Source organism: Melospiza melodia, chromosome 6 (genome assembly GCF_035770615.1).
Source record: "Melospiza melodia melodia isolate bMelMel2 chromosome 6, bMelMel2.pri, whole genome shotgun sequence".
Classification (NCBI taxonomy): Eukaryota; Metazoa; Chordata; class Aves; order Passeriformes; family Passerellidae; genus Melospiza; species Melospiza melodia.
Genome location: NC_086199.1, coordinates 50144250 through 50275606, shown reverse-complemented (window position 1 = coordinate 50275606; position 131357 = coordinate 50144250). Strand labels below are relative to the sequence as shown.

Here is a 131357-nt window from a genome sequence, read left to right as displayed (position 1 = left end):
CAAAACATTTTGTTACCTGACATTTTTTGCGGTGCGCAAATAGAAAGTTTATCTGTATTTGTCCTAATTAGGATTATTTCTGGAGACCTGTTCTTTTTGCATTCAAATCAGAGCAATATGACCTACTAGCCTGATTTAAAGAAAAGAAAACGACAGTGGAGTTGCCATTGCAGTAAAAACCTACCAAGAAACACGGGTTTCTTTTGTTTATGTGCAATGATATGCAAAGATGCATTGAAGCTAATTGGCTTCCTTTGAGGAGCAGGCTCAGGCGATTAAAGGAAGGTGTAAATTACCAGAAACACAAAGACTTTTGGTAGATCTGACAATCAGGAATGGCTCATTTCATCTGGAGTGTTAAAAGCACATAACAGCTCTTAGCCTGAGTGATTAATCCCTCGAGGTTTCTGTTTGGAAGCACAGATCCTTCCCAAAAACCTTGCTAATAATAACAATAAAAACGTGCCATCCTATCCACACCTCAGCACAGGGATGGGGGCTAAAAAGTTGTTAGAATTATTTCCTCTCGCTCCTTAATGAATGCAAGGTGCACAGATAGAAGGGATGGAAGGCTTCAGAAATTCAGAATTCAGCTTCAGCCTGTATAATCAAGCAGAGAGTGGTGTCAAATCAGAAGCAGAGTGTTTATCTGATGAAACACACTCCTCTCCACAAATCGTTGATTACTCTTTTCTAATGAGAGCTGACTTGGGAGAACAGCCAAGAAAAAAGCACTGTTTCCTTCAGTGGAAGTCTAAAGAAAAGCAAATGTCTTTATTCAAGCCCATTTACGGTGCAAGAAAAATTAATTTTTATAGTTGTAAAATCAGAAAGGTTTAAGAGAAAAAAGAGGTTTCTGCACTAACTGATGGTGTTTTTTAATCTAGTGAAAAAAAGTCAAAGCCAAAGATTTCCCTTCTATAAATTCAATTTAAAATACCCAAATGAGAGCTATTCCTCCATAATCTTTACTTTTGGACACGCAGTAATATGTATTGGCTGAAAAAAAATGCAGACAGCATAAAGAATTATTTCACCAGATCACTACACTGCTGAAACTCCAAAAGGTTCAAACTGAAGTGTTTGAAAACCATCCTGTAGGCTAATTGTGTTTCCTCCAGCCCCAAGGGAACACATGATGTCTCCATGGCAACTGCTCCTTACTTTTTTATTTAGAAAAGTGTTTGTGCATCATACTTCACATATTGTCAGGTATAGGGAATAACTCTGGAGGATTTTAGCGGTCAGCAGCTTTTCTTTTTCCAGTATTGCCCTTAGTGTGGATATTAATGTTGTGTTTTCTGATTACTGTTTTGTTTTCTGACCCTCAGTGCCTTTTGTTAATGAGCTGTTCATTACGTTTTATTTTCGCCTTGCAAAACGCTTACCTGATAACAGCAAAAAAAAAAAAAGTCTCATTTTCTCATTTCCTTACATTTCTTTCCTTACAAAAGATGTCTCATTTCCTTATTGCAGTGACCGTTCAGCAGGTTTGAAGTGCCCTTCCTGTGTGGCAAGTCTCATGTTAATTCAGCAGAGATTGGCATCGACACCAGATCCCTGCACCTCGAACCAGATTCCTTTTGATTTTTTAATCCATACCTTGTGATTGGTGCCTGGCTACTTCACCAACTGCAAACTGGTGCAGAATTAGGTCTAATGTGATAATAATTTCCCCTGAAAAGGGAACCCAAGTTCCTGGGAGTGAACAGGAACCTGCTCTCTCTGATGCTCAGGCTGGCATATTCAGGAGATGAACGCCCAGAGTCTGTATTTGCCTTTCAAATGAACTCTCAGAATGAATGCAAACAACTCATTTTACCTCTGTAACTCAGCTCCTGCACCCACAGGTGGCATTAATGATTTGTTTTTCCAAAACACTGCAACATCTGCACTTTTGCAAGGAGGTGAATTGCAGCTCAAGGCTTTTGCCTCTTGCTGAACACGAACCCGCTGGCTTTCTGGAAACATTTTGCCATCCTCAGACATCCTTGCCTGTTAATGTTTATTTACACTGGTGATCCCAGGGCTCTGTGGCCATTCCAGCCACCTGCACAGCTCTTGGAGTTGCAGTCATTCTAGAGACTTGCTCAGCAGTTTCAGTTTTACCTGCTCATTCGTGTCAAGCCCCTCCTTTTGCTCCAGCTGCAGAGATGTAGCAGAATTTTGTTTCTTTGGATCTGACTCGGACCAGGTTAAAGAGTTCCTGGCCAGTTGTCACTACCCGGGCTTTAAGTCACAGTTAAAATTGTGCCAGGACAGGCAAGAGATCTATTTAATCTGCTGAGGTCCCCTCCAAACCTATTTCTACAGCTTTCTGGTACTTTTCAATAAGGATTTTTTTTTTAAATTTTTATTTTTAAATTCTTACTTTACTGACTATTTCTTTTCCCTTCTAACATTTGACTTTGAAGTTTGTGTGCATATACTTAACATAATGACAGGCTTTAAAGCAAGAATTGATTTTTTTTATGGAATTGAAGTCTGTCCTCTCAGTGTCCCATTCTGATTCTTCCCCCTCTCCTTGAGGAATATGATCCCAGAATGATGTGATCATTCTGTGTGATGACCACACTGCTGTAGTGGTGGTGTTTGGATGCATCAGTGAGGAATATTTTTAAGAACATTTCCTATTCTTTCAGTTAAGGTTCAATAAATCAAGGAACAGCAAAACTGCTGTGTGACCTTGACCAAAAATAACACACTTCAAGGACCTAACACAGAGTAAGCAGTTCCCAGACAGTTTGGAGAGCATAAATTGCTGGTCTAGATTAATCACTCAGTAATGATCACATCTATAAAGAATTTATAATTGGTTTTTATGGAAAATATGCAAAAGCACCCTTGCCCCAACCATGCAAGACAAATAATTAATTTATCAGTGTCATCTGTACAATAACAGGCTGCCAGTCTAAAATCCAGCTTGTCCTGAGAAGAACTTTCAGTTCAGAGGAAATCTTGGGAGGCAGATTTAGATATGCACTTTGTGCCAGCTGATCCAGGCATTTATGCTGCCTCCATTCAAACACGTAAACGACTTGCTTGTGTTTTTTATTTGCACAAAAAGCAGAGTTATAGGTCTGTACCTTGCCATGAAACTGAACACCAAGTTACCAGCTGGCAGCAGAGAAAAGTATTGGCTTCCAACATGTCTGGTGTAGTATTTTGGATTTATTTTTCCCCAACAGCAGTAATAAGCAAGAAGGTGCTGTAGAGTGACTGCACCCATTCATAATGGCATTGCTTCTCCCAAAACCTAACAGCAACAGCATTGCTGGCGTTTATTGAATGTTTACCTTTAATATCACCAAAGAGATGAGCTAAAATTTCCCAGGAATATTACAAACACATAGTAACAGTCCCTGCTTGAGACTCTCAGACCTTTTAAATCCAATTTTGATTTGTTCATAGGCCTGACTTATTGCAGAAGACATTTCTTAATATTTGACATCTCCATTTATGAAGTCTTCCTTTAGATCAGGAGCATGCAGCCTCAGCATTTGTTTTTTATTAAAAAAAAAAAAAAGAATGACCTGCTGCAGGAGCTTTTGAGGCTCCTAAAGAAGCCCAAAGAGAACAAGAGAACGTTATTTGTCAGATGGGTCAATGTAAAAACCATAATACTGAGTGCACACCTCCTAAAGGCTCATGTCTGCAGGCAGAAAACCTGGTAGGGAAAATCTGGCTGCCTTCTGGTGCATCCTCAGTGCAGAATAACAATAGTGCAAGACAATAATAGAGAATCTGCTCTCAGAGTTAATAGTCATATATCCACTTCAGGTATTTTTAGTGATCCTGATGGGTTCCACGTCTACAGAAATGCTGGGGCTTGTCCCTTACATTATAGAGGATGTTTCCAAAATGAAAGAAAAAAATTAAATTGTGTAGAAAAGAAGGGAAAATGTGAAGCATTCCAGAATGAATAATCCCCTCCCAGTAGCAATTTTAACTCTTTTAGTGAAAATCCAGTCCCAGAAGCACAAACTTGACTTCAGCAAGCGCTTCAAGCATTGCTCTTACACTGTACTGAGCCCTCTGGGCTTAACCTGAAACAAAAAGAAGTTGAGTAGTTAATGGAAATCTCTCTTTTTTGAGTAATATTTGTGTCAGGCAGGATTTTTCAAATTAAGAATTTAGATACCAATTATAACATTGGTATGCAAGGTACAAGGAGGAACAATCATTAATGTAAGTACAAATTGAAGGGATGTGAGACACTGAAAAAAATCCAAATTATAATAAATAGGAATATAATCATTTTTTCTAAGCAAAAACTTCTGTGGATTGCAAACAAACAGCATTAAACTTTGGGGCAGTCAGTGTGGGAGAGTTGTGAAAGATGGTGACAGGAAAATGCAGAAAATGGACAAGAAAGGGTTACAGTTTCTTTTATCCATTTATTCATTTTCCATTCCTTTTGTCAAGGTACAAAATATAAATTGATTTCTATGATTTCCATTGATTGACAAATAGCCTTAAAGAGGCTTGTTAATGTTAGGTTTAAGAGGAGATTTCTGGAAGAAATGTAATTGTGTGGTAACATCTGGATCTTAGCTTGGAAACAGAACCCCCGAAGGACCTTCACTATTCCTGCCATTATCCCACACAATTCATGGGTGCAGAAACACCAGGGCAACCAATGACTAACTCATAAGAAAAAAAGAAAATCTGCTTTCCATAAATAGACATTCATTTTTTTAAAAATGGCAGAAAAGGAAACACAGAACTCAGAGAAACAGATTGCTTTTTATGGCTGTATTTTTAGCGCTTTTCATGAATGACAATTACTGTGGGAAAACGGCTTCTCTAGTACACTTTTCCTCAATATTATGTGTCTGTGAGTACAAATTTACATACAGGGCTAATAGGGAAAGATTTTTAGGGTGGCATCAGTCATTTAGTGCATACATTAATTCCCATTGAAACTTTATTTGATCATGTCTTTTAAAGCTATGTCTCTCTAGAAAGTTAAGGAAAGATTGTTTTTTTTTTTTTTTTCACTAGTCACAAATATCATCTGCTAATTTAAACCTACCTGGGGTTGTTTATTCTGTACCATAGAGGCACATAAAAGCTGATATTCTTTTGGAAAGAAAGAAGATATTTCTCCTGGTGTGTCTGGAGATGAAATGGAGAATCAGAAGATCCCACTGACCCCACATTCCTTTGAAGGTGTCACAGCATCCTGATGCATGTCAGGGTTTGGGGAGCACAGCAGAGCCCTCAGGGCAGGATTTGCACTTTTCCCTTCTGAAATGTTCTCCTTTGCTATTGTAGATGTATTGATCAAATGAGAACATTAAGAAGACTTGTTCCCCCTGTGTACCAGCCCAGGAAGAAGCCACTCACATGCTCACTCACTAATTGTATGTGGTCTAGTTAAAGCAAGTAAATAATGAATTTGACTGAATCAAGGAGGATGGATACCATAACATTACGGCGCCTTAGCATCAGAGACCATGGAAGCTAAGGGAATTTTCCAGGAGAAACAGACTGGAGATTTTGATGCAGGTTAATCTTTAGAACCAGTACAGGCTGCATACGTCATAAACTAAAGGAGAATTTCATAAACAGCTATTTTAGTTTATTAGGTAGAGTAGTTTAATTTTGGCATCCTGAAATAACAGATGAGACACTTTGCTCCGTTTCATTTTCATATGAATTGATACGGCTCAGCTTTTTTTGTTTCATTTATTTTGGAGGATTTGCAGATCTTCTTTGACAGCCCATTAAAGCTGTCAGGAATTTTTCTACATCATTGCCTTTAATTCCAGTCCTGTCTCATTTTTTCCCATCACATTTTCCTTCTTTCCTCTCCTCTCCATCTCTCTGGCTGTTGTCTACTTGTTTTCTTTACGCCTCTCTTGCTGCTTTGCTTTCTGATTCATTATTTGAAGTAAAATTTTCTCCATGTGATGAAGGATCACAGGCATGAATAACGTGATATATTCTTTCCTCCAATGCAGGCATTTATCCCAAATGGCAGCCAGGAGCTTCTGAGTGATGTGGTTTCAGAGTATCTGTTGAATCCCTGTAGCTTCAGCAGAACACTGATTACTTCTCTGATAATGTTGTTCAAACTCAAAAAGACTGTCAGTAACGTAGGAAAGATAAAATAAGTGGAAGACCACTCTGAATTTCATGTGAGGATAAAGTGCACTGGAACAAAATAAAATCCCTTAAAAGCAAAGCCTCATAAAAATAAACAAGGCTAAAACTGGGCTTGTGTTTATTATGGAGTGTGTTGCAGAGGCTCAAAACTTTGACATTTTTACTCGTGCTCTCTTGAATAGCAGGGAAATGCATCAAATAAATGCTGTTTATATCTGATAGAGACAGATGAATAGATTTCAAATGTCTGGAGCACTGGGAGCTGTTTGCAATCACGCCCCTGAATTTGCTGCACTTGGATGGGACAAGATTTTCAGAAGTAATGAGTAGCCTTGAGTGTCTACATGCTGATGTCACAAGGGGACCTTCTCTGAGATCTGGCTGTAAATTACATTTGTCTCTATCCCTACACGTATTCCCAGCTAGGCACAAAAAATAGAAGCCAGCTGGATCAGTAAAACCTGTTAATTTGGCTTTAAAAGGAATTCTTAGGGAGAAAATTCTCAATCTCCTCAGCTGGGGATTTCTGATGGGGAAGGGTCAGGATAAGGGGTTTGATCACGAAACAATGGGGCTGGTGAGAAGAACTAGCAGCAGAATTAATGACCATTCCTTCAGTGGTGTCCCTGTGCTGCTTTGGCAGCAGAGGGGCAAAATGTTTCCATTTAATAACATTATCAGGGGATAAAGGGACAGAAAGTTTTGCAGCGCAGTTTCCACAGGTATCATTGTTGTTTTTAATGAAGGAATGGGACCATTGTTGGCTTAAGCATGATTTATTGCTTAGATAAACATTAGTTTTAGAGGATGTGAGATTTTAAAGGAGTAAGTTGTTGGTTATAGTTTAGAGTAGTTATAAGTTTTTTGTTATAAGATAATATATAACTTTCTAGTTTAATGGATAGATGTTATAAAGTTTATTTTGTTTTTTTTTAATTTATCTTGATTTTGCTGTATTGCAGATACTTTTATTTAATAGGTTGTTGTTGAACATAAACATCTATATTTCTATTATAACTTTTAAACTCTTGGCTTACTTCATATAATTACACTTCTACATTATAAACTTTTCATTATCTTAATAAATTTTTTTACTTACTTAAGGTATATTTTTAATTACAACTGTAGAAACATAAGTTTAAATTTTTTTTAAATACTGAACAAAAAGAAGCACTGCAGTCCTTTGTCAATTTATTATGTGGACCTTGTATTTTAAGTATGAAAATAAATGAACAGGTTAAGCAAAACCATGTTAATCAACTTGTTGAGTTATTATTTTATAAGCTGAAGCATCTATTAAACCAGGTTTTATTTGTCCTCACTGTAGTCAATGGCAGTATTCCCAGCAGTGTTATTAAACACAAGAACAGGCAAGAAAGCTGATTATACCTGAATCAAAAGAGGCAGAATAGATTCGTTCATGAACTTGGAGCTTATTTAAAACATTTTTCCTTTATTTGGGATTTTGTTGTTGGTTTCTGATTTTGTTTTGTTTTTACTGAGATAGCATTGAGCAGTCACTCTTTGCATGAAAAGTGCACTAAAACTTGATTAAAATATTTTAATGAGCCACTGAGGGACTGCAGTGATGCCTTCCTGTGTTAGAGGGACTGTGCCATGCAAACTCAGAGCTCAAATCACAATGTAAAGCTGAAACAGGAATTATATATATGTATATATATACACCAACAGAAAGGGCAAAGTTTATTAGAAGCACAAATTGAATAATTGTAGATCACGTGAAGGGCACACGAAAAACCTCCTGAAGTCTAAGCACAACTAATACAGGTGAGATAATTTACTCTCTCTCATCCTGAACATTCTGATTTTCCCAGATACTTTGTCAGAAACAAAGTAAAAGCTGAGATGTTCACCCAGTGTCTTGGTTCTACCTTGACTGTGAGGAAAAATTCTGAACGCATAACACTGATGAAAAAAAAAAGTGAAATTTTGTGTGATTAAAATCCAGCATGCATTTAAAAGCCTAACAAAAGCATTTGGTTGGAATTTAGGCACCCACATCCAAAGCTGCAGGTTTGAATCTCTCAGTGCTAATGATACATTTTGGTGAGATTTGGGAAAGGATTAGATCTGTGAGATTGCAAGGACTTAAATAATTTATCAGAGCTGGATGTGGAGAATCAGTGTCTGAAGAAGACCTGGATATCCACTTATATTTTACATGAAAAAGATAATGAATAAAATACAGAAAAAGCCTTGGGATGCAGCTGACCAGATGTCTGCTGGAAATACAAGAGAGAGGAAACAGTCCTGGATGTTCCTGATTGTCCACTGGCAAGTCTTGCTCAAATAATAACAAGCTATGCAGGAAATATCATAAAATGACACAAATTCTCTAAAAAACCATTGCTTTTAGTTTTATAAGTTTCCAAGTATTTTTAGGATTTCTTTTACTTATTCATTTATACATTATTTTGCTTACTTAATTTACTTATATTTTATACTTTATTTACTTTTATTTATTTATTTATTCATTTATTTATTATTTATTTATATTTATTAATAATAAATTCTTTTATTATTTTAGGATTCTTTTATTATTCAGTAATAAAATTATTATCCAAATTGTCAGTAATTCAGATAATCATACTTGTACAAAATTTTGAAGATTGTAAGTTCTTAAGAGATGTTTACAGTCTTATGTAAATGTTCCCTTTTCTAATTTTTTTTTTCAATTTTATAGTGTCTTATTTACAATTGGGAAAATTTAATGATGGATTATTGGAAATATCTCCATTTTCTCTGAATTTGTTTCAGGAGTAATTTAGAAATACAAGAGAGAGGAAACAGTCCTGGATATTCCTGATTGTACACTGGCAGGTCTTGCTCAAATAATAACAAGTTATGCAGGAAATATCATAAAATGACACAAATTATCTAAAAAACCATTGCATTTAGTTTTATAAGTTTCCAAGTAATTTTAGGATTTATTTTACTTATTTATTTATAAATTATTTTATTTACTTACTTTACTTATATTTTATTTAATACTTTATTTACTTTTATTTATATTTATTTATTTATTTATTATTTATATTTATTAATAATAAATTCTTTTATTATTGTATGATTCTTTTCTTATTCGGTAATAAAATGATTATCTAAATTGTCAGTAATTGAGATAATCATACTTGTACAAAATTTTGAAGATTTTAACTTCTTAAATGACGTTTATTGTGTTATGTAAATGTTCCCTTTTCTAATGTCTTTTTCAATTTTATAGCAGCTTATTTACAATTGGGGAAACATAATGATGGGTTATTGGAAACATCTCCATTCTCTCTGAATTTGTTTCAGGAGTAATTTAGATTAATGAGGCAAAAATAGCACTTTCAAGGTCAGTCCTAAATTAAACTCCCACCCAAATACTCTACACTTTCTTCCCCATTGCTGGCACTTTAGCATCTTGACAGAAACAAAACCATCTGATGGGGTTCCAGCTGGAGGTGTGGGCATCACCTCCCACCTGTGGGTCAGCACAGGCTCTGACCTCAGGATAAACACCTGGGAACTTTCAAGGACAGGCTTGGGGCTGGAACTGAGTTTAACTTAACCTGGAGCTAAACTTGAGCTGCATTAAAGTCCATTTTCAGGGCCAGGCAGCGCTGAAACAGACTCAGGGCTGTGCCACTTGGAAATGATCTCTCCTGGATCTTCATTGCCCTGGTTTTGTTTAAGGCTTTGAGCTTCAAAGCCAGTGGTGTGAATTTGTGTGAAAATCCACATTTGCATGTGTGAGGCATGCAGAATTCATCCTGTGCAGGTGTCATTCTGGGGGACGTTTCCTGGTGCATTAGGCAGGAGCAAGGACAACGATGCTCCTTGCTCAGAAAATGAAATAAATGGTTGATCCTTTGAAATACATTTTTTTTTTCTAGAGAAGATATGATTAGTGGGACGCCTTTTGAATAAATTCTATGTGTCTGAAGGAGAAATACACTTCTAATGAAAAATAGAAATACCCAGGGAAAAACTTCTATGTATGTGCAGCCAAAGAGTTACAGGAAGGCAGAGGAAGGAGGAAATTACTTGCAAAAGGATGGATGTAGTAAGATTATTTTGGAGATGAGAAATAGATCTACACTGTACTTTTCTTAGCACTTCTCAGGATATGTCCTGTGTTTTTCATTTTATTGGCTTAAGGGAAATGCTTTTATTTCCAGAACACAAACCAAGGCACACAATAGGAATGCCCAGAGTAGGCAGTGCAGAAGGAAATGTCAGGGACTGAAGGCAAAATACTCATATCAGATTGCATTCTTTTGTCCACAGTGATACTGGAATTCATTCATCCAGCTCAGTAAACCCCAAACCTTCATCTTTCTAAAGCCACCACAGGGCTTTTTCCAGAGACACAGTGAATGATGCGAGGATTCATGATAGAAGAAGGTCATCTTCCTTGGCTGGGCTTGTTCAGCTCCCTCTGCATAATCAGGAGTGACGCCCACCCCTCCTGACACCAGGATGTTGGAAAAGGTGTTTATGACTTTACTGAATGAAAAAATACAACACGAAGGAGAATTTGTTTAGAGGATTACCTGGGTTTGATTTATAGTTAAAGATAGATCAAAGGAAATACTGCAAAGCCCACTTCATTTTTATAGATAACATTTTTTCGTCAGGTAGCCTCAAATTAAATATTGCAAAGTCTCATCATTTTCATGTGTAGAAGACACCACGCTAGATGGATTTCTATTTTGTCTGGATTTCCCATCCTTCCATCTCTGATGTGTTTACATGAGGGTATTTTTAGGACTTTCTATTTTCCTAGTTTAGTAGCATCAGAGTGCTGTGAATAGCTTAACAATTCCCTGGAACTTTACAGGACCTTAACCTGAGAGAGCAGCCTCCTAATTATAAACTGATTACTGGGAGGAGATCAAGAGGATACCAAGGATTTGTTTTAAGCTCTTGCAATACACACCAGTCCTTGGATTTTGCCTGACGCACAGCCCTGGGCAGCACAAAAATGTGTTTTTATGCACCCCCCTCTCCTGTCCTGTTCCTTTGGTGAGCCCATAAGAATGAAGAAAGCTCAGGAGTTTTATGAGTGTCTGATGTGTGTATCTGGTTGCAGGAAAAAAATTATTGAAAGTCAAAATTGGGATGTCTGGGCAAAATTCTGGAGCAAAAAGGCTCTGCTGTCAGACTGAAGTTGTAATGGCAGATGCAGTTTGGTACCCAGAAAATAGGTGTGGGATCAATTAGCTTTTAACCCATGTACCTGCAGTGGCTAAACCAGAATTGATTTTACCCCTCGTTTAACAACTTGGTGATTGTATAGCCCTCCATGAAGAAAAGAGATGAAAGGCCCTGCTTGGAGCTCCAATCTCTGTAGAGGAATTATTCTTTCTTTTAGTTATTCAATAAACATGGCAATTTTTCACTTGGAAACAAATTTTTTGTAGGTTCAGGAATTTGGGAATCTGTGCAATTCCATTTATGAGCAGGATTAGATGGTAATGATTTAATTGATGGTTGAGCATGCAGACAAACCATGCATAAAAGATCTTTTCAATAATTATATCTTTTCATGGAGCAACAGGCTTTTGTAATTTAGGTTCCAGGCAGTAATTACCAACCAGATGCTATTTTAGGCACAGTCTGCAGCACACCCTTGGTACTTACTAGGAAATTCCAAACAAACACAAAACCACTGCTGGAACACTTGAGGCAGAAAGGTGAATTAAACAGATGTAATGTGGAGTCACACATGAATTGCTGTGAGAATATTGTATGTATTATTATGGTAACCTCTATCTGGGGTCGCTGTCATGGAGCTGGTTTGGGTGGAATAAATTTTTTTTCAATGTTTTGCATTAAATCTTCTGTGTCAGGAAGTTCAGGTTTTGTTTGCAGGCATTGGATGTGGAAACAAAGGGATGAATTTTGTCCTGATTTGGAGGTTTGGCCCTGGTAGGAGCTCAGGCACCCACAGGAGCTGCTCCCTGCATCTGCCACCACCTTGCCATGCAAACAGAGCACACAGATTAAAACTGAGGCTTGTTTGCAAACTGGGAAAGCCATCCATGTAACAGGGTGTGAGGGGAGTCTGGGTGAGAGAAATAATGCAGTTTTGGAACAAGATAATGCCATACTCTGATAAACATGAGGTGTTTTACTTCTGTGAGGAGCCAGGATCTGTCAGCACTGAATCCAGGGTGTTTTGCACACTGTAGTGCTGCTCACTCCTCTTAAACCCTGAAATGTGGAGTTTACTCAGGCACCCAAAGCCAATAATGATTTACAGCTTTCTTTTTGGCTGTTTTTTGGTGGATTTTTTTTTCTGCTTTGTCATAAGTAATTACCCTTCTTGAAACTGTTCACAGCAGGTGCCAAAGGGGAAAGGAAATTAATACAGAGCTGTAAGTGCAAATCTCCTTTCTTTAGACATCCTTTCTCTTCAGGACAGCAGCATTAGAGTTTGCCGTGCCTTTGGTTTAAATAAAAATTCCAGAGGATATTTCTCATTTAATTGTTGTCATTTGGACAGCTGGATTGTTGTATCTGTTCCCCTGAATCCTCTGGTAGCTCCTTTTATAAACAGAGCTCTCTCACTTGTCTGTTTGCTCTCTGTGTGGCTGAACATTACATTAGACAGGTGTCAGAATGTTCTGACATCTCAGGCTGTGTTATGGGCCCAAACATTTTATTAAGATACTTATTCAAACACCTGAAGACACCAAACGTTTGATGTCTTTAGGAACAGACATGAGTAGCCATTGATTTTGTGATTTGCTGTCACCTTGGATTCTGCAGCATTCATCAAAAGTGTTTCAGGCCTGGCCATTACTATTAACTCATTAAATTGAAAACTGGCAACTTAATTCCATCATGGCCTCGCATCCTGCAGCAGCCCTGATGTCCCTGCAATTTTGCACTGTTACCTGAAGAGCAAATCCCCACCTTTGTGATGAAGATGTCATTGCTGTGAGGTGAGTGGCGGATGAAATGTGAGCAAAGGCTGAAGCAGCTCATTACCAGCCTTGTCTGCTGGGCCTGGGCTCACTGGCAGAGCTCACATGTGAGGGATGAAAACAGCTGAACCCACCTGTCCAGCAAAAATCACTGAGGGAAAGAGGGGGAGGGAAAGATTTTGAGGATGGGAGGAGGTAAAACAGCAGGTATCAGAAGTAATCAACAACAACACCACCACCACCACCACCAATAATAATAAGAATAATGGGGATAATGTAATAATAAAGTAATAATAATGTAAATAGATAAATAATAATAGTAATAACAAATAATATTAGTAGTAATAATAACAATAATAAAATAATATATAATAGTAAATAATAATGATGATGACAATAACAATAACAATAACAATAACAATAACGTAATAATAAAAATAATACTGTAACTAGATAAATAATAGTAATAACAAATAATATTAGTAGTAATAATAACAACAATAAAAATAATATATAATAGTAAATAAAAATAATAATGATAATAATGACAAAATTAATTATAATAATAACAATAACAAAACAACAATAATAAAGTAATAATAATAGAAATAGATAAATAAGAAATAAGAAATAATAGTAATAACAAATAAAAATAGTAGTAATAATAACAATAATAAAATAATATATAATAGTAAATAATAATAACAACAATAGTAATTATGACAATAATAATGATAATAACAATAACAATAAAGTAATAATAAAAAATAATACTGTAAATAGAAAAATAATAGTAAAAACAAATAATAACAGTAGTAATAATAATAAAAAAATAATATATAATAGTAAATAACAATAATAATTATAATAATGACATTAATAATGATAATAATAACAATAAAGTAATAATAAAATTAATAATATAAATAGAGAAATAATAGTAATAACAAATAATAATAGTAGTAATGCTAATAATGCTAATAATGCTACTACTACTACTACTACTACTCCTACTACTACTAATAATAATAATAATAGTGGTGCCACCAGTTGACAGTTAAAATGAAGATCTGTCAGGCATATATGTAGGTACCACTTGGAAGTTATTTCTTCTGGCAGTGGAATTTCCAAGGCAAGTGGTCTCAGATCTTGTGAAAAGCTGCAGAAGTTTGGAGATTCAGCTGAATTTTGCTGCTCTGCCTTGGCAGGGCAGGGGCAGAACAGGGAGTGAGTGGGGCAGAGTGGGACTCCAGCTCTCAGGCAGATTGGAGGAAATGGAAAAGCAATTCAGCAGAGCCCCACACCCAGTCATAAAGATGCTCCTGATGAAAGGAAGGATAATTTTTCTTTGAGCAATCTCAGCCTGTTATTTGGAACAATAAATTTTCATTTAAGATGGATTTATAGTAAGAGTAGGAGGAAGTAACTTCCTGTCCTTCCTCATCAAGGGACAACACAGCTCCAATGTCACACTGGAAATTGCTCCTCCCGTTTCAATCCAGTTTAACTTTTCAAGTAGTTTAAGTAGTATAGAAAGGGAAGAAGTCTTGGGGCATTTACAAACAATTGGGTAAAGATGCAAGAAATGAATTAATTTGGGGCAATCTGACAGAAAGCCTTAACTCCTGATAAGAATAGCAAAACTTATTTTATTTTATTGTCCAAAATTGTATTTCTAATTGATTCAGGGCCAGACTTAGAAAAGATGTTCTGAGAACTTACTGTTTTTTTCCTGAAACGTGGTCTATATTATACCCATTTGAACTGAAAGGAAAATGCCAACATGTTTGGAGAGCTGAGGTTTTGAAGTGAGGAAATACCAATATAAAAGGTTATCTTCTGGCAGATGGAAGAGATATTTCCACTGGAACAGCAAATATTTGGACTTGAGTTTCACTAAAATAAAAAACTGATTGATTATTTCAGATTTTTTCCTCAGCTATGTGATTATTCTTCAGATGTTTTCAAGGGTTTTTTTAAATAATATTTTATGTTGGGAATTATATATTTTTTTTAGGAAGACAGAAGTTATGGAAAAGGGTCCAAACTGTTACATTTTGAAAAGATGGTTATTAAAACTATATTCAATTTTCAGGATGTAATGGCTACCTAATGTAGCAGAACTCTATTTAATATATTGCTTTAAAACTGCTTTTGTGTCAGTTACCAGGATATAAATTATAGGATTACAGTGACATTCTTGAAACAGAAATTGCCTGCTAAACTGAAAATTACAAAATAAGGGTTCCATATACAATTTGTTGTTGTTATTATTGAGAATGGTTACTCCAACTCAATAAAAATATTTTTATTGAGAGTTTTACCTTTGGGTGAGGATCTAACACTAGGTAGCTTATTGACACTTCTAAATGATTCTTTAATATTAGACAGCTTTAGTCAAGCTCTTTGAACCAGACTGTTCAGGCACTTCTGACATCTTGGAATATTTACAGATTTCCTACATGTGCTGGTATTGGAACACGAATTCACTGAATGTTTTTTGGCAAGTTATGAAGTGGTTTAAAGCCATGACCTTTGGGATGGCGTGGTGGGCTAACTTGAAGTGTGTGGTTAATTAATATGGGAATGATAAATGCATGAGTGCACCCAGAGAATTACGTGATTCTGTTTAAATAGCAATGTAAGAATACCAATCAGGGAGAAAAAACCACGTGCTGCTTACATGAGAAACCTCATGGAAGCAAGCATTGTTTAACCAAAGGTACCTGTGCTTATAGTGATTGGATGGAACTACTGTCAATGTGCTTTTGCTTTGTGTGATTGGGCAAAAAACTTATAAAGCGAGTTGTAGCATTGAGTTCTGTGTCTGCTGGCTGGGATGTGAGCTGATGGCATCTTTCCATTGCCATAACCATGAAATGAGAGTGATGCTGGAAAATCAAACAGTTCAAGGCACGTTCCACAGCAGTCCCATCCTGTTTGTGATTTGTACACAGCCCCTGGCCAGCAATAGTTTCTCAGGTTTATGGCTATGTGGGATGCCTTGCTATTGATCAGGCTTCTCCAGGGAGGATTCCCAAACTTTGGCTTGCAGGCATTAGCAGGCTGGTGCAACCACTGCCCCTTTTCTTTTCAGGCCTCTGGGCTACATATAAAGACTTAAAGGATGATTCTGCTGGAAAAGTGTCTCAGAAGGAGAAACGTGTGGGCCTGTTTTGACAGAGGAAGAGGCTTTTGCTTGCTTATTAACACAGCAGCAGAAACCAGTATTACTGAAAGGCATTAAAACTATTTTGAAGTTCATACACCTCCTGTGCTGAGGTGTATTTTATAGTGACATGTGGGCCAGAGAGGGATAATTAACACTGCATTCACTGCCAAAATGCCTATAGATGTGTCCCTTGCCAATCATCTGTCTCCAATACACCCAGGGCCTAAAGGTGTTCCCACTATTAAAGACAGTACCAAGTTCAAAACTACAGGCCTGTTCTCATCTCTTTTCCATGCCTCTGTGATATCAGATATTCCCTAGAAGACAGCAGAATGAAATTAACTTTGTAGTGGCATGGAATATTGTTTTGTGTCTTAGCAGCCCTTTATTAATGTGGTGTGTGCAAGCAGGCCTGATCTGCCAAATGAGGAGAGACTGAACTGATCCCTAAAGGCACAAAGAGGTTCTCAATTAGAAGTCATGGACATGTAGGGCTCTTGCTGATGGATGTATAAGTTCAGTTGGTGTAAAAGAGAAGGAAAAGGACAGGAGTGCCACCTTTTTGGGTGCAGTTTGTGTGGTCATACAAGATATATTTTTGCTCTTTTCCATTTGTTTCTGGCCTCTGCCAGGGAACCTCTCAGAATTTCCTGGAGCTATATGTCAGGTGTTGACAGGAGGACTGCTAATTTTGCCAGCATGCCATGCTAATTACTAATTTTGGTAATTTAACACAATGTCACTTGATAGAAACACTTCTGTAGCCTCTTGATTTTCTTCTTAATATGAAACACAGATGAGATTCACCACTGACATGTCAAGTAATCTTTCTGCCATGATGACTGTGGACATGAGATGAAACATGAGGTTTCAGTATCCAAACTCCTAAATTATGTGTGAGTGCTGTAAAATTAAAAGCTTTTTCTCTCTGGCCTCGTGTACTTTATCAAAACATGTTATCTGCGGAGAAAAACTGAGCAATAACATTTCCAAAGTGTTTTCTGGCTTTCTGAATAATGAATTGAACTTTAATATTTATTAAATACAAAATAGTAATAAATTACAATTGCACAATTTCTTACAGTTTTTATTAAGATCAAAACTTATTTGTTCAGACTAGATTTATATAAATAAATCACAGTACATTTTTACTTGTGTTCAGAAGATTGTAATACATATTACAAAATTAAGAATTTCTTTGTCCCTCGAACCATCACCGCGAAAAGAATCATGCATTATTTCTACTAAACAAACAAAATGCCCAACTAATTGAGAGAGCCTCGATACAGGTATGGCCCTGCTCTCCAAAATTAGACATGAAACATAGAGATACCAGGACTACTTACTGAACAAGAAATAATAAAGTATAGTACAATGCTGATGTGCTACCGAAACCAAAAGGATACCAGAAAACAACACACCTCTCTTCACACACCTTCGCGACGGGCATCGAGGACGGCAGCTGGCCAGCATGCAACCGAGTAAAACACCTCAGCTTTACAATGTCTACGTTTGAGCAGAAAGGAGGAGGAGGAGGAACTAAAGAGCCCAGACAAAACAAAGGAGCCAATGAAGAGCCCAGATGTTTGCAAGTCCTCCTGTCACCTTCCCCCTCGCTCCGCGGGCGACGCTTTCCGCGGTGGGCAGCGCCACTGCCGCGCTCCAAGGAGACGGATGCGCTGCCAGGGAACTGCAGGGCCCTGGAGATGGATGTGCTGCCAGGGAACTGCAGGGCCCTGCAGAACTCCCAGCTGGGGTTCCTTGCCCAACCCACTGTGTTGGAAAGGAGCTGTGAACGCAGCTCTTGGAGCTAGCCATTCTTGGAATGCAGCTGGCACCTGGCGCACGCGCTGCCACGCTGTCACCTTCAATCGTGTTGGCACTAATTGCAGCAAGGTTCAAGGTCACCAAGTCTGTCCTGCTGCCCTTTTCTGCAGCACAGGGGGCTCCTGTTAAATTCTACAGTGTTGTGGATTACTTTCACTATATGATTTTTTTCCCCCCCTACTAGATAAGAGATCCATTGTTTTCTCTCTCGATACTGAGATGCAATCGTTTGGCAATGCACTGTTCTAAGGGGAAAAAAGCATTTCATCAATGACACTTCAGATGGAGTCACCTGATCGGCTTTTATCACTTCCTTCTGTTCAAACAAAATGTATTAACAACAAAGTCATTTCTGATGGATTTCTAGCTGGGTCAAACAGATTTTTCAACTGAATTTCCTGGTCCCCGTTTATTGTTTGTTACTTTTAAACCAAACGAGTTTTCAGCTATTTTTTATTTCAGTTGCAGACACATCCCCTCAGTGCTGGAATGTTGCTAGGTGATAAGCATGTAAATCAATATATCTCTTGTGTCCCTGCCTTTGGGTGCTCATGTTAATATAGCTACATACCATGCTTGGTGTTTAAAACACGTGAACGAAACCAAACTAAACCAAATCAAACCAAACCAAAGAATAAAAACAACCCAAAAGCCCCCTCAGCAACCATCCCCTCAAGCCAAGAAGGGTGGACATTTTTTTCATTCTTTTGCATTGTCCTTTGCTGTTGTTTCATTTTGTATTGATCCAGGAGTTCCCCTATGAGCAATTGAATTGTACCTCAATGTAACAACTGTCTCACATGTGCTGCTTTTGTGTTTTATGGATCTGCTGGCATGGAAAACTGAGCCATGCAATGGCTGGTGAGAACAATTTTAACACTGGGCTTTTTATGCTACATATTGTTTTTCTGTTCTGGTAGTCCCTGCTTCCCCAGACTGAGATGAATGTTTGCTTATCCACCGCCAGGGCTTTTTGCAGGGAAAAGCAAAACGAAGAAAACAGCAATGCTTTTAATGTCTTGTGATTTCAGTGGAAGCAGATAAAGAGATATGTGTGCACTCAGCTGCAGAGGAGTTGTGCTGTGAGTGTTTTGTCATGGGAATATCAGGGCACTGTCCATGGCACTCGGCCTCACTGTTAGTAACTCTGAAGGTTTTCCCATTGCCACTCACTGCTTTGTCACAGAACAGCACCTGACACGGAGGCTTCTTATGGAAAACTAGAGGTAACAATTTAATAGCAGGTTGTTAAAAAGCAAAATGGGATTAAAATCTTGCTGAGATGCATTTCTAAGCGATTCTCTTTTCTATTTTAGAGTTACGACACTTGTCACACAGTGTAATAATGCATTCACAGCAAATAAGAAAATAAATGAGGGTTTCAGCTTTGAAACCATTCTTGTGAGCCTACTGGTGATTACCACTGAGAATCACAGCTCAGAGAAGAAAGACTGAGCAGCATTGGGACCATAGCTTTCCCTGGGTTTGCAGTTGAGTTTGTAGCAGAATTATCCAGTCCTTCCAGGCTGTGGTATTATTGTAATACAGCCCAAAGATAGCAGCAGTCTACTGGCCAACCAGAACGAGAACAGAAAAATATTTAGGGTCTAGGGAATATCACTGGTTGAGTTTAAAGGTGAAGTATCCAAATATATAAAATCTCTATCACTCCATAGATGCACTACTATGATAAGGCAGGTATTTGTAAAAAGCACATAGTAATGCCACAGCCTGAGTAACAGTTTGCAAGTCATGAGCAAAAATTAGGAGAATTCAATAAATTTAGGGGGTTTTCCTCATCTCTAAGCCTTTGAAGTCTGCTGGATTCCACTTGAAATGCTCACGGTCACAGAGATATCTTTCCGTGTTTTAGAAGAACTCTGTTCAAAATAATTCTTTTGATACATTAAATAAACTGAGCATTGTAATAAAACAGAAGAACTGCAAACCACTGGCAATTATAATAATACCACTTTTCAGCTGATGTCCCTTTGAGCCGTTGGCTGATTTATACCTGCAGCATACATTTACAGCAGATCCAAGATCTCCTGCAAGTTCCAAGATATTCTTTACCCACAAGTAATTCTGATTTTGTGAAAGATCCTCATAGATAGGTTATAAAACTAATTTTTTAGACTTGAGGCCAAAATGTTAGATATTTCTTCAAATCTGTGCATGCATATTTGTGTCAGCAGAGATGCAGGTCCAAAATGCTTGGTGAACACTGATCACATACAAGATGTGAAGCAATGTGTGTGCACATAAAATTATCTGAACTCTATCTAATGACCAGGGCTCCCTCTCTGTAAGTACACAGCAGACAGCTGTATTGTATAAAACATCCATATTTTGCATTTGCATCTTTTAAACAAAAAAATTCCCATGTAAAGATGTGAGTCAAGTTCTCTGCAGAAGACACTGGAGGATGAGAGAACTCCATGCATGGCTGAATGAGTGGTGAAAAATTTATTCCAGGGTCTCCTGCTTCGGGGTACAAATTTCATTACGTGACAAAATGCAGTGCTTTGATTCATTTTCTTTTAATGGTCAGAATTTGTCAGAATTTACAATATGCCATCATGTAAAACAGCCCTGCTAACTCTACCACAAATAATAAAGGAAGTCTTCACAGGCACTATATATTTGGAACAGCATTTTCAGACGACATGGGGGTGTGTGTGTGTGTTTGTATGATCCAGCATTGCCACCTGGGACACACTTCCAACAGTCTGCAGTGCCGTGGACACGACTCAGAAACGTTGACTGGAAAATCATCCACAAAGGTTGAGGACTAACAACCTCCATGTTATACAGATGGTTATCTCCTCCCTCAAAGAACATGCTGTCATTACAAATACCATATGCATCTTGTTCTCACCCAGCAGAACTTTTTTTACAGTTTTTCAGATTTGAAGGATTTCTGCAAGGAACCATATTAATTTGTTTTCACGTCAGGTGAAAGGAGGCACCAGCTGAGACTGAGGACGCAACTTGTCATCAAAAAATAAGTATCTGATGGCAATCATTCTTGAAAAAAAAAATACTAAGAAAGCTAATCATTCACAATACTGCACCTTTTTTGCAAGTACAAGGACAATATCTGTTGCTGCTTCCCATATTTGTTGGTTTACATTGCTATCATTTTGCTTGTAAACCTGAGTTATTCTACTGAACAGAAATGATGACTCCAATTTGGGTAATGCTTACGACCATACAAATAATCTATCAGTAGCAGTAGTGTCAGCTGGAAAATTAATGCTACAAGTGGATAACATCACGCTATTTGAAACCAATAGCTCTTCACACAGTAGAAGACTGAGGGTCCTATTCAGCAAATATTCAGGGTCCTACGGCTGTGGCCACAGAGGTTCCAGAAGCTCTCGCTGAGTCTAATCCTGATTCAGGAACCAAAATGATATGCTGTGTATATATTTCTCTGCACAGCCTGGATGCGCTGGACACCCTCCCCCACTTGATTCCTGGGAAGGAAAAAAAAATGTCTCTGTTCAGCTTTCAGTGACATGAAAAGCAATCCACAGCAATGAAATCTAAAGAAGTTAGCCAGGCATGTATGAAAAGAACAGGATGCCTGTGAAAAGGGAAGAGCTGTCAAAACCTAATTGTGGGCTCTGGCTGCAATGAAATTTATCAAAGAGGGAAGACAGGTTGGATATAAGGATGTAGACAACTTCTGCTAAGAGACACTTGTTGTGCTCTGGGCGACAGTAACCCTTACACCACACCTCGTGTGCCCTGTCAGGACGTTCCTGCCAACACTTGCCTGCAGCAGAGAGCTCCCAAATGCCCAGGTCAGCATTTCAAGCGTGGCACTTCAGCCAGCATCTACCCTGTCACTGGGGGCACAAACACCTGGGCAGAGCTGCCCCACTGCTGGCAGCAGCTGTGCTCAGAAGGCATGGAGCCTTCCTCCTGCCATGGGCACTCCCTGCTCAGCCTGTGCTGCTGTGGCACCAGGAAACACAATTCCCTATGGACACAGGACAAAACTGTGGGATTATTCCCAGCTTGCAGCATCTTCATAATGCCTGGCAGTCTTTTCTGGAACTGCCTATGGCCAGTGCTCAGAACCAAGCAGGGAAATCTCCAGTGGCACTGTGGTAGCACAGCTGCACTCTGGTGCAGGAAGGAAGCTCAGAGGGGCTGTGAACTGCCTGCCTCCAAGTATTAGTGCCCACAGCATCACTCCTGGCTTCATAAGGGCTCTGTGCTCTTTCCTGTCTTTCAACATTGAGTATAGCTCTGGGGCTGTTCATAAACAAGACACTTCCCTTTGACTGGGAGCACTGCCTGACTCAGCCAGTGAGAGCAACAATGGGAGCAAGTCATGGTAACTTTAGGAAGCAATTTAGTTCGATCTTTGATGAATTTCTGTGTCTCATGACTCAGGATTAGTGTTCCCTGTATTGGGGAGAGGATTAGACAGAGGGATTAAAAGGACATCTTTACCCCACTGGACTCTGTGGAATAGCCCCTGAGGATATGGCTAAGAAAGAGTTCAACAGGAATGCCAAATTTCTGCTGAATAGGTTAAAAGGGTGAGGAAGCCTCTTCGGCAGCCATCCAAGCGCAGAAGACCTGCATAACATTCCTGCTGAATAGGGCCCTAAAGACAAAAAACAAAACAAAACAAAACAAAAAAAAAGCCATAGGAACCTTGAAAAGCTTTTCTGATTCTTATGAGCGCCTCAGATCTCCAAAGACACTTAAACATATTTTTCTCACTGCAGTTAGGCATCCTTTGAGATGTGCTAGTGCCATGGATGATATATTGTTACAAGAAAAGAAGTCAAATTAGGTTGTTGTATATAAAAAAAATAAGTCTTGATTGCTCTGTAAACAAGATCCATTTCTTTACATCAATTAACGGTGAAAGTTACCCAAGATCTTAATTCAAAAGCAAAACCAAACCCTCAATCGAGTGTATAATGTTTGGTGTTTTCATATCTGCATATTACAGACAACAATTACCTTCTGTCTCCCTAAAATTGAAAGGAGCAGACTTAACCTGCGTGTCACATTTCAACTTTAAAACATTTCCAAACCCTTTTCTAGCATTCACCTCGTGCACGCAGATCTTGGGTTTGCTCATAAAATTTTATCCAACTTCTAAAGCCGTGTGGGAGAACATTTCTGATCACTGCAAGGGGGAAGCAATAAATGAGAGCCTTACCTCCACAAGAGGATGCCAGTGAGCGATGGGCTTCCGAGGGTACGAGAGCATTTCGTTCCAGTGGTCGCGACCTAGACTCTCTGCGTCGTTGCCTACTTGACAAACTCCAATGACCTCATTGTGACCTACACTGTGAAAATGGTCCATAATATTTTTTTCTTAAAATTTTACCTTTGGAACCACACAAGTTGCATATTTCATTCAGAAACGTTAACCGTGGGGGTTTTAGGATTAATTCTTGCCCGGAGAACACAAAGCACTAGGAAATATGTAGGCTTGCTCTTTGCACTTCCCACTGCTCAGAACAATTTGAAATATTGAAATATTTCCCCCCTTGTAGCACACAAAAGGTTCTTTGCCTGTGTTCTGTAATTAGCTGCAAAGGCAAACAGGCTCTAAGACACGACTTTATAAATGGAGTGTGTGTATGTAAAGGCTTAGCATATATGTACAAACTGAATATCAGTGCTTAAATGCCCAGTTACTTCAGTTCTGCCAAACACATCTGCAGCTTACTGATGTCAGTTATGGATGCAAATCTATGTTTTAAAATTTAGTAAGGGAGTTCTGCCTGGCAAAACAAAAAAATTTGGAGACTTCTACCAAGCTCAACCTGACATTAATTCCCCACTTTTAGGGAAAAAACCCCACTTTCTTTCTGGGTGCAAATCCAGCGTGCAAGATTCTATCAGCCAATATTTGACAGCTACAGGCATCTCACCGGTCATAATCCATAACAGCTATCGACAAGTTAATTTGGTCAATGTTTTCTGGAGGGACGTCAAAGACTATGGCTTCATTGTAAACGGGATTTAGGGTGTTCCTCTTGGTGGAAGTTTTCCTTTTCTTTAGCCGCCTTCCTTCACACATTAAAGAAACCTTCACGTAGGGATCTGTGTGGGTCATAAGAACAATGTTGATTTTTTTGACAAATACAAATGGAAAGTGAAGGGAGACTTGTTGTGTGTCCATACCTGCTTGAAGGATTAATCTCCTGGACCTGACTGGGATTGGAGCTTCTCTGTCAGCATGGAATGCACGGGAGGCAGTGCAGCTTTGAAAGCTTTACCTGGTTGACTGCTCATAATGAACTTTCTAGGATCAAGAAGCTCCTTGTTGTGTACCAACTTCTCAAAGGGTATTAAGATATCCACTGAAGCATCTTATACATGACTATTTTATACAACAGCCTGTGTATCAGCCTATTTATAGCAGCCTAATTACTTGTTAGATTTGTAGGACAGACAGATGATGACAATGTTTTTCACAATGGGATTTACTGATGTATGGTTAAATACAATTCAGAGTGCAACAATTAGTGACTTATATTTCTCAAGAGAATTATAATTATTTTTAAACTCCTGAATGTATCAGAAAAGAAAGATATTTCTTTGTAGCTCCTTTCTGAACTCTACAATTCCCTGCTAGTATTTAAAAGTAATTTATGAAATCTTATTTATGTTTATACTTTTTTTTGTGGGCTTTTGAAAGGGTTGCTGAAAGGATTTTGGGATGATCACCTCTTTCTCCATATGGTAGCAACAGCAGAACTGGCTCAGTGGCTCTTGGGGACTGTCAGAGAGGGCCAGTCTGTGTCATAGCTGTAACTGTCTGCTGCACAAACAAATGCCCAGTGTTGGGAATGCATTTCGGCCAGCTTGTTTTACTCTGAATTACAGTGGCATTGGAAATTACAATCTTGCACTCTTTATGAGTGATAAACTTGTTTTAAACTGTTGCTTGGATCTAAGAGAACTAAAATGTGTTATTTATTTCTCATCAACTTCTGTACTCAAGTAGAGCTCACAGTAAAATCACCCCCCTCTCAAAGACCATTCTGGGATCTGACAGTGTTGAATTCTGTGTCTTCGGAGGGAAACGGGACAGAAATCCACACTGAGCATTTAATTCATTCCTACCTGATGCTCCTGTGATATCCATTGCCTTTAGATTTCTTGCCTTTATTATTGTAATAGTTAGTCTACCAGCTGTTGGAAGGTAGCAGAGCGAAAACATAAGGTCACCAAGATCCACGTTATCCTGTTCCAAGAAAAGAAAGATAATGTGAAGCAATAATAATTTTTCTGCTCCTAGCAGGATTTAAAGATAAAAATATACCTTTGGAGATCTGCATTAAAAGCTGAATTCTCATTCTGAAACGTATCTGAAAAAAACAGCCATCCATGTGCATACAAAATTCAAGTCACTCTGTTGCTGCACTACCAAAGTTCTCCAGGGTAAATGAGGTTATAGTTTCTAGCACTCAGTCCTTGGAGATGACACACATTTAAATGATGAGGTACCCTGGGAGGGACTGGAAAACCTTTGTTCTATTTTATGTATTTTAGTGATTTGCCTGTTTCACTGACAAGCAGCCACAAATGTCTGTGCCTTTCTCTCTGGTCTGCAGGATGAAACCCACAGAGAGAGTCACAGAAAAAAATGTTGGAGAATTTTGCTCAGAAATGGCTTAAAAGGCAGCTGTGAGGAGCAAATTCTCACAGCCTGTTTTTGTAAACAGCTAAGTTCTCAAGGACTCCATGTTATTGAAGCAGGCTTGAGAACTTAGCTGTTTACAGAAACAGGCTGTGAGAATTTGCTCCTCACAGCTGCCTTTTAAGCCATTTCTGAGCAAAATTCTCCAACAAAAAACCCCCATAGTTTGGGCAGGACAAAGCTTCTTCCAACTCTTAAGTTTGCATGAACTCTGGTGTGACAGGACTGAAGTGTCTATGGCAATGGGACAGTCTCCACCAGAAGAAGAGTAAGGGTTATTATTAATTTTTGATCATAATAATTACAATACTAACAAAGACAAAATCCTGTGCCTCACACAGACAAGCTTCCTTAAGATTTATACTTCTGTTTCATTGATAGAATAATTTGCAACCCTTTCCTCTGTTGATGGCATCAGGGCTCCAGAAAAATGCTAGAAAATTTACAAACCCTGTTTGCAGTTACAAAGCATCACTATTTTTTAAGAGGGAAATCCAGCTCTTTCATTAAGAAAATATCAAAGGAAGGATTGTATTAAATGATTTCTTTTATTTGATTTGCATTTTTTTGACTGAGCAGCCATTTCACACTTTCACAGACCTGCTTCCTGTAGCTTAATATTTCATTCTTGACTGAAAAAAAAAATAAATTACCTGATCCTTGAAATTAGCAATATCAAAGCCACATTCCAGGTTTTCTAGGGAAGGGAAATGCAGCTGTTGTGGGGTATGTTTATCTTGCTTACTTAGCTTTGTGCAATAGCTTCTCATCTTTCCCAAGCTGGTTCTTTCTTTCAGTCACCAAAAGCTGAAGGGTGGTGGGTGACACAGAAGGAAATAAAAATACCTGGAAGGAGGCCCTAGCACGGGTTTGTGTCTGAGGCAGTTGCTGCCCAGAGCCTGTGTAGTCCCTTTGTGTCACTCCAGGAGTTAGCAGGGGACACAAGCAGAACAGAAAGCACTGCTGGCACACAGCTGTAGAAAAATGTTGTGTCAGAAGGGAATTCTGCTCAGTGTCCAACCCCTTGCTCAAGAGAGGCACCTTTGCTTTAGCTCACAGCTCATTCAAATTAAAAACCCAACAGGGACAGTCACTCAAAAGTGAGTCCTTTCCTTGTGCTGTTATTTAAGAGATGCAGCCAAAGAAGGAAAAGGCTGATATTATGGGCCATTTGTCAGGAATAACCAGCTTTTAACCTTATCACCTTTTCCATTCTGAAGATCAGTGTTTCAGGGTGGCTGAAAAGTTAATAAAGGCTGGGACAATATCGAGGTGGCTGCTATGACTCAGGCTGTTTAGTGCCTCTTGATAGCTCCCACTTGGAAGCAAACCTGCTGCAACAAATTGTGCCACAGACTCACTTGGTGGGAGGATCAAAGCTGCTTGGGATGCTGTGAGAAGTCCTACAGGTTAAAGAGGTGTCAGCACATCCAGCAGAAATTTCTCTTGGCTAACACCTGCCCTTATCATTGCAGGAAAATAACTGACCTCTGAGGTTTTCCCAGTGATCAGCTGGAGCTTGGTACCTATAACCAGGAAAACAGGAAGCAAAGTTTTCACTTGTCCTTCCCAGTGTGAGAGCAACTTCCAACGTGGAAATGTACTTCCCCAGCTCTGAGGGGCTGAGATTTGTAGCTGTGAAATTCTCTCTTGTGCTGCAACTTTAGGGGACCAGAATTTCAAAAGCCATTTAAAGATATTACTGACTGAAGCTGTCTTTTGGGAATTTGTCACTCTTGCAAATATTGATAGGTTGTTTTTCCTGAATTGGTCACTGCCCTTTAGAAGATAGAATCAGTCAGGTTTTCTCTGACCACAAAGGAGCCCATCAAACATCTGTTGTTTTAACTGTGTATTTTGGCATACTTCAATACTGTCAGCTGTGGCATATTTATATGCATAAATATGGACAGCTACTGATTGAGGATTTTACATAACTTTTTTGTAATTTATTTTGTAGCACTTTGCAGTTCATCTGTATCGGATAGGGGTAGGTTTGACTTCAAATGTTTCAGAATGCACTGACACAGTATTTTGGATTTTAGGTAATCATGCAAGTACTTCAATAAACAACAACTGACCTATGCACCACTGAAATAGATATATATGTATTTTATATCTGTAGTGCAGAATATCCTTCTTATATATTTTGTACTACATTATGTTAGACACTCAGTATATTATTACTTGATGCAGATATGTTTTGTGTGTCTGAATACAAAATCCAGAGACATATTCCATATTGAATACTCCATATTCAACTCCAGTGCTCCACGTGGTGACTAGGAATTCATTCTGTGAGTACTGTGAATTTACTGCCTCTACCAAATACAGAAGTTTCCACTCCAACTTGATCATCCTTAATGAACATTTTAAAAAATTTATCCATTTTTTATCAAGGAGTTTATAGGTAAATGAATTATTATACATTGGTTTTAGGAATTGAATTCAGATGCCAAGGAAAATCAGAGTATCATAGAATGTCCTGATCTGGAAGGGACCCACGAGGATCACAGAGTCCCATTCCCATCCCTGCACAGAACAACCTGAAGAGTCATACCCTGTAAACATAACTGCACAAATGAACTGCTTAGGAAAAGAATGGATCACATGTGTTGAATGTAGTATTAGGAATTAGGCCATAATATACTTACCCAAAAGCTTTGCCTTACAACTGAAAAATAATTGTCACCTGCACGGTGATGGGTTTTTAGCAAATGCTGTGATATATATAATATACGATATACGATATGTAATATGTAATATGTAATATACAATATGTAATATAGTATATACTGTATAATATATAATATATAATATATAATATATAATATATAATATATAATATATAATATATAAATGTGTGATATATATATAATATATATAATAGTTCTTTATTAATGCTTCTTGAAAAACTGCACTGGACATTACATGGGAAAAGAACAGAGTTATACTGGAAACAGAGCCTGTGATTTCTTTAGCCTTTTCCAGTTGTACAAGTTGTAGGTGTTGCAGCAATTGGTCACAGATGATTGTGAGAGGGTCTGTTCACAAGTCAATGCCCGAGAATGTGACTGAAGGGCAGCCTGCAGGCAGCAGCAGGGAAGAGACACCTTTTGCCATGTAAATCCTTCTGTCAGTCTGAAAAAGAGGCCTTATCTTCTCATACTTTCATTTCAAAGTGTAGGGAATTAATGACTACTCCATCATACTGGCTATTTGTAAAGGTTTTCTAAAGTTTGGAAAGGATTTTTATGACAGAGAGAGCCTTGCCCTTTGCCCTGGCTACTCCTCCCTGTTTTCTCTAACCAAAGGGCAACATTGAAAATTGTTACAAACAATGGGTCCTCAAGGTTCATTTAGAAAGGTTTAACGAGGGAATGTTCTTCAGAGAGCCCCACAAACTTTGTCTGCCCCCTGTGGTGGTGAAACAGCAGCCAAAGGCCTAAAAACAGAATCCTGACTCGAGCCGACATGAGAAAGCTGACTGCTCTTCCTTAGCATTATCTCTGGCTGATTGATGTATTGTTTGTTCTTTGGCTTCTTTATTTACTATTTGTCTTTCTAATGCATCTTGCAATCGTTCTGCAAACCGCAAATATGGCTCTGTAGCACCCTGGCTCATGGCTGTGTAGCTTTGAGCTGCTGTGGACACGTCAGCCACTTTTAATATTGCCTGCAATCCCAGGTCTTCAGGCTGCTGCTTCATTGCCAGAGCCCCCCAGAATCTGCAGGTGTGTGTTCATCTCTCTGGGGGGATGCAGGCACCATGCCTTGTCACAGGCATCACCCTCACACCCAGCACACACAGGTCTTCCCTGCAAATTCAGCTAACAGAACCAAAGCCAACGTGTCAGAGCACCGAGAGGATTAGTGCACATCTTCACAAGTTTAGAATCACTGAGCTACACAGCTTAAGCCACGGATTGTCACTAAAGGTGTGCTGTATTAGCAAGGAATCACTTTGAGGAACAGAATTAACAAGGATAGAGGGCAGGATCTTCTGCAAGGATTAGTTCCTGTTTGAATTGAGTGCTTAGGCATTACTGTGTACGCTCCACAAAACGTGGCACTACAGGCATTACACTGCCAGAGGCATTTTGGAATTCCTGCTTATGAGGAGATTTCATAAATAGTATAGGTTATCAAGTCATGCACGTTGTACTTTCCAAATTTGTGCCTAACCTCATTCAGTGTGGTCGAAATACCATAATGGGCATGTTACAGTGCAACTGTGACAGCCCCAATATAACCAGACCTAAAGGCTAGTCAACTCAAAAGAAAATAATCATAAGATAATGAAATTGAAATGCTATTTTACTTATATGTACATGCTCTATATTATTTTTCCTTTGGTCCCATTCAGCAGGAAGCATAGCTAAATAAATATCTCTAACAAACATACCACTCTCCCATTGTCCTCAAAACCTGCGCAGGCTCAGAGGTGAAAACACAGCCTTTATTTTAAATCTGTATTCTGCCTGTTCCTGTATTCTAAAAAAAGTGAAACAAGGTTGGGATCAGCTTTGCTTTTGCAGTGCTCCAGGCTTGGGTCCCAGGAGTGCCTTGATGTTGTGAGCTGTGCCTTACAGGGAGCCTCTGATAATCCCATCTGGATTTGTCTCTGAGCCCTTGCCGTGTTCTTGCAGCTCTTTATTCCATGGAGCAAGAGCATGAAGATTCTTCCTTGAAAATGTCCCAGTCTTACCTGGGAGAGTTCAAACCAGAGGTGTAAATCACAAGGTTTGCCTGAAAACTGCAAACAGGATGAATCCTATAATCCATTAAACCACCAGGTAAGTAAGATTGCTGTTAGGAGCATGGAGACATGCCCCCCTCTCATATCAGACTTCCTTCTTGCTCTGTTCCTGGTGGAAATACTTGATACATTACAGAAGTCATATTTTTTAACAATTTTCAGTGGTTTCTACTGAAAATTGTTCCTGCTTTTTCCAGAAAACATTTCAGGTTTTCCCCTCTGTAAAACTACCCCTTTGAAAATGCTGAATTCTAATAGTAACATTATTAGGCTTTTAATCTATAATCACACATGATTTATAGTTTTTAAAACTATTCAATTTTGCTGGAGATTAGCCTGCAGGATAAATCCTTCCCCAGTACTGTCAGCAGCTCCATGCTGTTGCTCAGTGAGTATAACTCAGCATATTAAACAGGGCAATGTGCAACCTCAAAGAGGATGGTGACTGAAATGGCCTCACCTTTGATGCCTCTGAGGCTGCATTAAGCAGCTCAGGCTGGATCAAACCTCCCCAGTGAAACCTCCAAGCCACCTGGTTGTTAGGGATATTCTGACAAATGGGAATGACATTTGGGATCAGAGCTCTCCTCTGCCTCCTCATAAATGCGTTAGAGTGCAGAAAATGGGTATGTAAAGCAGGCAGCAGGGGATGGAAGAAAACAAGACAATTTATATAATTTTGCCTCTGCCTCAGATCTGGAAGGAGATTTGCTGTCCTCGAGTTAGGCATTCATGAGGTTTGTGCTCATATCTTTGGCAACTTGAGTTTTGTATTTCTGGAGCAGAGAAGCTGTGATGGGCCTGCACCACGCAGTGCCTGTGCCACTCTAATTAAAGCATATGTCTCAATTATACCAGGTTCCTCCCTTCTCCAGCTATAAAAAGACAGACACTACTTTGTCACTTTTCTGCTATGTTGCAAAACTAATTATGGGCTGTGAGGTGCCCACATGTATTTTTATGCATCTCACCAAGCTAACATTAACTGGAGCACTTAGCAGGCACTGATGCCCTTGCTTATTTCCTGTTAAGTTGGTAACTCTGTGGAGAGGCTTTTGAGGCAGAAGTGGTTTTAGGGAATTTGCTAAACTCCTGCTGCTGTGTCAGAGCTGCACAGCTCCATGGTAGCTCTGCATGCTGCCTCCTGCAGCAGCTGGACATGTCTCTGCAAAGGACACAGGAAAGCAGGAACAGAGCAGAGGTGGCATGGAATGAGAAGGTACCATTTGAATTGCACAGAAAGGACAGTTTGCCACTATTTTATTGAAGTCTCTCTTTCTTCTGGCTCCCAACCTGAGGAGCATTGGTTGCATTTTAAACAACAATAAAAAAAATATTCCTAGTTACTTCCAAATCTTTCCTGGAATTAAGGGAATTATACTGTTCCAGTGCAAGATAAGTTTCACTGTACATCATTCTAGTATTTGTTAATGAGGGGATTTCACTTTTGCAAGGATTTATTTCAGAGGAGTTTCACTCAGCTAAGGCAAGGATGAGTTAAGTACACTGGGTATATGTGTTAAGCTCAAATGACTTACATATGCTTTAAGTAGTGTTATCTGCTTTTTGGGATATACATTTATTAAATTACTTATCTGTGTTGAGAAGCCTGGAATAAGATTTGAGTGATAAGATACTAATTCTGCTGAGGAACATGGCCAGGACACAAATATTATACAAATGCCATAGACTATAATCTGTTTGGGATTGACAGTAAAACTAAAGTATCTAACATGAAGAATTTGTGAAGTTAGCTCTACTTTTTTTATAATTTCATCAGAGTCATTCTGAGTTATATCTATGAGAAATATATACTGATAAAAACTCTTTTGAAATGTTGGATTTTAATTGAATTTGCTTGTGACTAGAAGAGTGCCAGTTGCTTCTCATTACACATTTTGAGATGAATAGAAAAGATATGACTGGAAAATTCTATTTTCATGACATCTTAAATCAAAGAAATGAACCCTAGTAGAGGAGATATTTATTAATGCCTGAATCAATCCATATCTACAGAGATGTGATTAAGTAAAGTAAGTGGAAAATGGGAATGGCCTATCTTTTAGAATTATTCTTTCAATACATCAATGTCAGGCTATATTTCATGTTTTAAGTTAATTTTCAAGGGGTACCATTTTCTCACTGTAATTTCATTTTTTAAAAATTTTATTTCATTGTCTCTATTTCTTTTCTTTATGCTTTTCGTAAAAAATGAAAGCAAATAAGCAAAGAAGCCTTTTGAGCTTGGTAAGTCTGATTTCACTTATTGGGAAAGAACATGAACAAACAATTCAGGAGCTTGTTTTAACTGCAGTGAAGGAATTACAGAAAGGTGAAGAATTTGATGTAATTAATTCTGGATTTTGCACTCATAGTTTCCTGAGCATTTTGGCAACTTCTCTATAAAGACAGTATCAAAAAGAAAGTCAGCACCATATCCTCTGTCTTCAGAGTGTGAACATCTTTAATATGGATTTTTAGAGTTTGTGTTTTGGGGTTTTTTTGGGTTGTTTCCTCTCCTGATTCCATTATCCTTGTGTCATGACTACTTTTCTTTAATCCAGGCCACATAAGACAACTCTGCTGTCATAATTTATGTCCTAAAAATAAGGTGGCAGTGATCACCTGAAACCTTCCAATTGGTGAGCTGCATATCATCCTTGGGATGCATTTACAGGACATATTTGTTCTTAGAGTAATTTCAGACTTCATTGGTAAATTATTCTGTATTAAGATCCTTCTATAAAAGCCTCCATTCCATGGGATAAACTTTATCCCATAGCTGTTCTTAAACATATAAATATATATATGTTCTTAAACATATATATAAACCTAGATATAAATATATATACATATATAATGTTCTTAAATCCTATATGTATTACTGCCTTTGAATCCTTTATGCAGATTTTCAGCTCACAACAACTACAGTGGTTTGCTGAATCTGGGCCTAAGAGTGAATCTAATGAATTATCCTGTAGCTATTGAGATAGAAATAATGTCTTAATTTGTTCCAAACTAAATTGATGAATGGCAGAGATAGTCTGAATTGAGCTAATGAGAATTAGCAGAGACATGACTGCAAAGGCTGCAGTACTTGTCCAGTTTGTGTGTGTCAGAAATTGATTTCATGGGAAAAGCAGAAATGAGGCCTTCTGAAAGTGAAACTTCTGTAGAAAGTTAATAGAAGTAATTTTTAACTCCCTCATCAGTTATTAAGGAAAAAGTATAGAATTGGTTCTGAAGGTTTGCTAGATGGCATTGTTGGCCAGAGAGAAAAGTTAATTGAAGTGCAAGTTTCTCCTTGCAAATTAAACTATTCCTCTGAAAGTTATGTTAGTTTCTTGAACTGTTACTGCCTTTTTAAAAATTATTCTATGACTTATCACTTTCTGGAAAATGAAAATTTCAGTATAGATTTAATCATACAAAAATTTCTGCCCTGCCCCTTTTTCTCCAGGCTGCCTTGGATAATTTTGGTTGGTGCTGGGAGGCAGGGTGTGCTTATGGATGGGTGTAGGACAGGGAAGGCTTGAAAAGTAGAGGAAATAACTGTGTCTTCACGATGGAATGCATGAGAAATGTCATAACCTGTGAGACATGGGTTCACAAGCAAGGTGCTGTGGAGAAATTGGCTTCTCCTCTTCTCCCACCTCGAGGCATCCCCACCTCGTCGGTGCTCACACCTTTGGAACGACACCTCCAGAGCCTCCTGGGGGTGGGTTTGGTTTCCCACTCCTGGAGCTCTGGCACAGAGCTGAGTCAGACCTTTCGTTCCGCAGGGAAGGCAGTGGCTGCTCCAGAAATGTTGACAAGCTTGGGAATAGCAATGAAGTGCAAATTGCCCTAGACAGGGAAATGTGTTTGGAGGGCATGTGCTTTCTCTAAAGGAAATGAGGAGGGAGCTTCCACGGGGAAAAATAAGAGTGTTGGCGTCAGGTGAAGGTGGTGGATATGGAAGGACAGGTAGGTCAGGCAGACAGGGAATGTTCCACACAGGACAGTGTCACAAACCAGTGGAACGCTGCAATCTGGAAAACTGGGACACTGACTGGATTTGTCCTGAAGCATCCATTGCCTAAATTAAGGACAAAAGTTTTTATGAATGTCTATCAGCATCTGTCATGTGAAACCCAGTAATTTTTCCACAGGCTGTTAGTGATTTAGATTAGAACTCTATTTTTTGTGAAAGAGTGAGACTGAAATGACTAAAGTGAAGCAGAGGTTAATGGCATTGTAGTATGCGCTACCTTAAACCAGTTTAACCTGGGGGGGACAACCTTGCAGATTAAAAAAGAAAACTTCTAGTGAACATCACAGAGATGGAAAGAGATGAGAAAATAACCCCCCCATAGTTTCAAGGCTGAAGGCTGGTTTGCTGTGTGAAGGAGAGGCTAAATTATGTGTTAAGTGTTCAGTATCTCTAGGCAAACATGAGCTTGAAGAAAATGAAGCAGCAAATCCATTCTAATGCATAAAATTATTTCTACCACGAATTATTTGCCAGTTACCCTTTGCTTCCATTCTGACATAAGTTGAAAGATATGTTCAATTATCTCCATATACCACTAATAATGAAAATTTCAAATACATCCAGGAAAAATTGCAAGGGAGGAAGCTGATTTTAAAAGGAAGTTAACTAATCAAAATGTTTTAATCCAAAATGTCTTGCCTGTTAATTTTTTTCCCTCTAGTGTTTTAAAATGAAAATGTCAATTTAAACTAGATCTGTATGCAAATGAATGGATTGGCCTTTCACTCCACCTTGAGTTACAATGGCTGCACGTGAACTTACAGCTCCACTAAAATGTGAATTTCATTCTGAGTGCAGGCATTTTGTGTTGTGCAAAGCAGCTGTCTGTTACATCATGTATTCTGAGCACATCACTCTGAGGAGAGAAACAAAGTACCTGGGTAATGCTGCAAAAAGATGGAGAATGTCACAGTATCAGGGGAAAAAAAGTTCTTTTCAGTCTGCAGAAGAACCTGTAATGTGTTGTGGATGTACACATGGTCATTACACTCACATTAGGTGTTCTGTACTGACTTGGCTCCTCAGGCTTAGCAAACTGAGTTCACAAAATGGGTAATAAGGAAAGGCCATTTTCACAAATCCAAATCTACTATTAGTCTAAGTTTTCTCTACAATTTTCCAGAAATCGATACATAAAAAGAGAGTAGTCCAAATAGCATCGTGCTTGAAAAACAGAAAGTCAATGTCAAACTCTATGCTGCAGTAGCCTGCCATTCTAGACATTTTCTCTGAGATATGTTTAATTTTTTTATTTAATCAGATGTCTCTTGATAGATTTTTTCCATCTGCAGTGGAATTCCACTCCAGGTGTGATTTCAGGGAGGAAGATGTGGTGGCCAGTGCAAAGAATGCAGAAGCTGGAGAGGCACATGTGCCTTGCTCCCTGCAAACAGGCAGCAAAGCAGCACTTGCATCCTGATCCCCTTGGATACACTGTGCTCCCTTCACAGATCACAAAAATAACTTTAGTGCCATTAATCCAAACCCTGTTTGATCATTTAAAAATTCTGCCGAGTGGAACAGGCTGCCCAGGAAAGTGGTGGGAAGGATTTAGAAGACACAGAGATGTGGCACTCAGAGACAGGGATTAGTGGTGGCCTTGGCACTGCTGGGTTAATGGTTGGACTACCTGATCTGCAGGGTCTTTTCCAACCTAAACAATTCTGTGCTATCAGGATATCAAATCCACATTCAATGAAACCCCTGGTGCACCTTTTCTCCGTCTCTCTGATCCCTTTTGACTTCTCATCCCACTAAAAAGGTAATACAAATGTTATTATCTAAGTTGGACTTTACAAAAGCAATATTTTCTGTGAATAGCTCCTTTTAAGTTCAGTGCCAATTTAGCAGGTGGGGAAAGCAGCATCAGCTTATGAATCTATTTCTCCTACTTTTTATTCCCTATGATTTACAAAGGGATTTTCTTCACTGCTATTAAAAGTTTAGGCATCCTGTGATTCTAAAGCCAATAATCAAGTGTCTTTCTGCTGAAATTTCTCCATGTGTTTTGTTTCTCTGGAGACAATTTTGTCACGTTGTGCCATGCATGCCCTCGGGTCAGGCAACAGTGAGGATACTTCACATGAAGAAGTTGTTTTTGCTGCCCATAAGCAACTTCATTTCTGATGCTGAAATTCTGTTACCTTCAACTTCCTTGCTATTAAGTGGTGCCATTAAGTACTAAGAAAAATAAAAAATAAAATACATTTTCTGATCTGTCACCTGTGTAACAGTAACCTAAATAACAGTGTTATTTAGTGCCAGACTCCAATGTACCATCCACAGAAAGCTTCCTCCACCTGAGAAAAGGTGAAAAGGGATCATTGTGACTCAAAACCAACTCTGAGAGCATTCCATTGGAACAAATGCACAACTAAATTTCACAACATGCATTGTACTAGTGACACTCCTACATAAAATTGCCCACTTTTAAAGACAGAGAAAACAATTTCCATAGAAGTTTCATTTACTTCTTTATATGGGTAATATAGAAAAGAAAATATCTGCAAATTTCAAGGTGAAGCAGCCAAGGTAAAGAGAATACTTCACTGCTGGCAATATTCTACTAATGGATGGGGGCAAAGGCGTGCAGCTGTAGTGCTTTGAGTGTCCTTGCACAGAAATTCCATCTTAACTGCAACTGAAATGGAAGGATAGAATCATGGACTTTAATCCTATAAAACCCAGTTTTTAAATATGTCAATATGGATGAAACTCCTACAGCTTCAATACTGCGAAATTATCTCATTTCATAACGTAGAATCTCTCTGGTTTCCAAATACAAAAGGAATTAAAGCAGTAGTGGGAGGAAGAAAAAGGATGACAAGAAAATTAATGATGACCAGACGGCATCATTCCAGAAGTGTGGACAAGACGACAGTTTTCACCCTTTGCTTCTCAAACCATGTTAAAAAGTCAATTACACATTTGTATCAGGAGAGATGCTGGGGTTTTGGTGATGGTTTTTTGAGGCATGGGGAGGGATCATGGGAGAGAATGCTCTTCTGTTTCCTCCTAGAGGTGCTACAGACGATTTCATACCAGTCTGCAAAACCTGCAGAGTGCACGTCCTGCTGAGATTATGTGGGTATCCAACCCTGCCTCACCTCCCAAACCAATGCCATGGAACCCATGGTGATCCACTTCCCTCAGGCAGTACCAGGAACATCTCACTGCCTCTTGGTCCCCTCACAGCTGGTTCTGCCCAGAAGCTCATGCAAATCCTGCTTTTCTACAGAGGACAGCTCTGGGCCATTGTCATTAGGACACAAATTGACACACATTAAGATATATGGATCTGGTCATAGAGAATTTATGCTGTTGATGTGTATCATCCCCCTGCCTTACAAATAAACAGAATATTTAAATAATGAAGCTGCTAAGGAGTTTACCAACCCAGCAGTGTGCTGAAAAAAAAAAAAAAAGAGCTTTAAAGTGAAATAAAAGGCTGAGGAACCTGAAGGAAGGTGAAGAGAGAAGACAGGAATCCATTTTAGAAAATGCAGACTCTGAAATCGAGTGTACTATCCATCCAGGTGTCTGCAGCGTGAGCAGGGGAAGATGTGATTGTGCAGACTGTGATAACAGCTCTTTTTCTGTAGCACTTCTTCTCTATCACATGTGTTCCTGCCTCCCCATTATATTTAGATGTGCACTGGAGGCAATTTTAGGGCCACCTCAGTGAGCACGTTTTTTCTCCCAAAGAATGCACAGTGTAAGATGTGAGATAAAGAGAGCACTAAATATAGAAGTGCTTTAGTGCTTTAGGTCCACAAAGATGAGTCGACAGAACCCTCTCCTTCTGGCACATTTTTCTTCCAACTTGTTTTACCTTACACATGCTACATGTGAAACACACCTAGAGAGGAAAATTAATGTTTTCTGCAGCTTGTTCTGCTATTCTCCACAGAATTATGAGATGAGTGTGGTGAGCCGCCCAGACTTAGAGCTGGTTATGACTATATTCAGAATAAATGGTATTATTCAGTACATTCTCACTTATGGGTAGGGAAAAAAAGTAGCACTGTTATGCAGCTTGTGACTTAAAATCTCAAGGTCACTTAAATGCCTTTCAGTTTATTTGAATCAGTTTGATTTGTTTTGTAATTTAAATAATTTGATGGTTTTAGATGAGAGTTGTAAACTGGCTTGTCCTAAATTATAAGTATACTTTAGAACTTTGTTAATCTGATTTTGGGTACTCGATCTGATACCTTAAAAGGGCCTAACTTCAAATTTTTTTGGAAGTATGATTTTGAAAGAATTTAGTGTACTTATCTCTGACCTTCCTGACTCAAAACTGTCAGAAAAGAAGGATGTGTGTGCTGATTTAGCACTGAAAGGTTTCCCAAAATAAGTAACTTTTGAGAAGAACATGATGATGGGGATGAAGACAGTAAGCATCTAATGCTATAGATACATTTGTTTTTAAAAATACCTGTATTGTAATGAAAAAGGTATTACTGTTATAGATGGGATGAGAAGCTTTTTATATCTCCTTTTAGGATAAAAGCTTGGTGTCAAATGGAATGTTTTTCATGGCTTCCCCAAGAATGTGGGTGTTCTATATATTAAGTAAAGTGAAGGAGTTGGGAAAGGAGTTGGAAAATGAGAAAAAATGCTGAGCTACCAAGAGAGATGGGTCAGGGTGCTCATAGCAGAAACCTTGGGGGAAAATAATCTGTCTTCATTCCAACAGGATGGCTGCAGCCAGTGAGAAATGAATAAGCAGATGCTGAACTCAGGTAATTCCTGGTGGAGAGAAGCCTATCTGCTTTCTTCTAAACCAAAGCTGATAGCTCACGCACACTTTAATCATCAGATTTTGGGAGGAGGTCTACCTTCAGATCTTTGTTGAGGAGGTCATTGTCAGATGTTTCTTTTGTAGAGAGGAACAGAAGGGTGGTAATTTGCTCATTCTTCAGTTCTATTGCATTTCCTGATGCACAGCTCAGGCTACCTGTTGACATGATTTCATTTGTCTTTTTGTACTGTTTACAAGATACTATTGCCAGACTACAGCAAGAAGATGTGCATGAAATCTGAGCTTCGGTGGGAATTCTTTCCCTGACTTTACAGTAGAGTCAGGATCTAATCCTGAGCACCACTCATTTCCACCTGCATAAAATGTGGCAGTCCCAAAAGAGTGAAGTTTACAGTTAAATTAGCATTTACTGTAAGATTCTGTGCTCAGTGAAGTGCAGATATTGAAAGGTTTTCATTATTTTAAAGTGATTCCTTTCTTCCTGATGATCATAAATATCTCTCTAGGGTGCTTGAAACCAAAGTCTGCTGTTTTTTCTATCATTTTTGTACACACTTTTGTTTCACTTTACTGCATACATATTTATTTTATTGTTGGGGTTATTCAGAAGAGTTTTCATAATGCAGATCAGATGGTTGATTAAATCACAGCTGGCTTTTAAAAATACTCATAAAACCCCAGCATGCTTTTAAAGAGAAAACACATATAGAGTTCAATGAATTCTGAAAACAGATGTACAAAATACAGTATGGAGAATTGTTCTTTTGTTCTTCAGAGTTAACCTTCAAAGTGTTTCTTCTATTCACTGCTCCTTTCCAAATAATTTTACTGCAGGAAACAGGAGGAGATGTTATGTAGGGAGGGCAATGACTTTAGACACACATTATTCTGAGAATGTCAGTAATTGGCTGCCTGGCAAGAAAGGGGATGTTTCCTGATGTTGTGATAAACTGCTTTTTTTTTTTAGTTGTCAGGTTTGCCCCAAATACCTGAGTGGGGGATTTTCCCCCAAAAGTTCATATAATCCACTGTGAAAACCACCAGCTGTCAGTTGCTTTCTGCTTCCCTGCCCATCACAAGCAAGATCCCACCACGAGGCAGGAATCCTTTTCCAGATGGTGTATGCAGCTTTAATTTGAAGTTTGTCTGGTGAAGGGAGTAGTGAATGATTGAGCACTCACTAAGGCAAGAGGTAGCTTGTGACTCCTGTTTTCTTGAGTAAATAGAGCAAGGTGTTTAATCAAGCAATGAAGGGCCAGGAGAATGTAGCTACACAAATCTCAAATGTCATGATAGCACAGACATTGCTAATGCATTCCCATCATTTGAGCCTGTCACTTCTCCACAGTACATGGTGTGAAATGCCCACTCTAAATCTCTGCTAGGAAGCCACAGGAAGGCTCAGACACTGCAAAAGCTTCTCTGCCTCATTTACCCCTGTGAATACTTCCAGTAACTTCAGCAAGACTAGCTACAGGGGTCATAATATCCATGATTTTAGAATTGGAGTGTGCACTGAGCCTGCACTGCCTTTGTGAGAACCAGGGCAAAATTCAGAGATTTGTATGTCTGTCATTTAATCTTCCCCAGGCAAGCACAAAGCGATGTTGCCATGGCCTGTTGGATTTTTTGCAGGCAACATCACACTTTTCACGTTGTTCCTCATACACATGTATTCAGAATGTTTAGAGAAATGAGCACACATGACAGGAAATGAAATGAAGCAGTGAATAAAAATGAAGCTCTCTGCTGCAAAGGCGTCATAAGGCTGGGGCTGATAAATCTCCATGAAAAAGCTTTCAGTCAGGTCCTCAGTTCTGCCACTGTTTCTTTAGCTCAGCTCCCAGAAAAATAGCTCACTTAGCATGAAAGAGTGATGCCTCCTGCCCCTCTTCCCCTGGGTGGTTTGGCTGCCTGTTTTTCACAGAGTGAACGAATGGAGGAGCAGAGCTGTGGATCTTTCTGCAATGACCCGAGCAAGGTTCTCTACAGAGAGAGCCCTCGTGCTCCGAGGGGCTGTGACTGAACACAGCAAAGCTGCCACACACCTCCACCTCCATGGCCACCCAGGGCCTCCACAATACCTGCAATTCTACTTCTCACAGCATGACAGGGAGTTGGAAGGAACCCCCATGCATCACCCAGCCCAACCCTTCAGTGAACAGCCCTTAGAGGGGTTGAATCCACAACCTCAGCATTATCAGCACCCTGCTCTGACCAGCGCAGCCAATCTTGCACTAAATATTGTCCTTTGAAGTTCCTACTGTCATTCACGGCAGTTCAAAGTTTCCTGGATGAGGAGAAAAGCTAGAGAATCTATAGATACACATATAGATACACAATGTGGGAACAGTACATCCTTCTCCTCAGCTGCAGTTTCTAATGTTTCCCCCCTACAAGGGCAGTGGAGAGGCCTGAAGACAGTCCTTGTGGGGTTATTTAGTGCAGGGGCATACGGTATGGGTACATGAAGGTGGTATAGAATGCAATCTTATCCCCTAAAGAGTTGCAGCTGAGCCAATTATTGAGGATTAGGAGCAGGCCTAATGTTAACAGACCACACCTGTAGCCAATAAAAGGAGTGAGATAAAAGACTGGATTGGTGGGAATTGGACTCAGCTGGCTGCTGTGAGGACAAGGAAGAGTTAGTGCCTAGAGGAGATGCCTACAAGAAACATCAAGGAGGTACAAAACTCTGGTAATATGGAACCCTTGCAATATAATGACAACAAACAGCGACCCTAATGTGATTCAGGAAAAAGGATTTAAGTACTAAACTATGTGACCTCATGGATTTGGGATGACCCCATGGATTTGGGACTAAAGCTATAAGACCCTGTGGATTTGGGAAACAGGACTTGAATACTAAACTATTGGTAAAATATATCAATTGCAGCTATTTGTGTTTGTTAAATATGAGTATAAAAGATTTTGAAGATAGGTACTTTGTAAACTGAGAAGAGCTGCAAAACTGGACCAACACTCAGAAATATATATATTTGTACTGAAATATGTTGTCTGAACATCTGTATAACTATTGGTTCTCAATGAAATATATGAATATATCATGATGTTAATTTATTTGAATATGTACTTCTAGAAATGCTGCAACTCCGCAATTAAAAGAAAAAGGGGGAATTGTAGGGGGATACAGTATGGGTAAATGAAAGTGGTATAGAAAGTAATCTTATCCCCTAAAGAGTTGCAATTATTAAGGATGAGGAGCAGGCCTGATTTTAGCAGGCTTCACCTGTAGCCAATAAGATGAGTGTTATAAAAGAGTGGGTTGGTTGGTTGAGGGGAACTGGAGTCAGTTGGCTCCTGTGAGGACAAGGAAGAGTCAGTGCCTGGAGCAGATGCCTCCAAGAAACATCAATGAGGTACAAAACTCTGGTAATATGGAACCTTTGCAATGTAATGATAATAGAGCTCTTGCACTATATAATGACAGCAATTTAGCAAATGGTGCAGTCTTATCGTAATTTTGGCAAGATCTGTAATTTAATCTCATGCCTCCTAGCACTAGTTAGGATCCAGCAATTCCTCCTCTCTGTGCAGCTGATATTTTTGTCCTCTGTTACAGATCCTGGAATCCTGAGAGGTGCCATCCTCTAACAAGACTTTGAAGGGGGCCAGACAAAACTTTTGGGGAGAGATGAGCCTGTGTGTAGTGGCACTTTCTCTCCCACCTGTTTACCTGGGCCACAGGTGTGCTGGAGGAGATGAAGGATGTGCCCTGGCACACCCACATTTCAGGCTGTGTTAGCATGCCAGCTTGTTGGATCTGGAGGTGCTTCCCAAACAGATCTGCTGTCCCCTGAACAGGGCACCCTTACAGTGAACCCCTAAGGAAACTGGAACAGAAAAAGTCCACTTTCTCTTAAATAAAAAGCCCTGCCAAAATAACATGAGGACTGAGTAAACAGACTGCGCAGAGAAGGAACTGTAAAACTCTGAAATACCCTGTTTGGTGGAGAAAGATGCCTGATGGCTGTGATATCTAGTGGGGATTAAAGGCTAAAAATGGCTTGAGGCTTTTCACATAAGCACAGTATGTTCAGAGGGAAGAATACTTTCAAGTTTGGCTCCAAATATTGAAAGTTAATTTAAAGAGTAGGATTTTGCAGAAATTTTGATAAATCCATAAGCTATTGAAATGCTTTTTGTGACCTCTGCTAGAAAAAAAAGATGGAGGAAGCATTCCCAAAACTGTTCAATAATTAAATGTGTGTTTGAAATTATTTTTTCCCTCTGCCTCGCTAAATACATGTTTAAATTGAAAGTTATATAACCCTGTAGAAAAAAAAGGCTATGGCACAGTCTAATCCTGAATTATGTGCAGAATGGTTACAACCAAGATCCCTTTAATACAGCTATTTTAGTCCCAGCACTGTGCAAATGCTCTTTGCTTGTCTTCAAGAATTGCTGCCTATGAATTGTAAAATACTGGGGGCAAGGTTTTTTTGGTATTTGCAGCACCCACTGACAATTTTGGGTGGCATAATTGAAGGACAGGCTTGGCTGACCGGGATCACAGCCTGACTTCGGTTTATGTGCAGTCAGTGTTGCTGTGAGCTTTTTCTCTCCCAGAGCCTTGCCTGAGAGAGATTTCTGGGGGGAAAAAAAGGATTGGCAGAGGAGGGTGAGAAGAAAGGAGAAGGGGGACGTGTGGAACAGGGACACTCAGAGACACTTTCACTTGCAAGGAAGCAGGAATTTAGGATGGTGTCTGACCTTTTTCAGCATGCAGCTAATGTGTGGAGGAAATTATTCTTCATACACCACTGCTGTTCTTGGGGCTGTTGTACCAGGGAAACATGGAGGGTACAGGGACCATGGAGAACTCAAGAAGATGCAGCACTGATAGGCAGGGAAAGTATCAGTTTAGAAAGTAGTATTCTCATCTGATAAGGGATTTTGAGTTATTTCTGTTTTGAAGCAGAATACCTATCACTTCACTCAAAACAATTTGCTTTCAAAATATTTTAAAACATAGTCATAGAAGGGCATTCCAAATGAGAAGTCAAAAGATCTTATTTTGAAATTTCAGTTTTCTCAAAACACTAACTCTGAAATATCTTTTTTCTATTAATTTTTTTTTAAACTGGAATGATGCCATTTCTACTACATAGCTTTTGGTTTTATTCTTTTGACTGCTTTAGTTTGCTTGGGTTTTTTTTGTATGTAGGGTTTGTTTTGGTAGAGAAATATCCATCCTGAGAAAGCTCCCTTGGAAATTCTGATGGCCACACTCCTGGGCTCTGTAAACTTCACATGGTGCATACACAACTCTCTGAATTATTATTCCTTTAAGCTGCTCCCAAACCCCTGGTAAATGGTAGCTGAAGCCTCAGTGATATTACAGGATCCATCCTGTTTCTGGCCATGCCTGTGGAATTACAAGGCTGTTTGGAAATGCCTTGCATGAAACTTCACTCCTTTTAGAGTCAAGCTGTCAAGCTTGCAGTGCTTGTACCACTGACTTGGGACCAACAGAAAAAAATTCCTTATCAAACCACTGCTCTCCAAGGCACTTGGCTTTTTTTTTTTTTTTTTTTTTTTTCCCCCCCTGACCTTTCCCAAGTTTTGTTGTTTATTACTCTCACCATCATGCATTTGCCCCAGCAGAATTAGGCACATGCTGCCTTTAACTTTCTGAAAAGCTGGGAATAGTTTATCTCTACCTGTGTGATTGTACATAACTGTGTCCTTTGTTTAGCCATGCTGAGCGCTGGCCCCCAATCATTTAAATGCATGGCATTCCTGACAAATCTTCTCCTACAAAGTAATTATTACAATCATTAAATGTACAAAGCAAAAGCCCCCAAAACACAAAAGGAAAAGCCCAGGTTTGAAAATTAATGCATGTAAATAGTAGTTAAAAAGGTATTTAAAAAGAAAAACACTGTCTGCAGCTGTTCTCTACTGTACACTGAGTACTATACCTGTTGTGCTGATGCTGAAGCCCAATTAATTTCTATTTCCTCCTTACTGTGGTGACCCTTAGGAATTGGAAGGATTAAAGATCTTTGACTTTCCAGCATCTTTTGGCTATGAAATGATTCATTACACAGGCACTTTCATTTTTTTTCTGCACAGTTGATTAAGAATGGACAGAAAAAATCATGCAACAAAGGGTGACCTTGTGACTCAGGAGAAGATGAATATCCACTAATCTGCCTCTCAAAGGCAATTATGCTTTCTGGTTTTGTTTTTCTTTTTGAGTACTTCTGGTTTTGATTGTGGCTTTTTGTTGTTTTGTTTTTTTTTTAATTAAAAAAAATCATTAAACAAGGTGAATCTTATCCCATGTGTTTACTGCCTTAAAATAGCCATAAAATAGTTGTTGTTGCTGCTAAGATTTGCCATGTTTTTAAGATTCATGGGTTTGCAAATCTGTCTCTCCTAAAGAGACTCGTATTTGCAAATCAATTAAATAGGTACATCTCCACAACCACAACTGGTTGCTTCCCTGATGCCAAAGCCTAAAGAAATAGAACACCAGGTTAATACAGGATAGGTTTTCTGTATTAAAAAAAAATAAATTTAAAAATCAACTTTTGTTTCTCTTTTACTGACACAGAAAAAGCAGATATGGCACTTGACATTGATGGGTTGGATTCGAATTCATAAACAGAGACTTGGTTTGTTTTTGTTCCTCCTCAAATTCAAAAGTTCTGTTAACCACTGTAAATATTTTAAAGGCTTTTCTGAGCTCTTGCTTGCTGCCATCACTTCTCCAAACCCTGCAAGTTGCCAGAACAGGGATTTCAGAAACACTAGCTAAAACATCTTGACAAGCTAAACAGTTTTTAGAACTGGAGTAGGTGGACTTAGCTGACTTCCTGCCAGCTCCAGAGTCTGCACACTGTCGAGGGAGATAAGCAGTGCAAGCAGAGCGGATTAAGGCTGGTGCCAGGAATCTGCAGATCCTGGGCCTGCTCTCATCCCTGCCATTAGCAGCGCCGTGTCCTGAGCAAGCCCTTCCTCTGTGGGTGAGCTAGGGGCAGGATTTACCTATTTCTTTCAAAGAATGTTTATTTTCCTCCATTTTTGAGGGTTTAAGCCCTCAGCCTTATGACCTGCACCTATTCATGTGCATTTGGCAGATGCTGAACTGCTCACAGCTCTTAGCAGGAATGGACTTGAGCAATGCAGCCTTTTCCAGTTCAGATTTCAGTATTTTATACTTTTATTATGCTTTCCATGAACAACTGACTGAAAAATTTAGCCTCTTTTCATCTCTCTTCCACACATACTGTGGTTGGTATGAACATCTCCAAAACAGGGAACTTGAAACTTCCTTCTGGTGATGTTATGATTCCAGTTGCATCTCAGTTATACAACATAAATGCCTAAAAATACAAATTCTCAAATCTTTCTTGCTTGGGCAAACTCAAGAACAGCAGCAGTGATCAATTAGCATTTTTTAGAATGCAGAATTTAAAATACTTATAGACACCCTAATTTTTAACTCTCTCCTTGCCAAAACATTAACATGCATTTCAACATGCATCCTAAATTAAATTTTTTCAATATGCGTTTATTTCCTGAATGTGTGCAGAAGGAATTCAGCATTGTCTGATATACTGTTTTGTTTTTGACCCAGACCCTAAAATAGCTTGAAGATTCTTACAAACAGATCAAATCAATTTCTTGGCTTTGAAATTTCTGGCATACGCCGGTTCTCTCTGGATGTCAAAGTGAACAATTTGATATACAGCTCATGTCTCTTCACAGCTTTGAACTATCCATAACTTTCTTTTGGGTTTTAGTAAATACATTTCTTAAAGTCTGTGGCATGTTACTTCTCAAATTCTATCTGTATTACTCAGAATCTTGTTTCTGTACTCATTTCTCTCTTAGATGCAGAAATATTTCCCTGTATTTCCATTTCTATTTGCACCTTGATCTATTGGGGATTTTTGAGATGAGAGAAAGCTGCCAATGGGGTGTTAGGAATAGGATATTTTTTAAAGTGTATATATGAACTTAAACATTCAGAAAAAAAGAGCAGTTTTTCTTCCATGCCTAGATATTAAACATAACTATATTTGACAACTGAAAAAATAGCATCAGTGGCAGAAGCTATTACACTCTAAGAGTAAAGCCACAAATTTACCTGCTAAAACGACTTCCTTACTCCAGTTATCCCCCTCATCTAAGTTGAGAAAACTCCTCAAGGAAGTTCACCTGCTTATCTGAGCACTTTGAGAGTCCCAAGAGCCAGGAGAAACCAGAGCTGTATTTCCAGCTGGCTCTCTGTGCCTTGCAAGTGATGTTTAACAAGCCAAGGATTTTCCTTTCTAGGGGCACAGCAAGTTATGAAAGAGGACACTTGGCACCTTCTGAAAGAGAAGGTTTTCCTTTATCTGAAATGGACCCTCTGACACTTTCCTGCTTCTTATCTGACACCTTCTTCTTTCATGGTTTTCCATTTTATCTTGTGACAAAGCCATGTGGTTTTGCTTGATCCCACTTGAGTTTGAAGATGGCAGCCAAGGAAATATCAACCCCTTGTTTTTTCTCTTCAAACATGCCATCAGTTCGTGAACAAATACAACCAAAAACCCTACCCCTAACCTTGACTATGTTTTAGAGGCTACTAAACAAAACATGCCAACAAGAGAAACTCAGGCTAAAAATCTAAAAATAGAAAGTATTTTTTTTCCTTGATAAGCCAGAAATCAGTGTAATCTGACTGGCAGATACTTTAAAAAAAAATAAAAGCTTATCTTGTTCATTTCATGCTCATGCTACAGTTGATCCACTTAATTATTTCTACCATCATACAGCCCACTGCTGCTTTTTTTCTGCTTGGAAAAAGTGTCAGTGTTACAGGAGAGAGATTTTATATTCAGAGAGCCTTGGATTAGAAGAACAATCATTTTGATATTGGAGATTCATCTTTGGCACCAGACTGCTTTTAAGCACGTAAAAAATTTTTATGCTGATTTGTGTTTGTGTTACAAAATAATTTCAAACACTGGGATGGAAACAGATGCTATAGGCCAAAGAATGAAAACTGCTGGTTTAGGAAAAAAACATCTTCCAGTGTTATTAGAAAACAGAAGAAAGCACGTGGCATAATAGGTCAGTTTAATGGCATTGTTTGCAGTAAAGCTGACATTTCAAGCATAATCTGCAGTGCTCACTTGAAGTAGGACATTTTGCTGGGCAAAGAAGGTTTTGATACGTTCTTTTATATTGCTGTGTCAAATTGGATTAGAACACAATAAAATGGAGAATGTAAAATAAAGGCCTTTGGGCTCGCTGCTTAGGAGTGTAATAAGATGCACAAGGAATTAAAATGAGTTGTACTCTTCAGAAGTATGTCAAACCTGTCATGTGCAGTTTGTGTGGAGCTTCCCTTTTTCTCATTCATTTCCTAGGAATATCCTTCCTGTGTGCACTTTCTGCTGACCTACATAAAGTGAATTCCCTTCAGTGACTTTGCCCAGCATTTTTCTGTTCTCCTAATTATTATCTGAAACAAGACGATGTTCGAATATGAATTATTGAAAACCTGTTACAGTTGATACAGTTTTGGTTTCCAACCATAAACTTCCCAATGGGGCTGAAAACTTTGCCAGAATTTCTTCCTGAGTTTCACTGGAGCTGCCTGCTGGCCTGGAGAGCAGCCACAGGAGGATTCACTGCAGCACTGAGTAGCCCTGGATCAGGATCCAGCTCCTTCTGTCAGGCTGAGAGAAATCTCGGCTACACAGACAAGAAAATGGGCTGAAACTTGGTTTCTTAAATGATGCGTGGAGTATTTCTCATAACCTCATGGAATGAATTCTAACCTTTGAAATTTGGGAAATGTTAATCAGTAAGCTGGGTACTCCACATTTTCATTTATCTGCTACTCTTATCTCAGAACTCACATTACCCAAAATTGGATTTGTCTCCTATGTGCCATGAGTCACTTGCTTTGAAAAGGCCTCTGTTAGCTGGAAAGCCAGTGACAAGTCTAGATGGCAGGGCTTGTGTTCTGTTTGGATAAACAGGGTTACACTTCATGGGAGAACTGGTATCAGGAGGAATTAATAAATGACTCATGTTGCAGTCCTGAATTTCATTTCAGATATTACAGAAAATCTGAATGTAAACGATATGCTGCATCACTTTTGAAATTTGGAAGAAGTGATTCAAAAGAAAATACCAGAGCCAATCTTCTGCCTAAGTTAAAGCAGGGAAAAATGACCTGTTCACATCAAAGCAGCTCCAGTGTGCGTGCACATTCAGCTTTCAGTTGACTGTGAAAAATGAAGTTGATCTTTGGACACTTAATGCTGTATGAAGGCAGCCTTTCACTTGCAATGACTGTCATCTGCTCTGTCACATCCTTACTTTTCCCTTGCAGCTGAGAAGCAGTAACTTCTCCTACAAAAGCCAGGTTTATCCTTGCTGACACCAAATGTCCGTGCCCCTGCCCTTAACCCCCCCAAGCTTGCGCTGCTGCTGCACTTCCATCCTCCTGTGGGACAGGACTGTGCAGAGACTTCTCCTTAAGGCTAGGAAAATATCCACTTTCATAAAGAATTTTCCAAGAAAAAATAATAAATGAATCAATTTGGTCTTTCATACGGCATGTTACCAGACCACAGAGGTATAAGGTGAGAGTCTGAATTCAGGCAAGTTATCTGTCTCAGAAAATCCTTTCCTTTTCAATGACTTCTTGTTCTCAGCTAAGCAGATATTTCAGTGCTTTTCTGAACCGAGGTCTAACAAACTTACCCTTTGATCTTACTGCTAATGATGTCTGGTTTATTTGACTCTAAAATGTGCACTGCACTGGAGTGTGGTTTGACACAGCAAATGAAATGTTTCCTGACACTTGGCACTGGTAGCCTCACCCCTGTGGATTTCTGCAGTGTATCATTCTCACTGAAGGTCTGTCCTCCCGAGGATGTGTGGGATTCATCTCCAATGGCACTGCAAGGGGGTTGGCTCCTGCTCTGAGTAGAAAGCTCCTTCTTTTTTTTGGGAGTATTTTCCATGATTTTATACCTAATTCCTGTTTGGATTCCTGCATAGAACTTGATAACAGAGACTTTGAAATACAGACTTCTAAAATACATTCCTCATTTCCCTGGGATGCCAAACAAAGTGATGCCAAACAAAGAGTTAACCAATTCAGTGTGTTAAACCATTCACTGCTTTCATGGAACAGCACTGTCTGAACTCTGTTTGGCTGGATTGTAGCTCTGGGGTTTTCTGACTTTATGAGAATCAAGTCTTCAGTCTTTTGAAGAACCGAAGATTGCTACATAAGAAATGTTGAATCTGCAGTTCTGGCTGATTAGTGTGCTGTAAGTTACATAAAAAATCATGCAAAACAGGAAGACAGGCAAAATAAGAAAAGTAATATTTCCTTAAGTAAGTTTCAGATTAAGTAAGATTAAAACATTCTCCAGCATTTCTGCCCTATCAGCAGGGCAGTGACTAAACCCACTGTCTCCTACATAAAACATTCTTTAATATATCCAAAGAACAAGAAATGAGGACTGAAAATGTACTGTCAATTTCCCTGGATTAAGGTCAAAGCTTGAGAAAGAGAGAGAATAGAGTATTTTCCTTCACAAATTCAACAGACAATTTCAGTTTTAATCAGATTAAGGAAATAAAGTCAGAAACGAAAAAAATTCAAAAAGAAGAATTATAATACTTACATTGGTGACATATTCAATATCCTTCCAAATATTACATTCCCTGGGAAAATCTGCCAAATCTAAAAAATTATCCACTACCACTTGGCCAATCAAGTCGTGCCTGGAGAATCTGTCAAAGTCATACACAGAGAAATGGAGTTTCCTTGTGCTGAGATCATTGTAGGGCACAGTAAATAAAAAAACTTCATCAAACACTGGATTTAGGGTCTTTCTGTGCACTTTAGTCTGGTGCTTTGTTTTCCTGTCGGGGAGCAGATAGATCTTCACGTAGGGATCTGAAGTTCCAGAGAAGTCCTTGGCGGGCAGGTTGACGGCCTTGTGGATCTTCACTATCAGCTGCTCCAGATCACAGTCATACTTGAGGATGAAGTTGAGTTTTCCACAGGCCTTGCTGTTGCTCCTGCGGCCGTCATCCGTGTCCAGGGATCTCTGCTTGTACAGCTCGGGCTTGATGCGGCCGATGCCCGTCAGCTGCTCCTGCTTCTGCACCTGCTGGATGTTGAAGTCAGGGTTGGACAGGTTGAGCTGCCTCCGGAGAGAGTTGTGCCTTAAAGCCAAAGGGAAAGAATTGAAACAGGCTGTGCACACACACGCTGAAGATCCCGCTCACCTTTGGCGTTTCCATAACGTGGGGCTGGGTTTTTGACAAAGGGATGAACCAGCGCAGCGTTTGCGGGAGCTGACCCTCAGCACCACACTGCTAATGCCACATCAGTGTCTGTTCCCATGTCTCAAGCTGGGCTGAAATGGTTTGCTGATCACCCCAACAATTGTTTTCCTTTTTCCCTCACACCTGATGTAATAAACTCTGTGGTACTTTAGGCTGAAAAGCTCCTTTACTTTCATTAGCTGAGGATAAGAAAGTTGCTTTTAGCTTTAATAATTCTCACTTAGTGTGACTGAAATTTCTCCTTCATGGATGGTAACAAAAATCAAATTTGCAATCCCCGTTGAGGTGGGGAGATGTGAAAGTGAAAGTAGAATTAGGTAAAAGCTTAATCTTCTATGAGTTCCATTTTATTGTCCTATTCATATGCAGCAATCACTCAGTGTATTGGAGCACCAGGAGCTCAGGTTGAACACAGAAAGAGCATGTGGAAAGTGCCAGCACAGGATTAATCCAAAGCTATCTATATTGAATGTAATCAGCAAGAGTTCCTCTGCTATAATTGTTCATTCATTCCTGGTAAATATCTGTTTACCCATGCTTACAGCAGGAACAGCCTCATATGTGCTATCCTAATTTTTTTTCTCTTGTTGCATAATAAATACATAATCTTATGACTCTACATTAGTCATTTCCAGGATAAAATATTATCATGTCACCGAGGAAAAAAAAAAATTTAACCCTTAAGCTCCTCATGGCAGTGAGAGGCACAGAATATCCTGTGGAGGAATAAAAAGAAGAGGCTAGCAAAGAGCCACTGGGCTAGCGCTGCACCTTCTCCAGCCGAAGTGCATCTGCTTTGACTCAGATATTTACTGGCTCTTCACATGCTGATCCTTATTCTTGATGTATGAAACATAATCCTTTTTCCACCTGCCCCTGCACACACTCTGAGCCTCCCCCTTTCCTCTTCCCTTATGTACTGGTTTTCCAGTTCCCCTGGAGACTTCACTGGCTTGTGTTAAGTCACTCTTCTCCCCAAAGTCATGATTGTGGCTAAAACCTATGAGTTTTTTAATCCTATTTCTAACTCTTGCAAGAGTTTCATTAGCTTGCCCTACTTTTCTTTGGAAAAATCTTTGAGGAGATATTACGAATGTTCAGCACCAGTGCTAAGTGCAAATGAATATGCTTTACAAGCTAAATGTACACTGTACTGGTGCTTTTAAAGGATGCAGGGCTCTGTGTTATCCAGCTCCTGAGGGAAAAGCCCCAATGAGACAGTAGTTGTGATGTCTTAGCATTTTAGCTTTTATATTTTTCATATATTTGTAATCCTGCAATTCTTTAGTGTGTAACTCTAAACTCTATATCAAGTGTTAGCTACTGTTCTTCCAGTTGGGTCAGGCAGAATAATTCCTCTCCAGGCCTGGGAATCAAGGACACCTCACTGTCTCAGGCCCCAAGAGATGTAAAAAAAAGTGAGTTAGGGGCAGCAAACTGGGGGTAAATGGCTTCATTACCTGAAGCTGTAATTGGAAGATTAACCCCCAAAATGCAAATGGACCAAAATTATAGAAGTATGAAAACCTGTGACCTGTCATCCATTTTGGGTATAGGCCCTGAGGAGGGCTTTATCTGCCCAAAATGTACCTGAAGGCCTGCCAATAAATATAACTGCATTTTAGTTCCTTAATTTTGTCTGGCCTCTGTTTTTAGGTAGTCCCAAAAAGGCACCAGTTGTGAGAAGAGTGGAACAGGATTGTGATACAGTCGCTTTGACCTGCAAGGTTTGTTGGGAAGGATGAAAGTTTGACAAGAAAGTCTCACAGATATGTGTGCTTGGCAGAAAGATTCTTAACTGTAGAGTCTGATGAAGGAATAGAGATGGAAGCAAGTTTTGATGTAGAAGAAAAGAATTGCTGAGCCAGTCTTATTGGATAACCAAGGAGGCAAAGGGTGTGTTAGTTAGAAGGGGTTTTTATGGCTTATAGCAAAGGATAAACCCACCCCAAACAAGAAAATGTTTGTACCAAGCAGAAAGCACAGGCAAACAAGCCTGCTGATGTGGCAAGTAGAAAAAAGGTCTCAGAATTTTCCACTGCAAGAAAACTGAAAAACAACTTCTAGCTTAAACTGTAATGTACTGACTTTTAGTGATTGGAGAACAGTAACATGAATTTGGTAATTACAGTAGTTATGATGGGCTGTAGATAATAGTTAAGGTATAGATTGGTTCTGCTGTATTAAGATGCTCAGCAAAGAAAAGTATATAATGCATTGTAACCAAAAGAAAATTATATAATGCAATATAACCTAAACCAAAGGGTCTCAGGCCTGCCTGCAGCTGGAGCTGACAGCTGTAGGCACAGCTCTGTCACCTACGACCCTGGACTGCTGTAACCTCTTGGATGGAATAAATTGCATTTTGGAGAGCTGCCTGGAGTCCCACATCCCTCATTTTGGCTCTTACAGAGGTTTGTGCCCCTCAGTGAACAACTTCTGTATATATATATTTTTATATATATACACATATGTCGCAGACATCTTTTATGAAAAATCCTTTCTTTATGATTTTTCCTCTTGAGAAGCTGAGAGGCCTCAGGAACAAAATGTAAACATTGATTATCTGCTGCTGTGGAATGCAACAAGTAAATCTTTGATTGGCTCATATTAGATGTTTCTAATTAACAGACAATCACAGCCCAACTAGCTCAGACAGAGTCTGAGACAGAGCCTTTGTTATTGTTCTTTCTTATTCTATTCTTAGCTAGCTTTCTGAAGAAATCTTTTCTTCTATTCTTTTAGTATCGTTTTAATCTAATATATATCATAAAATAATAAATCGAGCCTTCTGAAACATGGAGTCAGATCCTCGTCTCTTCCCTCATCCTAAGATCCCTGTGAACAGCATCACATACATATAGAAAAAAAAATTAATATATATTTTTAAAGGAACATGGCAAGAAAATTAAACCCTTTTTCCGATCAGTGTGTGGCTGTGCTTTTTGGGCCGTATTCACGAAAAACAGAGACAAAAGGGAGCTACTGACCGTGCAGACGAGGTGGGCTCGGTGGTCTGGCGCTGCATGCGCACATTGGGCACGCAGTTCTCCTTGTCCTGGGTGTCCAGCGGCAGGTCCGGGGAGGTGTGGCTGATCTTCATGGAGGCCTCGGGGAAGGCGGCGGGCTGCCCCAGGTACTCCTCGCTGTAGTCGCGCTCATTGGCCTCCGCACCCGCGTAGTGCAGCGGCTCCTGCTTGCTGTCCTTGTTCCCGAAGGGCAATCCCCGCTCCCGCCACGGGATCCAGCACAGCTTCCAGGACACGAACAGGGACACGCCGAACAGGGCCAGGCCGCAGGCGGTGACAACCAGGGACAGCAGGCTTATGGAGATGTCTGCAAACGAGAGAAGCGCATCCCTGTCACTCCGCGTCTCCAGAGCGCCAACACGGAGCCCAACGCCTCTGGGCTGCAAATTTGCTTTCTAATTTCTAATTCTTTCCCCCGAAACAGCTTGGAATTCAGTATAAGACTGTCACTATAGGACACGAAAAAACACGACGCGGCCACGCAGCTTTCTCAAGGTGAAGAGAATTTTTAATTTTTGACTCTCTCGGAGTTTAGTTGTTAATTGCAGCCCCGAGATGTGTGAAAGGTCTGTGTTTCGGCCTGCACGTCCAAAGAACAAGTCAGAGCGCTTCAGTTTTCATTCTTAAGTTGTTTATTAATTCTTATCTATTAAATTTTCTTTCTGCCCAGTCAAGATCTGCTCAGGCACTCTGACCGTCCCCAGGGCAGTGCTGTCTTTTTATACTACAAACTACGTATAACGTATTTACACTTAATTCCCAACACCTATCACCCATGTTAGACAGTGCACTTCTACTCTAAACCAATCCCCAAGGGCCAAACATCACTGCAGAAGATGGAGAACAAGAACAAGAAGAAAAAAGGCTAGATATGCCCAGATTCCTCTATCTTGTCTCTAAAACCCCCATTCCAAAAATCCTAACATCTACATTTTCACCCTGTGATAATTTTATTATTATACTATTTAAACTTCTGTGACCTTCAGGTCCTCATACAAAGCTGGTAATTTGCTCCACGGGTCATAATCAAATCTCCAGGTGTTCTGGGTTGCATGCCAGGGTCTCTGAGCCCCACTGTGAGGTCCTTGGCAACTCTGGACACCCGGAGGGATGAACTGAGTTCTGACATGACTCCAACATTTGCAAATTTCTAAAAGTGACAGTGGATTGGAGGGTGACAGTGCCACCTCTCCAATGACACTGGACAAACCAACAGTCTATCAAATTTCTCCCACAAAAGAATGAAAATCAATAAGATATTTACTGAAGGCGTGTGAGAAAGTTCATTACAGGAATGTAAACATCAGAAGGCTTAGAAAAACTTAAAAAATCAGGGCAACATAAGACTTGAACCTAGCTTAAAATTACCCTCCACAAACTGGGTGAGATGAAAGGTCATTCTAAATCTCAAAAGGGTTGTTTGCTTGCTCACTCAACTTCCTGTTGATGAAAAAGCTGTGCCTGCAGTACATTTTATCTTTTTGGGTTTTTTTTTTCTCTTCATATAGGGCATGTCCTCCACCTGTTTTACCAGTTCTTACTAGCTTCTCTTCTAGAGCCTGTATTAGGCTTAAACACCATGAAAATACGCACACAAGCACCTCTGTGACATGAATTTTAAAGTATTTCACTGCTGTATCTTGGTTTATTATTTTAATTCCATTCCATATCATTTTAGACTCCTTCCTATATTTGCAAATTATTTTTCACTATCAATGCATGCCTTGCTCTTTGTAATTTAATTACAATACCAATATCTCTTCAAAACTGAGGTTTTACTGGATTTTTTAACTCCAAAGGTTCTTTCTTTTCTTTTTCCAAATTTCTTGTATAAAAAGGAATGTTCAGATGAGTTTTCTGTTGTTTTTCCCCACATTTCCAGCATTATCCTACTCCATCAACAGAAATTAGTTACTGGGAGTGGGTTTTGCTATGTTTTGCTTTAAGTTGCAGGTTGGGAAAATGACTCAGTGGAACAGCTGTTTTTGTGGTTACAATGTTTTTGAAATGAATCTCTCTGTGGATTACACAATACATCATGCCTTGAACACAATTAGTGAGGATTCTATTTTACTGCCTTAAATTATAAACACAAGCTGATCAAAGCAATTTTTCACACTGTGTGTAGGTTCAGAGTGTCAGGCTGCATCTCTCTAAGCAAACAGCCAGCCTGAATTCTCAAAGGATGGCAGAAGGTTGAAATGTACTGCTTCTACTAAGACAATTATTTAAAAATGACAATTCAGATGAAACAGCCCCGGTCCATTCCAAAATAAAAATAACATTTTTTTTAAAAAAGGAGAAAAGTCAATACCTTCTGCCCCTGCTGTGAGTCTCATACTCACCAGCCAGACAGATTAAATTTCCACAGTGGGGGGAGTGACACTGCAATCCATTTCACACAGGAGCTGTCCAGTTTATTTTGCATGCTGCAAACCAATTTCAAACTATTTTAGCCAGCATGGCCTTTCTGTCCTTCTCCCAGTCATATCAAGACAAAGCTCATTAAGAGTGGGGACAGCACAGCAGCTGCTTGGAATTAGAGCAAAGAGTTTTTTTAGAGCTAAAATTAATTAAAGAAATTCCTCCCATGCATAAAAGGGAATTTGGGAGAGAGTGGAATGGTAGTTCTTGATAATTTTTGAATATTTATTGGTAAACAAATCTGGCAGTGGAGGCAAGGCACAACCCCTTTTTGATTAAAAAGCTGAGGATCAAGGATGAAGAAGTGAAAGACGGCCTTTAGAATAAAGTAATTTGTCTTGGATTCCCTGGAGAAGAAGCAAGAAATACATGAGAGGTCTGCAAAAAGGCCATTTCTGTCAAAGAACTGATTCAATTAAATGACCCAGCATTGAAAGAAATGAGACATTTGGAGTTATCAGAAGCAGCCAGAAGATTACAAGGTGAGAACAGAAGACTGCCCAATGATAAGGGTGTGTGAATATGAAGGTGAGGAACAATTTGAAAAGCAGACCAGCAGTCCCCTACCCTACCTTGAAGGTGACTTTAGCAGAGGAAGTTTTCTAGAGAACAGACACTGAGAGAAGGAACACATGGGGGCAACATGAACTGTTTTTTATTTGGAGAGTCTGGGGGGCTTTAATAACATCTATAACACCATCATCTCACAGCTTGCTTGCAGAGAAGCGGGGCAGTAACCAGTGCAGTTCACAGCAGGGGAGGGGAGTGTTTATCCTTCATCCCAGCTTCACTTCTTCCTGACTCCTTTGTGCCAGGAAGAAGTTTTTGTATGAAATTTTTGTTTCTGTGGGTGGAAAAGAGACCATCACGGATCCATCTTGCTTCTGTGGAAGACAGCAGACTAAAGGGTTGTGCTCCTAGCTTCTCCCTTTCATCAGACAGTAATTTTCACATCCTGTGTGCCTGGCAGGCAATTTTCAACAACAGTGCAGATGCATGGTGAACATCTGAGGTGAGCACAGTCCCACGTGAGGAGATTTTTGGCTGCATCCCTGAGCTGCTTTGCTATTCGCCACTTGTGCTGCTCCATACTGTATTTTCTGTGTAATTTTTACTCCATATCTCCAGATGTCTCAGTTTTTCTAAGCCTGTTTAGCTGTATTCTCCTGTGGTAGCAGTACTCATCTGATGCCAGTGATTTCCTCTGCTTTGTACTGAGAACAGGGTAAGGCTTTACTACTTTGTCCTCACAGAAATGAGATCTGCAGCACAGAAAGTGCTCCTCAGAAACCCCTCTGTGAATGCCATGATGCCAGCCAAGCGTCTTGATATGAATCCCAAGTCAAAATTTCATGGTTCTACCTTTGTCACCATGGCTGCACTAAGAGCTGATCTCCCGAATTCCAGCATGTCAGAATACTTGGATTATAGCTTATTGATTATGGCATGTTGCTGCTAGACAATGTGTTTCCCTCTAGCAAAGGAGGCCTCTGAATAGACAGAAAACAAGAGGACACCTTTAGGGTGGTCTCAGATGAAACATTCTTGAGATTTGGTAGCTGTCTCTAATCCTTTGTCTCTTGAGGCTGTGGCTTCAGTGTTAGAGGACTCAGGAGGCACTGCCACCATTTCCATGCAGCTCCAACCACCAGGAATTCAGCTGTGGTTTCCAGGAAGGACAGAGGCTCTCTGAATATCTTACTCATGGCATTTTCTTACAGATACTCTGATGCAATAATCAATTTCTGACCAGGTTTCTATGTTTCAATCCCTCTTATTCTACTGAATTCCAACTCATTTATCTACTATGCTTATCAGCATAATTTTTCTGTTTTTTTTAATCTGTTTGTTTTGTTGTTGTTGTTTCTTCGGTTTTGGTTTGGTTCTCTTTTTCTTGTAGCAATCACAAGGTTAAAAATGATGTGGAAAAAACACGCAAAATTGAGTTTTCTACCTGTGGATCACACCATCAATGGTTACCACAGATTGGAGAGATGAACTTTCTTTCTGTGACAGATTTTATTACAGTCAGTGAGATAAAAAAATCCTCAGCCCTTTTATCAAAAAGACTCAGTTTGGTCATAGCTGAATGCTGAATCTTTTTACATTTTTTACTTACATTTTAAAGTAGATCTGTTACACAGAAAAGAAAAATTCCACTTTTTATGTCAAGGAATGATAGGAATATAAATTGTCTTGTCTTCAGATTCTCCTATTAAAGAGAATCATAGAACCTTTGGAGAAGGGACCCTGCAGATCATTTAGTTCAACACTCTGCCCAAGCAAGGTTACCTCACACTGAATATGCCCTGATGAAATTTCTCCAAAGATTCAGACCTCCCCAGCCACTGTGGGCAGCCTGTTCCAATGTCCGAGAGCCACCAAGTAGGTTCATAGCTTAATCTCACTTTGGCAGGGATGAAATACTAAGTGGGTAACATTTTTTAGATCACAATAACCAGAATTTAAGTAATGTTGCAAGACATAGCTGCACTTTGCAGCTTATCTAGTAAAAAAGGAAATTAAATGATGCTTCTATTTGTATTTCAAAGGTTTTTAGTATAGACCCACTGAACATAAAGTTTTATACTGACTTTGAATAAAATCATAGATTGCTCTAGAAGAATTTGAGTTGTCTTGAACTTTTACATAGATGGTGCATGAGTGTTGTGTAGATAAGACTAATGTGTAATGATTCCATTCAAATACTGACAGTACCACATTGCAAACCTGTGACTCGTTTTTCTGGAATAAATGGTTGTGCTTTACCCTCTAAAACTCTGATGCTGAAAAATCTCACCAAAAAATCAGACAAGCAAAACACACAGAAATGTGTTTGTCTTCTCATATGTGAAACAAGGATTGAAGTATTTTTTTTCCTTCTTGTATTTATTAAGTTACCATTTGGATTGCTAAATTTTATACAAAATAAAATATCTAAATTAGCCAACAATGGGAAAGGTCAATAGCTAATGCAGATCAATTTATGTGTCTAGACATGCAATTGGAGTTGTGGAGTCAAAAAGCACAAATTATGCTGTTTGGATTTGTCTGCCTCCAAAAGATTCAAATGAAAGCCAACATATGATAAATAAAAAACAACTGAATGGGCAATTTCTCATCATCCAGGCACAGAGATGACATTTAATCAAAGGAACTGCTGATCAATAATGTAATTATTTAGACAATCAAGTTGTAGGTTGCCTGGATGTGACTGGTGTTCTACCAAATGAACTCCTTTCCCAACAAACTAGCTGCAATTTGGTTTAACTCGAGGCTGAATGAGTTTTACTACAAATCCCAATTGGGAGAGTTCTTTACACATTCTTATCAAAGTACAACAGGCGTTCTTTTCTCTGCTGATTTACTATAATTTTTATTAAAATGACTATTCTAATATTCCAGAAGCACTGTAATACACAGTTGATCTGTTGGGTGAAGTTTGGCTGGCAAGTGGTGAAACAAACCTTAGCAATTCAAAGTCTTGCAATACAGATATTTTTAGTCCAAGACAAGCAATCTTTCCCTATTTATACCCAACAATTTTAAAAAGGCATTCAAATAAAATAATGAAGCTAATTTTTTTTCTGAATAATCATATTACTAGAATATAGGATATATTGAGACAGATCAATCTTTGCAAATATGATTCCATCCAAATTCAGTGGAAATTTCAAGCTGTCATTTTCTGAGGGGAAAAAAAATACTCTTCTCATTACATTTTTGTTGTTTGGGGGTAGGTTTTAAGCAATATGTTCAGAAGTCCAGTTTCTTGAAAAACAATGAAAACATCAGTGCCTACTTCTGAAATCCTAGCTGTGCTTTTGACAATCTAAATTGTTTTTCTTTTGTGCAAATACATCCATGGAGGGCTAGTAGCCATCATTCAGCTCAGTAGTTGTACAGCAGGAACAACTGGAGGGGTTTTTTAAACCTAAAAACCTAAAACCCTAAGCTTTTGAACCTAAAACCCCAAGTTTTCCATTGGAGAATGGTTAGGATCAAGTACCTGGTATTGCGCTGCAGTTTCCTCTGTGCTTCACAAGTTTTCCTTAATTAACATAACTGGCATTTGTTCAGGATGGAAGGTGTCCCTTGGCAAAGACTCCTGGGACAGAGGAATAACTCCCAGCCAATGTATTCCTCTCTGAAATGCTGTTAATTATCCTTAATACCACGTTTAGAAACTTTCAGTGCAATTCTTTAAAGGAAGGCAGCTGAAAACCAAGGGAAGGAATCTCAGATTAAATTCATTTTATAACCCGTACATGCTCCACCTGCGTCTGACCCTGACATTTATGAGTGTGGACCAACAAAGCTGGCCTCAATGAGATCAGTGTCAGGGCTTCACATGGCAGTGACATTCTCCATGCTCTGAAAATGTATTTGTAGCTGGGTCTCACTGGTATTTGAGGCTGTTATTAGCTTTTAGTGATTTTTTTTTTATTCCCTGGTTGTGTGTTCTACATCTTCTAGGTAGGCTTTAGGGTATGTAAAGCTCTTGTGTTGGTTAAGACACTGTTCTAATCCTCTGAGTGGCTTGCATGTCTTTTTATTCCTGAAAAGTGTTACGAATTCCAGTTTATCAGTGTGTGCTTTCTCTTCATCTGCTTTGCTATGGTTACAAATTTGTTTAATGTTTTTTGCAGGTACTGTTTAACATTGACTAAGTCTCATAAATATAATCCTAGGACTTCACCAAGGTACTTGTCAATCAGTTTAAATCTACATAAATTTCACAGCACAATTTCAATATGAAATCAGAGTTACTAAATGGTCATACAAAATATTCACAATAAAAAGGGAAAAAAGAGTGAAAGATTTGTTTGTGCAGAGTATTTTTCTAGCAGGAATCACTGTGATACAACTCCAAACTGACATAAGGTTGACATAATAGTTTATTGATAAGGTCAGAAGACTAAAGCTTTAAGCAAAAAAACAAAACCAAAACCAAAAACCAAAAGAAACAAACCAACAAAACCTAAAGCAAATTGTTCAATGGACATTAAGTAACGAGAAAAAAGTACTCAAAACACAGTAAATTACACCTTTTTTTGTTTTGCAAAATAAAAGTTTTGCTTATTAAGATGAAAAGTTACGTAAGCAGAATGTCTTGTTTGTAATTCAGGTAAGGTCATTTCACACTCAGATAGTTGATTAATTACAATTGAAATTGTATGTGAACTTGTTCTAAGAAGAATTTATTACTGTTTACACAGCGGATCTCTAATATATTTAGTCTGCATTAATGTGAATATCTTTGACAACTTAGCTGACACATAATACTGTGCTACAGTTTGTAAGTGACAAAAAAGCTTTCCCTAATCAGACAGCTGGCTGCATGAACAGTGAATTTTAAAGACAGACTTGAGAGGAGTCGTATGTCCAAGGGCTTGCATTCTTCCCTGCCATCCTGCAGGGGTATCTACTGACAAGGAATGATGCTGTTCCTCTGGTGGAAATGAAATCTTCTGCTCCACAAGTGACATGGTCACAAAGTGCAGTAGAAAAAATAATTTTTCATGTCTGCAGTAAGATTTTACCAGGTTCCCGTGCCTCATTCTTGCTTCTTTTTGCTTATTATTGATTTCTCTTTCAATACACACTTCACACAACTGAAAAAATGTGAAAAATTACTGTATACCTGTGGTTTTGTAATGCTGAGTGTAAAAAATTATAAACTGGGGGAAAAAAAATCTATCAATTAAAATATAATAGAAGAGAGGACAGCAGTTCTAAAGACACCATGTGAGATTTTAAAGTCCTCTGTGTATGGAGATGGCTTTAATGGCTCTATTTTACCCTGTTAGGAAAAATCATGGGGAGTGATGCATCTGCAGGACAGGAAAAGTAGCTGGAGCAAAGGAACACGAAATCTTCTAAAAGCCATTTGGCATTTGAGGCATGGTTATGTTTTAGCTAAAAGGGAAAGCTGGTGATATTGATAGTGGAAAAGAAATTTTGGGGGTAGACACTCACACTGCAAATTCCTGTGACCATCAGTCCTGTGAGGTCCTTCACAGTGAGAAGTTGTGCTTTGTAGGACTAAAGTTCCTGTGACTTTTTCTGCTTCTTCTTTGCACGTGTTAAATCACAGAATCAGATTATTTATTCCAAGAAAACGATTAATATGATACACTTTGACTTTTCTTTTTCTTGCAGGATCCTTCACAAAGTGAAGCAGAGATGTTAATTAATGTTTAGCAAGTGTTTATCCTGGCTTTTTTTATGGTATGCAAAGTAGAAGTTCCTGCAGTAATTGAAGAATTTAACTTCTCATCTAGTCGAACAAAATGACTAGTCACTTTTGGCAAATACTGTGTATGCTCCCTCATTAGCAGGATGAAAGGTTTTAATAGCAAAATGAATGATGGAGAATGAATAAAGAATAACCTACGAGAAATTTTCCAGTAGAAAATTTTTTTTTGACAAATTGCGCATGTTAAAAATTATGAAACCATCAAGATTTGTGAATATTTTAATGACTAAGCCATCTGAGCTCACATTAATCTCGAATATTATGACCCTATGAATAATAATGAAGAGAAATTGCCATTTATTTCTGCAGTATATAGCCAGCAGCAGGAAGCCCCCAGGTTATGGAAGAGCAAACAGCTCATTTGAACCATGCCAAAAAGCTCCAGGTTCCATTATAGTCCTTGAAAGCCCAGTAAGCTGCAATAATAGTAAAGTGTTTTAGAGCACTAGAGGAAATGACAGAGCAGCATTTCACTTCCCATTTGTATGAAACTGTACAGTAATATTCTCCCAAAGTGCTCAAAGCAACAGCCAGAGAGATCATAAAATCATAGCATGGTTTGGGTTGGGAGGGACCTTACGCATCATCCCATGCAACCCCTCTGCCATGGGCAGGGCCACCTTCCAAAATTTGTGAAATTAAACTAAGTCACAAATTAGTGGGAGATGTAGACAGAGCTCTTGAAGAATATGAAGGGCTGTTTGAGCTTCCACAGCATTTAAGTTTCACATTAATACCTGAAACCTAAATATATACACACAAATCTATAACCTGATGAATATGATTAACAGATACTTTCTCAGAGACAAACAGTTAATAGGAGCTGTGTTGCTCATACATTTCTAGTCAAAATCTGTATTTTTCTTTCAAACTTCCAACTTTTTTCCTACTAGAAGCACTGAATTTAACATACCAGTGGTCTCTCCTTCATAATCTTATTAAGTCTAGTGGAAACCCTTAGACTTTCTGATTTTGAATAACCTAAAAAAATATCTATTTTTGAACCTTTCTTAATTTTTAGGTGTATTTTGGTTTTGGGGTTTTCAAAATAAATATGTAAGAAATAAGACAGAATTACTTTTCTGGACAATTTACATAGAGTAGAAGTGCAAGCTTCTCTTTAAAGTCAGATTGCTTGCAATGGAAACGAGGTCAATTATTTCATTAGCTTCCTTTTCAGAATCAACGACTCTAAGCCTACATTATGGGAGTCTGGCACTCCACAGTGCTTCAATATTTACAATACTTGCTTTACATTGAAGGAAGAGCCAAAATTCATTTGCTTTCTCTATACTGGCACATCATAAAAAGGTTGTCACAAGTGTTGAAACCTCTCAAGGGACTTCAAGAAAGTTGCCTGCATAGACTGAGATGGATAAGGAGGAACTTTATTGCTTTTTGCCATCACAAATCACTAACATCTTACACTGATTAAATAGCCTGATTTTTCTTTTAAGAGGAGGTTGCTGGCACAAAGGGAAATAAAGGCAGCCTTGAAAGCATTTATCTTTCTCAGATGAGGAGCCAGATGCACTGCAACACTCACATTAACTTCTCTTAAAAATATTTCAGCCACGGCTAATGTATTCTGGGTCTGTTGTTTTTTGTGAATTAAGGGTTCCCACTTTATAAAAGGAAGATTTTTGGGCTGATCCATAAGTATTAGGGTGTGATGAAAGACTTACTGGCAGGGATATTTACTACTAGAAAAGATAATGAATTAATAATGTACCATCAAATCATGTCTACTATGAATTCACTGTTAGAAAAAAAAATATGGAATATATTTTTTTTTCAATTCATACTCCACTGATAGAGAGCAAAAGAAATTGCTTAAGACTTTCAGAATTATGAGTGGGTAATTCTGGAAGTCATAAAATCATAGAATCATTCGGGTTGGAAAAGATCCTTAAGATCAAGTCCAAATGTCTTGTCTGTCAACAGCACTGTCTAAGAGAAAACTGCAGAACAGATATGAAAACAGAGAAAATCAAGAGAAATCTGAAGTGAAACATCTTAGGAATGCAGTAGCTAAAGAACAGAACTGAGAAACAGATTTGATAATATTATCATTCAGACTGCTCTTCTTCTTTTTCATTCCTAGACATGGATTATTTTAAAGTTGAGATGCTTTTGGAAGCCTTCCTAATTCTGGCAAATCTGAATACAGAAAAGAACTTCAACTTGCTTATTTTTGCAAAGCATATACTAAAGAATGTATGCTTTGAGTAAGATTTGAATATATCTGGATTCCTGTTCTCTTGGGTTTAATTGTACAGCCATGCAAGACATTTTATTTAAAAGCAATCTGTAGAAAGAACAAGAAGCAACAACTCTTGTAAACAGAACAATTTCTTATGAACTGAATCATTTAATGTTGTATTTAGTAGTGAATATAAAATTGAAACTAGAAAGCTTGAGGGGTTTTTCTTCTTGTGTTTCTCGTTCCAATTCTGCAGCTTTCTCAGGGAACAGCAAACTGAAGGTACTGTAGCACACCGAGGGATGAATTCAGGGCTTTACTCTCTACAGCTGCTGATTCAAGCACTTTGAGCTGTGATAGATTAAAAAGAGGAAGAAAAAAATCAAGTTGACAATAAATCTGAGCCATGCACCTCAGCATCAGTGAAGCAACCGTGGGATTGCTGCTCTCCAACATAAATGTCAGAGTTCACGGATGGGATGCAAAACTTCTGTCAGTGACTCAGGAAGATTAGAGTATTAATATGCCCTTAAATTCCCTAAGTGCATGAATATGCTTCTAAATTTCCTGAGTCAAACTGGGCACCTGGGGAAACATGGCCCTGCCACACTCAACAAATCACTCACTGGGAAAAGGGCAGGAGCTGCTGAGAACCTGCTGGGTTCATGAGGAAAACAAATCTTTACAAGGAGACAGGTGGGGGACAAGGGACAAAGATGAGACTTGGCATAACCCTACATGCTGTCAACCCTGATCCCTCTGTTGTTAACTTTCCTGTTAACAACACCCATAGCTTTGGACCCATAGAATAATAAACCAGAAATGCCACACAACAGTATCAATAACTAATTCTTTAAGGCTAGAAATCCTAGCAACTATCAAGATGAAGATATTTCGGCACTTATGAAAAACAGCCCACTTTTGCCTTTCTGCCTCTATGTAAAACCAGACATTTTCCAAGAAATGCAGTCCTGCAGAAGGGCCTGCTGTCCTAGAAGTTAATTTATTTTTCATTCATCTTGACATAAAGGTCAAGATAGTAATGCTTCAGCATTTCAGGGTTTTAAGGCTGATAGTAGCTTCACCAAGCACATTAGCCTTGCATGTCTCTGGAGGTTTCAAAAGCTGCAAGGGGCCTTGTGGTAGATTTTGCACCTAAGAAAAGTAGGAGGTGTTTTTATTTCAGATATTTAAAATCACTGTGAGCCACAACTCAAGAAACCTCTGAACACCAGAGACTAAGGCCAGAGAAACGATCAGAAGCTGTTGTGCTCATACAAAAAGTCATTTACAGCACTGGCTGCATGTTGAACTCTATTTAAGGGTATCAACCACTTTTATTAATTTGATGCATGTAAAAATATCCAGCCATTAAAATATGAATTGTTAATATCTTAAAACTGTCCTGAAGATTTTAATCTATTTCCCTCTATGACAATGAACAGGCAGACTTCATACACTCCATTTTTCCAACAATGCAGATGGATCCACACCCATTTACTTTGCTTTGTGTGTTGAGAAGTTTCCCCTTCTCTTTCTGTTCTTCTCCCTTTTTCCATCCCTCCCCTCTGCCATACACACTCATACAAGACCATCCCAAGTCTAAGATACATCAGCATGGGTGGAAAGATAAGATTCTGAAGTATGTATTAAATACATATAAAACAACTGCTGGCATAAGCTTAATAAATAATATCTATTAACTTAAGCCTGAAGGGCTTTGGTGGTCTAAAAAATGACTAATGCTGAGTAGGATGGCTGGAGCCACAGGTCCTAGCTGTGTTTTGATGGAGCTGTAAGGGGCTGAGAGAGAAAGCCAAATGCAAGCTTCCCTCGTTGAGCTTACAGGGGCTGTGTCTCCCTCCCTGGAGGTGTTTGAAAGGTGTCCATGGCACCTTGGCACTCAGGGCCAGGTTTTTTGTGGAATTCCCAGGGCTGGCTTAAGAGTTGGACTCAATGATCCTAAAGGGGCTTTTCCACCCTTAAATATTCTACGCTGTGATTCAATGAAGATGTCATCAGTCATCAGGGAGCTCAGAATTACAAAGGTAAACCATCTAAAGCACCTATGAGAGCCCAATTTAAGGACTCATTTAATTACTCTTCAGGAGTGATTAAGAGGAGTTGACACTTTCTTGTCCAATTCTCCAGACCACCTCTCTGATGCACAGTTACTTCATTAATGTCCATCAATTTACAATATTGACCTCCTGGATTATGACATGAAAGTCCATTAAAAAATATTTTTCTCCGGTGCTTTCAAATATCATACTAATAGGAAAAGATATGAAAATTCAGATTTCTAATCAGAAAGATGTAATTTATAATGTTTTAAAGAGCAATTTGCAAGCTATTTTTTTTCAGTCTTTGTTTAAGTTTAGTGACCTCTGCTATTTATCTGGGACATAAGTGATAGCCTTCTGTCCTTATTTAAATCATCAATGAATCTGCTGTTGTTGATAGGGTAATTTTTTTTTTTTAATCAAGATTTACTCATGAAAGCCGTGAGAATGCATAAAAATGTGTCTGGACAGACACAGTTAAAACCACTGTGAATAAATCTGTATCAGTAGAATGCTAATGGAACGCAAACAGCACAGAAATGTGTTCAGAAACCCTAGTGGATATTTGAAGAATTGTTTGTTTTTCTATTCACAATACCAAATAGACCATAGAAAAAAGCTGTTAAATTATCTCAGTGATTAAACTGTTAATCACTAAGTAGCTTTTCCATTTATAATCGTCCAAGTTACTTAAATGTCTTTTTAGAAACAGGCAAACCAAGACACAGAATGGAAATGCACACACAGCACAGCTCTCAAGGTGAGCCTTTGGAAAAGAGGTTGAAAAGTTAAAAATGGAACCTGGATCTTCTCACTCCTCACTGTGAGTCTAGCAGCTTTCCAGTTGCTTCTAGAGAAGTGTGATGCAACTAAGAGAAGGGAGGCAGGGGGCTTGACAAGCATTGCTCAGCCCACAAGCAAGGTATTGACCACCAAACAGCTGGGACAGCTTTTTCAAATAAAAAATCCAGTTAAAAAGGAGTTAAATAAATAACTGAGTCCTGAGAAAGCTGCCATTTCTCCAAATGCACCTGCTTTCAGCAGGCACACGGCCAACACGTGAAGGACTGAGAGGATGAACAGATTTTGGAGAAGGAAGGTGATACAGGCAGCTGAAAAGCCACGCCACCAACCCTGCAGAGTAAAAAAACCTCATGCTGAGAATCATTTCTTAGGTTGTAAAGCAGAAGGATTTCTCTTTTTTTCCGGACTAGATTCTAGGAAGACTGAAATACCGTGAATCACTGATATCACTGAATCATGAAGACTGAAATATCATGAATAGAATGGTTTGGGTTTGGAAGAGACCTTAAAAACCATCTACTTCCAAGCCATCTGCCAAGGGCAGGGACACTTTCCAACAGACCAGGTTGCTCGGAGCTCCATCCAACCTGGCCTGGGACAATTCCAGGGATGAGTCACCCACAACTTCTCTGGGCCTCACCACCCTCACAGCAAAGAAATTTTTCCTAATACCTAATCTAAACGCACAATCTTTCAGTATGGAGACATTTCCCTTTGTCCTGTCACCACAGGCCCTTGTGAAAAGTCCCTCTCCCTCTTTCTTGTCGGCTCCCTTCAGGTACTGGAAGGGCACATTTAGGTCACCTTCTCTTTTCTGGGCTGAACAAACCCAATTTTCTCAGTTTTAATTTGTAGGAGAGATGCTCCATCTCTCCAATCATCTTGTTGGTCTTTGGTTCATATCATTCCTGTGCAAACTACAAAGCTCCAAATCAGTTATAATCAACATCTGTAATAAAAACTATGAAATAGAGTTTTTGATAAGTGTAGCAATTCTGGAAGATCTAAGCAAAAAAATCCAAGGAATGGTATTTATGTACAATCTTTAATGATTCCTACAGTTAAGATTTGCAGTTGTCTTCCATGCCCCAACTGATACACCCCATTTTCTCGTGGAATATGCAACTGTAATGCTACATGCAATTGCTGTCAAAGTTAACAGCCTCTTTCAAGTTGGAATTCTGCAGATTTCAATCTTGCTGTGTTTTCTTCTGAAGCAAACTGCAGCACTTCTTTTATAATCTTTTATAATCAAAAGACCATTTTACATATTACATAAGAACCTTAATCTGATAATTAATTGAATGGAGAATAGCAAAATAATTAACAGGATGAAAAGTAAGATCTAAACTAGTTTGAATATCCTGGAAATCAGTTCATGGTATTTAGGCTTGCTTTTTTTTCAATTTGCAAGAGTTGAAAAAAAATTCCTTTTTTCATCCAGCATTCTGATAAAAGATATTTTTAATGTTTTAGATGTACAATTATTGCCACTATTTGTCAAATCCAGACTCTTGGAGATATTTTGTGTTTGCAGCAAGCAGAATCTACACTCCCTACTATAAAATGTATTAGACTGGATTTGCATTTTCTTTAATTAAGTTGGATCTGTCTCTTGCCTCCTGAAATTATTTTCTCCAGAAAAAATTAGAACAGCTAGTTTCTTAACATGAAGAATTGAAGAGTATCCTCTGCTTTAGCAAGGATAGCAATGAAATTTCTGATTAGAAATTTCCAACCAATCCACTACCACATGAAAAGAGCAGGTGGCTCATCCTAAAGCTGAGAACCAGACCTGTCCTCCAGCATCCAGCCTCTGGATGAGAGCAGGAGACAACGCAGCTCTTCAGTCCTGGGAAGGAAAATTTTGCAGATTCCTGTTGTTGATCTGTGAGAACAGCTTCACCTTTTTTTTTTTTTTTTTTTTTTTTTTTTTTTTTTTTTTTTTTTTTTTTTCCGCTGCCCTAGACTGTTTCTTGGCAAAGCTCTTCATTTTATTGAGGTTTCTAGACAGTCCATGCTAATTCTGGAGCCTTGGCTGCTTAAACAGCAAATATTGCCAGGATAAACTGGCAGAGGAATTCATGTGAGCCATTCAGTGCTGCTTCTACCTTGTGACCTCGAGGATGTGGAGCAAATACATTGCTTCAAAGAACTCCAGTTCCACATGCAGAAGGAATTGCTCTGTCTTACAGGCAGCACAAGAACTTGTTAACTTTGGTCCTGGTGTGTAGAGAATCCAGCTCCTCTTGCTGTGTCCCACAGTTTGGTAATGGAGATGGACTTGTCCTGCCTTTATGCACAAGATCCTGTCCCTGAAGCCAGGGAGATTTCAAGTACAGGAGGGCCATGAGTTTGGAATGTGGATGGTAGTTAAGTCTCTGTAATTTTCTACTCTGAAGAAAAGTCCCTTACCACAAAGGTCCCCTTATTTTGAGTTGTGTTTTTGTAAGCAATTAACTCACCATTTTTGAGAAGCAAACATCAAACCAGCAATGTGCTGTGTGCCTCAGAATAAATACAGTATAGCAATTATGGTTAATTGCATATGAGATTCTCAACGAGACTGGGGATGAAACAAGGGTGACAAGCAATTTACCAGACTGCACTTTCAGTGCCAAAATCAATTACAACATTCCAAATCCTGTAAACATTAATAGCAAACTATGTGTCATTGTGCAATGTCCAGCATGTACTGTCTAGCTGTGGGGAAGATGCAGTAACAGCTCCTTTAAAAGACAGTCAACAGCACATATTTATAGAGGGAGAACAAAATATCTGCATGTACATAAAAATATCTGCATGTACATATATTGCTCCAGAGTGTTTAGGCCAGCCTCTGGATGTCATTGACAGCATAAATACAGAGTAATAATTAATTAATTTCCAAGCAATGCTAAGCAATGCAGAATGAGGCTGAGCATGAGGCTGAATTCATAGCACCGAGCTCATTATTCAATTTGGCTCACTACTGGATGATAGTACCAGGGGATTACAAATCCCTCTGGGGGTTATTCTGCAGTGAAATACCACCAGTTGCACAGTATCCTACTTCTAAAACAGAATTTCAAATGTGCTAGCTTCACTCAAGCAATAAACAAGAAAGAGAAGATAAACAACCTTACCAGAGAGAGAAATTATAATCACAGGGTATGGCACAGTTTTTTAAGATGAGTTCAATTATAATCAGTGGTACCCTTTTCACATGATGCACGCACCAGGCTCTCCAGGTGGATGCACACAAACAAATGGGATGTAGAGAAGGGATCACCAGCCCTGAAACCTTCCTCCTGCAGACTGCTCTTCCTTGGGCCTGTTCCAAGGGGAGCACCCCTGCTCTCCTCATCTCCCTCCCAGAATTACAAGGAGTGTGAAGATGTTGGTGTCAGCCCCTTGTTCCTAAAAACCACAACACCACTGCTGTGGGATGCTTAAGAGAAGTGGAAACACTTGAGCTTTCATGTCTTCTCTCCTCCTCCAAGACTTTCTCAGCTGGATTGCTCTCAAATCTGGGGTTTTCCTTGCCTTCGAAGAACTTAAAAAGTTCTGCTGCTTATAAGGGAAAAACAAACACAATGGACGGTAAATTTATAGCCACAGTGTTTTCAACTTCTGGTCTCTAAAAATAGTAATGGGGGTTCTCATTTCTCCAGAAATGTGTATCTCACACTCCACTTTTCTTGCTAGCTGGAATACACTGATGGGATTTGCTAACTTTTCAGCCACTTCAGTGGAATGATTTTAGGATAGCTTTGGGGACTTGGTACTTTTTTCTTTGTCATCCAACACAGGGAGATAAGGCACCCACCAATATCTACTTCTTATTCTGGTTCTACATGGCCCCTCAAAATAAATAAAGAAATGAGGTCGAAAGAAGAAAATAACATCACTCATCTGATAGCTTGATTATATTAGGGGAAAAAATATCTAAAACTGAATTACAGAAATAGTACTGTAAATATTTTCTTTAGACTCAGGTGCTTGTACACATCCTTTTTTCAGGAAGTCCTTGTGATCCTATGTCCTTAAAATTAACACAATTCCCATCATTGGGTTGACTCAGATGATTGCAGGGAAAAAAAAGGAATAATTTTTTGAATGACTAAATGCGAATGTTAAGAAAATAGGAAACTTTTCACTTGTAGGCATGACATTACATTCATTAAGAAAAAAACTGACAAAAATGAAGGGAAAAGGACCAAGCACTTCCAAGAACTGCATGTTCCAAACATCCAGACTTGTGGAAGTTTGCTGTTAGTGGGTTGTTGAGAAGAGTTACCCACTGTAATTTCTCTAGAGCACTTTCATATAAGGGGTGGGTAATTAATTCTGTACGTTTCCTAAACACGAGCACAACATACATTGAGGCATCCTGAAATGAATAAACAAATAGATATCCTTAAGAAAAAGTAAACAGAGCCAGTAAAAAGACACTCTTTAATCCCAAATGGGAAGGGGACCCAAACTGAAAATGGGGCATGTTAGAAACATGTCTCTCTCCAAGAAAAAGTATGTTTTATTCTGCAATTCTGCTACAATAATGTGAACAGGATTACCATGACCATATTCCTTTCAGTTTCAGTCTCAAATGGTGTCACACCAAGATATGCATTTGTAATCCAAGCCGGGCCATGAAAGCAAACACTCAAAACTCTGAAGTTATGCTGAAAATGGGGCAGTAAACAGCAAAATGCTGGGATATGCAAAAGATTACCTAAAGTTACCCTGTTAGAGCTGTTGTTGTGTCAGATACAGGCTGGAGCAAGTGGCATGATTTGATTCTGAGAATGTAAATCCAAATATGCAAAAAGGTTATCATAAATAAATTCCATAGCTCAACAGATGAAACCCAGCACTGAAATAGAAGTTTTGAAATCCATAAATAATGCTTTTATTTATATGTATTTTGAATTGTGTATTCCACAAAATCACTGCCTCTCAATTATGGCCTCCTTGCTGATAACAGAGGCACATTTCTATTTGCTAACCCACACAGGAGGAAAATGTATTCTGTTTATTATTTATAAGAGTAAAGTGCTGAGAGGCCCCAGCAAAGCCCAGGCTCTTATTTCGTATTTGCTATGAAAATAGAGTGAGCCATATTCAGGCTGGCTACTTTCCACCTAAATCCTTGGGCCCACAGTTTTCTCTTGGCTGCTTTTTAGGCTGTTTTCTGCTCAATGCTTTACTGACATCACACTTGAGGCATGCCCTGCTTTCTCTGCTGATTACAGACAGGGCATTGGATGGAATTCTTACTGCATATCACTACTGAAAAAGCAGCTGAAAGGGTAGGGAAACCCAGCACTGAGAGATTTCTACAAGATCACATCTCAAGTGCACAATTCAAAAAAAAAACCAAGTATTAGTTTTCACAGTCTCCAGCTAGTAATCTATGGCAGCCAACTAAAGCATGACTCCTGTCTCTAAAAAACATCCCTGAGTCAAACACATTTGTATTAACAGATTGGTGAGTAATACTTGATTAGCAGGCTTTACAGGCAGGCACCTCCTGTGCTGTTTTGTGTGTTCATAGCTCTCCTCAGCTGGGGTGAAGTCCTTCCATTACCTTGAACCAAGTGCGTCAGCATCGTTCCCTCCATCCAACTGCTGAGTCAGGAAATACTCTGTCAAAACTTGCTTTTTTCCCCTTTTTTTTTTTTTTTTTTTTTTTTTTTTTTTTTCCCAGAGGCTAACAGGTAAAAGAATAAGCAACACTTGAGTTTGTGAAAAAAACCAGTGGTATTAATATTTATCTCAGGATGACCTAGGATCTCTTTGCTGTCATTTACTGGGAACAGTACTTCTTGAATGCTGCAGAAGGGGAGCTTCCCTGCTCATCAAGGCTGGTTATGCAACACTTCTGTACCTAATGTGTGTTTTCTATTCCTGTCCTAATAAAACTATTTTTATTTATTAGCAACATCTGCAAATTTAAGAACCCCAGCACGTGCTATACCACGTACAAGGAATCCAAGGTCTTATGTGAATACCCACTGTGAGGTGATGTTTCCTTTAACGTCAGTGAATCTATGCTTGCAATTAGTAGTTGCCAACTATGTTTCAAACAACTGAGACTGCCACAAAAGAGAAAGAATTGCTCTTCTTTTACAGCATGGGAAGTTTTATACTGCTGGAGTCCAAGGACTTACATATTTCCCAGATGAAGGACTTACATATTTCCCAGATGCAGCTGGCTGTTCTTGCTGTCATGCAACCCACTACACTCCTTTACTGATTGCTTTATCGCATCCAGTTTGCTCACATATCTTTGAGATAACATTTTAAGGCACTAATTTTTCAGCTTTCTCATCTGCTGTGCTTGGTGAGAAAATAAAAAGGGATTTTCACTGGCCTTGATGCAGCAGTGAAGACTTGAGTAAGGAAAAGAGAAGAGGATAGAGGGACTGCACAGTTTCCTTGTCTCTCCATCACCTGTACAGCATATGTCATAGCAGATACTGTCAAAAGGGCTGAGGAAAAGAAGCAGACAATGGAGAAAGAAAGGCAAAGGGAAGAGAGCTGTTAAATTTACCCTCGGCAAAAACACCCCACAAAGCCAGCAAGACCATCCTGAGAGGAAATCCAGAGTGGGAGAAAATTTGGGAACGCTGCTCAAGAGAACAGGACCTGGTGAAATAAAAGGCAGTCCTGATTTGGGGTTTTGAATTCCCTAATTCCCCTCCTCCCTGGCTCTCATGATTTTGAATGAAACATTAATACTGCTTCAGATGCTTCTTCCCTCCAAGGCCAATCAGCTGCTCGGCAGGGCGTGAAGCGGTTGTTCATTTGAACAGCTAACGAGGGACTGGAAGGACAGAGCTGATTCTGAGGCTTTTCCAGCACTGCTGAAGCTCACATTTGTCTTGACACACAGGGAATGACCTGAAGAGCCTCTGAAGAAGAGGAGTGGTGTGTTAATTCTGAGTAAACAACCCCGAGTTGTCAGCAGGGATGATTTTTCACGATACGGCTGTAAACATCCAGTTTTGAGGCTGGAGTAGACACCTCGTCCTGCTTAGTGCCATGGCAACAACTACCACTGTAAATCTTCCACAGAGAGAGGGGTGCAGAAAAAAGGGAGGTAAAACTGCCAAATGACCAAAAAATGTTAGATCCCAAGCTTTCCATTATAACAAAATTACTGCTTCATCTCTCAGTGCGCCGAGCCTTTAGGATAAGAAGTGAATCCCGAGACTGAATTTTGGATGTTCCTGAGGGTGAAAAACTGCTTCCCCCTAATCTGGGAAGGAAAGAAAAGTTGAAGTGGCTGAAGATGCTGCCGGTCCTGTTGCAATTAAGGTCTGTTCTGGTTTCCAGCTCCCAAGAAAATGAGAAAAGAAAGGAAGAAAAATCCATCAAAAGAAGAAAGAGCAGTTTTTGTTCACAGCGCTGGGTCTGACTTGTAACACTACAGAAGGACCTATAGAGTAATCACCATCCAATCTCTCTGGCAAACCTATACCTGTGCACTGCTATTTTGGGAACTGCTTTTAGCTATTTTATCATCACTGGCTCCTAGCAGCAGCAGGAAAGAAATCATCTTGACTAGTCAATTTGCTCTATATAACACAATGACAACAGAACAAGAGACAGGTACAGAACGAATAAGGTAGGCAGGAACAAGACATTAACTTGAGAATGAGAGCAGATATAAAAATGTTACACCTTCTGCAGCTTAGAAAAGCTGGCAGGAACAGTGATGCTGCTGCACAGGGAAGAGTCAAGGTGACAGCTTTTCCAAAATAAGGGAAGCCACAATGGCCAAGCCTTCTCTTTCCTCATTAGCCACAGCCCAAATGTCAGCAGCAAATCCTGACTTCTCAGGCTGGCTTAGAAAGCTACTGAACCCACAAAAAACCCACCAGCCAACAAACAAACCAGTGAGAGGACCCCAAGACAGAAAAAGAATTTGGACTGATCTGCTTTATCTATTTTTTTTTCTAAATCAAACTCCACGAAGAAGCTCATAAAGCTGCAAAAATCAGGACAAAAAAAGAGAAGTTTTAGTGTAACATAAAACAGAAATAGAAATTCTTACAACAAAGGTATAACACAGCCTATCTTGTCCACTATGTCCCCCCAGGCAGGTCCCCAGAACCCCAGACTTCAACTCTGCTAACTCTAATTCTCAGGTGACAGCAAGTCTGCTTGGTGCTCTTTGTTCCCTTAGGAATATGAGTTTTATCTCTCTCTTCAGAGGCCTGGATGCCTCTTCTGCTCCTCAGTTCCATCTCCTGAGCAGAACAGGTAACCAATCCTGTGCCTGCTGCACCTTTGTGAAACATCCCTGAACTTGGAAAAAAACCCAAACAAATGGACAAAACTGGGACAGCCCCTCAACTTCTGTTTACCTGCTAAGCCTAATTTTTCACCTCTGCTTTTTTTTTTTTTTAACTCATCAGTCATCTTTAATATTTGTCAGCTTAAAAGGAAAACAAAAAGGAAGAAAAGTTTACATTAGGTTTTTGTTACCATGGATGCCTTAGTGGCATCTGGAGAAATAGTACCCTTTCTTGATGCATGATCTACGGCAGGAGAGAGCACTATCACAGAAGAAAACAAAATTTGAGCAACTGATTAGATTTGTGTCTTGTGTTACCCCGAGTAAATTGGTATAGCTTAAAAGAAACCCCCAGAATTGTACTGATAAGAGAATTTGCTCTTTAGAGTTTTACATATTTTTGAAGCAATACCAGCTCTGTTTTCTCTTGTATTTAGTTGCTAATGGACCTAAAATCTCTTTACAGCAGGTAATGCCACTGCTACACATATTTTACATCAGCCCTACTAGGGGGAATAGGAGAGCACTCAGCAAGAACAACTCAATCTCTGCTGCATTTCCCTGCAGCCAGGCTCAGGAAACTCTCTTCTACTTTCTGCTGTGCAGAGAGAACTTAGCATAATGAACACTTGAGATCAGCCTATTCAGGGTAGGCTTCCCAAAAAGAGATGGAATAACTTGGCATCAATCTTATCCATTTCACTTCTCTAGGGGGAAAAAAGATAAACTCCCCTTTTAAATGGGTAAAACATCTGCTACAAATGGAAACAGAAGATCATAAGACTGCTGGTCTCATTGATCATTTCCTAATTTGCATTGTACATTCCTTTCTGTAATAGTGGGATAATTTGTACAGAATTACAAGTTGCAATTATTTATAAAATTGGATAGATGTGAGAAACAGCTTTTGGAATGTCTTAATGGTTACTGGTGAAACCATGAACTCCATAGCCATGAACCTTCTGCAAACAACAAAAGAAGCAGAAAGTTTTAAAAAAGAGCTGTAAAGGAATTGTATATACAGACAGATGCCCAATGAAACAAGAAGTGTGTAAGATGGGTCAAACTTTATGTACTGATTGCACAGCTACTGAAGCTCTCACTGCATTCTGAAATTTTACTAAATGTGAGAAGAAAAACAAACTATATTGCTGAAGTCAGACAACTAAAACAGAGATGAATTAAAGAGATTAAAAATAGGGCAGTAAATAAAATGAGATGCTGCTTGAGAAAAGGAGTAGGAAAACCCCAAGGGGCAAACACATGGAACATTGGTGTATATACACATATAATTTAGAAAAGGGATGGAGAAACCAGGCAGAAAGTAACCTGGATGGGAGTGATGAAGACTGGTTTACCAGAAGAAATTTTCAGAGATAAATATTAAGTGTTTTGTATACACACAGGAAAGGTCCATCACAGCTGGAAAGGAAATATTTAGGGAGTTTCACAGACTGTAAGATAGAATTAGGATATTCCAAACAACTCCCTGATGAACATGCAATGAACTGAAGGAATTTATATCCAAGGGAAGTCAGCAAGACTTTCTTGTGTGCATGTGAAACTCAACAGGAACAAAAAGAAAGTGAGAAAGTATCCTGGCAGGAATTATCCTATTTCAAATCCTCATTATTCTTATTTTAAAAAGAAATCTGGAAGGTTTTTGAAAAAGCCCTTTGAAAGTTTTAACTCCAAAATCATTAGTGCCTAACATTTTTTTGTCAGCATGGTGGATTTACAGCAATAATCTGGAAGCTTTTTCTGACAGAATTATAGCCTGTTCCAACCTTTAGCTTTGGTAGACACATATCACCTGCAAATTGGCTTAAACATACACACACGTGCCAGTTTTGACTGCATCTGCTGCATTTGTGAATTCCAGCTAACCTTGGGAGATGCACAGGATCAAATCCTGCAGTGCACATGCCTGCCAAAGGAAACCAAGCTGATCTCACTGGGCTAATGAATGTCTAAATCCAAAAAAAGAGAGGCAGCTGAACGTCTTGAGCAGCTTAAGCCACACAATACCCAGCGTGACCACAACAGCAAATGTAAGAAATGTGCAAACCACCACCTGTTATGCACAACACTTTATTTCTGTACTCTCCAAATTAGTGGATCGTGTACTCCCTACTTAACAATACTACAAAGCATGCAGAAAAGATCGGTCTTGTAAAATGATGAACTTTAAAAACTGCAGTTGCAACTGACAGCATCTTTAATTAATTATTCTAAATTTTTATCCCTTGGACTAAAATTTTGTTAGCAATATGAAAGAGACATAAAGCTTTAGGTCAAAATAATCTCTCTTTATCTCTTTGGTCTAAATAAAGCCACAGAAGAGCTTAAATGAATGACAAAATACAGCAAAAAAATGCACAGTGCAATGTTCTTAAGTACAGCTTTGCACTACCATCAACAATGATCATTATTTTCAGTGGGGGAAGAGCTAAACCCTAGAAATGTGGTTTTAAACAAAAATACATAAATTGCAGTTTGTGCTCAGCCTCTACATATTGCACATCAAAGCTGGTACAGAGCTGCACAGCCTCGAGACTGAGTTTAAGCAGATCTGCTGTTATGACAGCAATAATTTTGGACTTACATTTCTAGGTCTCTGAATTGTCAGTGTAATTAAACTCACACAAATTAGTTTGGAAAGGAATTTTTCAGAAAGCTACCTGGGGCAACATGTGGCTGATCATTTGTATTTGGGTCACTAAATGTGTGGATCACAAAAATACTTAACAGTTCAGTATTCTACCATAGTAAAACTCTAAAACTGTCATTATTGTAGCACAGGTTCATGGGGGTTTTAGGATTAATAACCCATAAATCTCTTACAGCAACACCTCTGCTTTAGCAGTCAGAGCTTTTGGTGACAAATGTAAACTGTGGCCTGTACAAAGATTTTGGGTAAGCATAAGGAAAGCACAATTAGAAAATTATTTTCCCTCTCCCCCCATCTAGGAGAAATGTGCAAACCCCATTGAAATAGGAGGTGTGACAAATGCAGTGATCAAGATTTAGTGGCAAAACCAGTTTGTATGTATAAGGCCTCAATTAACCTATTCTCTTCATCAGCAAAACTGGCACTTAGGACAAGAATTCAGGTATAAGACAGACTGTATTCAGTCTAGGCATCCTAATTTTCCAAAGTCATTACTCTTCAGGCCGTTTTCAGTGATAGATATTTTTGTTACTCCCAGTTGAAAATAATGTTTTCCTTAATGTTCACTGCACACTTGCATGAACTGTGTGGCTGCAGAGACAACTGATTCCTGATTCAGTTAGCATGTTATTCTAACTTGCAGCATGACTTTACAAATGGGCTTGCAATGACTTCAGGAAATAAGTATTATTTTTATATATGTGTCGTATTTGAGTAAAAACTTTTATATATGTGTCGTATACGAGTAAACACATTTTTATATATATATGTCACATTTGAGCAAACACATTTTTTTCTGTTAAATACAAAGAGGTGTAGTTGGCATGAGTCTACTTAACACAGCGTTACACATTGTTGTAGTTCCAGGGTATGAGGCAGATCATAAACAACAAACATTTGGTGAAATCCCCACATAAGTGAGGACTAAAACCAAAATGGAAACGGAAGCTCCCACTTTCCATGCCTGTAGTGAATCTGAATGCAGAGGCCAAGAAGGGCTGGAAACCACCTTCCTCCTGCCTTTTTCTCATAGACTTGAACCATTTCTGCTCCCCACAGTGTGCAGCCGTGGGACAGCAGGAGAGTGAGGTTTGGTCACAGAAAACCTCCGCGTGTTTGGCTGCTCAAGGCAAAGTGCAGCTGCTCTGCATGTCTGGAAAACAGAAACTGATCTCAGTGGAGCAGGGCTCTTTCATATCTGAAGAGTATTTAACATGACTGTGTTCCAGCCTGATCAAAGCTCAGTTTTATCATGAGGAAAATCTTTGTAGTTGTCCTTTTCTCTGGTTCTGAAGAGTAAGTCATAACTTAGCACCTATAATTCTTTAGGTTAGCTGCAAAAGAGAAAAAGTGCATTCCAGGAAAATGTTACATGTGGTTATAATAAATTAAAATCTTTACTTTTATTTAAATTGATATATCCTAATTATAGTTTCAAGCCATTATTAAGTGCACAGGTAGTCCCTTTAATTTGAACATGATTTGCTCTTTTCTACAATTTGTTTCAAAATTTAGTTATCTGTTTCAGACAGATTTCCAAGGAGAAAAACAATATTAAACTCCTCCAGTATGACAGAAAAACCTCTGAGAGCCTCTTTGTTTAGAGGGAATTAAACTAGAAGAGCATTTTAGAATTCAAGCAACAGGAAGTAATTGGTTTTACCTTCTTCAAACTTGTTCTTGACTTTTCAAAAGAGAAAATGAATACCTACTTTTAGTCTTAAATACATGACATCACTGTATTTTTTCAAGTCTTGAAAAAGCACTTTGGTTCTCAAATCCTAAAGGAACTTGGGCCTCACATTTGCTCATTCATTTCACCTCAAAAGAGGAAATATGATTTACACTCGTCCTCTATCCTACAAAGTCTTGCACTAGCAGGGTACATTGAATACTATCAGGAAAAGAAAATTTAAAAATAAGGAGAGCAACAGCTCACAGTGAGGAAAATAAAATGAAAAAACACACTGGAAGTTATTTCACCCACTCAAATGTTTTTCAAGTCTTTAAAACTTGCAAATGCTTTTTAAATTTATCTAGATGAATCGAGATGTATTTAACATCCTGATGAAACTCCACAGCTTGTTATGCTCCTGGAAAATTTGGGGAGTGAGGTGGGAATAAATCAGGAAGCAATTTAAGGTATAAAAATTTTAAAACACCCTTTTAAGGAACCAAACTACTTACTGAAGACAGGTTTTGTTTTTCAAGTCAGTTCTGAATTAAAGGGAAAGTTTCTGAGGTACAATTTAATTGCAAGTGTTAACTTTCTAGGCAATGAGAAGCCTACTGGAACAACCCCCTCCACAGAAAACCTGGGCTCTCACATCCCACCAGAGGGATGGGAGGCCACGCTGAAGCCTCTTTGCCTTTCTTTTCTTTGTGCTTTTCTCTGTCCTGAAGCTGAAAGTAGACATGAAAAAGTAAAGTACTGATTCATAAAATGCATAAATTCTACTGCAAGACCATAATTGCAGTTTCACATACATTTTTTCTTCGAAATCCATCACATTTCCACTCCCAGATTTTTTAATTTCTTGACTGTCAACTATCTTTACCTCCTTCAAGTACTAAAATCTGGCTTTCTATCACTGTGAAATAATTATCTCATACTTATGACCTGTAAAACACTTTATGCCATCATTATGCCCACAATATTCATCATGTATTCTGTTTTAGCATCTATTAGTCAATTTTAAAGAATGTAATTAAGAGTATTATAAGACCTTGATGGCTCATCCTCAAAATGTGCAACCCAAAGCAACAGAAAACTTTACTTCTTTATTTATATTTATATAATTTTTCCACTACAAAATTAATGAAAAATTCACTATGATTAGTGAATTTTGTTAGAACCTTTATTTCATAAACAGTTTTTTTGTCCTAATTCTCCTTTTAATGGTCAGTCTCTCTATCAAGATTTTCTGCTTTCATGATTTTGCTGTTGTTGTTTTGGTTTACTGGATTTCTCTTTTTTGACACATTCAAGAAACTCTTCTGCTCGTTCCTCCTCTACAATATTTGCTTTATCATGTATCATGGGGTGATATTCCATGATCTTGAGTGATTGTTTTCAAATGCCCGTATGACAAACATTGTTTTTACTTGAATGCTCTGAGAGGTCCATCTGACTCTCCTTTATGAATGTATTACATACCTGATGTGTTCAGACTTTGCAATTCCCCCTCACGAAGCCCTTCAGTGATACAGAAATATTATTGACATTTTACAATGGAACAGAAAACGAGTCAGCTTATTAAGGTATCTAAATGCTTAAGGATGCCTTTTGGGGATTTTCAAGGTTGCTCTGACATATAACTCTTATTGAACTAATTGAAGATTTTTCACTAAATGCCTAATTTGCATTTTCAGTTTTCTGAAAAGCTTTAAAATCTGAGTCACTCGTGTCACCCTTGAAATCCAGTGGACCAGCCTGTTAAACCCAGATCTCATTAACCCTTAAACTCGTGCCCGAAGCACGTGCAGCTCTCCCCAACACAGGGGAAAAACACTGAAATACCCTGAAGAACTGAAAAATAAAGATGTGGCACACACCACAGGCATGCAGTCCCCTCCTGGCCTGAGCCACGCAGCCAAGGGCATCAGATATCAGGAGAGGATCTCCAGGGATCTGGCTGCTCCGTGCTGGGGCTGAGGGGCACCAGGAGGCTGAGCTTGGACACAGATGCTGGCACCAGCCTCAGCAGCCCCTCAGCTCCCTCCTTCCCCACCTAGGGCTGGGATTTTCCAGCGTGTCCTGACAGGGGACAGAGCCAACATCCATGAACGGCTTCAGCCAAAGGTGCTGCAGAACTGTCCGTACCCACCATGGATTCAGGCAAGTGCCTACTTCAGTTCAGAAACACTGTTCAAAGCACATCCCCATACTCTAATTCCTGCACAACACCTGGTCATGTACCTCATTAGCCACTTAATCATGCACTCTTCTCCACTCTGACGCTGAAGATCTTTCTAGATTGCTGTTTTGGGTGGCCTGAGAGCCAGTTACTCAGTTTGACTCCGGCACATCACCTTCACAGGTGCAGGGGGCAGGAAGCTGGAGCAAGGACAGCTTCATCTTTTGCCCAGGTCTCCACAATCATGCCAGTTCTCCACAATCATGCACTTTTGCCCAGTTCCCCACAGTCATGCACTTTTCTCCACTCTGATGCTGTAGATCTTTTCAGATTGCTGTTCTGGGCGGCCTGAGAGCCAGTTACTCAAGCACATCACCTTCACAGCTCGGGGTGGGAGCTGGAGCACGGACAGCTCCATCCTTCGCCCAGTTCTGCTAAGGAGACGCTGTCCTTCAGCACCACTTTTCTCCACATCCCTGTTCAGGCCTCTAGTGGCTGGAAAGGGAATGGATCAGCTGCCAGGGCTTTTTAAAGGCCGCTTTGCCCTTGTTAAGTCAATGAAACTCACTACACACAGCAAGCCGAGTCTGGTCAGTGTTATTTATATTATTATTCCCTTTCACTGCGAGTCGTATTGCTTCATTTTGGAAGTCATATGCACTCCCTTCTTACAGCCCAGCTAAACAAACCACGTGCACAGCCATACTGGGGTAAGAAACACATTTTAATCAAAGAAATACGAGATTAGGTAAATGAACGAATCCCCGACGCGGCCACCTCACAGAACCATTTCCCAAGCCAGGGTCTGTGGGTAACGTGTTGCCTGCCAGACCCTCTGAGACCGGCTGCAGCTGCAAAAAATAAAAACGTTCAGATGGAGGCCAATGGGAAGATGCTGCCTGCAGCGTAATTGCTCAGTGTTGTTGCACATTGGCTGGCAAAGGTTAGGGACTGCTGCTCTGTGTAATCGAGCAGGTTCACAACAACACCGGAAGGCTGTTGTGTAATAACAGTTCAAGCAAAACAGGTAGGAATAAACACACTTTTTCTTTTTTTTTTTTTTTTTCTTTTTTTTTTTTTTTTTTTTATCATCTTTAGGTAGAGGTGATAAATTTTTACTGAGCATGCCATGTTTTAAAATCGCTCCCAAACAGATGCCAGGTATTCTTTTTGCCTGAGGCTGATGGAAAAAAAAAAAAAAAAAAAAGAAAAAGAAGCAGGTAGCTTCTGAAAGAAATCTGAAAAGCTATTATCAAGTGGTGGGGGTTAAAGTCTCCATATGCATTTCAAGTAGTTTTGTATCCAAAGCGAGCACTGATTTAAGCAGATGGCTTTGGAATCATGACCTGATACACAAATACATGACTGATCCTTTAGGAAATGAAAATTACAGAAAATCACAGGTGTCTGTCCTAAAATTACTGCTTATATGAACAAAGTAATTAAATCTGCCTATATGAACCAAACAATTAAATTTGTCTACTTTTAAAGAAACCCTATCAAACATTGCATGAATCACTCCAATTTGAATATTTTAAGTAGTGAAAAGCCAGAATGGCTGCAAATAGCTTTGGATACAAGCAAACTGAATGATGGAAAATTCCTTATTCATTTGTTGTGACAGCACATGTTTTCCTCCCTTGAGTATTTTTTTATTTAGTTTTACTTGTTTTCTCCAGGCCTCCAGCATGTCCAAGGATTTGTCAGGAAGTTGCACTCTGAGTGTTACTTCGGGATACTGAATTACAGAAAAGAGTGTCATTAGACTGCCCTGTGCTAAATGGACTGATTTATTTCAGAGAATAATGAAGCAAGGAATACTGTGCTGTGATGACTTGCTGATCTAACAGCAAGGCTTCCCAGTAGTGCAAAGGTTTATCAACTTCTGTCTTAACTCACTAAATTTCTCCCCATACTTAGCAACCTCAACTTGATGATGTAAAAACAAATATAATAAGCTCCTAATCTAAACTGCAATTTGCCCTCCCCTGGCATCCAGAGACAAATCCTCAATCTTTTCTGCTTTTGTCCAGCTGGAGCTCAGCCTCCTTATGAGAAAGCTTCCTTAAGTTAAAGTTTTTAAGTAAGACTGTTATGCCACGATGTGGAAGCCATAACCCTGACAAACACACACAAACCAACCCAGCGCGCATCCTGTCAGACCCGCAGCCCCACATCTGCCACAGGAACGCGAGGAACACTCTTGTTAGCTTGCGACACACGGAACCGGGGAGTTGCGTTAAGCCGCGTTCCAGTCAAACCGAGCTGCGAGGCGCCTGGCCGCTTCACCCCGAGCTCCGGGAGGGCCGGCGGAGCGGCGGCGGAGCGGCGGGGCAGCCCCGGCCCGCCGGCACTGCAGCAGAGCCCCGGCGGCGCCGGCCAGGGCGGCTCCGACCCGCTCCGGGCGCGAAGTTGCGCGCCCGCCCCCCGCGCTGCCGCACCCGCCGCGGGCTCGGGCTCGGGCTAAAACCCAGCCCGGCGGCACCGAGCCCGCACCGGGCACCGGCGTCCTCCCCCGGCAAACCCGCCCGGCAAACCCGCGGCCCCGGAGCATCCTCTCCGCCACCTCCTTCCTTCCCTGCGCCGGCAGGCCTCTCCCCGCGGCTCCGGCAGCCCGGGGGAGCTCGGGGGAGCTCGCCCTCCTCCCGCAGCCGGGGCCGGAGGGAGGCCGCCGGTGCCCGCGCCCCCGAGGGCGGCGGCCATACCTGAGTCGCTGAGGCGGGGCCGGGCTCTGTCCCGCAGGTAGTAGATGAAATCGCGGCAGTTCTCGTTCTCCACCGCCCCGACGGAGCACAGCTCGGCCAGCAGCTGCAGCGCTTTCTGGCAGATCTCGTCCTCCCTGTCGCCGGGCATCGCCCCGCAGCATCCTCGGGAGCGGAGCGGAGCCCTGCGGTCAGGCGCCGCGCCGCTGCCCGCCGCCCGCCTGCGGCCGCCGCGCCGCCGCCCGCATCCTCCTCAGCCGGCGGCGCCCGCCCCGCCGGGCCGAGCCGGGCCGGGCCGGGCCGGGCAGCCCGCCGCTCCCCGCGGTGCCGCGGCCGGGGGCGCACGGGGGTCCCACCAGTTGAACGCGAGGGCGGGGAGCGCCGGCGCCGCGGCCGCCCAGCCGCGCTGGCGCAGCGCTGCCGCCGGGGGAGCGGGCGGGGGCCGCCGCGCCCCTCTCCGCCCCGGGGGCAGGACCGGCCCGGGCCCCCAGCGCGCACGCTGCTCGGGGGAAACTTCAGAGGCGGCGCCGGGGCTGGCGGAGCGCGGGTCCTGACGGACAGCGCCCCGTCCCCCGCCTCCCCATGGCGGGCAGGCCCGGCCCTCTCCGCCCGCTCGTCCCGGGCCGGGCGCCCTTGCGGCTCGGTGCCCGCTCCCGCTCCGGAGCCGGCGGAGTGCGAGCGAACGCCTCGCTATCCGGAACGCGCGCCCTCGCAGCCGGCAGGGGAAAGTGTTAGAGATGTAGCCCGGGCGGAGCAGCGATCTTCGTTCCGCGGATTCGTACGGACGGGTTAATAAGAGTTAAAGCGCGGCTGAGAAAGCTGAGGCACCTGAGAGCCAGGCAGAGCCGGAGGGGAGGGCAGGAGAGCCTTGGCGGAGGAGGAGGGGGCTGAGGAGATGTCTGCCATTAGTCATGTTTATCCTGACAAGTAGGAGATCCGTAAGGTGCTGCTTCGCTTTCTGGGTTTGTAGGCTGGGAGGCTGGTGGGTGTCATGAGGGGAAAAGCTGAGAAACTGGCTGCTCCATTTAACTTCATTTTTTTTTCTCTCTCTCTCCCTTTTATAATACTCCAGGCAAATATCAAAGGCCACGGTAAGCTCGGGAAGTTCAGACTGGTGTGGATGTTCAGCCTCCCGTTTAAAGACTGCTGATAACGGTTCTAGAAATAGCATCATCTTCTAGTAGACGCTTTTTTTCTTCTTAAAGAAAAAAGTATATCATCGAAATGATATGCATTTTGGGAAAGGAGAGGGTATTAATTAGAAAAGTTGTTTACTAATATAACTTGCCTCCTAGTGCTTTGGCAACATTGCTTATGTCTGAAATAAGCAGATTTCCCTCCTCCACCTCTTCACCCTTTTTAATATAAAAATGATATCTGTAAAACATGATTGTATAAACCAGGCACAATTCCACCAGTAACCAGGCGACTCGCTCAGGCTGGTTTGTCATTGTTAAGAATTAATAGTAGATAATAAAATAGTGTATAGCTGTTACAGTTGCTACCATTGAAATCATGTTTTTGAGGGCCAGAGATTTTGGTGCCATCAGTATGTGTTTTTACATCTAACTGTGTGAAAGTCTCTGCTAGTCTCAATAAATGCTGCACAAATGCTCATCTTGGTGCTGGATGAACCAATGTCATTTGTTTATTTCTCCAAGCATGCAGGGAGAAGGACAATTCGTGAGAGGTGCTGTCAGTCAGAGCTCTTCCTCTGAAACTAAACTACTGCCGTCCTGCTGCTTACCCTTCTGCAGTGAAGAAGGGTCAAATTTTAAAGAACTTCGTAGACCTAGAGGCACCAGAATGTCTTCTAGGGAAAAAACAGGTTCAAGAGGACTATCAGATTATTTGTATGTATGTAAACCCTCAAAGCTGTCAAAGCTATCAGAGATATCTGTATACAAAGCCCAGTGATCGTGTGTGACCAGATTTTTAATTACTGTAAACAATTTGCCTATAATTTTTATTTTATTTTTCATATTATTTAGCTATAATTTGGTAGTTTGGCATTGACCAAGACAACTGTGCTGTTCTATAGCTTGACCTCTCTCCAGGACAGACAAATATATCAACTGCAAAGGGATATTAATGCCAGAGTGTGGTTTTTATCCTGTGGGACCACAAGGCCATTGCTAGCTTGGGATTCAGGCTTGCTGCAGAGTGAGCTCTGGGCAGCCTGGTGATCAAGTGGTAATTTCTTTATCCTTCTCCTATAACAAAAATCTTGCTTCATTTTTTTGAATAGCAGCAATTTGAAGGTGCTGAAATGCTTGCAATACAGGTGCTTGGAGATGGAGATTTTTCAGTCTGCCAGAGGAGAGAAACTATTTGGACATCACTGCTTGTAAACAAAGGCATCTATTCTCCAAAGCTCTGAGCTCTAAGTGCACTGTGTGAGCAAATGCCCATGTCTCTGGAGATAACAGCAGGAAATGTAATCAGCTGTGTCTCAGAGCAAGAGCAACATTTCCCTCCTGATCTTGCCTCTGAGAAGTGGTTGTATCTGCCAGTGTGTTATCATTGATTGCATGTTTGTCTTCTTGCAGGCACTCCTGGTTTGCTCCTGTGTCAGCAGCAGATTTCCCCAGTCAAGGTGACCATGTTACATTTGAGATCCCTCATGAGTGCTGCACTAATTAACTTTGGTCCTAGAAGGTCAATGAAAGTGATGCAGTGGGATGCTCTTATTAACCTTATCCTGAGAGTTACAGTCTGTACTGACACAGTAAGTCTATTTTGTTTTTTCCTGTTTAGCTCAAGCTGCCCTCACACAACACAGTGTACTCAAAAAAATCCCCAAGCCTGCTACACACGGAGTCAGAACAAGTTTAACTGTTTGACCTACAACAGTTCTGTCATCATCAATTGACACATTCGTCTTTCTTTTCCTGAAATAAAGCTTTTCCCCAGTGTTCTGGCAGCAGCACAAGGATTGCCGGCAATGAAGTCACCTTCAAAGCTGAGGCATTCATGAAACAAATGCATTTCTGGAAGCAAGTGAGGCAGCTTGCATCAGAATTTTTGTTATGGCTGTGCTGCAACCAGAACTTATCAAGTGTTTGTGCTGAGTGTTTGTAATTGCTTGACTTCCATTTGCCCATTTGGGCACAGCTCATCATGGGAGTACCTTTTTCTTTAACAAAATGGAGGAAGGGAGGTCAGGGTTGTTTCAGGAAATCCAGGAAACACGTAGAACAGCTAAGTCTCTAATGGAACACAACAAGCAAGGCTTTTTTTTCATCCCAAGAATTCAAAGTTTGTCATTAAATAGAAGGACAAAATGGCTGAAAGCAAGGAGAATATTGCTGTGGTTAAAGGAGGCCATTCCACCAAAGGCAGTCACCTCTAGTCCAGGCTGGAGAAGGGAAATGCCATTGTAGGCCCAAGGATTAATATATCTGTCAAAAATGTTTCTGTTATTGGCTGTGCCAGACTCTCTGGCTCATTCTCTTTCTTATTTACAGTCACCCTTCTGTTCTTAATGGATATATCTTCTGCTGCTGCTGAAAAGTAGAAAATGCTTAGGTAAACATACAAGAGAATGGAATTCTGAGTGACTATAACTGGTTGTTGTTTTGAGATGATGTTTTCTGAGCAGTGTCATTCTTGAGATGAGCTAGTTATTCTTCACAGAAGGTTTTAGGAATTCTTTTAAGGGGAGGTTAGTTAGAAAATAGGTATGTTCCCCATATGGGCTTTCCCTCATCATTGACTTCTAGAGGTCATATGGAAACAAGTTAGTGTTACCTAAAGGGAAGGTGGTATCATCACTTTGATGGTGTTAACCCGAAAAAATAGTCCTTGAGTATAATGGAGTCATTTGAAGATTTTGAGATCAGAATTACATACTCTGATGACAGAAGGGATAGTAGTGTATTTTCCTTATGGTTTTTATAAAATATTAGGGCTTTTTGTTTGAACTCACATGTCATTTATTGATGCGTGCTCACATTTTTAAAATGTAATGCATAAACCCAGTGTTAAATGCTAGGATAGTACCAATCTTTGTACTTTCCTCTGCAGGAGGCCTGTGAGCTATTCCCGTGTCAGAGCGAGTAAAATGTCATTTTGGGGTTTTTTGAATGATGGTAGGGAGCTTTCTCACAGCAGGTCCTGGAGGAAAAGCCAAGTGTCCCTCCTGAGCAGAGGAAAAGTGTGTCAAATGTCTGAGATGCCATCAAGTGTCACTAGAAGCTGTGCTGTACCAGAGCATTAGGAGTGTACATCTGACAGCCAGTGTCCTGCTACAACTGGGACTCAGATATGTTCCACAGAGTGAGCTGAAGGGGTATGGATAAAGAATGAGTTGTCTGAATGGAGGTTATGAGCAAAAACAAGACTGCAGCGCATCAATGGGATTTTTTATGGTTCCTTTTTTTTTTTTTGTTGTTGCTGTTCAGTTGTTCTTTTACCCATGCTGCCATTGGACTAAATTTTGCTGCCTAAGGAAAAGTTGCAAGCTCAGAGTAGGGGACACTGCGCAGAAGGCTGTAAACAGCTCAACATGAACACAAGCTTTTTGGTATGATGGAGCACTTTCATGGCCTCTTTATAACAGATTACCATTTTTTTCTTGATCTTTATACCATTCACATTGTTAACAAAGAGTACTCTGGGTGCTGTAGCATGTCACATGCAATTTTAATCTGTTTTAAGAAAGCTTCCTTAAAACCTGAGAAAGAGGGAGGAAAACACATCTCTTCTGATTTGCCTTCTAATTTGACAATCTCTTCCTTTGACAGCTTTTGCAAACTCTACTGGGAGAACAAAAAGAAGTGTACTGAATAATTCAGCCTTGAGAGTGAATTGAGCTTGAGGAGAATTGTTGCATTCCCAAGTCTGTGGTTTGTGGTTTCTGTTATTGACTGCTCACATGGATTGAAAGTCTTGTCTCTGCAGTCAGTGGTTTTTATCTCCCCTTCAGATTCTGCAATTTTATCTGGCTATCCATCCCTGAACACCAGCTCTGTTCTTGCAAATAAACACACAAAAACCATTGAAGGACCTTTCTGCTTCCAAGGGGAGCCATAGATAGCCTGCTACACTAATAAATCAGAATTTAACTTTGGATCTGAATGTTGAAGATAGTCCAGTGAAAGTTAATGGAGTCATCATGCTGAGTATGAGGCACTCTTCCTACTCTCCTCTCCTCACGTGCTGGAATATCCAAATCCTCAGGGAAGGTGAAAGTTTGATGTCAGAAAAGAACCTCTTGAGAATGAGGTATCTTAACTCACCCTGAAATTGGTTATTTATGTTAAAATGCTTATGGAAGCCAGACAATAACAATAGGAGCTGGTCCTGCATTTTATGCATTGGCAGCCAATAAGTAAAAAAATCCAAGTTAATATCATTTGAGAATTTGTAAATGCATAAAATATAGAGCCTATTTTCTGCAAGGTGAAATGATGATGCAATACCCATCACTGAAAGTAGCTTGCCCAGAAAAATGTTATAATTGTGAGAATCTAGCCAGTATTCAGGACTCTATATAAAACCTGAACCATGCTCATCATTTCTTAAAGCCACTGAATAAAGTAAATGTTATTACCTATAAAGCATTTTTACCTAGTCCAAAAAGCAGATTCATCTGCAGAAAAAAAAAAATATAGCCTGAAAATTGTTGTCACACTGTCTAGTAGAACTTTTATTTAATTAACTCTTATTGACAGTCTCACTGAGTGGTATAGTTCATATAAGTAAATATCTGAGCTCAGTCATAATGTGGACTGCTGGAAAGCTCTGCTTATGTGTTTCCACTCAGCTGCTGGCAGCTACAAATTAACATTTCCTAACCAAAAGAAAGAAATTAAAATGTTTGCTGGTTTTATGATGAATTTTTAAGAAAATGCTAAGGAAGTAACTTTCAGTGAGGAGGATATGGTCCCTTATCCTTGAACTTTAAGAGATAACAGAACCTTAACCTAAAAAAGGAAAAAACCCAAACGAAACCAAAGCTTACACCAAATTCTTAATATCCAAGAAAAAAACCCTCCTTTTTGATTCATGGAAAATTAATGCTTTGTAACTTACAGATATAACATGTGTTTCTGTAGTCATGGACTTCTTTGAAAGATAGCTACATCTAGAAAACATTTTAAATTAATTGACAGGTCAGATGGGATCTGCTTGCAAGTGAAACAAATCCACAAGTCTCCTTGTGGAAGGATGAAAGTTTTTATTCCTTTTAGATCTATCTTTAGTTCTGATTAACATATAATCAAATAAACTGGAGTCCATCCAGAAGGCAGTTTTAGTTAAAAATAGTCAGTTAACTGCATCAAGAATATGCTTTCTGCAAGGTATTCTTGAGGTAGGAAATATAGAAATAGTGTCTGTTCTGGGCTAAAAATCCCTTTTGCCACAAGCAGGAATTCAAATCAGAGTTGTAGCACATACATGCACACTGTTTCAAGTGCCAGAACACTTCTGGTTTCAGTTAAAGGGAACAACCCATGTCCCTAAAGACAGGTGCTTCCCAGTGTGAACCAGGGCTGCCCCTGGAGGTGTAGGGGGATAGAACATCAGTAAATAAATGTAGTATAGAAAGCCATCTTACCCCCTAGAGAGTTGCAGCAGAGCCAGTTATTAAGGATTAGGAGCAGGCCTGATGTTAACAGGCCACAGCTGTAGCCAATAAGAAGAGTGTCACAAAAGAGTGGGTTGGTTGTTTGTACAGGGAGCTGGAGTCAGTTGGCTGCTGTGAGGACAAGGAAGGGTCAGTGTCTAGAGGAGACGCCTATGAGAAACATCAAGGAGGTACAAAACTCTGGAATGTAATGACAATAGAACTCTTGCAGTATAATGAACACGTGGAGGAGTCTTGGAATGCTGCTGTGAGAATCCTGAGGCAGAATCCTTTCCTCAAATCTCTGGCTAAGGATGACAAACTTACCTTGAAACTGCCCAGCTTTTATAACAGCTGATTTGGGCACAGCCTTGCTTCTGGGCAAGGGAATGACAGGAATAACAAATCCCTCTCATCCAGGTGAAGGAGGAGAGGAAGGAATCCTGAGGAACAATAACAAAACCCTCTTAGGCAGGTGAAGGAGGAGAGGAAGGAATCCTGAGGAACAATAACAAATCCCTCTTATGTAGGTGAAGGAGGAAAGGAAGGGATTCCAGGGGAACAATAACAAATCCCTTTCATCCAGGTGAAGGAGGGGAGGAAGGAATCCTGAGGAACAGTGGCAAATCCCTCTCATCCAGGAGAAGGAGGAGAGGAAGGAATCCAGGGGAACAGGATGCTTTGGCCACATTGTGGTACCTCGGTGCAATGTGTGCCAGCCTCCTGCTCCTGTGCAGCCACAGCACCCAGGGCTGGGCATCAATCTGCACAAGGACAAAGAGAATTTTATGGGATCTTGGGCATCTCCCTTCCCAACAGGCTAGCAGACAGCTCCTCTGCCCTACTGCAGTTGAAACACTGGGGGAATAAATGAACTGTGCTGCTCTGTGAGATATTTTTGAGGGAGAACCAGGTAAGCTGTTTCTTTGGCAGAGGCATAATTTAAACTTGTGACTGAGTCCCTTGTGTAAATGAGTTTTTTCAATACATTATAAACACTTCCATCAGCAGAATTGTGTTTTTTTAGAAATGTATCTCTTTGTGATGCTGAGGCAAAAGACGCTGCAGTTTGCTTTATTTGTTGTAATAATATAACTTATACCTTATAACAGCTTTTTCTTCCACCCTGTGATCACATCCCCAAACAGCTAGGAGCTATTTTTCCTTCTCTGAGGATGTTCTGATGAAGCTGATGCTGTGTGGTAGGTCCTGGCCACCTGCTTTACTTGGTCATGTGAATGTTTTCCTGAGTCATACTCCCAAAATACATTGTTGCCTAAATCTAGGGAAAACTGACAATCGGTAGCAGTTGAACTTTCATATTACAGCAGAATTTGTGTTAAAAATAAATCCTCACAAGTGATTACTTTTTGGAATACATGAGTTGCTTGCTAAGAAACCAGGTAAGCACCTAGTTCACTGTGTGAGAAGGGTTTCTCTTGCCATTAATTACTCCGGGAACTAAACCCCACACCAAAACACTACATAGGAAATTGAGATTAATGTTCCATACTTTTCTGGCTAAATATTGTAGCTGTCAAAGAAATGTTCACCAGCCTATGTCAGCTGCTGTTAGCTTTCAGAGCTCCTTCTTCTTTAGGCACTGACGTTTTCAGCTCTGTTCAACCCAGGAATATCCCTGCAGCCAGAAGAGTTAAGGTTGCTTTAGCAAGGCAGAGGGCACAGGCCTCATCTATAAGTTGTTCTCTGGGCCAGAACCTGTGGGAAAAAATATTTTCTGTGATGAAATTACTCCTGGCCTCACCTTTCCCAATGTGATCTATGTGAGGTGCTGTTTTACTGAAATCCTGCTGTTCTGGCTGCTATGAATTTTGATTTTGGAACAGTGCCTGCCTTTGGGAGAGGATTCTGAACAGCATTCCAGGTGGCTGCTGGAGCCCACCTTTGAGGGGAAATGTAAAGTGTGGTGCTGGTCCCAGTGTTCCCTAGGGCTGTCTCTGCAGTGGTGCTTGGAGTGGTTGATGCCAGCAATCTCCTTGGTCAGTAACAGAGCTAGTTTGAATTCTGCTGAGGTGTGTGCCTGACTCCATGGATTTTGTTTGAAATTCAGTGGCCTCTTTCCCCCATATTAGCAAATAAAAGGTGAAGAATGCATAATCCACCCTGTACGTGTGCTGGCTAGAGCAGGGTTTGTATGCTTGTGGGGAGAAACAAACAGAATGAGTTGACAATGTGAAGCTTTTGCAAAAAGAGAGAAATGTGACTCTGCAGTTTATGGTGAGGAATATTGCATGAAAGACAAAAAACATAATTGTTCTGATTTGAAATTGCTGATGCTTCATCTAACACAAGTTTTGGATACTGCAGTTTCAGATATAGATGAGTTGAAGAGTCTCCAGAAAAAAAGAAATGAAACAAAAAATAATCTTACAAAGCAATGATTTGTAAGCATTTCCTGTGAGAAAAAGCTAAAAGAAATAGGCTTCATAAGCTTTTCTAAAAGAAAATGATGTTATGATTGTGGAAAAAATTGTTGGGTTTGTAGTCAGGTTTTCTGGCTTCTTCAAATAGAAGTTGAGTATGATTACACAGAAAAAACAGGGCAAAATATAATCAACACAACATATAGGAAAGTAAATGCAGTTAAAAGGTGATCTAACTAAATAAGAAAAGAATTTAAATGAGAATGCATTTTTGTCTCAAATGAAAATCATGCAAAAGCATTTTTACATTGATGTCTTAAAAGTGGTTTAGTTTAGTAAAATTTTATTTTGATTTAAACTATTTTTTTCTTGAGATTCATAAGCATGCCTTGCTGTTGAATGTGTATTAAGTTAAAAAAAAAAACATAAAAGGTTGTTCCAAATGCAGCCCATCTCAGGTCATTCAATATCCAGCGCAGCTCCCACCGAATTCCTTGTGAATTCCCTCCTTGGGAAGACTTGTGGTGATTTTTTTCCACACTGTAAAACAGCCTTTACTCCCAAAGTTGGGTAAAAGCAGAGTGATCTGGGAGGGTGGCTGTGTTTGGGGTATTTCAGTACATGGCAGCAGCCAGCTCTGAGATTTGTTTTCTGTGTGGGGTCTGGGGGTTTTAGTTCAAGGTGGATCTCATCTTGTCCTCTACGTTTAAAGTTCCCACTGTAAATTGTGGGCTCACATCAGCACTGCAGTGTTGCACAGAACCAAGGGATTAGAAGATGAAACCTTTACAGTTCTTTCTTCTGAATCACACAGTGGACTTCACTTTTCACACTTTCTCTTTTTTCACTTTTACTCCAAAAATGCGAAATGATTAAACCAGACAGGTGTGTCTACTTCTCACTGTATACTTTATCAAAGCACAGATGTGAGCAAACTAAGGAACGTGTGATATGATTTTTTTTTTATTGGTAGTTCTCCTCACTGAACTGTCAATGGTGACTTAAATTTCTCTACGTTACATAACAAAGATGTTATTGGTAATAACTTTGCTCTTCCTTGGCAGACATGCCAAATGTCAAGGGTACAGAAATTTAATCTCATTATCGATAGCAACTAGACATTTTTAAGATATCCATCAAAAAGATCTTTGAACTTTTTGTTCTGTCCAACAACTTTATACTCGGAAAACAAGGAGAAATTATACTTAAATGTGATCACCGTGTTTTTCCAGATGCTCATCTGTCTCTCACAGGAGATTTTAACCTTTGATCAAACTACACAGTAAAGACCTTGATAATTAGAAGTCAAGATTTACAGTCAGTTATGTCTCACAACATAAGCCGTATTCGTGTGAATGTGAGACAGTCTCTTCTGACTGGGTTTTCTGTTTTTCACATCAAAACCAACATTGATTAAAAAATTTTAATTAACTTACTGTAGCCTTATATAATCAGAATGTAATTTAAGCTGAGAGTTTCTGACCTGAAAGTTATATTTACAGTTTGTATCTGAATATAACTTTCATTTTGTTCATTAACATGCACCCAGAGATTAATGAGAAGTATCTTTACGATTAACTGAAATTTGGAGGACTTTATGATAGCTCCTGTTCTAGCATGGGCAGAAAACATGTTTTTTTTCCAGAGTGTTTTGGAGATTTTTGGTTTTGCTGATAAAAGTGGAGCTGTCTTCATTGACCAAAGACTGTCCTCTTGGGAAAAGAGCACCCTGAACCAAATGCCTGATACCTCCTTCTATGTGAGTTTGCTTCCATTGCTTTATCTAGATTAGGAGGAAGGAACAAAATTTCAAATTCTTTTCTCCTTGACTCTCTCAGAAAGTTTTTCTTATTAGCATGCCTGAACCAAATGAAGACACTGGGATTTGCTTACAGAAACCTGTTCAGTTAAAGCCTTCCTGGCAGTTTGTGTTGCTGTCTCTCGAAGCCTTTGGCAGAGCGAGTGGTGAGTGGGACTTCTCTATTTTGGTCCCAGCATCTGGATTAGAGCTTGCTAACAAGATTCTTCTTCCTCCCTTGAGACCTCAGATGCCTTCCCATTTTTCTGTATCTCTTGTTGTTGGGTTTTTTTCCCTGTGTGGTTTTTTTTTTTTTTTTCCTGTGATTGTTTATTTTTTCTCTTGTGCGGCTCATAAAGTCTTTACTCACAGACATGAAGGGTTGGATTACTTGCTTTCCCGAGGAGTCTGAGCTCTTCAGTCCAGGCTCCTTGTTGCCATTAGGTCAGCAGACTGGTACCAGCCTGCTTACTGCAGATTGCCCTCACCCCGTGCAGCCAGCTATTTTTCCCTCAAACCATGTGGAAAAGGAGAAATGATCCATAGCCAGCCATAGTCTTTGGTTTTTTCCCTGCTGTTCTGTTTCTGTTCATGTGCAGGCTTTTCGATTTCATGAAGCAGCTTTACATGAAAGCTGAAATGTAATTGCATCCTCCTGAGTAAAATGGACAATTTCTGTGCTAACCATGTTTTTAAAGAATAAGATTACAGCATTCACTCTGCTGTATGCTTTCTCTGCAAGCAAATCCCTTTGCTGATGTAAAAGGATTAAATATTCTAAGACACCAGCCAGACCAATTCTATATAATTCCATAAGTGTGAAGAAGATCACCTTCATTATTTTTGTCAGGGGAAGAAGAAAACATAACAGGGAGGCCTCTTTCAATACACCTTGCTTTACTCTAGCAAATACAAGTGAGGATTCATTTCAGCCTACGTCATGCTTGCTGTTCCTCTCAGCTCTCCATGTTAACTTACACTATAATTTCCTTGAGGAGTAGTTTTTGGCTTTCTGGTATGCCTTGTAGAACTGAGGCAACAAAACAAATATTGTACAGTTTTCAGTTTTTGCTTCTTTGTTTTAAACTGAAGCCCTGGAGTATGATAACATTTGTTATCCTAGGGAAAAAAAATAAAAGGGTGCAGGGTTGCGAATGAAACAATTTCAAATATCTTTTTATGCCCTACTTTTATAGTTTCTAGTACTCTTTGTCTTGCTCATAATATCTTTATATGGCTGTAGGAAACAGGTGATTTTCAGTATTTTGTCTTTCATTGATTGCACTTGGTAAGATTTCCAGGCTCTACTCATGCATTTTATGTTTGACTATGGGCAGCCATAAAATATTTCCTCATAGTTATGTTGTGAGCATGACAGTGGTGCTGTATCTCACTGTCTTGGAATAATGGATGGATTTCTGTTCTCCCTGCCAGATGATGTTGCAGACTTACCAGAAAGAATACTTGATATGAAGATGATGCAGTGTAGTTCTTGTTACCAAAATTTGGCTTCCCCATCTCAAACCTGCACCATCCTGCCCTTAACATTTATTCTCTCAAAGCCATCTCTGGTATCTCTCAGAGGGTTGCCAACAGCCTAATGAGGAGAGGCTAGGAAAAATTGCACTCTGGCTGCTTTAGGAGAGGTTTTATTTGCAAAGGTGGGAGAAGTTCCTAAACTCAGAACAACCTGAACTCAAGAGAGGCTGGGCTCTCTGGGGCAATACAGTTCCACTTTGGACACAGCACAGATAATTGGATAATATGGTTAAATTGTTAAGTCTTGTAGCCTCCCTCCATCTGGGAGCTGCTGGAGGGCTGTTTCCCATTGATGTACAGTCCAGCAGATGTTCTGTGCCATGGGGTGAAGGGGGTGACAAGCTGCTTCTTCTCTGGTTGTTGTCATCCCTCCTTGCTGCTGGTTGCAGGACAGACCCTGTGGTGCCACAGCAGTGACTCTGGGAGCGCTGTGTGCTCATCCCAGGCAAACAGCAACAGCCAGACAAACCCCAAGGAGCCATTAGAACCTATGCCTATAAAACAAGATTATGTTCTGAGAGATGCTGAGCATCAACTCTGAAAAAAAAACCAGCAAGAGCAGAGAGTGTGCAGGGTGACACAGAGAAACACAGAGGAGGCTCTGTGAGTCTTAGAGCATTGGAACTATGAAACTGTTATGAAATTAAAACCAGTGAGATGTATTTAACTACAGTGCAGTAGATTGGATTATATACCGATGAGAACACTGCTACTGAGGGGCTTGGGGGAAGAGAATTTGGGTGGGTCATCAGAAGAGCTGAAAATGCCAAGAGAAAGAACTAAAACATCCTAATCCATATCCTCATGTGATGTCAGAATAATGAGTGAAACTTTAGGATGGGATTATCATCTTTGTGTGTCTTTCTGTATGGAAATCTAAAGGGTTCTGACAGCCTTCTTTTTAAGGGAATTCTGTAATTCCTTCTTTTTCTCCATGAGTAATCGTAGAAATTTTCTTTCTGAAATGTAAGGTGCTACAAATGCCATGATTTTTTTCCTTTCTCATTGCAAAGCACAAAAAGTCTGCATTTTCAGAGAACAGCTGGCTATTACTGTGTGTTTACTCACTGTTAACCTTACAAAATCATGAGAGAAGTGCCCATGACTAACCTAATTTTAGCCAAATTGAAGCTGCCTTACTCTTCAGTCTCTGACTGAACAAAAGCATGCATCAATCATCCTCATGAGTTCACTGAATCCTAAGATTACAGGCAACTCTTCAATCTTGAGCCATTGTTGTGTAACCAATGCCAGATGTCCTTTAACAGAGGCCCCTGCCTAAAACAAAAATGGTTCAATGCTGTTGTATTTTCTGTTTTCCTTTCCAAGGCAAGCAGTTCGCTTCTTTCTTCTTAGTCCAAGCCTGTAGCTGCTTCAGCCTCACAAGGTCTGCCTTTCAAGAGATGCTTAAAAATTCCAGAGAGGTAGTACTTGAAACCTGAAGCCAATGATTTTCCACCACCTGCACTACTTGTGATGCATGAAGACCTCTGTTAGCTGGTAAAAAGAAGAGTGCTTTATTGGAGACTGCTGGTGATTGCTTGCTCTTTTAGGAAGCACTGATTTTGTGTGATATTTGTGTGGAGCATTACTTGAGTCTAAAGTTTAGTCTTTGATGGCAGATATTTCTGTCAGGCCTTTAGATCTTTCCCATTGTATTTGATTTTTTTAGAAGGCAGAGACTATGCTATTGGACAAATGCAAACTGAATTGGCTGTGCTCAGCACTCAAAGAGCCATAGCAGCCTTCTGGGGGCTCTTATTTCTAAATCCAGCCTTTTTTTGCTGCCATAAATTGGTATCTGTCTCAAACAGAATGATAGATAAGTCTTCTCTTCTCCCTCCAGTCTTCATTTTTTTCTGTGTGAGGTTTTAAACAATCACCATCAATTTCAGCTTTCCAGCTCTGCATTCCTAACTTTAAACCAGCCTAACCTCTCCTTTGGATTATTGCCAGAGGCTCTGTACCTGCTGTAGCAGCAGTAATTCCTCTATGGTTTCATTCCTGTGTCTTCATTTCCCATCTTTGACAGTCCGTGGCTGTTTTCACCTCTGGACTCTCTCTGTGCCTGACCAGCCCCAGCCCGAGCTGCACCCACGAGTCTCGCACCAGCTTTAGGAGGAGTGACATGACATTGCTTCCTGCTTCTTCAAGCTCTTATTTTAGCTGTGTGAGCATGTCAAGCTCCATCAGCTGCATATGCTGTGCTTTTCCAAGCTCTATCCTTAACCTAAATTCCATCTTTCTGCTGCTGGATTATTAAGACCCACAGAGCTAAAATGAGGCAGGTACAAGTCATATTTCAGGTGTAGCTTCTGCCTTACTTATATATTTTTAACATAGTTTTACTTGTGGTCTTGCTTGTCACAGACATCTTTTATAAAAAAGTCCTTTCCTTAGGATTTTTCCTCCTGAGAAGCTGAGAGGCCTCAGGAACAAAATGTAAACATTGATTATCTGCTGCTGTGGAATGCAACAGGTGCATCTGGGATTGGCTCATGTTGGTTATTTCTAATTAATGGCCAATCACAGCCCAGCTGGCTCAGACAGAGAGTCCGAGCCACACGACTTTATCATTCTTTCCTATTCTATTCATAGGTAGCCTTCTGATGAAATCCTTTCTTCTATTCTTTTAGTATAGTTTTAATGTAATATATATCACAAAATAATAAATCAGGCCTTCTGAAACATGGAGTCAAATCCTCTTCCCTCATCCCCAGACCCCTGTGAACACCACTACGTTTGTCTTTTATGATTTAATGCCTGTTTCAGCTTCATGAGCTCTCCTTTCTTGAGAGACTGCAGTCTCTCCCTGATTACAGTCTCAGCTGTGACCATTTGTCTTCCCATGATCTAGTACTGAAGATTTTTTGTTCCCCTCATCCCTTAATATATCCCCAGCCACGTGACTTTCACTTCCCATTTAAATTATAAATCAATAATTAATCATTAACTTGTGCTTACACCCTAATTGTATCAGATGGAGGAAAGATGCATCCCTTACTCAGGCTGAAACTGAGGAATTTGAGTTACATTTTGGAAAACCATCCTCTGTAAGGAGCAACGAGTCCAGATTACATTCCTATATAAAGAGAGCTTTTTATCTCATTTATCATAGCTAGAATCAAGCATCATCTTAGAGCTTCAGGCCCAGCTTTCCTGATGCCTGTTCATAGTCTGAGCCTTATTCCAACTAATAAACCTAGCCAAGTGATACCAGCCTGATTCTCTAGGCAGCCAGTCAAGTGATTTTTGTCCAAAATAGAGTTTTTCCTCTATTTGTTTATTTTAATAGGTTTACAGGCCTTCCTATGGTGATCCTTAGTACTATTTAGTCCACCTGCTCTTCTTCCCAACCTTCAGGCATCTGTGTATGGATTACTGAATTTAGTTCTTTATTCTGTTTCCTGGACTACAGACTTTCTGCTTGATACCTCTAGCCTAGAAGTATATAACTGTTAATTTCTGTGCTGTGTTTACTTTGGTAGATAAATTGAGTTTATACCTAAGCAGGGGAAATCATAACTAAAATTTTGATTGCAAGCCTGTTGAAATAATGCATTTACATGAGCAACTCAGTATGCATAGACACATTTTCACTCCCAGAGGTGGCTATTCTACAGAAAGCTGTCCTACTCACTAATGGCACTAGAAGCGTTTGTGTAGCCTTTTTCTGTGCAATTAAATTACATTTATAGGGTGTAAGGAGAAAGGCTCAAGCTCCCCAGCCATCCCTAACCTTCCCTTTGGGCTAGATTTTTCCAAGGAGAAGCACAGGGAGTACTTTGTGTGCTGTGCTCTCTAGAAAAATGTGTCAACCTGCTCTGATCTCTTGGAAAGCCTGGCTCCCATCCAGGTGAGCCAGCATGGGTGTGTGTGGTGAAGCCTTCCTCACCATGAGACTGTTGAAAAAGCTGTGTGTGCACATGATTCTTCAGGTTGATTAAATTCAGTCCAAGTACATTTGCACTGCTGCATTTCCAGTGCTTCTCAGGAAGGGATGTCTCTAGGCAGCTGCCAAAGTGCGTTTCTTCAGCCATTTGAATGGTAGGATTTTAAAAATATTTATCCCTTTTGATGATGAAGGATGTTTATCAAATATATTCTCTCTTGAAAAAATGAAATGTATCAATTTTACAAAGGAATCACTGTGAATTTAATGCAATATCCTACCTGTAAATAGCAGAATTTAGGTTGGAAGGTTGATGTTGTCAAAGCAGATTGGGAGCAGAAAACCCAGATTAGAATGAATTTTTGAGCACAGTTTGCTAATACGACATCAGTAATGGAAAAATCAGTCTTCAGGTCTTGAATTTTCAGAATCAGTTTTAAGATCTTTTCAGACTGAATGAGATCTTCTCAGAATTGAATGAAAACTGTTGTATTTTCTTTGTTTTATTGAGAGATTTCAGGAAATGCTTTACATCAAGGCTAACTGCATGCACAATAGTTATTGTCAGCTTTAAACTCTTTTCCAAAAGGTACGAGGAGCAGAGTAAACGACGGCTGGCAACACCTAAGATTCCTGGAGTGCTCCAGATGTTCTGAGTGCTGAGGCCTTGCCAGCATCCTGCTGCCTGGGAAGATCATCAGGCTGGTGGTTGAAGACAATGATGTTCAGTGATGTTAAGCTAAGTGCTTACAGCCAGTAGCTGTGAGCCTCTGGAAGAATTCCTGCTGCAGGCACCCTGTGCTTTCCTGTGATAAATTACAGATAGAATAGCCAATTCCATAATAAATTTACATTGTGGCAAGTAAAGTAGATCCTTTACTTCCCTTGAATAAAGGTTGAGCAACAGCAAATAAAAATCACCTGGTTATTGGTAAATCACAAAGGGCACAGACCTGAAGGGCTTTGATTGTAGAAACAAAAATGAAACTCATACACTCAGCCAAATTATACTGCAGCTTTTTGATTTCCAACTCTTTGACAGACTTGTGGTTTTGAAACTGTTACTTTGCTTTTAGTTGAGAACTTTTGAACAGTCCAATGCTTTGTTGTTTGCCAGTGGGAGAGAGAAGACCTTTTGTAAAAGCAGCAGTTTTAGTGAGAATTCCGTGGCTGAGGTTTATAATAGTCAGACCTTTCTTTAAATTGTAAGCAGCAGTCTTTTTTTTTTTTTCATTTCTGATGAAAAGAGAAGATTTGATAACCCTGCTTAGCCTTTCTCCATGCTATGTGATTTACTTTAATAAAACACCACTTTGCCTTGGGCTTTCTGCTGACTGCGCTGTGAGACTTGTACCCCAAAACGTCTTTGTCAATCACTGCCACATCCTTTTCTTATCTACCTTCATCTCTCTGCCTATTTATGCAACCTTCTGTATCATCCAATGCTTACCAGCACAGGAATTCTGGAAAGCACCCTGCCACAGAGCTCCCAGTTTGGGAGGCCTGTGTTTCCCCTCTTGCTTCTGAAAGGATGCTGCCCGCCTGTGTCACGATGCACCACACAGCTGGGAGTGCTGAGGGCCTTGGAATTAGGTGAGGAGAGGGAGGAGCAAGCACAGGACTGTGAATGCTCCACACTTGATTTCTGATTCATTTTCTTTTCTCTCCCTGGAATGAGAGCTTGCAGCATCGGGGAGATGCTCTGTGAATGAGCTACGCAAATTTCTCAGAGAACCTCTGAGATGAGGAAGCTCAAAAGTGGTAACTTCAGCACTTTTTCTCTAAAAATAAGTTTCTGTGTGTACTGATTCTATTTGTCCCATACAAAGTGAAGGACCATCCTTTATGTAAACAGGGGATTACAAACCAAATGAGTGCAAGGCATGCTTGACTGGTCAAGGGGTAGAATATGATAGAGCAGCACATATATGGCAACAAAAGGATGTGAAAATATAGAAATCTGTAGGAGAAAGAAGCCTGGATTACAGCTGGTTGCCTGTAAAACTCATCAGAAATAGCAGTGAGTAAAAAGCCTGAGTGACAATTCTGCTGTTGAGTTGGGAGGGGATTAAAGCCCTGCACCTGAGCATTCACCAGGCCCTTGCCATGTGGGTTTTCTTCTGTTATTTTCTCTTCTGTGTGTTTTTTCAACTGCAGGATCCAGGGAAATAGAACAACTAGATCAATTCTCCAGCAAGGTACCCTTATCGTGTATGTTGGAATTTTCTGTGGTATTGGGATTTTGCTGGTTTTAAAGTCTTCTCCTTATTTTGTTTTCTCTTATCACCAACTGTGCTCAATATCTGGTCTCTTAGTCTTCTCTGAAGATTAAGCAAAGCAGGTATTGAACGTGTTTGGGGAGTTTTGCATTTGCAATTTGTCTTATTGGAGAAATCCTTGTATTTGTCTAGTTCTACTTCTTTTATGTTTCTTATTACTATTTGTGTCTTTCCACAAATCCATTTCACACTGCAGCCCCCAATTCTGGCATTAAATGGTGATGTTTTTTCCCCATGTTTGTTGGCATCTGATGCACCTGTGAGTTTGACCTGGAGCTGTCTTGCTCCTGTTCAGCTTTTCTCACTTCTTTTTTTCTGCAGCATCATTGGCGCTGTCTCTCATGATCTCATCCAAAACGCCTTCACACATTTATATTCCCAAACGCTTCATTAGTCAGGTCTAAAATAACAGTTTCTTCCACCTGATTTTTTTTTTTCTATCTCCTGAATCAAAACTTTTCCTCATCATTTCTCCTGAGTTCCTGGTTAGCCTGTGCCCAGGTAGATGTTTAGGATGCAGGAACTTGCCACCAACACCTTGAACCTCTCAAGGGCACTTTCCCAGCCCTACTCTAGAAGTAATGCAAAGCTCTAAAGCTGATCTTGGAATTACCACAGAGAACCCATCAATCTGCTGCACAATTACAATGTGGAACAGCTGTCTAGGGTTTTCATATATTTTAATGATTTTTTTTTTTACATCCTTTTATTGCTGTCAGCTGAGCTAGATCAGGACAGGCTGAAATGAGTCAGAAGTTTGCCCAGGCATGCTCTTTGCTCCCAGCAGCATCCTGAAGTCCTGCAGATCCCCATCTCCATAGCATTCTGCCTGAAGTGAACACATGGAGGAGCAACAGCAGGAAAATGGGGGTGAGCCACACAAGGAAGCCAAAATACCTGCAGGTACTTGGGGATGGATGGTAAATTTTAAATTGAGAACTTGAAGCAATTTCTCCAAGAAAAAGTGGGTTCAGTGTTTCCCTAGTGTGTTGAGAATGTGTGAGGGACAATAGGGACGTGGGGAAAGACAGGGAATCTCTTTTAACTATGCACTTTGCCAAAACAAATCTGCTTTTTGTAGATTAGGAAGGCATTGAAAATGTGATTGTACATCCTGTGGGTTTCCTGAGCTTGGCTGAGGAAGAAAGCAGAATCCCCCAGAGATTCTGGAGTGCTAAAATAGAGAATTGCTGGCACGACATAAATGTTGGCTTCAAGGCGTTGCTGATGGGCTGTGGAAGGATGGATTTTGGGTCTCAGGAAGGTGTGCCCCATGAGTGCCATAAAGTTAGATTATTGCCCCTGTTGCTGGTTGTAATATACTCTCTGTGGTGCCATGGTGGAGCCTCTCCTGCCTGTAACTTTTCCTTGAAGTAAAGATTGGTAATACCTGTCCCAGAGAGTGCTCTGTTAAAAGGAATCTCGGGAAGGGACACCAACAGCAAAGCAAACTACCCAAGCTGTTAAACTTCAGGTTTGAGCAGCAGATTTTCTCTGCATCGAGCTACTTTCTTATGGCTTTCATGGCATTACTTGCTTTGATATGACTTTGATGCACTTGTTAGGAGAAGTCTATAGAGGTCACTTGTCTCCTTGGAAACCAGAAGACAAAATTACTCTAGTTGTATCTGTATTTTGATATAAATAAGCTTTTTCTTCTCCAAAGGATTGCTACCTAGACACTGAAGCATTAACGATTTTGTAGTGATTTTCTGTCTTTTGCAAGGTTGAGGGGGTCTTCCAGTAGAAGAACAATCACAGCACTCTTAATTGACCATCTCAGTGGTACTATTTGCTTCAAGCATCTTGCATTCTAATTAGAAATCAAAGCATTGCAAGATGTTCCCTTCACCTCTTGCTCCTGATAGTTTTTGGAGTTTCTTTGTCTTTTTGTCCAGTCTTCAGTGCAAGGTTATTTCTATGCAAATGCTTTAAATAAAAACTTTGTAGAATATGTTCTTTCTATAAAACTTAGACTTCTGTTGGTAAAGAGATCATTTCTAATCCATGGCACTGAAGCAGCTGTTATTATGGAGTTACTAGTGCTGCCCTGCAAAGAGGAGGAACATGGGAAGGTGCTAAGAATCCACTAACTGTGGGTCAGAAACACTTTTAGCAGATAAAATAGAAGTAGTATATTTGCTTTAAAAGATATAGTGTGACAAGTGGTTTTTTTACCTAAGGGGGTTGTGGTAAAAAGCAGCAACTAGACAGATGTGGTCTTAGGAGATTTAGTCTCTAAGCATTTTATTTACTGGACTGTTTCTTGTACATTGCAGTGCTTAATGCAGGGAAAAATGACCACCTGCAGGGAGCTTAATTGATCTGTAGCACAACTGTTGACCTTATCATTTGGCTTCAGGCATTAGAAAGATGGCAGTGTAATAGGAACTTTCTTCAGTACAATGTGTACATATACATACAGTGTAATGCATGTACTCTGAGGCAGAGAATTGCTCCTGCCGTGCCAAAAATTCACTTTTTGCTCTTGTGGTGCCTCTCCGATTCCTCTCCACATGACACTTCTGGGGTGTCACATAGGTTACAGCAAAAGCCTGAGCTTCTCAACTCCTCATTTCCTCTAACCCCTGTTCTCCTTATAGAGGGGAAACCACAAGGTTTGCTTCTTTGCTTGGCTATTACAACAACCAGAACAAATCCAATTTTGGGACTGAGCAGGGCAGTGCATTGGGTATGGATTTTGACTTGAGAAGATTCCAGATGACCAAAAATCTAGTATGAAGTTAATCTGCTCAGAGGAATCTCGTGCTAGGACAGCCTGAAAGTCCTCCTGTTGAACAAACTCACACAGAACCTGTGAATCTCTGTGGGAAAGGATATGTTTTCCTTTTTTCTGCAGATGTATTGCTGAATGTTTCCTCTAGCAACAGCCAGTTTAATTGCCAGGAGTGTGTTGCACCATTCCAGAACAGCAGCTATGTTTTTGCTGTCCCATGTGCCTCCAGAGCTGACTCCTTCACACATTGCACTTTATTGTGGGCTTAGGCTGTCCAACTGGCAGATTATTTCTCCACTACTTATAACAGTTTTGTAATTAGTGCAACATGCAATCCACATTGTCTCTTGTGAAAATTCAGTCTCCAAGGCTGCTCTGTTCTGTTCAATTTCTGAGCTGCTGAAAATGAGGAAGAATTTCCTGCCTGGTACAGTGTGTGTTCCCTTTCTGCTCTTGTTGTGTACCCTTATTTTCACTGGAGGCTGTTGGTGATGACAGAGCTGGAGACACACTGCTCCCAGCAGCATTCTGATTCTCTTTTCCTGATTTTTCCTGGTCAACAGACTTTCTCCTGTCCCCATGCCAACCAACAGCAGTTCATCATCATCAATTTTGTGGCTGTGTCTGTTGAATTTCAGAAGTTCTGTTGTGTCCTGCTTGGAGCAGGTTGCTGTACAGCTAGAAACAGTTTGGTGAAAAACTGAATCTGAAAGTGAATTTGGGTATTGGTGAAGTGTGGCACATGTTAGATGGCAATATGGTTTTGGCATTGGAATAGCTTGCAGATGTGCTCTTTCTCTGACTTTATACCTCAGGACCTGATTTTTGGTAATTTTCATGTGTTCCAATGAGTAATGGCTGGAGCCCAACTTTCAGTGCTACATTGATTCTCCTGAAGGAAAGCTTTTTGTAATCTGAAACAAAAATAGAAAATAACTTCTTTGTGTCTTTTTGTGCAAAGCAAAGCTTGTTAAGGGATTTCTGTGTGTTCAGGTAAAATTATCCATGGAGAAATAGACATGAGTTTCTATTAGCATTTAATGTTCTGCAGTATTTTTCTCTAGTTAACCATTAGTGAGTTTCAAATGGGCATGATGATTAAATTATGTGCAGGGGTGGCCTTTTATCATTTATATGAAAAAGTTACTACTGCTTCTTCTTCCTGACTTATAATATAACAAGGGATAACAAATTGAGTAGCACTAAATGTAGAAAGATATGCCTGCTTAAAACTTTTCTCCATTTTTATTCTCACAGAACATTTTAAGTTGGGACCTACAAGTATCTCCAAATAACAACTCCTGACCCTGTGACGGGGTTCACAGGGATCTGGGGATGAGGGAAGAGATGAGAATGTTGACTCCATGTTCAGAAGGCTTGATTTATTATTTAATCATATATATTATATTAAAACTATACTAAAAGAATAGAAGAAAGTATTTCATCAGAAGGATAGCTAAGAATAGAAAAAGAAAGAATCATAACGAAGGCTTGTGGCTCGGATAGAGTCTGAGCCAGCTGGCTGTGATTGGCCATTAATTACAAACAACCACATGAGACCAATCACAGGTGCACCTGTTGCATCCCACAGCAGCAGATAATCAATGTTTACATTTTTTCCTGAGGCCTCTCAACTTCTCAGGAGGAAAAATCCTGAGGAAAGGATTTTCCATAAAAGATGTCTGTGACATGGCCCTGCGCAGGGCACCCCAAGAGTCACACCCTGTGCCCCAGAGCATTGTCCAAACATTTCTGGAGCTCTGCCAGGCTTGGTGCTGGGTCACTGCCCTGGGGACTCTGTTCCAATGCCCAACCACCCTCTGGGGAAGAACCTTTCTCTGATACCCAACCTAAACCTCCTGTGACACAACTTCAGGTTGTTCCCATGGGTCCTGTCACCTGTGACCAAGCAGAGATCAATGCCTGCCCCTCCTCTTCCCCTTACAAGAAGTTGTAGCTGTGGTGAGCTCTGAGTTCAGTCTCCTTTTCTCCAGGATGAGCAGCTGATGATGTCCTCAGCTGCTCCTCACACAGCTTCCCCTCCACAACCATCCCCATTCTCAAGGCTTCCTCTGGATATTCTCGAGTACCTTTACATCTTTTTTCGATTGTGGCATCCAAAACTGCCCCAGCTCAGGGCAGAGTGGGACAGTCCCTCCCTTGCCCTGCTGGTGATGCTGTGCCTGATGTCCCCAGCACAGGGATGTCCCTTCTGGCTCCAGGGCACTGCTGGCTCACATTCAGCCTGCCAATGACTCCCAGGTCCCTTTCTCTGGTGCTGCTTTCCATCCCCTCATTCCCCAGTCTGTCTGTACAGCCAGGGTTGCCCAAACCAGGTGCAGAATCCAGCATTTATCCTTGTTAAAATTAATAAAGCTGATGATTGCCCAAGCCTCTAATTTATCAAGATCTCCATGCATGGCCTCTCTGGCTCGAAGGAGACAACAGCTCCTCCCAGTTTTTCATCAGCTCCCGAAATCCTGTGTCCAAGTGAGCACAGGACCAAGGAGGGAGCTCTGGGGATCCCCATTAGGGGCAGGTAATGTGGTGTTTGTAGATTTTTAGATCATGTTTTGATGCTCAACTCTGAGTTTGGGGAGATATTTTCAAATGTAATGGATCTGAAGGCAGCCAAGTCCATGGCTGCTGGAAAATGCCATGGAAGCTTGCAATGAAAAAGCAATAATAAAGCAAAAGACTGCATGTAAATTGTACACGATCCAAATCAAGTTGAAACTGCCACAGATTAAGTCTTATATGCAGAATTTACAAGGCCAAGATAGAGACTTATCTTTTTAGGCTACTCTGGAAAAGAAGATCAAAAGCCCAAAATTTTTCACTAAATGCTTCCCAAAATAAAAAAGAAAAAAATCTCTACAAACTACTATCATGGCACCTAGATGCCTGTATCAGCTGGATTTTTCTCTAGGGAAACTGGAAAAGACTCTTGTAGGAAGTGGGGATTAGAGATTTTTTTTCTTTAAAAAAGCACACAGCATTGACTTGTTGTTGCCCTTTTTGAACTAGACATATAACTCCATGTAATTTAATTTAGCTTGCATGGAAATCAATTGTGAATTGTCTCGCTCTTTCCCAGTCAGTACTAAAGCGTTTTAATGGTTCAGGATTGATCTAATGAGCCCTGGAATAACTTATATCAAAGTGATTTGGTAAAGACTAATTTAATTTTTCTGACTAATACTGTCAGGATTTTAGCCTGTTGGGAATAATCCTGGAAGCTGAACGGGTGCACTAAGTGGAGCTGAATGGGATAATAAAGCCTTTACTGGCTGTAGGTGGTGTGATGTTCCTTCACTTCCAGAAAAATGCTTCTGACCATTCTTCTTTTATGCTTCTGAGTTTTCCAGCAAAATTTCCAGTTTGTGTCCATGGTTCTGGTGTGAATATTCAACAGCAGAAAGAAAGCAGCATCAATAATAGAATTAAAAAGTGTTCCGTACTAGAAGAGTGTTGAAATGATAATTTGAATTTCAGCTGAAGGTAAAGTTTGTGCTGCTCTGCTTTCAGTTTGAAGTCAGCACTTTGTGACTGGTGATAGATGTTTGCCTTGTGGAGGATCTCTACAGCTAGATGTATTTTAATGAATCTGTTTTTCTTTGGTGTGCACAGTTATATTAGTAACTAACTGCAGCTTGGCTTGAAATATTTTTATCCCATCCAGAGGGAACTGGGAAAAGAAGCTGAAAAATAAAAGCAAACATTTTGTTCTAATACTAATGCACAGTTTTCTTTGGAGTTTATAAAAACCCTGGAACTTTTAAATTATTTCCTGCTTAACACTGTGAATTATTGACATGAGTCAAGTTTACATGAAAAAAATTATCAGCAAGGTGGAATTTTCAACATGAAACATTTTTGAATAATTGGGATGCTTTGGGTGTTTTACTGGATTAACCTAACACTTTGGTTTTGAGAGATTTTGCATATCTCTAAAAAGGCTTTCCAGGAGATTGCAAGTGAGCTTGCTTTCCAAAATGCTTGAGGTGGGTACAGTTGAAATTAATTAGAATGTAAAATGTGATGCAGAACTTCTCATGTTTCCTATGTAATAGATATAATGTGCAGGCAAGGCAGATTAGGAAGCCCTTGTTCTGTGGAAAGGTTTTTACTCTGTTAAAACTTGGTGACTTTGATAAACTATTCATAGATTAAAAGTCTCTTGAGCAAATGTGCATTTTTAATATGACCCCAAGGGATACGTATGAAGTTTTAATATTGTCTGAAAGAAATATATTTATGTTATTTCAGTCATCCCCTCTTACTCAATTTCATCACTTGATGCTGTAGAGTCTGTTATACAAATTCTAAAACAACCAGTCGGTTCCAAAAATTCTGTTTTTTTAAAACAATGTCTTTGCACAAATAACATTTTCTTAGATTACTGGGGAAACCAGGACTCCATTGGGGTGGTTTTCCAAACAAAGCAACTAATTTCATAATTCTTTCAGTTTATTTGTTGTAGCTACTGCAGTACTAGAAGGTAATTTACTGACTGTTGCATATCCTGTTGATCTATTGATTCTGTAAGTTTTACAGAAACTTAGAAAATACTCTAGTTCTTAGAAATATTAGATTTACCTTTCTCATTGGTTTAAAAAGAGAAGTAAGAATGTTGGCTGCATTAGGATATTGGGGCTGATTGCTAAAACCCATTTTTGGGTAATAGGAATGCTAGATTAAGTTGCTCTGTAAGAGGCAATGGAAGTGCTGATTCTACTTGCATTTTTTTTAGGGGAAAGATACAACAGATGTTCAAGAGGATGTTGGGAAACAGCCAGAGCATTAACATAGCATCCAGTTTCTTCTTTTGCCTTGCCATGTGAAAATAAATGTGGCAACAAGTGCAGCTATTTTTGCTATTTAACACAAATCTCCTAGAGTAAGTTTGTTTGTGACTTTTTATAATTTGTCATGACTAGTCAGGAATCATTACATGAGAAATGTGATTTGGATAATGTTATTTGACTTAGACCAAATCTGAGCAGTACATTCCTGGAACATGATAGAAGACCTCCAGAGCTGTTATATGCACATAGACCACCATTAGGCAAACATAAATATGAAATGTAATTAAATATTAGAGTGTTTGCTGAAGAGTCAGGAGAAATATCTAAAATACTTGGATAATTTCCTGGTTTTTAATGAATAAAAAAAAGACTTTTTTAAGACATGCTGTAATATCAAGATCAAACCTCCCCATGCAGGCAGTTGGGTGCAGTGTGCAGTAAAGAGGTAGCAAATGTTGAAAGTCATCAGAATAAAGTGCTGCTCTTCATTACATTGAAATTAGCCTCTTTTTTCTTGTTCTATTTTTGTTCCATTTCTTTAAGGCAATTTCTGAATCAAACAGAAGTGGCTGCTCCCAGACATTCAGAAAGCAGGAATTAAAACATAGAATGTGATAGCTATGTTGACTTCAAAGTAGACAACGTCCTTGGAAAAATTTCATCTTGCCCAACTGCCTCTTGAGCTGTTGGCACCAGCTGTGTGGGATGCAAGCTGAAAAACTCTAATGGGAGATAACTACTCAATGCTGACTGATTTGTTTGTTTGTTTGTTTCTTTATATTTGTTTCTTAATTCTATCATTTTTAATCTGTACTGCAATATGTTGACCCATGGAATGAGGAGCATTGCAAGGGTCCTTAAAAGTTTTCAAGTGTGAAAGGGTTTTTTTTACTACATCAGTGATCTGTGCTGGACAATTATGGCATGTGTTTTAGAAATATGCATCATTTGAGTACATGTGGGAAAAAATACAATTAAAATTGAAAAACACCATAACTTTTTGGCTCTAGCTACAAAACTTCTATCTCAGGAGTTAATAACTGGAGTTTTTTGTCTTCTGAAAAAGACTATGCTGAAGTAGTTCTGTGTAGATGTGCAGTGCAAATGTGGAACATCACCAAGCTTTGCAAGAATTGAACGAGTCTCTGGACTTCCCTCAGTCTTGTGATTCAGTTTTGTGTAGTCCTGAGAGCAGCAGGAACTTGGGCTTGGTGATCCTTGTAGGACCCTTCCAATCTGAGATGTTCTGTGTTAATTTATGTTATTTTTATTTTTTGTTTAGCAATGCTGCTTTTTCTTGGGCTTTGACGTGAAATTCCTTGGCAATACTGTTGCCACAAAAATTTTGAGCTCTTGAGGATGTTTTGTTTTGGTTTTCCTCTGAAATAGTTAATTAAGAAGCGAGATTTACTTTTGCAGGATGCAATAGGGAACAAAACTAAGTGTTCAGAAAGAAAATTTGATAGAGCTATGGAGAAAAAATCCCCAGGCTGATGTTCAAGAGGCTTCAAAACAGACTGCCAGAAACAAATTATCTTAGAAAAGAAAACCCACCTTGGTTTTTGAAATTTGTTTCTTTGGTTTTTTTTTTTTTTTTTCCTCTAAGATGCTCTTGGTCTCTGTTGGAGAGCATCTGATGAAAATATATAAGTCTGTGCTGAGGCCATCCTTAGCTGGACTGCCTGGCTGTGTCTAAATATCCTTTTTTCATACCTTAATCTTTTTAACACTTACTGGATTTGGACGTAGAAGGCGTAAACAGAAAAGGACGATGGGAAGAAGGAAATAGTGGTCACATGCCACACTTCCCAAGGCTGTCCTCTCCACATGAAGCCATGGATCTGGGATCTGGCAGGCTCCAGACATCCTGCATCCTGCCATCTGCCACAACTGGTTGGGTTAGAACAGTTTGTCCATTGCTCTGTCTTATTTTGAAACATACTGATGTGTTTAGGGGATAATGTGCATGAAGTGGCATCCGTGTGCAAAACCTGGTAACTCTGAGCCAGATGCGTTTCAAAATTATTTACATATCTGCTGAATAATTTTGGCAAGGGAAATTCTGTACGACCCGCTCGTAAATAACTCGTGACAGTATTTCTCGTTGCAAATTTGAACTACCTGGATTAGAAAGAAATAAAATTGTGTGGCTCTCCTCCTTAATGGGATGAGGCATAACTCTTCATAATAGCAAGCAAAAGATGCTGTTGGTTTTTTCTGCCACCATTTTAAGGCTGTTCCTTGCAAATATGTGCAGCTTCTCTGTCTTTTCGGTGGTGAATTCATCATTCCACATCCCTGACTTCAAAAATGCAGTGATACTAATGTTAATAATTCATCTTGGGAAAGAACACTGCAATAGCTATGGAAACGCATTTTGCAATGTACTGCCTTTGGAATTTTTTCTGAGTAAATATAATTAGAAGTATGTAATGGAGTCTTGTTAGGAAAAAAAACCAACTACTGTTGGGTTTTTTTCCCCTTCTATTCTGCATTGAAAGCTTCTCTCTCTTCTTATCCCTCACTATTTTCTCTTCCATGTGCAAGAAAGATTTGGCAAGTGTATTTGGGGCTGACTTGAACAGGAATCTGCAGTGTCTTTAGAGTCCAACAGTGACCTGCTGGACCACCAGAAACCATCAAATCATGCCTGCAGGTGAGCAATGCTTTATAATGTGACTAGGAGTAATTGAGTAACTCATATTTTCTGTATATTTTTACTTGGCTTGTGAGGAGCCCATTTTTGGTACTGAAACTGGTGAGGACACTGGGCCCACATGTCCCTAAAACACGAGTTTGTTGTGGTGGGGCAGAATGTTTTAATGGTCAGAAAATACCAAATGTTGTTAAACCACATTCTGTGGTCACACTGCTTCTGTCTTAACGCAGTAAAATTTCCTCTGAGGTGTGTGAGAATTCCCATTAGGTTGGATAAGCATTGCAAAAAACCTACCATTGTGTTTCAAACCTCTTTGATTCAGAGTGAGAACATAAATCTGTTACCTGTATTAACACAGGCAGGGATTTCAACAGGGGAGGTGAGAGAATAATGCAAGAGCATCTTGTTCCTGTCCTTGCAGCTCAAGGCTTAGAAAGGCATCTGTTAAATGCTGGATGGAGATATAAATGCTTTGGAAATGCTTTCTTTTTTTTTTTTTTTTTCTTTTTTTTTTTTTTCATTTTTCAGACACCATCATCGTAAATTTCCTGGAGACATGTTCTGTTTGTCCTGATAGCAGAATTTCAAAGAATGATTGACTGATTCTCTTATTAAAGACTATGCCCAAGAGGAAAAAGCTGCTCAGTCTTTTGTCTGTCAGATTTTTTCATTGCCTTCTATGTGTTTTTGTTAATGTAATGTAACAGTTTGTATTAATTACAAACTGAAGCTTTATTTCAAATAATGTATTTTTGAAGGTTTAGCAATGATGAGTGTTTGTAGTGAAGCACAAATGTAGGGTTCTAATGATGTTTTATTTTCTTCCTGCTGTTCAGCTGTGACCAAGCTGGTCTAGCTGAAGCCATCCCTGAAGAGAAACACTTCACAAGAAGTAATGGGTTTGGGACTCTGTCACTCTACAAACTGCCCTGAAATATTTTAGCTCTAGAAACTAAACACAACCCAAAACCCTGCTAAGAAGGATGGTTGGGGTTTGTTGCCTTTCTTTTCTGGATGGCATGGAGCAGGATAGCTGATAGTGCTTTCCAGCTGGATATTAGCCAGAACTTGGGGCATCTTGGGGTGCTTTGGGGCATAGGATAACTGTCAGAATCATGCTAAGTGTGCACTTTAGTCTGTTAAACTCAGTGCCCTGGGGACTTCAATCAGCTGAGTTGTGTCAGACAAGGCCTCGTGACTGGCCCAAAACATTGGGCAGAAATGACAAATCCATTGCAAATATTTTGTATGGTGTTGGTTTTTTGTTTGACTTTTTTAACCATTCTCAGGCATTTACCTGATTAATTGGGGCCACTGCTTTGAAAGCAGATTTGTTTTATTAGAATGAATTAATAGTGCACTTGGTTGTTGCTCTGTTTAAAAGAGTCTGATTTATAGAAATGGAAGAATCATTTCTGAACCCGGATAGCTTAAAAACAGGTGTGTGTGACTGATTCTCTTAAAGCAATACAATGTCAAAAGATGAGTTGAAGAAAGGACAAATAATGTAAAGTGTTGAGTGCATCTTGTAAAACTCTTTTGGTGAAGCCCTGGTGTCCTTTTCAGCACAAGCTTAGTTTAGCTTAATGTTCTGTGCTCTGAAAGGCAAAGATGTTCAAGATGACTGACTTACTAAATAGCACATCATGTTGTGCTGGATCTGCCAGGGAAGAGTCAAACATTGCAAAAACGTTCACCAGCAGTCTTGCAAAAGAAGTTTAAAGAATTAGATATACAGGCAACTTCTGAAATTTCCCAGAAAGAATATCCACAACATAAGTAAACTCACTAATTTGCTAACAGCTACTTCTGAAGGATGTAGCTGGTAGCAACTTGGTACTTTGAAGAGGGTGCATTAATCAAAGTTTCATGAGGCAAAGTAAGTTTATAAAGAGGAATTTTGAAATATTCCAATCCTTTCAAATCTTCATTCACGTGTTTGGTAGCTGCTTTGAAAATTCCGTGGCTAGTAAAGGAGACATAGCCATTAAACTCCAAACAAAGATGTTTTATTGCAATTCCTGTTTCTATAAATAGCAAACCTACACTGCAGCTGAAAGAGTTCAAACTTAAATGATTCACATAATGTTAGTAAATGCACCTTGAGTTGTACTTTCTCAAGAATGCTTTATGTACTATTAATTATGCAGACAGAGCAGTAATGCTTTGTAAGGCAATATATGTCTGCTGATTAGTTACTAAAATAAACCTCAGCAGTTTGGGGGGAAATACTGTCTAATAATGAGCCATAACTTTTAGAAAATAAATATTCATTTCTTGCTTTTTAACACAACACTTTGTCTACTACATGTATGATATCTGTACAGGCTCAGAGAAAATTCAGGAGCCTGTGGAAAGTTGCTCAGTTAGTGAAAGGTAAATGAAAACAATGCTTTGGAAAACAAGCCATGTTTGGTGGGGAGAGAACTGTCCTGGGAGAGACTGGAAATAAGATTGTTTTAAAATTTTCTGTGCATACCATCTGCTTAAGCCCCCCCAAAAAAATTTCCTTTGCTTAATTTTGAAAAACATTTCTTTAGCTTCCCCAGCTCCTGCCCTTAATAGGCAGCAGTGTACATTATGAGGGATGGGCCTGTTACATTAATATCCTGTGGCAGTGTGTGGATTTAAAAGATGGAGTACATTGTTAACTGCTTAGAAGTTTCTCTTCTAAGGACAGATTTTGCTTCAAGTTATTGTACCAGTTGTAAGGAAGTTAGGTGAAAGTGAAGAACTAGCAAGGAGAGTAAATTTTCTACCTACACTCCAGCAGCTTTCATGCTTTTTTTATTATTTATGTCCCATGAATATTCTAATGGAAGTAAAGCCTGCTTATGAGCATCTGGGTGGGAAAGGGAGATGTTAGAGAAAATATTATTTTATACTCTGTCTCACCACTATAACTATTCAAAGAACAGTGTTTCCACCTCGAATAGTTTTCAATATAAATTTAAAACTAAGCCAAATAATAAGTAAAAATTAATACAGAGGTAACAATCAGATGGCAAATAAATCCTGACAGCTTCCTTTTTTTGTGAAAAAGGACCAAAGAGGAGTTTGAAGATGTGAGATCAGGGTGTCTGGTCTAACATTTTCCAGCAGCACCGTTGACACAGTTTCCATCGGGAGCGTTTGTTTACCGTGGAAACGCCGTACAAAAATAAATCCTTGGGAAGAACAGATATTTTTGCTGGCTGTGCTGCGAGCACGGTGTGGCTGTGTTGGTGTTGAACTGGGGACAGACACAGTTTATGTCATCAGCCCCTTCTCAGCTCTCCCTTTCTGGGTCAGAGCCCGCGCGCCGATGCGCGGCGCCCGCTCGCCCGGGGAGGATGAGCTGCTGGAAATGCCACAGACACATCTCCTGAAAAAATCCTTTCCTTTGGGTTTTTTCTCCTGAAAAGCTGAGAGGCCTCAGGAACAAAATATAAATAATAATTATCTACTGCTGTGGAATGCAACAGGTGCATCTGTGATTGGTCTCATGTGGTTGTTTCTAATTAACGTCCCAGTCTCAGCTGCCTCAGGCTCTCTCTCTGAGACACAAACCTTTGTTATCATTCCTTCTTCTTCTATTCTTAGCTAGCCTTCTGATGAAATCCTTTCCTCTATTCTTTTAGTATACTTTTAATGTAATATATATCATAAAATAAAAAATCAGCCTTCTGAACAGGGAGTCAACATTCTCATCTCTTCCCTCATCCTGAGACCCCTGAGAGCACCATCACACCTGAGGTGGCCCAGCCAAAGGGAAGCCCAGGGGAAAGCTGTGTCCTTGCTGCCCTGAGGTACAGCTGGGGTATTTCAAATCTGGGCATTTGAGACTTTGAGAAGTGCTGGGTGATGCAGTCTGTGTGAGCCAAATGTCAGCTGTTCTCCATATCCACTTGTGTAAGGGCAATGAACCCACTTTTGGGGTTGGAAGTCTTATGCCTTAAAACCCACGTTTGAGACTTGTGCACATCATTGTTTCCAGTCCTGCAAAAGACATGGCTGCACTGAAAATACTGCTCCAGGGTCCTGATTTGCAGACTTTTGTTTGCTTGGAAGTAAGGGATTTGATCAGATAAAGCCCAAATGGTCCCTTTCAACCTTAAAATTGTTCTCTGATTTTTGCTGTTGGTTGGATATGTTAACAGGAGGAAATGCTGGCTGTAATAATCTGTAGCATTTCAGGGATTTCTTAAATGCTTTCTGAGAGGCATTTAACATCTATCAGCAAGCACAAATAACTTACCAGGGCCTTTTATCCACTAACGCAAAACATTTCTTTGAGAATTCTAAAGCGAATTCAAAACAAACTCAAAACGGTTCTGCCACGGATCATCATCTCAGATCATTAGCTTGCTTAATTATGGGCTTCACACAGAACTCTGCAGCTCTCTGTAATGTTTTTGCACTACCTGTGAGCCTCTAGAAGTTACTCATGAATGGTTGTTTATCCAGCAGATTTGGAAAAGGGCTTTTTCAAACTGATCGTGTCCTTTGTTTGGGGATAGAAAAGAGGCATATGGCTTTCTGCATTGTTCTGCACTGCACAGTTTTAATCTGTGTGTCAGATGAGTCTGGGAGGGCTGTCATGAGCAGCTGTGCTGTGCCAGGCAGTCCCTCACTGAGCTGCTCTGGGTGCCAGGGCAGTGCTTGGCAATGAGCTGTGCCCCTTGCTCCTCTCCGTGCTGGGCAGCAGAGCCTCTGCCTTCACCCAGTGCCTCATCCTGCTGCCTCTGGGACTGAGGCTGCCCTGGGGAATCCTCCAGGAGCAGTGTCTGGCCATGGCTTCCAGAGCTGGGGCTTCTCCCTGGTGCTGCAGTGCAGCAAGGTTTTCAATGATGTTTGCACAGCGCTGCAAATGACGGTCCTTGGTGTGAGGAGGAGAAATGACCAACAGAGGGGAGAACAGGTAATCCTCTGCTAAGCTGTCATTTGGCTGTTGCAAAGCGTGCTGAAACTTAAATATCTTTAAGAGACACTGTGAAAACAGGTAATGCTATCAAATCCTTTAGATGAAGTGGAAAAAATTCCCTACATTTGAAATCTCTTGGCACCCCCAGGGTATCAAGCACTGTGACCGTGTTCACAGGGGTCTGGGGATGAGGGAAGAGATGAAGATCTGATTCCATGTTTCAGAAGGCTTGATTTATTATTTTATCATATATATTACATTACAACTATACTAAAAGAATAGAAAAAAAGGTTCCCATCAGAAGGCTGGCTAAGCTAAGAATGGAAAGGAATGAATAAAAAAGGTTTGGGCCTTGGGCTCTCTGTCCGAGCCAGCTGACTGTGATGGGCCATTAATTAGAAACATCCAACACAGACCAATCACAGGTGCCCCTGTTGCATTCCACAGCAGCAGATAATCATTGTTTACATTTTGTTCCTGAGGCCTCTCAACTTCTCAGGAGGAAAAATCCTAAAGAAAGGATTTTTTTCTTGAAAGATGTCTGCAACAAAGCACTCTTTCTGTATTTATGATCTTAAAAAGACCATGCTTTTAGGCTCCTGTTAACTTATGATTCTCTCTTTGATATTCAAAAGTAGGAAAAAATATTCTAAGCTGCACCATGGTTTTATACTGGATAAGTAGTTTAGTGCTGTAGGCACGAAAGAATACAGGTAAAATAACTTAGGTTTTAATGGTTAGTTGTTTTGTGTCACTTCTGCCAAGGAAAACCATTCAGGTGTAAACCTTGGGAAGCAGCTCCTGCCTTGGAGAAAGAGAGGTCTAATTGTTATCTGACATTGCTCCAAAAAGAAGAAACAAATTGGCCCTGGTGAAATGCTGATTGCATAGGCTCCTCCTGAGTGACATGTGGGGTGTGCAACTTGTTGTAAAGGTTGTTCAGATGCCTGATGAAAATAGAATGTATGTGCAGCCATTCTAGAAAAAGACAGAAAGCATTTGTGAATAAGGTTTATTGTTGTGTAATGACTTCTCGCTGGTTGTGAAATCCCTGTGCATTGCATTATAAACAACAGCTGAATGTTCTTCCTCAGCAGAACTGTTGCTTTAGGGGGTGGTTGAGTGGTGAAAAGGGCCATGAGTATGTTTGGTTCATGGGAGCCCTGCATTTGTGCCACAGCTCATATTTCTCTGTGTTACTTGCCCTGTTCTCAGTTAAATGGCTCCACCTCAGCCAGATCCTTCTCTGGGTGCACTGCCTGCCTTAAATCCCAGACAAAGTGGATTTCTGCATCCCTACTCTTAATCCTTCCAGTTTCATATTTGCTCCAGAAGAAAGACGGTGGCAGATTTTTGATTTTCCTTTTTGTGTGCAATTTTTAAATTCTGCAGCAGAAACGACTCCTGTTATAAGCAACCAATGATGCCCACCACAATGTTATTTTTGGAGACATTTACCAGGAGGGAGCCCTGCTGCTTGCACAGCTGGGACACCTGTCCCAGTGCTGGAATTTGCAGTTTCCCTGGTAGGGAACACCTGGCAGTGGAACAATGAACACCTGGAGGGATTCATAACCAGAAACTGCTTCTCAAATCTTGTGCATGGGTATTAGGTGCTATTGTAGAAGATAATGCAATGATTCAACTTTGAGGTTATATTTCCTCCTTCTCTCTTTCATCTGGTGGTGTTACATCTCATGTAAATTCTTCCTCCTGTCCCTTAGTTGCTGTCTAGCGAAGCTTCAGCCTTTGCAGTGGCCACAGATCCTATTCCTGCAGCTCACAGGGGATCTTTATCACATTCTCAGGAGGTGGTGCAGTGATTAGGCAGCTTTACAGGGAGGCTTTGCAGCCCTTTCAGCCCTGCTGTATCTGATCACTGGGTCAGGACCGTGCCCTGTGTGTTTAGAGGATGCAATAATGCACGCAGTAAATAGAATATTTTGAGAGAATTGAAAAATCCAGTGGGCAGCAGTAACAATGAGCCCCAACTGCAGGTTAAAAGCCTCTTCAAAACACAATACCTTAAGGAGTTGGAGTGAAAAGAGAAAAAAATCTAACACAATTTTCCTCTTGTTCATCATCATGAAACTTCAAGGAAGCTTTTTATATAAATTACCATTTTCCTTGGTTTAGCTGCAAAACAGGTGGAAATGCAGAAGTCCACATTAGAAATGATGTTTTAACTGTAAGGGTGCCAAGATTGTTTGCAGAGTGGAGAAATTCTGTCAAGATATTACAAGGTAATTTTTCTTAATCCTAATAAATTTATGGATGGAACTTGAAGGGTTGTAATTGCCCATGTGGAAGTAATTGTTGTGAGAAAATAGCTGCAGTATGTAGAAAGTTTTTCTCTACATTTTCTCCACATCGTTGTCTAAACCAACAGTTTGCCAGTCAGTTAATCAACCCAAAAATCAATGTATGCTCTTAACCATTATTAGCAAACAGATGTCAGTTTTTTGTTTGTCTATGAGACTCAACCCCTTGGGAGTACTGTGGGTAATTATCCATGGATCAAAAATTGTCTTCTAACATGAATTGCTTTCATCTATTTCAAAGACTATTCAGTAAAAACTTTTCTCTCAATTCACAGGATATTTAAAAGCTCGCTGCAGCCTGAGAGACAAAACCAGAATCACAATGTGGATCCTGGGGACAGAAATTACTGGAAAAAGTCCTGAAATAATGCTTTTTTTCCAGGTAGGATGCTAATCCCATATCCTAAAATTATGTCAGATTAACATTACATGTTTTCCTTTCCTGAAACACTTGACACCAAAACATTTATTTAAAGCAAATATTTGCCATATGCTATTAAATCCATGCATTTTCTCATTTAACAATTAATATTTTTATGACCAGCAGTGTAATGTCAGGAGTATTTACAAGTGCCAACTTTATGATGTTGATGCACACACACACAATGTGCTGTGGATGGTTTGCCCAATTCCACTGTGGTATAACCTGAAAGGTCTGGGTCAGTCGTTGAAATATGAAGAAATTTAGGATGATGTTTATAGGATAAAGGAGTTATTAGCAACTGTTTATCTTCACAAGTGGATTAGAGAAAGCAGTTTTAGTGGGGCCTTTATTGTAAGGCTGTTTAATTTTGTGAAGGAGGAGATCTGTGTGTGAGAGCATCATTAAAAAAAATCCAGGGTGAACATTTCAACTTTGTTTTTAGGTTTCTTTGTTCAATAAAACCTAACAATGCTTCCTAACTTTTTGGCAAGAGTTTGCAGTGCCCAAGGTGGATCTGCTTTGCTCTGTTTGAAGTTGCAAATAGCCAAATGGTATTTTGGATCCTGTAGCAAGTGCTATCTTGGTACCCCTAGTTTACTATGGGTGACATTTTAAAAGATTTTACAGTCAACAGCCAGATGAGGAACTGAAAGGATTGGATTCTTAGCCATTGTGTGCCATGAAATAAGAGAAAAAAATCTAACTGACAAGTGCAGTTGTGTTTAGACTTCAAGTGGGGATATTTCAAAGCAAATCTCTGCTCAGCTGTGCATTTAACTGTGATTTTTATTTTGTTTGCTTTCAACACTTCAGCCTTTCATATAGAGAGATATATGTCACAACACAGTGATTAACAGCTGAGTTGTGGAAGTTATGGCAAGGACTAGGAGTGATTTTGTTCCCAGTGCTGAGAAATAACATCTCTTCAGCATGGCAGCACTGCTTTGATTGATATTGAAGGTATTTTCTGAAAATATTCATTGACATCCAAAAATTTATAATTTAATATGTACCTTAAGTCATCAAAAAAGCTTCTCTTTGTACTCTGCTTAAAGCCATAACTCACTGTAATCTCAAATATATGCTCTCTTCAAAGACACTTCTGAGGCTGGCTATTGAATTTTGGCTCTGTTGGAGCTGGAAACACATTTCACATGACCACACACTGCAATTCCATTCTCAGGTTATTTACAACATTCTTCATGCCCATTTGACTGGCAGGCTTTCCCATGTCCCTGCAGCCTGCCTTTTGAGCATGGCAGACAAACATGCTTTCTTTTATCATTTTATTTTCATTTTTTCTTTTATTATTTACATTTCTTTCATTATTTTCTTATTCTTCCAGCCTCCTGTGCTTCTCCTGTGTCCTGGGAGAAGCTAATGAGTCACCTCTCTGCATTTAGCTGCTTGGGTTTTCAAGTCACAGAGAGGTTTTCAAGTCCTCACATCCCCCAAAAGAATATCAGGTGCAATGGCAGAGCACTCTCATGGTGCTGTGACATTTTTGTAATTTCTGTAAGAGGGAACAGCCTTGAAAAAGGGTGTTTTTTTGATGTCAAAGACTGTAATCTCGCTTCTCCAGACACTGATGATCTTCAGGGGATCTCTGTTTCAGGTCTGCAGTCTCTCAGGAGTCATTTTAGAGAGAGGAGAATTATAGAAAAGTGATGGGATAGCTGATAAAAGGGTCAGGCTGCATCACAGAAAGCAAAAAGGAATTAGACTAGAGAGAAAATCAGTAGATTCAAGGATGAAAAGATAAATTCCATGATAAAAGAGATAACGTAGGCATCTGGGGGAAGAGTAAATTCAGAGATGTGTTATTAGTATGAAAATGAAGAGAATATAAAGCAGAAATCAAATTAAATCAAATGGAGGGTGTTTCAAGAAAATCACCTGAAAACTGGGAAAAGAAAGTTAAAGAAAGGTGGTACTGTTAGGCACCAAAATGAGCTGTAGGGACCAGCTTAAAACAAGGGAATTAATTTTAAAGAATGTGTATATAACTTTGAAAAATGGAGATCTTGCAGCTCTGGCTGCATGTTCTCTGGAGCCAGTGGTCTTGATGACCTGAGAACAGAGGCTAGACAGAGTTAAAGAATAAAGTAGGGATTTATTAAATGGCCTTCAAAGGACACACCTGGGGCAGCTCAAGAGCCTGGCTGGGGCTACCCCCAAGATGGATGACAGGTTATGAGTTTTCACACTTTTGTAAGTTTTGGTCCATTTCCATGTTGGGGTTACTTGTCCAAGGTAATGAAATCCCACCCTCTCAATTTGCTCTCCTCAACTCATTATTTTTTTTACACTTTTTAGTCCTGAAGCTGCAGTGGTGTCCTTGGGCTGGAAAAGGATTGTTTTGTCTAACTAGACTGTGAGGAGAACTTTATGTGAAATTCAGAGTTATATACTAAAGCAGTACAAAATCTGGAAAATATGAAAGTGAAAACTTCAGGCATGAGTCTCATTCCTTGTAAGGAATTCCTCTGCTTCCTGCTCCCCTGTCTGCCGCTCACTCCAGCAAGGATGACCTCTGTTCCTCCACATTGCATATGTTCTTCTGAGTTCTGTTGGAGTTGCAGCTTTTCCCCTTGTCAGTTTGTTCCTTTTTCCTTCTAAATATAGCTTTTATTCCTGTGAACATGCATTATTGGCCTCACACACTGCCAATGGCAAGAAATAGATTGGTACATAAAGAAACCGTGGAGGATTACAAAACCACTAATGTTTTCTCAGGTTAATTGTGTGAGAGAGAGTGAGCAAAATACAGTGTCCAGGCTTAAAGGAATGCTGCTAGGAATACATATTTTTATTTGTATTCTGAACAACCCTGCAGTGAATGTTCCTGGCTTCAGATATATTGGAATTTTATTTTTTTCTGTGTAAGCCATTGACCCTTTGCTGCTGCACAAATATTTTTTTAATTAAATGGAAAAAAGGTAAATTTTATTTCTTTGAGTTTAATCAATTCATAGGAAACTTTATCCATTAAAATATATTTATTTGCACTCTGTCATTTTTAGTCTTCTTATAGATGACCCCCAAGTTTTATTTATTAACTAAATATTGGTTAACATCTAGAACTGCTGCTGGCATGGGCAAAGCTCTTAAGTGTTTGAAGTTAATGCCTCACATTTCCTCTATTTCCATGCTAGGCTACTTAAGAACAAAAACAAGTTTTTGTGGGCAACTTTACCCTGGGGTGAAGTTTGTGGTACAGGAATATTTGATTATTTGGGGCTGAATGTCCCTTATTCCAAACCTGTGGATGCAGAGCTGCCATCCTGAGCCTTCCTGGGCAATCAGAAGTCAGCAGAAGTTTGTGAACATTATTAATAACCTGAATATTGATACTGATAGCTCCAGGAGGCAGATTTGCATTAAGGTAGAGGTTTTAGTCTCTATTACAATATAAAGCATTATATGGGAGTTTTATACCAAGTGTGATTCTTATAGTGTGATTATGCTCACAGCTAGAACTGTTTACCCTGAAGTCTGTTCCTTACTGCTTGTAATGGAAAAAACAAACCACTTCGCAAATCTCAATATGGATGTTAAATTCCTTTTCCAAAGACATTTTGGCTTGGGACAGCACTTTCTGGGGGAAAAATGCCCATGCAGGATGTCACTTTGCTGCCTTCTTTGGGTTAAGGCTGCAGGGTGCAGCAGAGGAGGTTTTACAGCAGGGGCTACAAGCAGCAGCATCATGTTTGGGCTCAGATACCTGAATCCTGAGAGGCCAGTGTGAACTGGGCTTCTCCTATAGTAAGCATCCATGAATTAGCATGTGCTGCAGTTAAAGCAAATTTAAAGAGCTGCTTTATCTGTTCTGGTGTTTTTTGCCCTCATTTTCCCATTTTATGTTTGTGTTGGTGTTGTGTGCACATATGAGAACTCATATTTCTTCCTCTGGCTTTTGAGGGCAAACTGGAGGGATTTTTATTTGTGCAGTCTGTGACAGAATGTGTTAACCCTACTCAAAGATAAATTTGAAGAAAAATTACTCTTTCAGTGTTGGAACCCTGGTTACTGAGAATTTCAGACTTTCTGTGCTGACCCCTCAAGAGAGCACTGCATTTCACCTGAGGCTCTGGAGAAGGCTTCCAAAATTGAGTGATAGAATTGGGATTATGGGTGTGGAGTTTGAATAGAAGTGTGATATATCACAGGGGGGAAAATTTAGAGTTAAAGATGCCAGAATATAGTAATATATATAAAGCAAGATGGAGGTTTTAGGGTGGAAGCTGTTCCTTCTTCTTCACCTTCTCCTTGGGTTTGGGTGGTTTTGTGTAATTGGATAAAAAGTTCACATTGTGGGCCGTGGGTGGTTGGTTATTGGGTTAAAAGTAAAAATAATTTAGGTGTCATTTCTTAATTGGACAGTTTATCCTTAAAAGGCCTTGTAGAGAAGGAGATACAGCTCCATTTTCAGTTTGTTAGAGTGCAGTGCTGTAGAGCTCACAGTTTGTGAGATTGTAACATAGATAAGAACCCATAAACATCTGAGTCCCAACAAGAAATTCCATCTCACACATTTAATCCCGACCCTGGCAAAAAAGAAGTTAAGACTCCACATTTCAGTTACATTCTTTAAAAACAAATAGTAAAGAAACTCCTTTGTGAAGGGTGTATCCAGATGTTTATGAGCTACACTGTCATTTTCATTCCAGTAATGATTTGAGCCTGGGTTGGTCCCTGGATGCCTGATTCAACTAAACATTTATTTTCTTCCAATTGTGATGAAATTGCATCAAATATCAGTGCTGCTCTGCTGTTCAAGTCTTGGCTTGGGCTGTTTGCAAAGGTGCAGGGGTGAACCTTGCTATGAAATAGCACTGAAACACATCCAGTGCTCATGGATTGAGGTAGATGAGGAGCTTGGGAATAGCACTGAAACACATCCAGTGCTCATGGATTGGGGTAGATGAGGAGCTTGGGAGGCAAAAGTCCTCTGGTTGTCCAGAAAGCACATGGTAGATGCAGTTCTTGGAGGTCCAGATACAATTTGATCTGGGGATCTTAACAAAACTGAGAGTTTATTTGGGTCACTTTTGCACCCTGCAGCTTTGAAAGGAAATTGTTGATGTTTCCCATTTAATTGAGGACAGAAATCTGCAGTCTGAGAGCTGAACTGAAGTTGTGAGTGCTGCTCAGGTAGTCAGCCAGAATGCTTTTGGATAGCTGCTTCCAGGAAATACCTGGAATTAATAATGAAGGCTGCATTTCAGTTGCTCTCTGAGTGGTGAAACATGTGATGTTCCCTAAGCCCTCATCTGGTGATGAAAGTTTTTAGGGTCAGAAAGTTTAAAAACACAATTTACTTCTTGATTTGTGGTAGAATTTATGTCTGACAACGAAACTCATGTTTTTGTTCTGGGAGAGCAAGTTCATTCTGCGGCCTTCCCTGTCATCACTAGGGACTGCAAATCCCTGAACATGTGATGGGGTTTATAAACACTTCCAACACCTGGGGATTTTTGCATCTCCATTGCATTCAAGGAAAAATTGCAGATGGATTTATAAGTCATGCAGTTTCAATGCATAAATCCCATTTCCTTAAAAAGATCTGGCTAAGAAAGGAATTTGACCATGCCTTAAGAGCAAAAAGTTAAATGGGAAAAAGATTTTAGTTTGTAGCAGTTTAATAGAAAGCACCAGCTGATCCTGATCCATTTAAATGGCAGCAGCAATTATTGTCACTGCTGCTCAGGTAAAGCCTCATTTGTTTAAAACTGTCCAAAAGTTTTTGCTTTAATCAGAAATGTAAAAGTAGCCACTTTGTTAATCAGTGTGTAATGAAGGCAGGAACAGGGGAATGTGCCAAAGAACTTTTGGGAAGGACTGTGCTGGCCTGTATTGAGGTACTGGGATCTAATTTAAGTAATATTTGTCATTTATCTATCTGGTGATAGTGGTCATTGGGGGATTTCTTTTGGGTAGGAATTCTTTAAGGAATATAAACAAAGCTTATTTGGTGGACTTTTATTTTAAATTAGTTTAAGAATTTTTCCAAAGACAATTTTCCCTTTAAGAATGCAATCTAAAATAGAACAATCAAGTAAAATACAGTTATTCCAATTCCTGTGCCCATAGACTATAATTAAATTAACTTAACTATCTCTTTCCTAAAAAGAATTCCTAGAGATTTCTGCTGGAAGTGCTGTATGTCTTTGTGATCCTTAAAATGCTGGATTTATAGAAGGCTGTTGCGATTCTCCATATGACTTTTCTTTTAATTTGGGCTTTTTAAAAATCCCCCCATATTTGCCCGTATGCTCTCATATTCTCCCTAAAATGTTAAGAGCTTTGTATGCTTGTCTCTTTTCCTTCTGTGGTTACATTTTTTGGCCTGAGACTGAGCTTTTAAAGAAGACTCTTTTGAAGGACTAAGCCTTGGTGGCTTGCCAAGATTTTTTAATTAAAGCTCTCTTCATCAGATATCTGTATTTTCTTTGAAAAAATAATAATCTGCCAGAACGATGATTTCAAAACTATATTGGTGGAGTATGCTTTAAATGTATGATTAGTTTTTAGGCACTTGAAATTTAATTTTACAGTTTTCTCCTACCCCATGAGTTCCCTGCTGTGACCTAATTGTTACTGGCAGTGAAAATCTGCAATAATCTCAAAGACATCTGGTTCCCTCAGTTTTATTAACTTGAAGCAGACAGGAGCAGATATATTGCAGCATACCTATGCCTCAAATACTTGCAATCTTCAAGAATATTAATCATGTCTCATAAAAATGGCTCAACCTTTTGTGCACAAACTGTTTAGCTTTCTTAATGTTGGGTAAAAAGCATTTAGAACTTGTTTCTTGTCTGAGCTGTGAAAATAGCCTGATGTTAAAGTCACATGGAGTTGGAGAGCTACAGAGGGAGGAGGTAAAGATCCAGACCCTTCTTTTATTCATCCTTAACACTCTTTCAAAAAACCCATCTAATTTCACCCTCCTGTATCTGCATTTTGTCTGCAATGCCACTATGTGCTGATATTTTCTGTAAATATATAAAATACTTGCAGATGTGACTGAATATCTAATGGAAACAGTTGTGGTGAGCAAAACACATCATTTCTTAACCACCTTTTCAGCATAGACACACATCATCATATAGAAATGCTTTGGCTTCCTGATTTGATGATGTTGTTGTTGTTGTTGTTGTTGTTCTTCTTCTTCTTCTTCTTCTTCTTATTATTATTATTATTATTATTATTATTATTTCTGAGTAATTATTATTAATTAAATAATCGTGGAGACTTCTCCTGCTGCAAGTATATTTATGTATGTGAATATTTATATTTTAAAAAACTTTATTTTTTTTTCCTAAGTGCATTGTAAAGCTCTGTGGAGTAATAAAGCATTTGAAAGTTGTTCCACATTAGGTAAGCTATATTTGTTATTTAAAATGAACAAATAATGTTGAATGACAGCAGAGGGTTGTATTTAGTCTATAAAAGGCTGTGTTAATGAGGACTGTTGTTAGCACTCATGATGAAAACAAGCCTGTTTACTGGAGGTGTGAATCAAAAAAAATAGGCAAAAAATGTTCTGAATTAAAACAGACTCAAAACTATTTGATTTACTGGGGGAAAAGGACTTTTGTTCAGGAAAAAACTCAAAACAAGAAAGTAGACTCATCATCGAGGCAAGTGGGTTAACAGCTCAAAGACTTCTCTTTTGTTCTAAGTTAGGGTGAAATACCAGATTCCTTATTTCTGTAGTGTATTTTGCTGTACATGATGTCCTCTTTGCTTTTTTGGTGTTTCAACTTGTATTTATTTATTTATTGCAGAATCCTAGACGGCCATACAGCACAAGCTCTGTGGGAGCCATTTGTCTCCAGCCCAGCATCTATTTCTGCTTCCTATATGTTCTTTTAATGTCTTTTGAGAGCTGCCTAAGAAAAATTTAGGGAGCAGAATTTCTTTGAGCACTGTGGAAGCCCTTTTGAGTTTAGAATATTTTAAATTCTTTCTGTATTATAGGCATTATTCCCTGAAACCAAGTCAGAAATGGGAGAATATAATCTGACAGTGCAAGTAGGGAGGTTTTGATGACTTCCCAGGTGTCCAGCTCCCAGTTTGGCCCTGACAGGACCCCACAGATTCCCAGTCATGTTTTTTTAGGACACTGCAATGGGAGGAAAGGTGTTTGGTAGCATTTGTGCTTGAAAAATTAAGGTAAATCTCTTGATAGTAAGAAATATGCACCAGTTTGTGAAACTCATGAGGGGATGGAGGGAAAGGCACTGCTGGGCACAGGTTCAGCACAATTTAATGGTTTGGGGATCTGGAGCAACCACTGTAATAATTTGCTCAAGTTTGACAGGAATAAAGCTTAGGCAGGAAGCGTTACTGGCATTGCTGCTACTTGTGTCCACTAACTCAGACCTTTAAACCACAGCAAAATAAATAAAATATAAAATACAATAGGATAAGAGCAGCAAAGCACAGTTCTGCCTACTCAGCTCCTTGTTGCTGTAATAAAGCAGATGGAGAGGACAACATATTGAATTATTTTGTGTGCAGAGACCCTGATGCATTTTCCCCCATTTTTTCCTTTCCTTTTTCCTGATAGTGCTACCTCACAAATGCCATTTCAGTATCTACCAAATGTTGCATTTGCCTGGGAGAATTTACTCCAATTCTAATCTAATCACTGCTCACACTTGGATGTATCATAAGAGAATTTCTAAACATTAAATCAAAGTCAATGAGAGACCAAACTTTTCTTCCATCTTTTCCTTCATTTGATGTTGTAATGATTGCTCCAGGAAAGCACATTTGAAATGAATGTGAAAATAGCGCTGTTCAAAGCAGCAGGATGAGTTTGGGATGGGAAAAAGTTGAATCAGCACAATGTCAATTACATAAATATATTATATGATATAAGGGTATTTTTTATTTTTATATTTTTATATATTATTATATATATTATATAATATATATGACATATATAATATATATTATATAATATATTATATATTTATTATATTATAGTGTATATATAACATAACATAATTCAATATAATATAATAATATAATATAATATAATTATATAATATTATATTATTATATATTATTATATATATTATATTATATACTATAT

General features: G+C 39.7%; 1 protein-coding gene and 2 long non-coding RNA genes across 7 annotated transcripts; 2 read left to right on the top strand and 1 right to left on the bottom strand.

Moving 5' to 3' along the window:
- Window positions 1-17292: 17292 nt before the first annotated feature.
- Window positions 17293-86151, bottom strand: LOC134420417 (synaptotagmin-9). 3 transcript variants are annotated; one of them, XM_063160572.1, is made up of 8 exons: window positions 85937-86149; window positions 54628-54973; window positions 50968-51514; window positions 25159-25279; window positions 23961-24132; window positions 23240-23369; window positions 22516-22672; window positions 17293-21527 (listed from the first exon to the last, which is right to left on the bottom strand). In XM_063160572.1, the coding sequence occupies exons 1-7, from the start codon at window positions 86082-86084 to the stop codon at window positions 22565-22567; spliced, it is 1572 nt and encodes a 523-aa protein (XP_063016642.1). In that variant the 5' UTR covers window positions 86085-86149; the 3' UTR covers window positions 17293-21527; window positions 22516-22564. The 3 variants fall into 3 exon arrangements, with proteins under 3 accessions (XP_063016642.1, XP_063016643.1, XP_063016645.1); XM_063160573.1 differs by lacking the exon at window positions 22516-22672 and having other exon boundaries at window positions 85937-86148; XM_063160575.1 differs by lacking the exons at window positions 17293-21527; window positions 22516-22672 and having other exon boundaries at window positions 23234-23364; window positions 85937-86151.
- A 315-nt stretch (window positions 86152-86466) lies between these two features.
- Window positions 86467-95076, top strand: LOC134420416 (uncharacterized). 3 transcript variants are annotated; one of them, XR_010028342.1, is made up of 3 exons: window positions 86467-86876; window positions 87006-88661; window positions 90679-95076. It is a non-coding gene; the product is annotated as an uncharacterized LOC134420416 (long non-coding RNA). The 3 variants fall into 3 exon arrangements; XR_010028340.1 differs by having other exon boundaries at window positions 86467-87024; window positions 87595-88661; XR_010028341.1 differs by having other exon boundaries at window positions 86472-88329; window positions 88483-88661.
- A 14815-nt stretch (window positions 95077-109891) lies between these two features.
- Window positions 109892-122199, top strand: LOC134419790 (uncharacterized). Its single transcript, XR_010028166.1, has 4 exons — window positions 109892-110634; window positions 111887-112033; window positions 114493-114597; window positions 122100-122199. It is a non-coding gene; the product is annotated as an uncharacterized LOC134419790 (long non-coding RNA).
- The last annotated feature ends 9158 nt before the right edge of the window (window positions 122200-131357 follow it).

Coding starts and splice junctions, on each gene's coding strand:
- LOC134420417 (XM_063160572.1), bottom strand. CDS start 86,084: ATGCCCGGCGACAGGGAGGACGAGATCTGCCAGAAAGCGCTGCAGCTG. Junction 25,280..50,967: donor ATATTGAATATGTCACCAAT/GTAAGTATTATA, acceptor TTCTTGGAACAG/GATAACGTGGATCTTGGTGA. Junction 24,133..25,158: donor GGATATCACAGGAGCATCAG/GTAGGAATGAAT, acceptor TGACCCACACAG/ATCCCTACGTGAAGGTTTCT.